Source organism: Ictalurus furcatus, chromosome 13 (genome assembly GCF_023375685.1).
Source record: "Ictalurus furcatus strain D&B chromosome 13, Billie_1.0, whole genome shotgun sequence".
NCBI lineage: Eukaryota > Metazoa > Chordata > Actinopteri > Siluriformes > Ictaluridae > Ictalurus > Ictalurus furcatus.
Genome location: NC_071267.1, coordinates 15,583,562 through 15,727,740, shown reverse-complemented (window position 1 = coordinate 15,727,740; position 144,179 = coordinate 15,583,562). Strand labels below are relative to the sequence as shown.

General features: G+C 37.8%; 7 protein-coding genes across 17 annotated transcripts in view; 3 read left to right on the top strand and 4 right to left on the bottom strand.

Annotated features, from left to right (window-relative positions):
- The window catches only part of socs3b (suppressor of cytokine signaling 3b), a 6,742-nt gene extending 5,116 nt beyond the window's left edge, over positions 1-1,626 (bottom strand). Inside the window, exons 1-2 of the mRNA XM_053640486.1 lie at positions 1,511-1,626; positions 1-812 (exon numbers count right to left, since the gene is read on the bottom strand). The exon at positions 1-812 is cut by the window's left edge and continues 5,116 nt beyond it. Of these exons, the coding sequence (XP_053496461.1) occupies positions 1-653 (653 nt within the window). The 5' untranslated portion in view covers positions 654-812; positions 1,511-1,626. The remainder of the gene's footprint in view (positions 813-1,510) is intronic.
- Positions 1,627-3,467: 1,841 nt separating this feature from the next.
- LOC128617382 (CDP-diacylglycerol--glycerol-3-phosphate 3-phosphatidyltransferase, mitochondrial) lies at positions 3,468-29,121 on the top strand. 4 transcript variants are annotated; one of them, XM_053640475.1, is made up of 11 exons: positions 3,468-3,669; positions 13,892-14,078; positions 16,105-16,182; positions 16,403-16,499; positions 16,783-16,972; positions 17,602-17,780; positions 19,292-19,704; positions 22,552-22,627; positions 24,396-24,544; positions 25,425-25,560; positions 26,350-29,121. In XM_053640475.1, the coding sequence occupies exons 1-10, from the start codon at positions 3,554-3,556 to the stop codon at positions 25,542-25,544; spliced, it is 1,605 nt and encodes a 534-aa protein (XP_053496450.1). In that variant the 5' UTR covers positions 3,468-3,553; the 3' UTR covers positions 25,545-25,560; positions 26,350-29,121. The 4 variants fall into 4 exon arrangements, with proteins under 4 accessions (XP_053496450.1, XP_053496449.1, XP_053496448.1 ...); XM_053640474.1 differs by having other exon boundaries at positions 25,425-25,589; XM_053640473.1 differs by lacking the exon at positions 26,350-29,121 and having other exon boundaries at positions 25,425-25,738.
- Positions 29,122-36,765: 7,644 nt separating this feature from the next.
- Positions 36,766-86,866, bottom strand: cyth1b (cytohesin 1b). 4 transcript variants are annotated; one of them, XM_053640479.1, is made up of 14 exons: positions 86,733-86,848; positions 76,545-77,800; positions 50,799-50,881; positions 46,996-47,060; positions 45,616-45,682; positions 45,219-45,337; positions 43,848-43,928; positions 43,560-43,672; positions 43,066-43,214; positions 42,771-42,883; positions 39,443-39,521; positions 39,211-39,282; positions 38,965-39,119; positions 36,766-38,071 (listed from the first exon to the last, which is right to left on the bottom strand). In XM_053640479.1, exons 2-14 carry the CDS (start codon positions 76,621-76,623, stop codon positions 37,993-37,995), a joined length of 1,254 nt encoding a protein of 417 aa, XP_053496454.1. In that variant the 5' UTR covers positions 76,624-77,800; positions 86,733-86,848; the 3' UTR covers positions 36,766-37,992. The 4 variants fall into 4 exon arrangements, with proteins under 4 accessions (XP_053496454.1, XP_053496457.1, XP_053496456.1 ...); XM_053640482.1 differs by lacking the exons at positions 76,545-77,800; positions 86,733-86,848 and adding exons at positions 55,304-55,945; positions 58,641-61,998; XM_053640481.1 differs by lacking the exon at positions 76,545-77,800 and having other exon boundaries at positions 86,733-86,866.
- A 5,404-nt stretch (positions 86,867-92,270) lies between these two features.
- timp2a (TIMP metallopeptidase inhibitor 2a) lies at positions 92,271-105,837 on the top strand. 2 transcript variants are annotated; one of them, XM_053639664.1, is made up of 6 exons: positions 92,271-92,342; positions 92,565-92,708; positions 100,811-100,911; positions 100,999-101,107; positions 102,892-103,016; positions 103,296-105,837. In XM_053639664.1, exons 2-6 carry the CDS (start codon positions 92,582-92,584, stop codon positions 103,491-103,493), a joined length of 660 nt encoding a protein of 219 aa, XP_053495639.1. In that variant the 5' UTR covers positions 92,271-92,342; positions 92,565-92,581; the 3' UTR covers positions 103,494-105,837. The 2 variants fall into 2 exon arrangements, with proteins under 2 accessions (XP_053495639.1, XP_053495638.1); XM_053639663.1 differs by having other exon boundaries at positions 92,289-92,490.
- On the bottom strand, positions 105,190-116,487 carry sfxn2 (sideroflexin 2). 2 transcript variants are annotated; one of them, XM_053639661.1, is made up of 13 exons: positions 116,436-116,487; positions 115,991-116,137; positions 113,367-113,551; positions 110,905-111,075; positions 110,521-110,619; positions 110,280-110,355; positions 110,089-110,174; positions 109,916-109,976; positions 108,243-108,309; positions 108,014-108,063; positions 107,808-107,857; positions 107,635-107,682; positions 105,190-107,493 (listed from the first exon to the last, which is right to left on the bottom strand). In XM_053639661.1, exons 3-13 carry the CDS (start codon positions 113,522-113,524, stop codon positions 107,394-107,396), a joined length of 966 nt encoding a protein of 321 aa, XP_053495636.1. In that variant the 5' UTR covers positions 113,525-113,551; positions 115,991-116,137; positions 116,436-116,487; the 3' UTR covers positions 105,190-107,393. The 2 variants fall into 2 exon arrangements, with proteins under 2 accessions (XP_053495636.1, XP_053495637.1); XM_053639662.1 differs by having other exon boundaries at positions 115,991-116,132; positions 116,436-116,464.
- On the top strand, positions 114,041-119,179 carry arl3b (ADP ribosylation factor like GTPase 3b). Of its 2 annotated transcripts, none has more exons than XM_053639665.1 (7): positions 114,041-114,266; positions 117,075-117,218; positions 117,441-117,557; positions 117,656-117,706; positions 117,796-117,981; positions 118,158-118,255; positions 118,645-119,179. In XM_053639665.1, exons 1-6 carry the CDS (start codon positions 114,264-114,266, stop codon positions 118,203-118,205), a joined length of 549 nt encoding a protein of 182 aa, XP_053495640.1. In that variant the 5' UTR covers positions 114,041-114,263; the 3' UTR covers positions 118,206-118,255; positions 118,645-119,179. The 2 variants fall into 2 exon arrangements, with proteins under 2 accessions (XP_053495640.1, XP_053495641.1); XM_053639666.1 differs by lacking the exon at positions 114,041-114,266 and adding an exon at positions 116,540-116,587.
- Positions 119,180-128,569: 9,390 nt separating this feature from the next.
- On the bottom strand, positions 128,570-141,054 carry trim8b (tripartite motif containing 8b). Of its 2 annotated transcripts, XM_053640272.1 has the most exons (7): positions 140,093-141,054; positions 138,613-139,386; positions 132,431-132,526; positions 131,985-132,218; positions 130,959-130,990; positions 130,752-130,867; positions 128,570-130,603 (listed from the first exon to the last, which is right to left on the bottom strand). In XM_053640272.1, the coding sequence occupies exons 2-7, from the start codon at positions 139,183-139,185 to the stop codon at positions 129,960-129,962; spliced, it is 1,695 nt and encodes a 564-aa protein (XP_053496247.1). In that variant the 5' UTR covers positions 139,186-139,386; positions 140,093-141,054; the 3' UTR covers positions 128,570-129,959. The 2 variants fall into 2 exon arrangements, with proteins under 2 accessions (XP_053496247.1, XP_053496246.1); XM_053640271.1 differs by having other exon boundaries at positions 138,613-141,054.
- Positions 141,055-144,179: the final 3,125 nt, after the last annotated feature.

The window sequence follows — 144,179 nt, the reverse complement described above, 5'->3', positions numbered from 1 at the left end:
TCCTCAAGGAACTCTTGGAGCGACTGAGGCAGCTGGTCCCGTTTACTAGACACATCTATATGACCGTTAAGTGTCTTGCGGCAGAGGTGCTGCAGTGTGGACATGCTGGAGGCCAGAGGGCGCAGCAGCTCCAGTGGGATTTTCTCTCCTCCAGAGTAAATGAAGTATGTACTCCCATCTGCCCCACTGCTGCCACCTTCACTGTCCACTCCAGATGGGACTACAGACATGGCCCCTGCTTCTCTGGCAGAAGGCATATAATGATGTATGAGTTTCAGCACACAATCAAAACGTGGCACAGTTTGCAAGCTGCGTGGGTCTGTTTGCAAAAAGAAGGAGCAGGCGTCACATTGGATACGCAGGTTCTTGGTGCCCGTGGCCGTTTTCACGCTTAAGGTGAAAAAGTGGTGGTTGTCAGAGCTGTCACGCACCAGGAAAGTGCCGGGTGGCTCAGTGCTCAGCAGAGCGCTGGCCTCCTTCCCACTCACAGCGTCCCAGTAGAAGCCGCTCTCCTGCAGTTTGCGCACAGCCGCCAGAACCATCTGATACTGCGCCCTGGAGCTGAAGGTCTTGTAGCGGTGGGCAGGCAGGCGTACTCCGCCTTGGAAGGGGTTGCTGCTCATGGCGCCGTTGAGCCTGCTGTGCGTTACCATGGCGCTCTGCCCGTGCCCCGTCCCGGCTTGGGGGTCCAGGGCCGCGGGCTCGTCCCAGCCAGGGTGCACAGGCACCACGCAGCACCAACACAATGCCCAGCGCTCCGGCACCTCCTCAACATCCAGAATCAAGGATGGCTCAATGGGTATGGGATGCAGCTGGAAAAAGAAAAGGGCAAAGTGTCAATATTTGCATGTCTGATTGATGCCAGCACATCCTTGAGGGTGTCCTTAAGGTTAATAGCCATGGAGACAGATAAACTGGTGTGCAATCGACACTTTATTTTTAGTTAACTGCTGCAATACCGAGCGTGTACATCTGATACAGGCAACACTTCGATCGCACACAGGCTTTTGAAGAGAGATGTGTGAATGGGGTCCTCCAGTTCATTCTGAATGACCCATTTCCTCATTCGTGCCAAGCGGACTCTTTCTCATGTTGCAATGGAGATACTCTGAGCTGGACACAAAAGCAGAGAGGGGACAAAAGAGCCCCTTTTCATGCACTAACCACGAAGCAGCCGTAATGCTCTAGTCTTCCGAACCAATGGTGGTGGGATTTACAAACACGATCGCAGACTATTTCATCAAAGCGTCTTCTTATACCAACAGAGTATCTCCTAATAACACCACATTACATAGATACATGCACATACATACACAGTAACCGGTGTTTGTTTATTTATTTATTTAAACCTAATCTAAAAAAAGATTCCGACTCTTCCCGAAATGTAGCACAATCTAAACATACAGTACAGACCCTTAAATACCCGCAAATATACAGTCCACCTGTATGATCCGTATACGTTTTTACAATAGGACACAAAAAAGAGCAAAAAGATCAGCATTATAGTTACCTTGAAAGTCTTATCCGAGCCAATCTTGTAGTGGTGTTTAAACGGACGTCTCTCTCTCTCTCTCTCTCTCTCACACACACACACACACACACACACACTTCTGGAGCGCTCCTTTCCCCGCTGTTAAAATGGGTACTGTCGGGAAACGGTTTTATGGCAGACGATGTTGTGTAGTGTGATAACGTTCTCACGTCTCCCCCTGATGAGGGGTTAGTGGAAGTCTTGCTCTCTTCATCGAGTGGGAGCCCACTGTATTTCTGAACGGCTCCACCCACCCCTTCTCTTTCCAGTAAGCAACACACACACACACACACGCACACACACGCGCTTTCTCTCACTCACTTGGCGGACTGCCATAAATAATCAGCATGACCTTTTTCTACGAGACGATTCCTGGTATTCACACTCCTCCCTTCCCCCTCTGCTCTTCCCCGTCAGGCTACAAGGTGAAAAAAGTTGAAGCGCCCTGCAGAATTAAGCTTCACACGACCGCATTGATGTACAGTAACACACCGCTTCTTTTTGCTCTTAGTTCCCCCACACGAATTTTTGCAATTTCCTTTTATAAATCGGTCGCTCCGATGTTTTATCGCTTGGATTACTGAAAAGCTATCCGATTCCAGGAAAGCAAATATGCAGCCTATTCTACAGACAAATAAATAATACAGCTCTGTGTGTGTGTGTGTGTGTAAAGATGATCTGAAGATGTTTTATGGTAAACGTTTGCTTGTCTATACGCATATGGCTCCCATACCTATAGTCAGATTTAACATGGCAGCTCTAATTCCGTAAAACTGTCCTGTACGCCATCTATAGGATGGAGAGCAAGAGGATGCGTCCTAATCCACATACTACAGCACTACATAGTGTGTCTATGTAGTACAGCATGATGCGGTTTCGGACGTAGCCATGGATACAGGGTCTTTAGCTTTTTTTTCCTTTTGTACTGGCACACCCTAATATATATATATATATATATATATATATATATATATATATATATATATATATATATAATTATATTTTATTATATTTTATATTATATATATATATATAAATATTTTTAATAAACATTGACTAATTTCAATTATTATTACTTATTTCAGCACTCAAAGTCTAGAAAGAAAATATTAATCGTCCAAATATGCAAAATAATAATAATAATCCACTACAATACATTTCAGCGTCCATTTTGAGAACTTGTCTCTAACATATATTTTGTTTCTATATATACAAATACAGCTTTCTTTAGTATCTTTATAATCTCTCTTAATCCTCCATTTTATTCTTTCCTTTACAGAGTTATAGGCTACATCTGGGAGTACTGCAGTTCTACAGGATGTTTTCTGTGCACTCTGGGACCTTATTACGTTTTCATAAAGATAAGATAAAATGGGATTCGCACAGGCAGAAATACCTTTTGGGTGGTTCTTAAATTTGAAGCCGTCACGTGGCCATCGTTTACCGTCACCCTCCTGCTATTTTTAATAAGCACCCAGTGTTCCATGTTAGTAGTACCTCAGGCACTAACGGCAAGCTGTAATCTACCTTCTTCTTGCTACCCAGTAATTGCTGATACGAGAAATACAAGAACTGTTTGTAAACTGTAGCCTTAAGCAAAAACTGCCCCAAAGTAACAGATTGTGCTCTACACTTATATTGTCACAGAGGTCTGTATTTCACACATGAAGATCTAAAATATGGATTAGGCATATTTTAGACCTTCATATGTTAAGGCCCAGAAGGATAAATTTCAAGTTAATTAATGACTTAATAACCAAGTTATTAGATCATTATCAAGATAAATTACACATAATTGCAACAATACACGTGGCTCTTAAAATGACCCCAAAAAGATACCTTCTTGGTGAAATGCATTTTATTCGCCATGTAGTGTTTAGTGTTTTGTCCAACGCACCAAACACAGACAGCGGGGTTTGTGACTTTAAGCGCTAAGAAATCTACTCTGTACTTGCTGGCGGTTGTACCAAACAATCGTTCACATAAAGTTTCGAATCTTCAAACAGCTTTAGAAAATAAAAAATGGCGGCTCCCATGACATGGAGGAGACTTGTGTACTCTGTTTACACCCCGGCTCTTTCCGGAATTTTCTGTAAAATTTCGGACAGGTTCTTTAGGACACGAGACAGAAGAAGAGGGTAATTTTTAAGTTACTATTAGCCAGCGTGAATTAGAAGTGTGTATTAAATGGCAGAATAGTCGTGAAGCTTGTTATTGGTTCTGTGCTGGTGTGTCAGTTTTCCCTCGCAGTCAGACATCACACTCTGCTTTAGCTTCCAGAGCTAGTTAACGTTTTAGCGGAATATTAGACCAAAAGACAAACAATGTGCGTGCTGGAAAGATCACTTACCTAGCGCAATTAAATAAATTACTCAGTTAGAACGATCAGTGTTATTAGTTTGGGTTATTTATATCAAGTTGTTTGTTTTATCTGGATGTTTAATGGTTTATTCACGTTTTTTTTAATTATTATTAAACGTAAACAATTTATGGATTGTTTGTTGCTTTACCTTATCTTAGCGTGAATGTCCACTGAGTCTATTACTTATAAGAAGTAATGTATAAGTCTAGCATCTTTCTGAGGGTTATAGTGCTGCTAATAAGGTGGATGCAATGTTCTCCTGTACTGTAATATTTTGTATAGTCTTCTTTTCACTTTATGACCAAACGCGAAAAATAATAATTCAGTGCAGTATGTCATCTGAAATTCACCACGTGTTTAAAAAGGGACACTAGTTTTGTTGACATAAAATACTCAGTCAAACGTCACTTGTATGTTTTAGATGCAAATGGTTTAGAAAACAGAATTTGCAAAATAATGTTAGGATAAGTTGGGTAGGGGATGGGGCGGTGGTAGTTCAGTAGTTAAGACACTGGGTTACTGATCAGTAGTTAAGACACTGGGTTACTGATCGGAAGGTTTTGAGTTCAAATCCCAGCACCACCAGGCTGCCACTGCTGGGCCCATGAGCAAGGCCCTTAACCCTCAACTGCTCAGTTGTATAAATGAGATCAATATAAGTCCTTCTGTATAAGGATGTCTGTTAAAAACCAGATGCTGTTAAAAATGTGCTTTTCATGAGGATTTACATTTTAACACGTGCAGTTTGGCTTGTCTATAGGTCTGAAAACATTAAATTGTTGAAAGTTATTGAATTAAAGTGTTTGCCACAGCAATTAATCTTGAAAAGTATTGAACTTAGGACTATGTTCACCTGGACATGTTTTGGTGTGGAATGCTTACCACATTGAAAGGTGAATAAAGTGCAAGCTAAGGATGGTAGTAGTACAGGCAGGTTTTAGTTTGAGGCTTTGAATCTTCATAAAGCATGTGGATAGTGGAAAACATGCTATAAGCAAATTGTGCCAAGGTGGAAATAGTATTACACAAAAGATTCAAATTGCTGTCATTTGGCAAACAGTATTTTGGCAATCAAAAATTTATTATTGAATATGTTCAAGCAGTTTCTTTTGTACAGTTTTATATCTGTCCTCAAACCCAACAGTTGAAAAAAGGAACAGTGATCAGTCACACGTGTCTATGATGGAGCAGAACTGCACTATGTGGCTGTAATGACTGTTTTGCCCTACAGTGAATAAGAAGTTTTTTATAGGACACTTTTGTAGGACACTCCATTTAGGGAGCACTGTTGTGATTGCATTTTCATGCATTTGGTAATATTTCAGGATGAGATCCTGCTACAACCACCAGGTGAAATTGAGTGAATCATTTGTAGTGCATACCTGTGTTGGAGTAGTGAAATGGACTCTCAGTTCTTTTTTTGCCGCTAAACGCAGGAATCTGTCCTTTCATAGCCACATTGTAAAAGCAACCTACAGTGCCCTCCACTACTATTGGCACCCGTGGTAAATATGAACAAAGAAGACTGTGAAAAATTGTCTTTATTGTTTAACCTTTTGATATATTAAAAAAAAAACAATAAACAAAAATACTCTGCTCTCATGGATATCAAACAATTGCAACACAGGTTTATCAAAAAAAAAAACTTTGTTAAATATAGATGTGTGTAGATATAGATAGACCTTTAATATCTGTATACCATGTTGATATTTCTGTAAAGCTGCTTTGAGACAATGTCTATTGTAAAAAGCGCTATACAAATAAAATTGAATTGAATTGAATTGAATGTGCAACAATTATTGGTACCCCTATGAATTCATATCAGAAAAATATATTTGAAGTATATTCCTATTGTATTTAAATTTTTTAGTTCACCTGGGTGATTAGGAACAGGAAATTGTTCAACCATGACTTCCTGTTTCACAGGGGTATAAATATGAGGTAACAAATTCCCTTAGTCCTTCATAACAATGGGAAGACCAAAGAATATAGCTGTGATGGCGGCAAAAGGTTGTTGAGCTTCACAAAATGGGAAGCATTGAAAATGGCCATTTCCACCATCAGGGCAATAATTAAGAAGTTCCAGTCAACTGGAAATGTTATGAATCAACCTGGAATTGGACGTGTGTCTATATTGTCTCAACGCACTGTGAAGAGGATGGTTCGAGTGGCCAGAAAAATCTCCAAGGATCACAGCTGGAGAATTGCAGAAGTCAGTTGCGTCTTGGGGTCAGAAAGTCTTCAAAACTACAATCCAATGTCACCTACATCAGCACAAGTTGTTTGGAAGGGTTTCAAGAAAAAAAGCTTCTACTCTCATCCAAAAACAAACTCAAGCATCTTCAGTTTGCCAGACACTACTGGAACTTCAAATTTGATTGGGTTCTGTGGTCAGATGAAAACAAAATAGAGCTTTTTGGCAATAAACACCAGAGGTGGTTTTGGCGCACACAGAGAGGTAGCCATATGGAGAAGTACCTCATGTCCATGGTTAAATATGGTGGTGGCTCTTTAATGTTTTGGGGCTGTTTTTCTGCCAGAGGACCTGGACATTTTGTTAGGATAGATGGCATCATGGACTCAAATATCAACAGATATTAAATGAAAACCTGACTGCCTCTGCCAGAAAGCTTAAAATGGGCCGTGGTTGGATCTTCCAGCAGGACTGATCCAAAACATACATCAAAATCAACACAAAAGTGATTTACTGACCACAAAATCAAGGTCCTGCCATGGCCATTCCAGTCCCCTGACTTGAAACCCATAGAAAACCTGTGAGGTGAACTGAAGAGGAGAGTCCACCAGCGTGGACCTCAATATTTGAAGGATCTGGAAAGATATTCTGTATGGAGGAATGGTCTAAATTCCTTGCCATGTATTCTCCAACCTCATCAGGCATTATAGGAGAAGACTCACAGCTGTTATCTTGGCAAAGCGAGGTAGCACAAAGTATTGACTAAAAGGGTGCCAATAATTGTTGCACATCTATATTTAACAAACATTTTTTATAAACCTGTGTTATGTTTGCAATTGTTTGATATCCATGAGAGCAGAGTATTTTGTGATTTATTTTGTGATTATTATTATTTTTTAACAAAAGATCAAAAGGTTAAACAATAGACAATTTTTCACAGCCTTCTTTGCTCATATTTACCAAGGGTGCCAATATTAGTGGAGGACACTGTACATCAGTTTTATTCTGCTCTAGACACTTATTTCAGTCCCTCCAGGATTTTGCGTTTTTGTGATCGCAGAAATTGATGCAAAATCAAGCAAACTCCGCAATATACACAGGAGCTTGCAATTTTTCAAAATTATCACAGATTTGGGCCAAGACACATCATGTGACATAATCACAACATGCATTCAGCCAAATCCCTCTTGAATTCACATGCGTTGTTCATGAGTACAGCTCTTCTACTCATTAGGAACATTTTAAATCCTCCTAGAACAAAAGGCAGCTCTGTGTATAACATGGGTTGTGTGTGCATTATGGTTGCACATAGACATGTCCTGCTAGGAAATTAAGTTACTGTCTACAGTTGTGAACAGGTGAAATAGCTGACAGTCCACTGCCTTCATCCAAGTTCATATTTCAGGATACTAAAGAACATAATGTGCACTGTATAATAAGAAATTGCATTTAGTTGATTCATGTGTACTGAGACTACTGGCTGACTGAAATGGTTTGTTTAAAGAAATCATTGGCTAGATTTAAAAGGGACATGTGTGTCTCATATCCTAACTGTGCCCACACGTTGGGTGTGTACTCTGAAAATTCATTATTATTGATATTTGAATTCACACACCTATTTAAATTACAGCATGTAATTCTGTAATAAACATCTGGATGTTTATTTGGTCAGCTAAGCTGTGGACATCTTTAATCAGACTGAATCTAATCTAATTAGAGGAGCTTCTCTGTTTTTGAGTCGGTACAAATAGGCCTACAAAGAAACTATACCTGAATGCTGTAATGAATAAGAACAGGTATGATCACAGTCTCCATTGGTGGGACTGGTTTGTAAGCGAGTGACAGTTATTAGATAATAGAAGGCAGAAGTTAATAGGTGCAGGCAGAGCCAGTGACTCATCCGTGTCTTTTATTTTATTTGATTTTGTCTAGGGTGTTTACAGCACATACAGGGCCATGGTTTCTGGAAACATAAAAGGCACCTCCTTCCTTTTGTTTTGAGAGGAATAATTTGAATATGTGTGGTCGGAGTGGGTTTTGCCGAGAAAAACACGTCTGGGATTGGTTTGTGTGAACTCCAAATGACCTTGGTGTTTGGCAGAAGATCTGAGTATGACTGTAGAGTTAGACTTCAAGCCGTCTATCCCAGGCCATATTGTTGCCTTCTTGTTATGAGTACTGTAGTTTTTGGCACCAGCTCTTGTGCTGTGTTTAGGTAGCTGTACTGTGTTGTGCTGCTCCAGAGTGATATTGAATATACTGAAGGTATCATGTATTTTTAAAAAATACGTGTTTAGTTCTCAGAGTTGATGCACTGAATTGACACTTATTAGCCCAAATAGAAATTCCGGACAAATTAGGACAAACACTGAAACCAAAACCCCAAAATTTTTTTGTTTGTTTCTTATAGAGCTGCAACTAATCGGTAAAATCATTAATAATCGGTTATGAAAATCGTTGTCAACGAATCTCATTATCAATTAATTAGTCTGCTCACGGCACGGGGCAAGTTTACTCACTGTGTTACTTCTGTTCTGAAAACCCACATCGGAGAGTACAGATTAAAGTTGCGTCCCAAATGACATACTAACACATAGCGTAAGTGTATATGTACTCTACCGTCTAGTGTATGAATTTTAGAAGGGTAGTATTGTCTCAAATGGAACACTAGCAGTTTTTACTAAATGGAAGTATAGTCATGTCAAAAAATAAGTACACCCCATGGAAATTGTTGGCTTTTTTGACATATTTGTACAAGCAAACATTTGATCATCTTTGAAACGGTGCCTATTAATAAAGTTGATATACTTGAACAAACTCACGAAAAACCAAAGGAAAATTCACTTTTTCAATCATTTATTCAACAGAAAAATCAATAGATGTGATATTCTTCTGTGCAAAAAGTAAGTACATCCTCTGGCTCAGAAGCTAGTATTGCCCCCTTTAGCAAAAATAATTTCTAGTAGGCATTTTGCATAATTGTCCGTGAGGCTTGCTGGACTATTTAACCACTCTTCCATGTAATATTCTTTCAGTTGCAAGATGTTTGAGGGTTTTTTTGCATGTACTGCCCGTTTCAAATCCCCCCACAACATTTCAATGGGATTCAAATTCAGGCTTTGACTGGGCCATTCCATAACCCTCAATTTCTTCTTTTTGAGCAATTCTGTGGTGGATTTGCTAGTGTGCTTAGGATCATTATCCTGTTGAAAGGTCCACTTTCAGTTCAACTTCAACTTTTGGACAGATGGCCTCACATTATCTTCAAGCACTTTTTGATATGATGCAGAATTCATAGTTGAATCAATGAATGCCAATTGTCCAGTCCCTGTGGCAGTGAAGCAACCCCAAACCATAACATTTCCACCACCGTGCTTCACAGTTGGTATGAGGTGGTTCAAAGCTGTCTTTGGTCTGTGCCAAACAGGTCTCCTGTTACTGTGACCAAACAACTCTTTCTTTGATTCGTCTGCTCAGAGCACATTATTCCAAAAGGCTTGGTCTTTGTCTATATGCTCATTGGCAAACTGTAGTATTACAAAGGCTTTTTCCTGGCACGCCTCCAATGCAGGTCAAATTTGTGCAATCTCTTTCTGATTGTAGAAGCATGTACTTTGACACCAACAGTTGCAAGACATACTAGCATATCCTGTGATGAAATTTTGGGGTTCTTGGAAACTTCTTTTTGCATCAGACGGTCTGCTGTTGGGCACCATTTGTAGATTTTTTTTTCCTTACAGTAAAATGATGTATTTCAAATAATTTGGAGATCTTTTAAAATCTCTTGTCAGACTCCTAGGCATCCACAACCATGTATATTATGTATGTATAATTAGTTGCAATCAAAATGATTCAAACCCCATTGCAAATCAGGTTTATTGTTAACATTTACAGACTTTCAGCTGTTTGCAATGAACAAATCAAACAAAAGCACTTGAAATAGTTCAACACAACGAATGCTTCAAGTGGTTTCCTCCAGTATCAACATTATTCAACCCCTTCATGGCAAGCATCTTTAGTATTTAGTAGAGCACCCTTTTGCTGTTATGACCTGATGCAAACGAGATGCATAGCTTCTGACAGCGTTCCTGAGGAATCATCAGTTCCTCATGAGCAATGGTCTCGAGCTCAGTAATATTCTTGGGTTTGCATGCTGGAACTGCCTTCTTCAAATCCCACCAGAGATTTTCTATGGGGTTTAAGTCTGGTGACTGTGATGGCCCTGTAGAATCTTCCAGGACTTTTTCTGCAACCAAGCGTTGGTGGAATTTGAGGTATGTTTGGGATTATTGTCCTGTTGGAAGGTCCAATGACGCCCAAGCTTCAGCTTCCTCACAGACGGCATGACGTTTTCTCCTAGGATTTCCTGATACTTCAGTGAATCCATCTTGCCTTCTACACGCTGCAGGTTTCCAGTGCCAGAGGATGCAAAGCAGCCTAGAGCATCACCGAGCCACTACCATGCTTGACTGTGGACAGAGTGTTCTTTCTTCATTCTTCTTCCTCCAGACATATCACTGATCCATTTAATTTTTTTAAATGTATAAACATTAATTTCGTTATTTTGAAGTCATCTTTGCACTACAGCATTTCTTTGCATGTGCCTAAAATTTTTGCACAGTTAATCGGAAAATAATAATAATAATAATAATCGGCCAATTAATCAATTATGAAAATAATTGTTAGTTGTAGCCCTAGTTTCTTAATTTTAGTAAACAAAAATGTTCCAAATCAAATGCTAAAGTTAGCATCTTGGTGAGGTAAATACATTAGCCTTAGCTACTAAATCATTTTGAGGCAGAGAACTTGTCTCTGATATCTATTTTGTTTTTATAGATAAAAATACAGCTTTATTTAGCATCTTTTGTGATGCAAGCCAAAGTACATTTGCAAATCACTTCTCTTTGTTTTCATTAGCATTTTCTATACTGTCCCAGCTTTTTTGGAATCGGGGGTTGTACAACTGTGAAACAGTAAATATATATTTTTAAGTTTTTGTTTTTCATTTTTATCACACCAGCTACTCTGCGCACTCATCCTTTTTCAACTGAATTACTGGTAATAAGGCAAGTAATTTATCCTCGTATACCAACCAATTCTGTCTTCAGTGCAGTGAATGGCAAGTATGTTTGACTGGTGATACTTGGTTTATGGACTGTTTGTGGTGAGGGATCTCTAATGAAAGTGTCAAGGCCAATTCACACCAGAAACGTTTCTCCTACTAAAGCATTTTCACAATGTTTGTCAAGTCTGTAATGTTAATTTTTCAACAGACACCCATTTTACACCATGGCACTGCTTTCACTACGGCCCTGTGTTAATCAGTGTTGGATTTACACTGCAAAGCAAGTGTACATTTTCACTTCAGTTCTATCTCTGCTACATGCTGCATGCAGGACAAGTATAGGTTCTAGCTAGAAACTATACAGAATATAATATTCCTGCTACACAGGCTGGGGGAGTAACGGAAACATGTAACGGCGTTATGTAATCGGGATACAAAAAAATTGGTAATCTGTTACAGTTACGTCAAAAAAACAGTAATCAGATTACAGGTATATTTAGTAAAAATGGGATTACGATCAGGATTATAAATTTTTACATTTAAAACCAATTTTTTTACATAACACAATATAGACTGCTGCTTGATTATAGTTCTGGTTCTCTCTTGCCAGTCGTAACTCACGTGAGCAATCTCTTGGTGCATGCGCAAATAAATTTTGTGCAACGTTAATTTGGTAGTAATGAACATAAATTTTTCTCTGAATTGCTTTTGTGATGTACTGTTACCCACATGAGGGACAGCGAGCTTTTTAAAAATTTTACTTTATTTTATTAAAACAAATCCAAACATTGTATATTTTTTTAAGCTCTAAATAAACATATTTAGATCATATTGCTTTTCTCGACTTTATTTACATATGTGACCTTGAAGTAATCAAAAAATAATCAGATTACATTACTTTCATATTGTGCTACTTGGATTACGTTACTGATTACACTTTTTATGAAGTAATTTGTAACGGTACATTTTTAAAGTAACCTTGCCAACCCAGCTACATAATTCCATGTAATTTAAACAGCACAGTGTAACGTAATGGCAGAACATTGATGAGAGCATTCGCATGACCTTCTACAATTTTGCTAATACGTAGTAGCAGAGAGAAGAAATACTGTGTGCACAATACTGCAAAGTTTAGGTTTTTATACTGGAATACCTCTTAAATCAAAATTCTAGACAAATCTTAAAGAAAATGCTTATTCAGGATAGAAGGCACCAAAATGCATGACAGACATTGCTGGTAACAAAATAAGTGTAAATGATAATTGAGAGTGCAGAGCACATTTTTACAACTGAAATTATTTTTAAGGTGTTATATTTTTTTTACATTCTGAGAATCTGGGGGAAAATGGGGAACATAATTAAAGTATCATTTCTTTTCTTGTGGCCAAAATTTGGTGTCCCTACTGCTGAGATGTAATGTTATTTAAGTTTATTCATTTGGTCAATGCTTTCATCCAAAGCTATTTAAAAATGAAGCACAAAGCAGTAGCCTGTAGCTCAAGCATCAACAGTAGAGCTCTAATGGTTGTTTTTGATCTCTCACTCTTCCAGTTACTAGTGCAGATCCTTAACGTCTAAACTCCTGCTTCTCCACCAGTAAACACTAGCAGTCTACTGAACAAAAACTTCAAGTATTTACTTTGGGGGATGTGACACACATCAGTATTGTGTCAGATATTTTGTAATGCTGTAATTTAGGGTGTCTGAGGTTTTCACAATACATGTTCATACTTTGACATTCTTTCTAGCCATTGTCAGCATTAGCCAATGTGGTGTTGAAAGATCTCCATTACATACTCAGGTTTAGGAAACCTTTCCAGAGTACATTCACTCTTTAGCAAGATGCTGACGTCACTCTGTATTTCAGAGTGTGAAGTTTCACTCTTTACTGGAAAAGAGAAGGTGGAAAAAAATGTGTGTAACTAGTTTGTTCTTGTTGATACTTTCACACCTTTTTTGGTGTGCCCCAACTGAACTTTATCTTTGGTTCCAATGTAGGTCATGTGTAGATTAATATCCATGCATTAGTTTTAAATGGCTTTAATACATTTAAAGGAATATTTTATTATCCTAACCAACAATAGAAACTGGTCTGGGGAAAAAAGTAATGGTAGAAATTTCCTAGAAATTAGCTTATTCAATTATGGGTAATATTGACATGTCATAAACTGACAGTTAACAATTCTAGTATTGTATGTATTTTTTTCTAATAAAAGGTACTTGACAGAACTTACAGAGATAAAACAACCTCTATGTGGCATAATAAAAACTGTCCATCGAAGAACCTGAACAATTGAAGAAAACCCTCATGTGCAAACACTTTGGTGCCTTTAAAAGAACTGTTTCACTGTGAAAACAACTAATTGCATTCACCTTTAAAACTGTTATCTCAAAGTAAAACGAGCAAATCTATTGTTTGTTCCCCTTTTTAAACACTGCTTTCATCAAGATGTTGAAACTGGGGAAAATGGGTCTGAAGAAATGCATTAACCAGAAATTATCTCATTCTGGCTCATTGTCTCATAGGCATTTTTGAGCTTCATCACAATTTCAACACGTCCATGTGTACAGTTTTAGAAGGACGTGCATTTCCTTACACCAAGAGGCATTTTTCTATTTCATATTCTTATTTTAGTCATGACAAATTTACAGACAGTTTCTTTCCCTGTATAGGATTTGTGTTTTTTTAAGTCCATCTTTTCAGAATTATCTGTCCTCCCCACTTTGTTCACCCTGTAGGTCCTCACTGCTGCTCCTGGCACCACTCCTGGCAGATACAGACCCTCTGGTGTCCAGACCGCCAGGCTCCACTGAGGGCCTCCAAGCTCACTTCCACTGGATTGCTGACCATGTGCCAGCATTCAGGGTTCCAGGGGGACGCATACACATCCTCCAGTCCCCCGATGAGTTCTATCAGGCTATGAAGGTGTGTGAGAGTGGGTTTGGGTTTGTGTGGGTTTGTATCATGGTGTGTGTGTGTGTGTGTGTGTGTGTGTGTGTGTGTGTGTGTGTTCTCTGTGCATAAATACATAAGTTGTAAGTTAAACATATGTCTACTATGTCATGCATTAATTTTTTCAAACCATAATTAGTGTATGAAGCCAGTGTGTCAGTTGAACAGTGGACCTTTGAGTGTGAGTTTCACCAAAAGTAATGGAAACCAAATGTTAGGCTCTAATGTCGAGGAGTCGATCTTTATCCCTTCTACCTTGCTGGTACAGAGACTTGATACGCTGATTCTGTGAAGTGATTGTGTGACGAGCAGGTCATGTTGTGAAAGAGTAGGGTCATTCCATTTCAAGTGGTCCAATGCAGTTTGCTCGACAGTTTTTAATTTTCCTAATTATATTTAGTGATTTATCACTACGTATTAGCTTTGCAAAACCACCAATTTTTTTTTATTATTTTACTTGGTTTAACTACATCGGCCATCTTTTTGCCATGGCACGCAACAAGTTTGGTTGTTTACAGAAACCTCAATATCTCTGCTCAGGATGCTCCTTGGAACAAAAACTCTCTAGAGCACATTACAAGGTACATGTACATATATAAACATTTGCACATTCTTGTTCCTTAGACTTAGAACTTAAGACCAAATTTAATGCTCAAGATTGCTCACAGTTCCATTTTTAGGGTCAATTTATAATTAGAAAGGTTCATGTCTCAGTTAAAATTTTTTTAGGGGGTACCTAGGTAAGTATAGTGGTCAAGCAGAACATATCAGGTTTGAGACTTCTCTTCTTTTTTTTATTAGGGGGTGAGAGAGTGCAATTTGTAAAAATAAATAAATAAATAAATAAATAAATAAATCCCTCTTTCAGGTTGAATATCTCTAGTGGATATAGTGGAACCTGAAATTTTCACAGAAATAAGTCCTCTATAGTAGCATTCTGCTGTAAAAATTGTGAGTTTGAGATTGGAGGTATACTCTGCAGGACAGCGGGCCTCGAGAGCCAGATTTGAAGAACCAGCCTGATCTATCATGTCAGTACAGGTGTACAGTTGGTATGCGTGAATAGATTTGATCCAAATATGGAATTACAGTGTTCAGTTGGGTGTTTTACAAACAGTGTCATAAACAGGGCTATGGTGTTGTTTCTCCTGTGATAAAGCTCCGAAGTGGAAAATTAAAAATGGCCATGCAACCAGCTTTGCAATTATTGGACCACTTGAGATGGAATAACCCAGTATGAAACATACAAAATTTCATACAAATTAATAACAGCTAATTTCATTCTCTAAAAAAAAAGTATGGAAAATTTTGAGATCTGAAGCTAGAGATCCAAATAATCAGACTAATACAGAGACGCCAGGCAGGCTGTACACATAACAGGTGACTTTAAATGCGGGGACTATTAATGCAGCAGTTTGTTTGCTTCTTTACAATTGGTACTAGCTAGCAATCAAGGTAATTAATGTCCAGGCTTAAATAGGAAAGGAGAATGTTTTACACGTTACAAAGAAAGCCATGTTAATTTCTGCGAATTGATTAATATATTTTTTTAATGGGACGAAATATACTTAAGACACCCAACCATCACACCCATATGTGCTTATTGAACATCCCATTCCAAAATTAATCTCCCTTTGCTGTTCTAATAACCTCCATGCTTCTGTGAAGGCTTTCCACTAGATTTTAGACCATGGATGTGGGGATTTGCTAATTCAGTCACAAGAGGATTAGTGAGGTCAGGCACTGATGTCAGGTGATGAGGCCTGGGGTGCAGTCAGCGTTCCAGTTCATCCCAAAGGGGTTCAGTGGGGTTGAGGTCAGGATTCTGTGCAGGCCACTTGAGTTCTTCCAATCCAACCTTGGCAAAACATGTCTGTATGGACCTCCCTTTGTGCACAGGGGCATAGTATATGTAGTGTACTGGAGCACAGTGCCAATGTAACATTAAACACCACTGCCTTTAATATGTTGATAATGTGCATGTCTGTTTTTTATACAGGCACGAATCAAGACAGCCAGAAGTCGAGTGGTGATTGCATCCTTGTATCTTGGCACAGGACCACTAGAGCAAGATCTTGTATGTTTTCTACAAGTATTGTTTGTTTAACTTTAATTGTGTATGAGTTGCCGGATTATTGTGATTAAATAAATAGTGTATTGGGTTAAACAGCAGGTAACAGCTAATGAATTAGCATAATGGTGTTTGCAGACAATAGTTAGTTGAAATAATGCAATAAAATATTTCATTATATATTTAACAGGTGGTTAAAGAGTTATGTCTTGCACTTTTCTGGTAGGTTGATTGTATTGAGGAGGCACTCAGATGCTCTCAGGAAGAAGCTGCTGCTGATTTAAAAGTGTCTGTACTACTTGACCACACAAGGGGATCAAGAGGTTTGGAGTACTGGTGTCCCTGATGCTCTTGCTCTTTCCTTGTTCTCTTTACCTTTTAAAAAAACAGATAGTACATAACCAGTTTGACAGTGTGCAATTATTCTTCCTGAAAGAAATTAAGATTGTAGTGAGAAAAAACCCCATTCATCTTCCTACTACCTCTTCCTTTTTTGAAGAATGCTTTCAGCTGTCAGTGTGGAATGTGTGTGAGAGTATCTGGGTGGTTTTATTAGTGTAAACTGTACTATTGTATACAATATGTGCGGATTTGTGTTTGTTCTAGGAAAGAATAACTCTCGAACGATGCTGTTGCCATTGCTGCAGCATTTTCCAGAGCAGATGAGGGTGTCTTTGTATCACACTCCAGACCTGCGTGGGCTGCTACGCCTCCTAGTGCCTGAACGCTTCAACGAGACTATTGGCGTACAGCATATCAAAGTTTACCTGTTTGACAACAGTCTCATCATCAGTGGGTATGAACTGATGAACACACTCATATACACATTTGTTGTCAAGCGTTGCAATAAACTACAGCATGCTAAGATTCACCATATGTGAGAATGCACAGAGAGTATCCGAAAGTTGGTTAATGTATGTGAATTGTAATTGCTGTATTGGCCTTCACAAAACTTGTATTGTAGGATCTTGCAATATGCAAATGAACTCTAGGAAAAAATCCCACAATTTTTTGTTCTGTGAGCTATCTGACTTCTCAGTTGTTCCAAATAACCATTCTCTGTGTATGTGTGTGTGTGTGTGTGTGTGTGTGTGTTTTTAATTATTTGATGAAGCATAGCAATTGTGTGATTTTACAAACAAATATTTTGGTTATATTAATGCAGGCCGACTTTTAAGCATGCCGCATCATGGGCTTGTCCGGATGTTTTAATATATTATAAAGATAAGTAAGATGACAGTCACAGTTTATGTCAAAACATTGGTTCAGGTTTTATATTGTTCTTTTATTATATGTAATAAACACTACTAGGTAGATGGAGTTTTATCAGTTCTATCAGTAAGGGTTGATCATTTGTACTATCTTGTCACCTCTAACCATGAGACATCAATGGTGTTTGCTCATTCATATAATCTTCTTTCGCAGAGCTAATCTGAGCGACTCATACTTTACTAATCGTCAGGATCGTTATGTGCTGTTGGAGGACTGCCAAGAGGTGGCTGATTTCTTTGCGGAGTTAGTGGGAGCGGTGGGTGACATATCGCTGCAGCTTGCACCTGATGACAGTGTTCACATGATGGAGGGAATGGTGCACCCTTACAAAGGCAAGTGGTACTGTCCACTAAGCTGGATATCATTGAAATATGGCACCACAAAGCTACGTAATAGCTGTGAATTAAAAAGTGTCACGATTAAGGAAGTGCTTAAGGAAGACTGATGGCAAGAGCACTTGATTGTTCTTTCTAATGAATAATGCTTTATGACACACCCACTAACATAGTTGACTGGGATCATCTAAATATAGTGAAAGATATTTCCTTGTAGTCTTTGCACTTTCCAGATCACATCCAATTTCTGATCTATAAGGTTCAGAAGAAATGTCGTAGCCTTTCTTTCAGTTGTGTGTCTTGCATTCAGACTGCTCCCCAAGCCCACAGACAAGTGAATGAGTGATTACGCTGACTCCATAAGCTCAGATCTGTAATCCAAGCACCATCACGGAGAAGCCAGCGCCGGACCATGACATAACCACTGCCGAGCGAGACTACAGTTCATCACACATCCCAGATATAGAGTGGTGATGTCATCTTGCTGGTGGTAAACGATCTGCAAATGGAGGGAGGTAGGGAGGGTGGAATGGATAGATGAACGGGAAGGTGAGATCTAGGCCCTGCTGGAGTCTGCCGGGATAATAATAATATGAGAGGGATGAGCTGATGTGCTGAGAGTGAAGGTAGAGAGTGATAAAACAATGACTGGAACATCATTAAAAAGAATAGCGAAAGATGACCAGTAGCCGCATAGAGTATGTAATTGTATTACTTTTATACTCTCACACATTACTAATAAATTAAATAGAGGAGCGAGAAAGCCTAAGCATACACCCTCCTTCCAGTGAACTGGAGAGATGGCTCATTGAGAACCCTATCTGCTGACTGTGCACTTCATTGCCTGTGTAGCTCCAGTAATCGGATCCTCCTGCCTGTCGGTAAAAGCAGCTGAACTCCACAGCCCTCTTAACTGGATGTGTTTGGTCCTCCGAGGCTTTAGAGGCTTGGGGTTTCTGGTGCACTGCCTGCGGGGAAAGCCCCTGCGTTCACCATTAAAGCGAAGCTTGTTTGCGCCACTCATTTTGTGGCTTTACTTCCTTATTGCATTTATCAAAACAGTCTTCCAATCAGCCTCTCCCTCTTCATTCTTGACATATCATCACTGTGGAGAATGCCACCAAACTGGCCCTGGATCAGTTAGATTTGCCTGTACGTTGAACTTATTCATTATTTACAGATTGCATCTCTTTCTCTGACTCACTATGCCACATTATGTCTAGCAGAGGCGCCAGGCTTTGACAGAGCGCCTTTCCAGATGGTCAGCAGTTATTGACCTGCGTCTCTGAGGTTTGGATCATGCATTTGCAAGATCCTTATATGAGCAACAGCCTCTCATGGAGGGCCTATCAAATGAAAAAATCATTTTGGCAGTGGTGTTTAATAAATATCTACATTAGTTTTTAAATACACTGGATTGCTGAATTTCATGAATACAAAAAAGGGATGGATAAGATTCCTTACCTATTTGTATCTCTGAGATTATCTGTATTATCTCTGATTCTCAGGTAATCGAGTAGATTTCTCAAATTCAGCACAGCAGCGGATTATGGGAGTAATGAATTCAGCCAGGACACGACAGCATATGCTGGAGCTGGATTCCATGTCAAAAGTGGAAAGTGGAGAAGAGCATAGTGACACCTGGGTCTTCCCGCTTGTGCAAATGAAACCTTTGGGCATCCAGTTGGATGAGGTGGTAACACAGAGACTTCTGAGGGAGGCAGATGGGGACTCCACAGTCTACCTAACATCAGGCTACTTTAACCTGACACGAACCTACATGAGACTAGTACTGGGAGCTGCAGCAGATTACCGCATCCTCATGGCCTCGCCAGAGGTCAATGGATTTTTTGGGGCCAAAGGGGTGGCAGGTGCCATTCCCGAAGCTTACATTCACCTTGCCCATCAGTTCTATAGTAAGGTGAGCAAATATTCTGTTTAGCTAGGCTTCTGTATTTGTTGCATGGCACATGTTTTCTATACAGTCCCCTCTGAAAGTATTGGAACAGTAAGGCCAAATATTTTGTTTTTGCTGTACACTGAAGACCTCTGGGTTTGATATAAAAAAAATGTATATTTAATTTTCTGATATTTAAATTTTTTGGTGCACAAAAGTATAGGAACAGATAGTCTTAAAGTAAATAACATTTCGGTATAATACAGGTGTATCTCAAAAAAAAGGTTAATTTTTTCTCGTACTTTAATTCAAAAAGTGGAATTTTCATATATTCTAGATTCATTACACATAAAGTGAAATGTTTCAAGCCTTTTTTTTTTTTTAATCTTGATGATCGCAGCTTACAGCTCATGGAAATCAAAAAGCCAGTATCTCAAAATATTAGAATAAATAATTTATAAAACAAATGTCGACCTTCTGAAGAGTATGTTCATTTATGCACTCAATACTTGGTCCTTTTGCATGAGTTACTGCACCAATGCAGCGTGGCATGGAGGCAATCAGCCTGTGGCACTGCTGAGGTGTTATGGGAGCCCAGTCTGCTTTGATGGCGGCCTTCAGCTCGTCTGTATTGTTGGATCTGGTATCTCTCATAGAATCTCTATGGGGTTCAGGTCAGGCGAGTTGGCTGGCCAATCAAGCACAGTAATACCATGCTCAGCAAACCAGTTACTAGTAGTTTTGGTACTGTTTTCTTTTCCTTTAGTTTCCTTTTCCTTGTCCTGCGGAACAAGGAAATCAGCATCTCCATAAAGCTTGTCAGCAGATGGAAGCATGAAGTGCTCTAAAATTTCCTGGTAGATGCTGCATTGACTCTCAACTTGAGAAAACACAGTGGACCAACACCAGCAGATGACACGACACCCCAAATCATCACTGACTGTGGAAACTTCACACTGGACTTCAAGTAATTTGGATTCTGTGCCTCTCCACTCTTCCTCCAGACTCTGGGACCTTGATTTCTGAATGAAATGCGAAATTTACTTTCATCTTCCCCATGATCGTGGTTATGTACTGAACCAGACTGAGAGATTAAAGGCTCAGGAAACCTTTGCAGGTGTTTTGAGTTAATTATCTGATTAGAGCTCTTCTCAGGTCAGCATTTCTGTATTATAAACTCTTTATTCTAATATTTTGAGATACTGAATTTTTTATTTCCATGAGCTGTAAGGCGTATTCATCAATGCTTTGAATTAAATTACGGAAAAAAAAAATTACTTTTCCACGATATTCAAAATTTTTTTTATATGCACCTGCATTTGGTTGCATATCCCTTGCTTGCAGTAACTGCATCAAGCCCCACTGACGTCACCAAACTGTTGCATTCTATGTTAATAATTCTTTTCCAGATTTGTATTGCAGCTTCTTTCAGTTGTTGTTTGTTTCAGGGAGTTTTTCCCTTCAGGAGGTGAAATGTTGCTCGAAGGTCTGGTGACCAACTTGGCCAGCCAACAACGTTCCAGTTTTTTCCCCTTATGAAGTCCATTGTTGTGTTGGCAGTGTGTTTTGGGTCATCGTCTTGCTGAAAGAAGAAGCTCCTCCCAATAAGATTGGATGCATTTCTCTGTAAATTGGCAGACAGATTGTTTCTGTAGACTTCTGAATTCATTCTGCTACTACCATCAAGAGTTATATCATCAATAAAGATTATTGAGCCTGTTCCACAAGCAGCCATACAAGCCCAAGCCATGACACTACCTCCACCGTGCTTGACCAAAGACCTCGTGTGTAGCAGTTAATCTTGGTTTTAGAACTTTAGTCATCTTTTCTATGGCCTCTATATTTTGTCAAACTGTGGATTATCATACTTTCACCCCTGTCATGTGGAGGTTGTTGTTGTCACTGACTGTTGTTATATTTATATATATCAGGAAATGAAAGCTGAAATTCTGATCTATTGTCTCATATTCTTATATAATCTTTGGAATTCAAAACCAAATGTCGTCAGTGTATAGCAAAAACAAAGAATTGGCCTTGCTGTTCCAATACTTTCAAAGGGGTCTGTTGTATTTTCATTTCATCTTTTTTTCTTGAAGAATAAGTCTGTGAAACATGCACACATTTAGCATACAGAGGATTGTCCACTCAAGGTGACTGTTACATCATTATCAGGTGCAACTACCATGAACCCACACATTAGGATTTTACAAATGCACATATGTATGGTGGTCTAGGAAAACCTACTGGATGTCACAATGTGGAAATTCTTTTATTAACTTTTTCATCTTCCCTAGGCTGTAAAGTCATTTTGAGTAATGAGCCACATTAAGAAATGCAGTAGGAAAAACTGTCAGTTTGCCCAAAGATGTCTAAAAACTTCCTAGCTACGTGTGATTTTCTTCATGCAGGGAGTATCAAGCTGATCAAGCTGTTGGATAGCTATGTGCCATAACAAAATGGACATAAGCCTAATCAGTCCAGTTTGAAATCAGATACCAGTTGTTAAAATGCTGGAATGAAATCTTTAAATGCAATTTCTCCCTTTGCACTTTTGGGGGCAACCAGTTTTGAAATGCTATAACTTTACTTGTGGTTGAGATCCACACAAAAGCTAAACATATGTCAGTTCAGGAACTCCTGTTTTGTTTTGTTTTTTTCTTCAGAACAAACTGTACGGTAGAAAATGTCACAATTACGCCATGTGATGAGTTTTCCCCAGCTGCCATACCTACCTAGAGACAGTTTAATCAACCATCCACCCAAATCTATGTACCTCAGTTGTAATGATCACAGAGTTGCTGTGAAATAATGGTGTGTTTTTCTATCGCACTACAATGTATATAAGCTAATGCTGCAGTAATTTATATATAGGTGTGTGAGCTGGGTCAACAAGATAGGGTCCACCTGCATGAATACCATCGGCCTGACTGGACATTTCATGCCAAGGGTGAGTGAAATGTATTATTTGCTCTGGTTTATATCCTCACGTCACTGTATATTAGAGGCACTGTGGTTAAATAATCCCTGTAATTAGCCCTCTAATGAACACTACAGCCCAAGCCTATAAACTCCTCCCAGGATCTGTTTTCTGATGGAATGGCCTCTGATCTATCCATTCAAATTTACAGACTCGCTGCCAGACCCTTTTTGAGAGTAGGTGTATAACCCCGGTGTCCTGGCGAAATTCCCTCATTAACCTTTCTCCATCATGGCCTCCTAATAATCCCCATAACGAATTGGCTACATCACTCTCTCCTCTCCACTAATAGCTGGTGTGTGGTGGGCGTTCTGGCGCACTATGTCTGCCGTCGCATCATCCAGGTGGATGCTACACACTAGTGGTGGTTGATGAGATTCCCTCCCCCATGCTATGTAAAGCACTATGAGTTTCTAGAAATAAAAGTGCTATATAAATGTAAGGAATTATTATTATTATTATTATTATTATTATTATTATTATTATTTTATCAGTAAACTAGAAATCAGATTTTTAACTTTTACTGACTCCTAAAGCAGTTCAGAATTTTAAATGCAATTCGGTAACATGGTGAAGGACAAAACCATTATTTAACCCTCCCTCCTGCTACTGATTTTGTATAGTTACTTATGTGTTTTACTACATATTTTAATATGTATTCAAAGTGTATGAAATGGCTTTAAACACTCCTAGGCTTGGAGAGATAGGAAGGAGAGAAACAAGAAAAGAGTGAGAGACTCCGAGTTCAGTAAATATGTGCAGCATCAGTGCAATTCAATTTCATTCTCCCGTTGAGAAGTCCCGCTTATTAGATAAAGCCTTGTCAATGCCGTCATTTCTAGTAAACATAGGAGCAGAAGTGGGAATAGACGGGGTGCAGAGGTCTTCTTGGTCAAGCAGGAAAAGAATCAATGACCATTAACTGGCATTCTGGCCCTCTGCCTACAATAGACCTATTCACCCCAGGCAGGGGCCAATGAGCTGGAATAAGTGATTAAGTGAGAGATGAACAGAAGCTGGGAGAGAGAGGAGAGAGAGGTTATGCATGTGAGGTAGTAACTCCCTTAACTAGACTGTTTTCAAATTGAGTGATTTAGTTCAGGCACAGAATAGGATCAAATTACCTCAAAGCCATTTGGGGTACAAAATTAATAGTTTGTACATACAAGGAAATCCGGAGTAATATGATTTGAGTAGCTTCCTGTCGGTGACGTTACCTGATATTCAACTACCTTATGTATGTGTGGAATGTAGAATGTAGTGTGTAGAATTATGTAGAATTTTGTAGTGCAGTGATTTACATCATAGTTTGTTTAGCATTGTAAAATGTTGAAAATTTTGACATTTTGGATTGTTGACTGTTTCTATGTCTTTGCACTGAAGGCGCGGAAGAATCTATTTGTTCTGAAATGCAAACGTATCATATTTCATGTTCAGAGTTTCCTGCAAGGGCTGAATAGAGGCCGCGTTTGTTGTTGAACTCACAAATCCAGTGCCAGCAATGAAACGTTGCCAAATTGAAATAGGGCAGTTTTAATCTGGGTAATGTTCATACACATGCTGGTAGCTATATAGGCTTGTGATTTCTTAAGAGAAAACATAAACTGGCTTGAGTGAACACAGCATATGCCTAAATGTTTCTTTTAAAATTTGCTGCCTACTAATTCAGCTGCTTAAGTGTGTGTATGTGCCTGTGTGATGGTGATTAAGCTTCAGGTTACCTTCTCTGCCATTACAGGACTGTGGTACTACCTGGAAGGAAACGACCGTCCCTGTCTGACTCTTATAGGCTCACCCAATTTTGGTTACCGCTCTGTGCACAGAGACATAGAGGCTCAGATAGCCATAGTAACAGAAAATGATGAACTCCAGACTCAATTGCAACAGGTCAGTGTCACTCATACATAAAGATATTTTGGTCGTTATATAATGGATGATAACTATTTATGTGCATTGTGTCTTATATAATCATACAACTGATAGGATCATATTACAGTACATCAGAAAAGCCTTTGCATTCCCTGCAGTTTACCCATAATATACAGTTAGACCATGTGAGCCATGTGAGCCTTCTGGGAAACCTGTATGTGAGTGGTAATAAAGCTTGAGTAACCATAAATGGGGTCAGATGCTCTTTAACTCTTTGGACAAGCTGAGGTTCCTGTCAGTCCTTATCGGATGGACGTTATATAAGCTTATAGCTACAGCACTCTCAGCACTCCCCACACAAACCCCGTCACTGGATAACAAATGTGATAAATTCAGTCAGTGTAGACTAAAGTCCAATTCCACCTCCCAAATTGTTCGCTCTTCTATGCCAAATTCAATGCCAGTAATTTTGCTGCCATATCCAAACCACAATAACCATGCAATGCTCTATCCAGCTGTGGCTTCTTTGGGAAATGTTTTAATTGAAGAAGCAAATATAAATAAAACATTTGGCTATATCATGTCTGAAATGTCAGTTACTCCTTATTAATTTCTTGTTTATGGAAGAGTTGTAAAAAAGCAATGTCACACTCACAATCATGATGTTTTACTGAATATCAGCATGGCTGTGATTAGCTGTAGTCCATTCACAGTCGTACCGAACTTCAGTACAACAGCAATCTTGCTTGTGCTATATAACTTAATTAAACCACCATGAGACCTGAGTGTTTATTTACTACTTTTAATGCATGGTATTTATTTATTCAGTGCTGCCAGATTGGTTCAAGGTTCAATATTAATACAAAACCCTTCACACTGACATTTCTTTGTCCTTCAGGAGCAAGACATGTTGTACCAGAGGTCCACAGAAGTGTCAGGCTCCACCTTTAAGCAACCTAACCGTTATGTGAAGTTATGGGTGAAGCTGGTCACTCCTCTAATTAAGAACTTCTTCTGAGATACCGCATGCCTAAGTGGGTAGACTTCTTATAGTCCTTACCAGGTTGGTTCATTTCTGACTGGGTGTGCTCACTACACTACTGAGGAGCCTATTCTCTTTACAAAAAAACAAAAAACAACAACCTTGATTCAGTTCATGTGGTTATTAGCTAATGAATTGAATCTAATGGAAAACAGGCGTACTGTGTTCAACAGTCAATACTGTGCTCTGTTTACATCAATACCTCAATGGCCTATACTTTAAAGAGACCATGAATAGCTTTTGTGTACGAGAAGGCACAAAAACAGGAATCAGCATTTTTGTTGTGATTTTGGTTTGTCTGAACTGTTGTTCCGTTTTACTTAGCACACGCAAAGTTTCCGTAAATATAAATGCACACAAAGCCCAAGATGGCAGACAGTGGGTTCTTAAGAATCCGCAATGTCACTGCAGTGGTTCCCCAAGCCCAAATCCCGTCACATAGCCGAGTGTAGAGTAGTGTGGCCAGACCACAGCACAAACTTGGCTATTTGCTATTCCAGTACAGTCAGTCTTTAGGTGCTGCCAGTGACCTCTTTTAGCCCTCTGCCGGTAACATCTGTGGCTGTTTTGTGCATGGTTTATGTATTTTAATCAGACATGGCCTATATTTACGATGTAGATATTGAGAATATCCAGATCCAAAAAGCACTCCATTACAGAAGGGATATTTTCTGAAATAAGTAATATTAAATATAAATCAAAGCAAAACAACACATAAAACAGGTAAATACTAATGAAATGCCTATAGTTTTTTTTTTTGTTTGTTTGTTTTTTCTTACAGAAATGCTTTTACACTGCCCCCTTGTGATTGTGTTGGAAAACTGAAACGTAACCATACCACAGGTTTGATATGTTGATAAGGTTTTTATTCAAAACAATGAAGGCATAAAACCAAATAGCAAATTAATTTTACTTGAAAGGGCACAAAAAATAAACAATTAAATAACAGAATTATGGATTAAATAAAATCACAAAACGTTTCTTCTCTATGAAGTTCTGCTGCACTAGACACTGAGAAGCAGTTATACAGAAGCTAACACCCACTTAGTTGGTTTCTCTTTAGATTAAAGGTCCAAACATAGGTGGGCCCACGCATACGTGTTTTGTACACAGGACACTCATATATGTTCTTTGTCTCCTGGTGGTCCACGGGAATGGCATTAATGAAGATTACCGGCATGGAAGGTGTCAACTCCTTTAAAAGGGCATCAGACTGGATGTCCCAGCGAGCTCCTGTGAAAATGTTTCAAACATTAATGCTCATATTGTTTTATTTCAAAAGGCCACTGATGTAATCCATGCCAGTGGATGGCAACCCTGAATTTATTATTAACTGTGTGCTGTTTGTATTAAAACTCATGATCTATTTCATAATTAGCTTGTGGATTGACCATGATGCACAGTCCAAATTTTAGAAAAAAGATATGAGAATGGGGTGATGTAGGAAGTGAAGATGTGAAATGCAGTCTAAGAATTTGGGACATTTGGGGAACCTGAGAAAGTGGATGGGCTAAAAATTGAAGGTATTCTTACAAGCCAATGACAAGAAATTACCAAGACCATGTGACTGACAAACAACTGATGTCACCATTTCTTTGCTGTGCAGTTGATGTTGAATTTGTTGTGCAATGTCTAATGTTGTTAGCAGCTTCATGTCTAAGACTACAAACTGCAGTCCTAATCTTAATTTAAAACATGAGTTAATTTTCTAAACATGAGCTGGATTAAAGTTACATTTAGTGTTACTGATTATGCTGCAGTTTATAGCAGGGAATACAGTTAGTTCCTTCTGTTAGATCATGTGAATCTTAAGATTTTTAACTAAATATTTGCTTCATTGAACAATACCCTTCATATAGGAAAACACAAAATATCACAGCTAGCCTTTAACATGTTGATAGGACATTTGATTTCATACATGGAGGGCTGGTGAATTTACTACACCTCTGTTAAAAAATGTGTGAACTTTCATGTGTTAATGAAGAGTTGAGCAAATTTAACACACGCTAAAGTTTGTAGCATTTGGGGAAGCAATTTCAGTGTTAGAGTCTGCAAGGTGTCATTTCAATACCAATTTATAAATGATTATAAATGTCACATTGTTGAAGTTTAGCTTGTTTGAAAGAGAGCAATATGCAAGTTATGGAAGTGTTTGAAAGCCATATTTTGCCATTGCTTTTAGCTTTCAGTGTTGATGTTATGATTTTCAGTCTGAGAATCCTTGATTTTTGCACCAGTTCATCTAAACATCCTTAAAGGTCTGTTATTTATATATTCTCCATGCAATCTAGCCTAATGTTTTTTGATTTATAGATAGTGTATTTAAAATAAAGGCTTGGATGTGTGTTTAACCTACGTTCCAGTATTGAGGTCATAAAACATGCATCATTTCAAAGACTCTTCTCTTCCAAGAAAAGACCATAGATAAAAGCACCATCTCTCCGTGCGCTGGTCATGTCCTCCCTATACTTTTTAGTCACCCCTACAGCCATACACATCTTGTCGAAAGGCATTCATTTTTCCTGGCTGTGGACTGCATGATGGCAGTGAGGAAAGATTAGGGGTTGAAAAAGCCTGCAGCAGGCATGGCAAAGTCTCCTGTTCCTATAGATATAGTAAAGTATAACAGGAGAACTTGGATACAAATACTTATGAGGTCAGTAACTTAATATTTGGGCTGAATGTGTAGCATGTACTGCACATGACTTGGGGTTTGGTACAACTGGTACAATATGCTGGGCCATTTTGGTAATGCAATGGTAGAAGCTTTCAAATGACAATTTATATGCTATGGGCTTAAAGTGCCCATGAAATCAAATATGGGCCAAAGTAAGCTATATATATATATATATATATATATAACAATGGAAATTATTTTGATGCCATACCCATCCAATCTGTGCCTTATCAAATATTTTATAAAATGCTTATGTCCCATTCCCATAAGCAAACTGTAGTTATGGCTCTACAGTAGCAGCAATTAGCATAAAACATGGGTCATTCATGTAGATTTGGTTGGGCAGCTTACCATTAATTCCTCTATCAAACGGTCCCTTGTGTGTTTAAAAAATGGTTGGTGTATGTATCTATGTGCTTATTCCCTCTACAAAATCACAGGCTGCAAATGTGATGATCTGTGTGCTACATTGCAGTTGGTATACACCTACGGTCATGTGAAAAAATAAGTATACCCCATGACAAACAAAAATTTGATCCTCTTTGAAACAGTGCCAATTAATAAAGCTGATACACTTAAATGATAATCAAATTACATTTTGTAGTCATTTTCACAATTTAAATTAACAAAAACAGATCAGTTATATGTAAAAAGTAAGTACACCCCTACATTGATCACACCTTCAAATCCATATAATTTGAATCAGGTGTTCAAGATTGGGTACCAGTGATCAGAAACTGCTTAGGGAGTGCAGGTGGAACCTGTCTTATTTATAAGTCTTGCAACTGTTGGTGTCAAAGTACATGCATCTACAATCGAAAGAGATTGCACAAATTTGACCTGCATGAGAGGCGTGCCAGGAAAAAGCCTTTGCAAGTCTACAGTTTGCCAATGAGCATATAGACAAATACCAGGCCTTTTGGAATAATGTGCTCTGGACAGACGAATCAGAGAAAGAGTTGTTTGGCCACAGTAACAGCAGACATGTTTGGCGCAGACCGACAGCTTTTCAGGAGAACCACCTCATACCAACTGTGAAGCACGGCGGTGGAAATGTTATGGTTTGAGGTTGTTTTCTGCCTCAGAAACTGGACAACTTGCCTTCATTGATTCAACTATGAATTCTGCATCATATCGGAGTGTTTGAAGATAATGTGAGGCCATCTGTCTGAAAATTGAAGTTGAACCAAAAGTGGACCTTTCAGCAGGATAATGATCCTAAGCATGCTAGCAAATCCACCACAGAATGGCTAAGTCTCCTTACCTTACCCAGAAAAGTTTCCTTACCCAGATTCACTATGGTCAGTTTGGTAAATTGCACTTATCTTTTGGTAGGTATGAGAGAGAGAGCAACTCACCTCTACTCTAAGAAAACCATATCCGCTGCCACCTCCATTGTCAAGTACTGGAGCTAATGTACAATTCATACGAATACCTCAAACCGTCAGATTCCTCCACGCAGAGGAGCAGTGCCGAAGCACAAAAAATAACTCCACAAGTAACTTGCAGTTATATTTCAAACAGAGATGGCGATAGAGAGGCAAAAGTTCAGTATTGCAGCTTTAAATTTTACTGGAATTTTTATTATAATGTCAGAAATAATAAATAAATAGTCACAACATGCTTTTGATCAGTGTTTCTGCTCATACTGCTTGGGCACAGTTATAACAAAATGTGTAGGACTAAAAGGAGTATAGTTTTAATCCTGACCCTAACTCAACAGCCTATACAGACCTAGTGCCTCTATGTCCATGGTTAATGAGTCAACTCCAGGAGAGGGAACGAAGAACATAGGAGTGGATGAGCTGCTCTCTTCAAACGCCACAGCAAACTCCACACTGCAGCCATCCACATACTTGGCCCCTAGCTTTGCTTCAACCAAGTTTCTGCAGGGTCCAGGCAGCATGTTACAGTAAATTTGCATTTACAAACATAATTCTTGAATCTTAATGAATTAAAATTCAATCTTAATTATGTCATTAAATAACACACTGAGATGCAATTATGTAATTATTTTACACAGTACTTGAAAATATACAGGGTGTCACCATAGCACTGAACCACAAACACTCCCAACCAATTCTCAAAATGTTCCTTCAGGATCAGTGCACATTTTTCCACAACAAGGATTTCCATATCACAAAGTCATTCCTAAGCATAAAAAGCTACACATAGATTCAAATTGAAGACCTCAAAGTAGCCCATCAGCAGCTGGCTTTCTATCTCAGTTTTTGGGGTCCTTCTAGTGTAAAGCTATTGAGGGTATGGTCATTTTCACGTGTTTGTGGGTATAATGGGCTTTGGGCCATATACTAGATGTACTGCAACAGACTTGGGACTGGATCCATTCAGAAGAGGTTTTATTACAAAACAACAGTCCACAATCCAATATTAAAAATGCAAAAAAAACAAAAAACAAAACACAAGTCATACAAAAAGCTAGCAAGGCTCAAAAGACAACACAATATATACTAAGAAATGGCTCAATGTACACATCAAGGTGTTATTGGTAAGGCTTTGATACTGTATGAGTGTGTGGCTACGTTCGTAATCGTGTACTGTGACTGTATCTGCTGTATTCGATTCAGTACCTATTGCTCAGCCGTTGAAACAATATGTACTGATCAGTATAAGTGTGCAGCATGAATACAATCTGGACGTACTACATCCGCCATGTTGGCATTGTCATGTGACCTACAAGTTAAAAAGAGGCAACGCACTGCCTTCTGCCATTTTTGGTTCTGACCGCTCTTCTGCGCCAGTCCTGTTGCCTTATGGGATAGCGCAATGTCCGTTGGTTCTACACTGGAGAATCTCACCGGAAGCAGTAGGTCATCCAGGTATTTCTCACATACTATTTTATGAATACTAAGAATTCGGACATACTACTTCTTTGGCATACTGCTTTTCACCTACTGTATAGTAGGGTAGTAGGGATATTCGGATGCAGCCTGTGTCTTATATAGTCCATGAACAGGTAATGAGTGGAATAATCAAAGAAGTGTCCTAGAACTCAGGGGAGAGTGAACTCTATTGGTGTGGTGGTGAAATATCCCTGACTGGTGTGATATACCTTGTTTAGTGTGTTCAAATCTTCTTGTGCAGCAAGCAGAGCAGGCTCAGCTTTGGCTACGTCCTCCCCACAAGACTTCTGCTTCTTACCTACCTTCTATAAATAAACAAAATGTAGTTTAAAGCATAATTAGAACTTAAGTCCTGTTCCCATCAGATTAATTAAAATTGATAAAACCTTGCTGAAATATGTACCACTGATAATTGTGTTATTGAAAATTATTCATATTTTTTTTCCCAAGTTACTGGGTTTTTAAAAAATATTATAGGCCACAGTTTTACCTTGGCAATAGCTTGCACTTTCAGCTCCTCCTCATCAGCAATGGCCTTCCCCTTGGATACCTTCTGTGTTTCTGTTGTTACAATTTGAATAAACTTGCCAGCATCTTCATTCTTCTGTTTAAGCTCTACTTTTTTAACTGCCAGTTTAACATTCAGGTCATCTACCTATGTTTATACATTCATAAATTCATGTATGTCCATGTAAGAGACAAGTGGAAAATTATTTTTGAATCATTAGTAGTTATTTCTAACCTGTGCAGAGGTAATTTTACCAATCCCTTCACTATTCTATCCCTTTTTGATGGTAGTTGTGTCCTTTTTACACTAAGCAGATTCTGATAGAGCTTAATCGGCTCCAGAAAGGTTTTTGGGGTGGTGTAATTATAGCGGCAGTCTAATAGAAGGTAGCATTTTGGCATGTCATTCACTGTGATGTGAACATGGGCCATAAACTGACTTAGGGAGTCAGAAAAAAGGGTGGCAAAAAGGGATAACAGTAATTTACTTAAATGCCAAGACATTCTGCAACTTATTTTCTCTAAAGCAGAGAAAACATTTTCAGTAAAGTACATACAGTAGACTGAATACTTTCTTGACCTTTACCTTAATGCCTTCTTTCTCAGACAGGAAGCGCACCAAAGCTTCTTTTGGCCACTCATGGAACTGGTCTGTAGAGGGTATTGACGTCACTTTCCTGCCAGAACACGCCCCCCTAGACTGAGTGGCAAAACATCCAGCAAAATGGCTGGTTGTAATCAGGGAAGCTGCAAAAGCACTCGTATAACTAACAATTATGAGCTTAACTTAAAGGCAGTTGGACTCGACAGTGACCCTTACAACTTGCCCAAGAACCCGTGGTCCATGGACATTGGCATGTGGCCAGTAGTCGTTTTTCCCCACATTTATATGTAATTGATTTTAAGCAAATCCTGAATGCATACAAAAGCCTTCACACTTGGTCCTACTACAAGGTGGGATTTGTTGGAGAAATTAAACTGATAAGAACACCAATAAACATTCTGGTTGTATGTGGACAGGTATTTACAAATATTTATATTTTATTCTATAATTTTATCTGGTAAACCATAAGCTAGCTAGTTCTAGTTTGTTTGTAGCTAACACTGCTTCCATTTACTAACGTTATATATTTGTGAATCTTTGTGCTGCTATTGCTATTATTATTATTATTATTATTATTATTATCTGTTATAAATATATAATTCTTAAATAAAAAAAACAAAAATCAAACCTGTACTGCTATGACAGATAACACTTCTACAGATATCCGATTGAACTCATCAAAGCAGCCCCAAGCTCCCATCTGGGCCAAACCTTTGTAAATATCTCCACAAGACTTAAAAAAAAAATTAAAACATTAATTTGTATTAATTAATGTGACAACTACCCATATTCTTGGATACTGTATTTTCATTTCTCATACCCTTTGTCATAATCCATTTGTTCAGAGCAATTGAACACATACACCATAATACCCAGGGCTCTCCCCAAATCTTTGGTTGTCTCTGTCGTTCCAGTTCCAGCAGGGCATATTGGTGCCCCTCCCATAATGAGGTGGAGAGATTGGGTGAGAGTAATGTTGCACCTGTTACAAAACAAAGCAAAAATCATCCAGATGGCAAAAGTGCATAGACAGGCTTTTCCTACATACAATATCATAATTGAGGTATACCTATCAGTTAACAGTGTGATAAAAATTTGAGGGGTGTTTCCTAAATATTCATATGAGTTTTGGAACTGGGCATAACAGATATTGGCAAAGCAGTGCTTTCTATCATTATTATTAGTTTTCATCAACAAACCTAACCTAAGATAAAACTATCATCTATCACACTTTTTCCATCTAAACATACTTTGCCATCTTTAGTTTGGATTAAGTCGAACCTGTTGTCTAATCACAAAGCTGCTTTTTGAAGAAATCTTTCATGGCATTTTCATACCCCTCTTCAAGTCTTGCTAAAGCATTACCCACCTCATTGGTCCACCAAATCTGAGTGCAAGTTAACGTGATCTAAATATAAAACAGTAATAATCCTGTAAAAACAACATGTAAAGGGTAGACATAGTACCAAAAGTTACATATGAATCTAATTCGGAGGAATATACAGTACAGTTCTGTGTAAACCTGTGCTAAGTGGTCAAAGAGCCACTGTTCTCTGGGCTTCAATTCATAGGTTGGGACAGCCTCTCTAAATTTAACTCACAATGTTTCCACCATTCTTTCCAACACTCTGTTTAACCATGTCTCTACCTGAGAATAAAAATTTGTACAGGCAATACAGGTTATTCTTCAAAATTACTACAAATTATGACCATCAGTGTGCCTGTTTTTAATGAGTATTTACCTGTCCTGAACAGTCACATTCCTTATCAAATTTTACATATTCATTTTCATTACTGTACATTCCAACACCATATATACTGCTAGCAATTATTACTTTCATATACCTCAAATTGGTGGCACATCTCTTTAAATTTTATTGCCTTCCTGCACTTGCAATGGAAGAAGATTTTTTTTTTTTTTTACTTGAGAAGCGGTCTTCATCAGATTATTCCAGTGTTCTGGTAAACTCTGCCCATTTAAGAAACACACTTAATAAACAGTAGTATAAATCATATTTAAACCAGTTATTAATATTTCTTATTATATAACGTGTCTTATTTAATTAAATATGGTATAGTGACAATGACTATTTTGCCTGTAATTGCAAATGGACTTCATCAGGAAGCTTCTCTCCATACTCTTTCAGGAATTCAATGGTGTCAATTCACTCAAACAACTGTTACCATGTAATAATAAACTGCCCTTACAGATGTGGCCTTTAAGGATGTGCGTTTTTTCACGTGGTATCACGTAATTCGTCACATGTGATCACGCAGTATACAGCAGGCACGGCTCTAAGAATTTAAATTCATCTGTTGTGCTTCACACAGTAAAATATTAGGTTTTTCATCAAAACTTGTGATAAACCTAATTTAAACAAGTTCCTAATTACAAGATTATGTAAAATATAAAGTGAGCGTGATCGAGTCTCATAGTTCAGGTACAATAACTATAGTATTTAAGTTAAGGAGGTTTTGTGTTTGTGCTAGGATAGTGCAGCGGTAACATGCCGGTTTTCTGTACATGTGAACGGGTTCGAGCCTCAGCTCAACTGACTTTTTTTAAATGGACGGGGTTTTTTTCACTGTAGAAAGTTCATCGAGGTAACACTGAATGAATTCCGCGTGAACACTGACTGGAGGCCCATGCCAATTAGAAGATTCAGGTGATGGACTACTAGCAAGCTATCATCATTCATTCCTATAATCCCAACAATTATGATGTTTTTTTTTTGTTTTTTTTTGCTTTTTCAATATTTAGCTGTCTTTATTTTAAGGATCTAATAAATTGCATATATAAAATTACTTTATTTACATGTTTGATTATGTTTAGATTATTCGTCATTTAGTACAGCTTCTGACCATTAAATCAAAACAGACTTGTGGTTTGATGACATAATGCTTATTTATTCAGAAATAGAAGTAACTAAATACAAAAATGCTACTTTAAATTTTAACTCTGACAGCGTGCTTTCAGTTGATGGACGCCCCATTTATATTTTTGATGATATTAAAAATATATATTTTACAATGACAGAATATTACATTAATATTTTACAAATGACAAATCACTGCCTATTCCAAATGCAGTTTGACTTTTTCCATCTTCAGAACATTGAATGAATATTGTTCATGCTAGGGGAAAAAATGTTACTATATTATTTGCAATTTTATAATGAGTCTTATTGAGCAATTGATAATTTCTTACTGACCTATTTCACTGGCTCACCAGTTACAATTGTGACCAAGATTTTTTTTTATTATTTTAAGTTAGTGAAAGTACCATTAACTTTTTAAAACCTTTTTTAAGAAAAGGAATGCTGTTTGTTTAATTGTGCAATTCAGGGAGTAAAATGCATATGCTGTAGTTTCAATAGCTTTGGATTCACATGCAAATGTACTGGGCAATTAATAAGCAATTATCATCTTTAAGAAATCTTATCTTTTGGCTCATCAAGTTGAAGGGGAGTAGCAGAAGCATAAAACTTGGAGATTCACATAAATTCAATCCAGGTCAAGTAATTTGTATGTATTTGCAGTCTATGACATCGCAATAGAGGCAAACGCATTTTACTCAAAGAGAAGTGCTGCTGAGAGGTGATAATAGTTGGGGGGATGGGGAGATCCACGTGTCAATAAGTAACTGGCAAAAAAAAGTTGCAGGATTCATCCTCTTCAAAAACAAAGAATTTCTTTGTTGCTGAACCCAATCCTATGGAAGCCCTAAGCTGCCATGTATTATTATTATTCTTCGCTTTTATCCTTCCTGCAGTGAGTGTCCCACAACTTGTATACATGGTATAATTTTGGGGTATAAAAAGAGTATCTTAGAGAGGCAGAGTCTCTCAGAAGTAACGACGGGCAGAGGTTCACCAATTTTTTTTCGACATTAGAGATAGGACTCGTTTAGGAACAAGTTCGCAAGCGGTGTTTTTTTTGTTATTGTTACCATGTACAGAACCAAGTCTGTTGTAAGGTTGATATTAGAATAGGGAAATGAGGATTTTGGAGGGTGCTAGACGATGACAAAAAGGCTTACTATAGATATAGCAAATTAAAAAAAAAGTTCTTCCCACACAAATGTGAAAGTGCTTCTCAATTTGCAGTAACCAGATGTTTTGCATGGATGCACAGTTTTTAGGTTTTTGAAATTTATCTGAGACCTGGCAACCCTGCGAAATGCTGCTTTCGCAGTCCAGGCGCTGAAACAGGCCGTGGCTGATATTCAAATAAACTAAATTGACAGTTATAGTGACTAAATAAATATATTTTTAACGATTTACAGGGAAAAGCCCTTCCTTAAAGACAGAATTTCCTATATTTTCAAACACATAATAAAAACCTAGCTAATGATGAACCAAGTATGCAACACAACACCAGATGTCCAACAAATTCAGCTTTTAGCTTCCCCCCTTTGTGTATGAATTTGTGACATAATAAAAATGTTTGCAATGGATGCGTTTTATTTTAGCTCAAGATTACATGACAACAGTGTGAGATCAAACCGATGAAGGTCGTCTCAAACCCATTTTTTATACAAACACATTCAGACAAAAAATACAATTTTTATTTTTAAATATATACAGAATTGATAAATTAACAATCGCCTTTTCTCATAGTTATCAGTGCACTTCAACAAAGAAACAAGTTAAACACTGAAATATCTTGCACTAAAATTGCTAACCAATCATCGTTATTTATCACTATTATTATTATTATTATTATTATTATTATTTCACTTTAGTTTAGAATGCAACATTGTTATCCCATATAAGTAAGGAATAACATATGATGGACCGTGCTTTTGTACGAAAATAATGCTTTTCGGAGCCGAGAGAGCCAAAAATGCAAATCCATCTTTAAGTGTATCACTGGATGATGTCAAACAAAAACGCCAAGTAGATAAACAGTCCCAAGTTTAGAGAAAAAAAAAAAAAAAAAAAAAAAAAAAGGTGTCTTGTTTATACTGTAAATTACAGGATGTAAGGCCACTGTTAGAATGGGACATTTCATCTTTGTGAACAATAGTCTGGACAAACCAATATAAAAACAATCCACTGCATTAGTTATGAAGGCATATAAAAATAGCTTTGGCAGATGACAAATGCAAATATCTTCAGTTGAATGAGCTTTAAAATATCACAGTGGACAATACAAAGCAAATTATTACAAGCAAGCAAAAAGTCACTTGAACGTCATTAGGGAAGTTGATGAAGAACCATGACTTATGAAATATTCAGGAGGATGTGTAGATAATTTACTTATCCTACTGTCTGTACACGTATCAAACAAAAACAAACAAACAAATCTGACAAGTATGTCAGTAGCTTTTAATTCAGTTGCCTTAGTACAGTCAGACCTGCTGATTTAAGATATACATAGAGTGATACAGGCTATACATAATGAATTTACACGCTATTATTTTGTAACATTTGTAGTTTGAGAACCTCTGTTGTGCAATGCTATAAACCGTCAATACATACAAATCCCTGACTTAGGATTTACGCATGTTTTTATGTTTACTCAAGAAGCATAAAGTCAGTCCTAAAGCAGTGTCACTTAAGGCTCACACAAACTCCCAGTGCAGTTAACCATTTCCCCCCTTAAAACGCCAGGGCATTCCTGAGTAGGACTGATCCAGTCCACAGTTATGGCTTCTAGTTTTTATTTGTCCACTTGCCAAATCACAGGCCAGTTCTTACTTGGGCATTCCTCACTTAAACTTGCAGTTATATACATGTGGACCCCAAAGATTCAAGGAGTCAGGAAGATCTACTGCCTCTTTACAGATGACACCTTCTTCTTCCTGGCTGCGAGCATTTCATAGAAGGGGTCCCTGCTGATGGCAGCTCTGGAGACAGGAGAAAAGTTCATTCTGTTACTTTGCCCATTTTATAATCATTACTCCCAAGATGACCTGCTTAAATTACTAAATCATAGTCTACCTGTTAAATTTCACTGCCACACCATTTACTCTAAACAGTACTGTACATTGTAGCAAACAAATGATTTCCAATTATTTCTCAACTTTACTTTTTCCAGTAAATCAAAATTCACATGATATAGTGTACATATAAATCAATAAACTTATTATAGATAACAGCTCAGATTTGCAAAGTCTTTTGTTTTTGACCTCACAATACTCAAACTGCAACAGTGTTCAATTTATGCAAGCTCATTGATAAACTGTATACATTAACCCTTTAAACCTGGCATTTAACATATGTGAATAGGAACTAATCTGGAAAATATACAATAGAGGTAAAGGGCAGGACTTTTTAAAATCCCATTCTCGCATGCTCCTGCAGGAATTTTAAACAATTTCACATGCTGCCACGGATTTTTCCTAAACGAACCCACATGCTGCATTTTCTAACAAAGTATGCTGGTTCTGTTTACCAAGATATAAACAAATTACTAATATAAACCTACATAAAACACTGAAAATGTATAAATTAATGCAGTTAATATGTGGAAATGCACATATGTGCAGTGCAGCAGGAAGACCCAATACACTCCAATGATAACGAATGTGGCCTTCCTTTGTCCCTCAAGCTTCTGACCACCTGTCCGCAAAGTAAAAACCACCATAACTGTGATGAGTTTTGTCCCGTCTCTCTACTATGCATCCTCTACTATACAACGTAATGATTCAGGTATAAAACCTTAAGGGCCTTGAGCAGATTTACTCACACTGAGAAACCATACATAAATCCAATGTGTGTGTTGAGGAAGACCACTCACTTGATACTGCTGATCCATTCCTCTTTTTCTTCAGTGGTTGGGGCTGAGATTCTGTAAAATGTGTGGTTTCCCTCCACCACCCGACCATCTGCCTCAGTTTTGCAGGCCTTGATTACTTGATCCTTATTGTCTGGGATGAAGAGCTCGAAACAGTTCTGTGAAGACAGTCATTCAAACAATTAAAGGAAATAGTAAAATATGTTCAAAGGCAGAAATGGGATGGCAGTGGACAAACCAAGGACATACTGGTTTCTTTGAATCCTCCACTTCTCTAATGCTTAGATTTTCCAGGGGTATAATACCTCTTGGCTCTTTATCCTAAAATAAAAGTTAATAATGAATCCAAAATAAAACATGCTCAACCATCTGCATGTTTATATTACATTAGTGCATGGGCATATAAGTGGTTTACTCATCACCAAAAAAAGTTCTAAGAATTGGAAATAAACACAAACCCCCTAAATTATGGGTTACTTACAGTTGTGTATTCAAAGTAATAAAGGCAGTTATCGGTCAAGATAAACCATCTTCTTTTCCATGTTTTTACTCGTCCCCCTGTAAAATGTAAAAACGGTCCAGTTAAGAAAGCTGTATCCCACTGCTGATACTAAGAACTGGGTTAATGTTCAAGAGACGGCAACAGAGAAAAGCAGGATGAGATTTGGAGCACTGCAGCGGACAGACATGTGCATGGTTAAGTTAGTGCATGGGCGTATAATTGGTTTACTCATTACAAAAAAGTTAAAAGAATCCCACCAAAGGCAATAAAAGCAAATAATCAGAAGTAAATGAGCAAGGAAATATGGAGAGGGATGACTCGATTAAATTATTCTATAAAATACAACCTCTTATATGCATATGTTGTTCACAAAACAAGGTAAAACTTATTCTTATTTTGTTTCCGGTCTTAAAATAATAATCAAACATCAATTCTATACTCACTTCTAAAGGGCATGCTTTAAACAGATTTTTTTTTAATGTAGTAGGTAATGTAGTTATACAAGGAGAATGCAAGCATGGAGTTTTTCTTTTACTTGATAGCCACAAAAGTCATAAACCAGAATGTCAATCATAATGGACACATGTAAACATGGCAGAAGAAAACAACAACAAGTAATTCTGGGACTCAGCAGAGCTGTGTTAGGCTGGAAGAATGAGACAGATCTGTCCTTTCAAGATCTGTTGCAGCTAAATAAAATAAACTGTAGAACATGTAAGGCCTTAATGCAGTTTTTGTCAAACCCTCTCTGATGTACATGTTTGAGTTTTCATTATGTTACAGAAATTGCACTCATGAGCAAAGACAATAAAGAAACCTGCAGCTTCCAGAGTTAAGGGCTTATGGCTAATCTCCAAGGTCACAGCGATAGCATTATTATGGGGCTTCACACATTGTGAGCGATATCGCAATGTGCAGGAAATGCCACATTCCAGCATAGCACGGTGTTATGGCACTAATAAGAAGCATAAAACATTTCATTTTTTTTCAAAATGAAATATTGGTTCAAAAAAAAAAAAAAGTAGATAATGAGAGCAAAGCACACCACATAAAGCACCCATTATGCAGAGCATATTGGCTAATGGGAAGAACCAGTGTACATACCTCCTGAAGAAAGAACATGAAAACAAAATAAAGTGGAAAAAAGAAAAATAAATATGAAAATTATAATAAATAAAAATTTTATATTTGGGTGATGAAGCATTTCAGAGCATTACAAAATTGGCTGAGTTACTGTAATTACGACACTTTCACTTCTATAGCTGTCCACCAGATGGCGACCGAAACAAATAGAAATACAGTACCCTCCACTAATATTGGCACCCTTGGTAAATATGAGCAAAGAAGGCTGTGAAAGTTGTCTTTATTTTTGAAACTTTTGATCTTTTGCTCAATAAATTCACAAAAATACTCTGCTCTCATGGATCTCTCATTTGGTTTATCCAAAAAATATATGTGCAACAATTATTGGCACCCTTTTAGTCAATATTTTGTGCTACCTGCCTTTGCCAAGACAACAGCTCTGAGTCTTCTCCTATAATGCCTGATGAGGTTGGAGAATACATGGCAAGGGATCGGAGACCATTCCTCCATACTGAATCTCCCCAGATCCTTCAAATATTGAGGTCCACGCTGGTGGACTCTCTTCTTCAGTTCACACCACAGGTTTTCCATGGGTTTCAAGTCAGGGGACTCGGATGGCCATGGCAGGACCTTGATTTTGTGGTCAGTAAACCATTTTCTTGTTGATTTTGATGTATGTTTTGGATCATGGTCTTGCTGGAAGATCCAATCACGGCCCATTTTAAGCTTTCTGTCAGAGGGGTAGTCAGGTTTTCATTTAATATCTGTTGATATTTGATAGAGTCCATAATGCCATGTATCCTAACAAAATGTCCAGGTCCTCTGGTAGAAAAACAGCTCAAAAACATTAAAGAGCCACCACCATATTTAACTGTGGGCATGAGGTACTTTTCCATATGGCTACCTCTCTGTGTGTGCCAAAACCACCTCTGGTGTTTATTGCCAAAATGCTCAATTTTGGTTTCATCTGACCATAGAACCCGATCCCATTTGAAGTTTCAGTATAGTGTCTGGCAAAGATGCTTGAGTTTGTTTTTGGATGAGAGTAGAGGCTTTTTTCTTGAAACCCTTCCAAATAACTTGTGGTGATGTAGGATTGTAGTTTTGGAGACTTTCTGACCCCAAGACGCAACTGACTTCTGCAATTCTCCAGCTGTGATCCTTGGAGATTTTTCTGGCCACTCAAACCATCCTCTTCAAAGTGGGTTGAGACAATATAGACACAGGTCCAAATCCAGGTTGATTCAGAACATTTCCAGTTGACTGGAACTTCTTAATTATTGCCCTGACGGTGGAAATACGCATTTTCAATGCTTGTGCTATTTTCTTATATTTTCCCATTTTGTGAAGCTCCGCAACCTTTTGCCGCCATCACAGCTATATTCCTTGGTCTTACCCATTGTTATGAATGACTAAAGGAATTTGGCCTGTGTTACTGCATTTATACCCCTGTGAAACAGGAAGGCATGGTTGAACAATTTCCTGTTCCTAGTCACCAGGTGTACTAAATGGTTTTTTTATATCAATGGGAATATACTTCAAATATATTTTTCTCATATGAATTCATAGGGGTGCCAATAATTGTTGCACACCTATATTTAAAGATTTTTTTAAATAAACCGGTGTTGTGTTTGCAATTGTTTGGTATCCATGAGAGCAGAATTAATTTTTTGAACAAAAGCTCAAAATGTTACAGTAAAAACAATTTTTCACAGCCGTCTTTGCTCATATTTACCAAGGGTGCCAATATCAGTGGAGGACACTGTAACTAGCCAATGCTCAAAGTCCATTGTGGCATTATGTTCATATTCTTTATTTTCTTTAATGACCTGATACTCTAAACAAATTGTGTAGAATCACTGGTGATTTGTGGCTTCACTGTGGTGATTTGGGCTTGAGACACAGGCTGATACAACACTACCATGTACATCAGTAGCGTGATTGTGTCAACCATTTCAGAACTGTTGTAAAATAACGATAGAGCATCAGTGTGGTTTTCAGTGAAAATTGAATTGAATAAATTAACAGATGTAATAAATTAAAACCTTATTAACAGCAAATCTTTGATGTTTTTTAGTCTGTGATAAGAAGTTACACATAAGCTACAGGACTATTACTGAGAACCATGAAGACAGTTTATACAGACAATTATACTACACAAGGAATATATAATTTGCTACCCCCCCCCGCCCTTTATCCAAAAAAGAGCAACATTTGCCACTCACCCAATTTCAGCAACCAGCCCTCACGGTCTGGATTAAAGAATGTATGTGTTAGGTCATTGCCATCATCTTCTGGTATCTTAAAGGGCTCATTCTTGATACTTTCATACAGGTTCTGTTGATTTGGACATGCATTAAAGAGTCAATTAACGCACTATAAGGCGAAAGCAAATGCATGCACTTAACAGCAGAGAATATCTGACAATGTGCGTGTGTAAAAAACATTATTATAAGTTGCAGAGTTCTAACTAATGATCGTGTTTTAATATTTTGGCAAATAAACCAAAAAAATGTGACCCTGAGCAAGTCCTCTGGTAGGTCTCCTCCATCATTGATGCCTCTGTTCATGGCTATGAATCGCTCGGCTGAAGGCTTGTCCTTTACATTAGGGTTGTGCAGGCTTGTATTCAACATGATGACAGCAAATGAAAGAACATAGCAGGTATCTGCAGAGAAAATTAGAGGGCCATCTTTAATCTTGTGGTATTCTTTCCTTTGAAATGGAGATGACTGTGCATATATTAACAACAATTTAAAAGTAAAATGACCATAATGGATGTATCAAAATAGACCAAAGCCAGTGACACTTTCAGATATATGTAAGCACTTCAGTCTCACTAAGTGCATGGTGCTTATGGAAGGTGAGCAAAAAGCTCATGTATGACTAACTGTGAGTAGGGGTAAAAAGAGTGCAGAGGGAGGTATGGGGTGTACTACTTAGGCAAGAAAAGGTTAAATTAGCTTTTGCAGTATTAAATATTACAATTGCTATGAAACAAGCTTAGACTTACCTGTGGACTGAAAAACACCAGGGTTGCACTGACAGTAGCGCTGTGCAAAAGCCTCCATCATGCGGTCTATCTTCTGGGCTTCACCAGGTAACCGGAAACTCCACAAGAATTGTCTTCATGGTACAAGGACGGAAAATACACATAACGATACAGTAGCAAAGCAACAAAAATGGCAGTTTATTCATCACGTGTATCCAATTAACATCCTAATTCTAAGGTCTCATGTTTGATGCTTTACACATAACAATAATAATCAATTATTATTACTCCTACTTTTTCATATTTTACCTGAGTGCCTGGACCAGGTTGAGATCTGTGAATTCATGAAGCTCCACAAAAGCATGAAGAACCTCAATATTGAACTCATCTCTGGAAGCAAGAGGATGAAGAATATGATTTAAATAATTACTCCAATAATGGATGTTGACTAAATATAAGATGATTGCACTAGGCACCACAAGCCAACGTGAAATAAAAAGTTCAAGATCTGTTTTAGGTCATTTCTATACATGTCCTCAAAATATTTAACTCTATACTACAAAAATGAACAGCAATAAACTAGCAAGTTGTTTTTTATGCAATTATCTTAATGCTGCTCACAGATGGATTTCTTATTTTAATTTTTTAAAAAAAAGAAGAAAAAAAAGGTAATTTGTATGTAACCAACACCTTCCCAAATGGCCCTCCAAGTAGGTCAATACTGACGATATGTCAAATGAACACATTAAGTCTACATGGAGAGAATGCTTCCATTTAACAGCGCATACCCCCCCATCTTCTTCATCGTGTCTCCACAGGTCAGGATTATAGCGTAACTATGGTGTGTGCGCTTGCTCACCAATACCCATGGGAACAGAAAGAGAAATGGAAGTAATGGATGAAAAGAGGGGGATGGACTTCAGAGAGTTTCCAGCGTACTAACTGGGGGTTAAAAAGTCTCAACTACTGTGACTCCAGCTTCATTAACCTGGTGCTGATTACAGATTTACATCCATATCACTATACATATATCCAATATACACATGACTGTGCGGTATGTGCATGTGCTATCCTGAATAAAATAGATCATTACTTTTGCCAGACTGAAGGGTGTTTAGCGTGGATATACATAAGACAGATGATGTCATTCTCCATTGGGCACAGAGTCCAGGAACTGCAGAGCTGATATCACCACCAATCAATGAATACAGTATCTGCTCTCTCGGTCTGCTCCCATGAAATACATTTTTATTTTCCCACCAGTAACTATGCAAATAGGAATAGACTAATAGAATTTCATGATTAAATGTTTTCATAAAACAAATGATGAAGTTTATGGATTGCAGACCAGCTGATAATGTAGCTTTTTTGTGTTTAGCATTGTACGTCTGTCTTTAAAAACATGTTAATTTAACTCACCTGTGCTTGACATAGAAAGCAAGGTTAATATAATTAATTTTGATACTACGATATCAAGGAGGACATATCTAATGAAGAATGACGCACTATGACATGCTGACTACATTCACAGCTGTTAGAGTGAGACACTGTACACTGAGATGGTGGTTCGGTTCAATTTTGTTGTAAACCTGAAAGAAAGACGAACACTTGGGGGAGACTGACAGCGCTGCTGTATTTCACAACCAGATCAATTCAGTTAAGAAATCATGTAATTCTTACCTTTCGCCTAGATAATCTCCAATGGCAGTCTTGTTGAGGCCCTCACCCTTATAAAGGAACTGAGCGATATCCTCACAGGTGTTCTTCAGCAGGTCATTCTCTATGAGGAACTGGATCCCCTGTGAAGAGACAGCTCAGTAACATTTATGGATGTCCTGCTCCATTTCTTAACTCTATTGAGGTTTGCATGTGAGGTTATGTATGTGAATGTAGAATGAAAAAAAGTAAAATTTCAACACACACACACACACACACACACACACACACACACACACACACACACACACAAAATCATATGGAAAGGCAATTACTATAGACCTTAAATTCAAAATGACCATCACAAGGTCCAAGGAAAATACAATAAATATAATTAAATGAACACAGACATGCTGTATACCTTTTTGGGATCCATGTTGAATTTCTTTCGGCCCATGGCCACCTGTTTATTCCTTTGCATGTTTTTCCTGTGAAAATAAAATGTGTTGGAGTTTTATCAGAGATACATTCCTAAAACTCATTCTATTAGGTACTGAGACAATCAGTAAAGAGCAGAGAGGCATGGAAGCATGAACCTGTTAAAGAATGCACCTTCCTAACACACTATGTATGTAACAGCACCCTAATTACACCATTAATAACCTCAAGATCTCAGTGCATTAGCAGATTAGGAGTATTCCCCCTGAGCAGTGGGCAGTACATTATATATTAAGAGAGGTTTCTTCCACAATGCATCAGCTACTATATTACTATAATAAAATACTCCATAGAGAAAAGGGAAATGGGGAAGTAGCAATGAGAATAAAAGCCAGAACTGAAGCAGGGATTCAGGAAAATTAAATCATTACATTTATTAAAATACTTCTTTTCCACCCTTCATATAAACCAGTCCTTGGTATTTATATTCACTATTACAATTCTGGCATAATTTCAGTAAAAGTAGTAGTTAGACTAAATAAGTGCCGATTAAACCACATGAACTCTAAATTCCTACTGTGAAAACAAATCATAAGAATGGTTTAAAAAAAAGAAAAAAAAAGAATGCTCATTATAAAAATGTTAAATAAAATGTGAAAATGTCTATATTGAATATAAACTGAATTACACACTGGACCTACAAATATTAAAATATACAAACTACAGAATCAGCAGCCAAATATAACAAAGTCTCAGGAACCATATATTAACCTACACATCTCCAAAACTCTATAAGCAGGCATTATGATGCAGTCTCATATTTCTATATATACTGAATCCTGTGGGATCATATTTCACTTATACCCTACTGACCAGATGAGACATTATAGCATGCAATGTGTGAATATAATGTATTCACATTACAATGCTAAATTTACGACATGATGTATAGAGTATATTCAGTGAAACAGTAAATCCTGGACTCTAATGGTCTTATGACTGAGATGGGTGGTGTGTGTTTCAGGAGACTTTTAAATACAGTAAGACTAATCATTAACGTTTAAGCATTAAAGGTAACTGTTGTCACCATTCATCTCTGTTGTTTATCCAGACCTTTGTAACTAAAGAATTCTATGTAACTGGATGTTCATAAATTTTAGTTGAATACCTGATTTAATGCTTAAATGCAGGTGTGTGTTTACATGTGTTTAACAGAGTGCTATCTCTATATGCAAGCGTATGTATTTTCAGTTTCAGAGGATCTCTTCTTGTGCTTTAGTTTGTTACTTAATGTCCATCAGACCCATTGTTTTAAGGAAAGACAGACAGACAGACAGACAGACAGACAGACAAACAGACAAACCTTTCTTCGGTGGAGCCCAGATTCTCAATCTCATTCGTCACTTCTGCTATCTCATCCTTGAGCCGCTAAAAGTGAAAGAGGAGAGAAAGAAGAGAGTGAAGCGAGTGATTAGCCAAACATGGAGCAGTCAATAAGAGACTTGCCTTCTCATGTTTTTAATTTGACAAGGAATGCTGGAAAGGTATCAGTCCATTGCAACAATGATTTCCATATTATTCAGACATTTCACCATATGCGCCCCAGTCTGGCCCAAGCATGCAACAGGAATGGTATGAACACATAAGCTAGGGGAAGACAAAAAGGACTGGAAAGAAAAATGAGGTGCATGAGAAAGAATGTTCAAATGAGTAATGCTTTCATCTCTAATGAGTAGCTTGTGATACAGTATCTGATGGGAAGGGCAGCAGGCTCAGAGTCATGCTGCAGCCCCTCCATTTGCAAGTCACCCACTTACATAAATGCGGGAAAATATCACCTGAATGTGCGCTTGTGTACAGCTTGTAGGTGTGGGAAATTGTAATCGTGTGTCTGTGGCTGCTATCATATAACTGTACTGCATTAGCAATTCATCATCTTCCAGCAGCTCAGACATAGATCAATACTACTCGTACAACAAAGCCATCCAGGACACACACACACACACACACACACACACACACACACACACGCATTTGCCCGTCCACTTTCCACTCCTTTCTGTGCGTGCGTTCGTGTGTGTCCTTCCAGACAACCTTGCTTCAGGGTCATGTGCAGTAGGTCATGTCTATAGCTATGTGCAGTACCATAAAGTATATGATACATCTGAATTATAAAGGCTTCCTGTTTGAAAGGACAAAGACCACACACACACACAAACACATGACATTGTGGAGGGAGTGCAATTAGAAAATAAGGTATCTTAAGCTGATTTTATTAATAATGTTAAAACCCATATTTACACAGCAACAGTCAAAAAAGACCAAATAACATAAAAACAAGCTTCACAAATTGGTGAAACAACACATGCATCATGAACCCCAAATCTCATACAATCAGTGATGAACTGGACAGGGTCAGTTGACCGCTGAACGTTTCAGCCTGTTTTGCTCTGGAGGGAGAAGATAAGTAGATGTAACTGCTGAAGGAAAGGTCTAGTGTTGCTGAGACAGAACAAAAAAGAGCAGGTTAACAATGTTCTGTGTCAGAGTTTCTAGGCAATGAGTGTCTCAGAATGGCAACAATGAGCTGTCCATTTTCCATTTGCATTTGTCCATCTGTCTTTACCACTTTATGCTCAGATTTTCTTCTATAATGCTCACCCTTCAGATTGTCTATGCCACAGAGACAAACTGGGTAAATTCCACTGCTCTGTCTTCCTAATAAAAACACTGCATAAGAGACACATTCAGTTTTATAGCGCTTTTATTAATAAGCCATCAAAAAGCAGCTTAACAGAAGTCCAGATGTAGATTTAGATCCCTGATAAGCAAGTCAGAGGCGACAGTGGCAAAGAAAAACTCCCCGAGATGACGTGATGAAGCAACCTGAGAGGAACCAGACTCAGAAGATAACTCACCCTCTTCTAGGTGACACTGAATAGTGGAATTATAAATCATTACAGTAAACAGTTGTAGAAGAACAAAGTCAAACAGTACTAAGTGTGTTGAAATGATGTTCAGTATGAGGATATTGTGAAGAGGAGTCGTGAGATTAGTCAGGGACAGTCTTTATGATTACGGACCAAATACACATAATGTATTACAAATCCTATCAGCTTTGCTGTATGAAAAGAAAAAAAAAAAATAAATTACAGTGCTGAGAGTGTAGAGATGACTGAAGCTCGTCCCATCTGATCTGAGCTTTTAACTGTTGCTGAATAGAACACAGTAATACCTTAAATTATGGATGTGTCTATATCTTTAAATATTCGAGTTTCAAAAGTTGAATAGGATATTTGAGTACTATTTGATAGTAACGACAATAGTTGGATGCCTAGCATGGTCCATCAGTTAGGACTGCAAGTTATGAGCATTTTGATGTAGTTGATGTGCTGCATCATCAAGACACACTCACAGTGGAACAGCTGCAGAGCTAATGCTCATTCATGTCTTATTTCTAACACTGTGTTGAAGTAAACGTGGAGTTGACATTCCCATGACTTCAGCCGAACAAGATCACATCACAAGGCTTATCAGTTAAGCGCATGTAAAGTTCTAGCAGTAGTCTGGAAAAGCTCAGCCTGAAGGTCTGACTTCACTCTAGTGCTCTGACCTGTTTTTTACCTTACAATACACCATTTAAATGCCAGAGCAACATACACAGAGCTGACACTGTTCTACTGAACAATATCTCCGACAATACTAGGATACAATCTAACCATATATAGCTCATCACAAGACTTCATGTGATTCCCAGAGAGTTGTTATAAATAACACAATATTTTAAAAAAAATGTATCAGCTGTTACACCAGTACAATTCCTCAAATATTTCCGTGATGTTGCCCAATGATGCCGGGAACACAGACATGTGAGCAGTGATATGAGGGCAATGTTGTGGTAACAATAAAACAATGTGAAAGTGCAAGCCAAGGAAAACAGAGTAAAGGGGAAAGAGGTGACCAGAAGAGGTGAACAGGGCAGTGGTAGTTTCAGTGGTTAACATGTTAGGCTACTGATCGGAAGGTCGTGAGTTCAAACCCCAGCACTACCAAGCTACCACTGCAAGGCCCTTAATCAACTGCTCAAATGTATAAATGAGATAAATGTAAGTCACTCTGGATAATGGTGTCTGCCAAAATGCCATAAATGTAACAAAAAAAAAAAAAAAACACAATCAATCAATCTTACTGTCTAAAGGAAAAAGTGTTTTCCCATTAATGAGTGCATTAAAGTATAATGTAACGCTCCAGAAAGCACATTTATCATTTGAGATGTCGCTGTCCTATTCAGCATGCATATGGAAGAATAGCATTCAGTGCAAAGGGGCATTCAAATAATGCTAAATAACTGCAAATGGAACTCAGGACAGCCAGCATGCAAGCATAAAAGATAAACAAACAAAACTGTATTAACATGTTCCTCAACTGATCACGTTAAATGATCTACACAGATGAAGGATTAATGATGAGCATTGTCAGTGGGTAATACAATCAGTGTAACTGAATTTGAAACACCATCTGCTCCATAGTACACATTCCTCTCAAGATCTCACCTCATACTGTCGTCTTCTGAGTGATGGAAGTGTGTCCCACCCACTTTTCAATGGAAGTGCCACTTTCCTTTGCACCACTTGCCAAAAGCACACATTTGCCGCAATGGGATTTGTGATATTAACTCGGAAACTTTAAACTGACATCTGATATTTTAATACAGAGCAAAATCTCCCTAAACGAACCTTCATCCACGCACCCTAATTACATTTCCTAATTTGACTGACAAATAAATGTCATCCAACAAATAAGACTTACAGAGAGTTTTGATTGATTTGTAAGAGGAACATTAAAATATTTAAAACAAGATGTAGTCCTAAGCTAGGTCACTACTTACTGTTGACATGATATAGATAAGAAAAAATATATTGACTTCTGATTAGCAACACAGGCTGCAAAAAAAAAAGTCAATGGAAATGTGTCCACTGGAGTTGGGAAAAGAGACAAAAAACTCTATATGGCTTGGTCTTTAAATAGTACAGATGCAAGGGTAGAGAAAGCTGCTAAGAGAGAACTGAGGTGAAAATAAGATCATAAGAGCATACTGCTTCTGTCAGTGTACATAAAGCTTCCTGCTGCAGAGGATATTTTAGAACAGGTAAAGAGAATCCTCACCTGGATGTCCTCAAGCAGCTCCTGCTTTCGGCGCCGTATATTCTCCAGCTCCTGCTTCTCCTCTGGCGTCAGGTCATCTGGCACTGGGTGAAGGGATAAGAGAATTATGAGTGTGTTGATTACGAGAGAATTATGGTGGTAACCAAACAAACAGTGTAACTGGCTCCATGCTTAACTTTTGAAATGTGGACAAGAATGTGCATCGCAAAGCCTGTGTTTCTCTTAGATACACAGTAAATGGACAGGTGCACACAGTCATACACTAGCTATCAAACCTTTTAAAAGACCATACAGACAGAGTAACTAAAGGAAAGCTAGATAGAAAAAGAAAAATATAGGTAATTTTCCTGGGACCCAGCTCACATACTCAGTGTCTTCTTTCTCAGGCAATCAATACCACAAAGAAACGGTGACATCATAAGGTAGGTGTTTGATGAACACCAAATTTTTCTTATACAGCACAAATGGAAATGTATGCTGTTTCATGAAAATCATAGGCTATTTATTGGAACTGAAATACAGGGAGGCATTCTTAGACTGAAAAAGAACAATTAAATTCACATATTTCAGGGAATTCAAAGTAAATAAAGATGGCTTGCCATTCTTATTCGAGCCAATTACAACGATCAAGAGCTCTGAACTATTGTACTGACTACTGAGGGAATGCAACTGTACAATCCATAAAGGCATAAGCAGGCTGTAGTCATCCACCTAAACTGCTCTGCTGATAAGGTATTATCCAGTACTGGGCTTAGTGCCAGCACCTCCAAATATAGCCAGAAAAATGGCAAAAAGACATAAGTGTTACGACAATGGCAAATGTACAATCACGATTTAACATTTGTCATATCTTGTCTTGTACAACAGTTAGTTCTGGTCCACTAATCTGAGTGGTCGTGCAGCATTCCACATTCATGTTTAGTGCAACCACACTGTGACCTTTCACTCTGTACATCACTCCACATGTCTGCTCGCCACATAAAATTCCACTTCCTAGTTCGAAATTGTTACTACAATAGCGTTAGTGACATCAGGAGACAACTTTTGAATTAAAAATATGAAAACTAGGAATCCAAGTTAAATTGAAGCACCTTTAATGGTTGTAATGTACAAATCAATGTGAGCTAACTAGCCAGCTAGCTGGCGGGCTATAAAGTGAGTGCAGCTTACATTTAAAAAAAACAAAAAACAAAAAAAAAACAATACATTTGCCCATTTTGTATCCAAACTGTCAGTTACTCAATATTCATTTCTTGTTTATAGAACTGTAGTATAAAAACAATATCGCACCTGCAATTGTGAGGTTATACTGAACATCAGCATGCCTGTGATTACCTATGGCAACCAGCCTTCTTATTCAGTATAACTGATATTGCTAAAATATTCTGGCTCATACTACGGAAGCTGAACCCATGCATGCAAATTCATGTAAATCATGATTGTTCTGGTGGGCAACAAGACTAATTGATTCTTTTTACACTCAGAACAGAAAGATAAGGTGTCTCAGAATTTCAGTCATCCATGCCAACCATGTGTGTGGGATTCATCATTTACAATTCATCTGTAAAAATTCCTGAGTCAGCCTTCATGGCCCCCTCTAACAAAATACCAGTTTACTATTCACACAAGCACATTCCTCCACAACTTGGTGCTAATCACCATGGTAACACACTAGCTAACATTGCCTTACAAGTCAGTGAAGAAAGAACTAGAGAAACTCACATACCACCCAACCCTACCCCCAACATCTCAAACTACCCCACTAAACTAATCTATGGAGCACAGAGATAACTGAAATTATATGCATCCATTACACAGCAAAGATGTCTTATTGTACAACAATAACTGCTTGTCATGACAGAGCCTACTGATACTACCCTATTTAAAACTTATTTCATCTCCACAAGCTTGGAGAATTATAAATGTACAAAAAAATCATTATGAAAATTATAATTCTATACATTTTGTACATAACTTGAATAACAGGATTGTCCTGGAAACTAACAACATTTGATAAGAATGATTTCTTCCTACTATAGAACAAAAAATACTCTCTCATGTTGTTTGAGAAGAAAATGTTAAGATTGTCTGTAGTGTTTATTTAAACATAAGAGTTTTTGTTTTACTGAAAAGTTTTCAATAATTCTTGAAGGCACTGTATTTCAGAACCTCATCTACCAAAGGCTTTTGTTGCTTTCGAAGACATTCTGAATCTGATATCACACAGAAAATGCAGATAAAATAGCATGAAATAGGCTTTACACATGAAGCACAAAATAAAATGCAATTTTATGCTGTTATTTATGCAATTACTAAGCTAACAGATCCTAAAATCTGGGTATGGATGAATACCAGCTTTGCCTGGGTATATAACACCATGTGCCCATCTAAAGCAACACCAACTGTAGCAGAATGTCACATATCAGCCTGTTTGTGAGTGTGATGGACCGTGAAATAGACTACCAGATCAACTAGTGTTCTGCTACAAGAATTTAAATATCAGTAATTGTGGGATTTGGAATTCAGACTCTCCAGTTTTCTAACTTCCATTTATTAACCTCAGACTGAAAATTTAGCCAAAACCAGATTACTCTAGGCCCCATTCCCACACAGATGCTGTTGTGCTCCAGAGAATCAACAGAATCTGTGAACACATGTGGTGTGTGAGGACCTATGTAAGCCACATTTCTGTGTATTTTTAGCAGTGGAAAGCTGTGCTCATGCATCAGTGTATTGAATGCAGTCTGGGTGCTACCAGAAGGAGATTCAGAAGCAGTTAAATTCCATGTCTATAAGGGAAAAGTTTACAATTTTGCTCATCTTCAGATTTAGGCTAAAAAAGTGATGTGGGTCCCAAACGAAAAACAACACCCCACTTAGTTTGATTAAATACCCAATATAGGTATATACAAATATTGTCTAAGTGTTTTTATTTACTTTCATTTAATGCATGCGAATTGTATTCCACTGGCAACCCCATATCTAAATACAGTCGATATGAAAGTATTGGAACAGCAAGGCCAAATGCTTGTGCAATGGTTCGGTTAGATTTTCCCTTTGTTCTCAGCTTCAAAATGGCTTACATTTCTCCCATAGACAGCTCTCTGGTCTTCATGTTGGTTTATTTTTCTTAACAACAAATGCAGTCTTCAGAGGTGAAACTGAAGTCTAAAACCAAGAGTAGACATTCAGAGCAATTCATTGTTGAAACAATCTATCTAACAGGGCACACCTGGACAATGTCAGTCATGTGTTCCAATATTTTTGTTCACTTGACAAATGGGTAGGTTCAAACAAAAGTTGCCATGTTCTAAGCTGTTTAACATATTTAGGTGTAAATATCTAGAATAAATATCACACCTCGTCTTGCCCATCTTATACATTACCTTGATGACTAGGCCTAGACATGAAACTGGTGTGCTCAGAAAAGCAATGACACTGCTAAAAGTCACCACAGCAGTACCTCTCCAGACAGTACCAGCAGTGTACTGTACAGCCGTAGTCCTAAACAGTCAACAATATGCTACAACTGCTTTAACTTGCTGTGATTATAGTGGTCCTAAGGATTCATGCCATTATACATGGATAAGTAAAAGTGTTTGTGAGCCGAACTTGGCCAGTGCAACAAGACTAAAATAAATAGAGAAGACTGTATTCTCACTGAAAACGTAACATGTTAAAAGACTAACCATGCTGCAATGATGTATATCTTGACTTTGGCCTATTTGGTCTATAATGACACCTTAAAAATTGTACATATCTTCAGTTATGATGTACAAACGTGTAGCAAAATATTAATGTCTTTAATTCCCTAAACAAAAGCAGCATTTATCGCTGCCATAATGACCAAAGTCTCACGTTCAGCCTATTCTTTACAAACATATACAAAAGTACTGTACAGTACGAGGCCTACTACATACATGTTACTAATTTAACACAGTATACAGTCAATACACCAGCCAATGTCCCTGGGAATATAATTATCTATAAAAACCTTTGGATTAGATGATGTTTTAGTCTTATGGAATCATTTTATAGTTAAAAGGAAAATAAAATTTAAATACCAACAATGAACTAGTCAGAACTGTGATATGTCAAATTTCACACTAAAGCAACTACTTCTCTGATTTTAGTGAAAACCAAATATGCGAACAACCTGCTGTTGTCGAACATAGGACAGAGAAGCCAGGGTCCCTGCACATACACTGATAAGAGAAAAGCCAACAAACAGTAGAAATGAACCAACAAACCACAATTGAGATACACACACAAAAGCCTTATCAAAGCACAAAATGTGCTTGGGTTTGACCCCAGAGCCCAATGTAATGTTACCATTTAACTAATGCACATGGAGGAAGTGTGCACATATGTGCTGGTCTATAAGTGAAAAGTAAAATGTATTTACATCTTAAAATGCCTTCAAGTATTCAGTAAATATTGTCCACAATGAACATCCACCTAAGTAAGTCCTTCTGCTTAGAGTGAGGACTGCGGTGAACACTTACTTTAATTCTTTATGGTAAGCTTTGATCCAATCAGCCTTTCCACTCGGATCTGAGGGTCAGGATTAGCATCCCCCTAACACAACCAGGACCTCCCAACGTCTTTTAGTAATCCCTACTGAGCCATTCAATCTTTCAGAAGCTGATGCTAGAACAAACCGCTGTCCCAATCCCAGAGGGAGGAGGATGATGGGAAGGAGATGCTGGAGGAGAGTACAGGAAGTTGGCACTGCAGGCAATAAAGCTGTACTACAGCTAGTCTCTTTACTCTCTGTAATATATCTGCAAAACTACTCATCGGTATAAATCCTCCTCTAGTGTCCTCCCTCCTCTCCTCCAGAGGAAACACACAGACAGAAGCGCGCTCGGCTCCACCTAGTGGTAATGCTGTATACTTACCGTGAAATGTTTTTGGGAGGGAGAGCTGAAATGAGAGAAGCTGCCCAGGGTGAGGCACACAGGAGAAGACAAGAAAGAAAGGAAATGTGTCAGTACCAGAGTTGTATAGATAGGGTGGGTCCATTGCAGATTTCTTTTTATCTCTTCTGTTTCAGTTAAAAACAGAGCAAACAAGCCTGTCCTTTATAGATGTATTTGTGTTCAGCCAGATGTATTATCTCCTCTTATCCAATTCACTCTTTATGCCTGAAAATGCAAACAGACAGCATCAGACATGTACAATCTGCATACTGTTTGTGCCCTGACCCTGTGCTAGAAATCAGTGCACATTAATAAAATAATACCTAAAATTAAACAAGATGCTTACATGACAAATGACAACTGTTATTCCACATTCGGAAAAATAGTAGTGAACAAATGTTCTCAGTTATAATAAAAACATAATTGAGAGGAGATTTTCTTGAACTCATTGGTTTGCAACCAAACTAACTATAGAATCAAGGTTCAAGAAGTCATTTTATAAACAGAATATGGCTCTGTTATGCATTATTCTGTACACTAGACTATATTTAATGTCATTTGTTACTTCCGCTTTGGGTATAACCTACCCCTAGAATAAAACTGCAGCCCATCTGTTTTTACATAGCTGACCAGTGCTCCTTTTAGTAGGATACAATTTAAATTTCAATGATACTGACCTTTTGAAACAAGTTTGTTTACTTGGCATTAAATGGTTTTGGTCATTATCTAATAAACAGCAGCCAGTGAAAGACATGCACATGCACTCAGGTGACAGAAAAAGAGGAGAAAAAACAACCTATAATATCTTAGTAAGTGGTGGAGCCAGCATCAGGAACAAAATCAGGTTTCTGTCAAATGTGATGTGGTGAACAGCTAACTAGTTTGTTTTGTGTAAATGTTGACTGAGGAACAGAAAAAGTGCCTTGCCACAGCAAAACAGTAATAATAATAAGTTCCTCCATAAAGATGTGACCCCAACCCTGCACTCAATTCTTACTGGGCCATGCTTCTGAGATTAGTAGATTAGTGGGGTCAAAGTTAATCAAGATAAGCACAACGTGAAATCAAAGCATGTGGATATAAAATTAACTGCTGCTAGAGGTGAATCCCTATTTAATGAACCATGTCTTCTTCCACTCAAGTGAACAAGCTTTTTCACTAGGAGGATTTTATTCTCATAGAGATCAAGTGACAGCAAAATGCTCGTAAAGCCTAATTTAATGTAAACCCCAGCTGGCCTGAAATAAATAAGTACTAAAGGATACTGAACAGAAATAGCATTGGTCTCCTCCACATAATTCTTGAACATCTTCTGTTCTGGTCTCTCACTGAACCTTTTCTAAATACAGAATGTAGGTGAAGCAAGTGATAAGCCAAGTGACTAATAGTTGCTATATGGTGTAAGACACTGGGTAATGACACAATTCAACAAATCAAGGAACTGATAATTTGCTGAATAATACTGGTTAAATAATGTGGAATCTTTGACACGGTCTTTCCTTCATACTAAACTGGTTAGTAAAAAACACTGCCCATAGTGAACTTCTATATAGAGGAGTATACATTATGCAAACATTTCAGATATACTATAAAACAGTGGTTGTACCATTTCTATTCAGCATTGTCTAGGCTTCTGGCAGTAAATTTGGCAATAGTGTATCTGCTGACACCAGAAGGGTATAAAGTTTGTGTGATATTGCACTGAGCAGCTTCTGTCTCAACACATTCAAAGCACAGATCACTAAAAGAGGGATGGAGGACTAGAGGGAAAAAGACTAAAAGCAGCAGCATTTGTTTACACTGTGTGATGGCAACTGAGAGTGAATCACCCAACCACTGAACTAAACCACATTTTCATTTCAGTTCCAGTGTGCCAGCAGAACCTCAAAAGACAATGAACAAGAAATCACTTTAAAGGACACGGTTTATAATTTATTAGGTTGTTCACATATTCACACATTGGACTAAATTTGCTAGATAAGTTTCAATCACCCAGCCATCCTACTAGAGGGAAAGAAAATGGGAAAATGCTTTCTCTCTCCCCCGACACACCATAGCAACCCTTTTAGCAGAATGTCTATGGGTTAGCTAGAAAGATCCGAGTGCACACTTAAAAATAGCAAATTTACAAGTGGGCGCATTACATGTGATGGTGTCAACCATCCCAACCGATGACCTAGATATCTTAATATACCGCACGAAATAGATAGTAAAACAATCATGGATCTTTATTCATACAGACCTTTTTAGGGGTATTATTGGACTGGAACCTTTTCTACAATCTGAAGTACTTTGGCAACTCTTTCCACAGATTAAAACATTTTTGAAAACTTTTTAATACAGCCAAAACAGAAAGCTTGGCAAGCAAAATAGCATAAAACTAAAATACAACTGGTAAGATTTATTTTAAGTAAAGAAAGCCAACCAACTGGTATGACCTCAATATTAAACACGGTGACTGAAAATGTGAATATACAGTCTAACCTGCTGTATTTATCACTGCAATGCATTCTGTACCAGAGGTCAGCCTAAGGTCATTCACATCAATAAACTTATCTAACATCTGCTCAGTGTGGGTCAAGAGGCTGAGTGTGTGTGGACTTTTATTGAAGTTTAGCTAATAACAATTGGTGTGATAACGAAAAGAAAGAAAGTAAATCCGTTGTGCGGCAGTGGCAGTCAGCTGGCTTCATTAATCCCGTCCACTGTCTAACCAGCTCAAGCACATTTGCATTAGAAAACAACACGGACTTGTTGCATGTTCAGAGATGTTCACACAGCCGAGCCATGACAAAAATACAGCTAGGAAATCATGTGATCTAAGACATGAACTGCTAACACATTTCCTCAAAAAAGCTTAAAATCAAACAATGCTGAAGGAAAAAAAAAAACAAATAAACTGAAAGACTCTCTCACTTACCGACTCCATCTTCCGATTTCAGCACCATTGTTTACACTCCTTCAAACTTGTACTTTATATTGTATAAGTACCGGAGAGAACTCTCAGAAACCCGAGGTGGTTATAATCTACACTGTTCTCCCTACACTCACTTCTAACCGAAAGAACAATACAATCTCTTCAATCGCAGCTTCAGAATACCACTTCAAAACGTCCACAAATTCACACGACATATAGGTGCTAACATGCCATAATTCACAGGCGGGGCGGGGCTTACCAGCCCTTCATTTTGAGTAGCCAATCACTGACTTTAGTTATAGAAGCCCCTCCCCCTCTGGGTTCTCCTGTGCACCTCACACTCACGCAATGTAACGTAACTCCTCCCCCATTCGCAACTCACTTACGCTTCACTATCGTCACGTGCCTCTCCACGTGTCCACGGGCTGAAGTAAAGTATTTCAACGTTTTCTTAAAGAAAGGCACCAGTTTTCACTAATGACTATTTAGGCACCTGTAGGCCTTTATACAAGAAATGGAAAGATACAGATAGCAATCAAGACTCTTTTAAATATTATACCTAAAAAAACAAATAAAAAAACAACTCAATGAAAGTCATAAGTCATAAACAATTTTCTCAATTTTTGGTGTAAATAGATTTAGTTACATATTTATGGTGAGCACTATAGTAACTATCTAGTAACTATATTATTTGCACTATTATTATTATTATCTGTAATGGTTCTACCATTCTGGGGCACATGGTGGCTTAGTGGTTAGCACGTTCGCCTCACCCGTCCGGGGTTCGATGTGTGCCATGTGTGTGCGCGCGGAGCTTGCATGTTCTCTTGCAGGGTCTCCTCTGGGTACTCCGGTTTCCTGATTGGCGTCTCTAAAGTGTCTATAGTGTATGAATGGGTGTGTGAGTGTGTGCCCTGCGATGGACTGGCACCCTGTCCAGGGTGTACCCCGCCTTGTGCCCGATGGCTCCAGTTCCCCTGCGACCCTGAAGAAGGAGTAAGCAGTGATGAATGGATGGCTCTACCATTCTACCCTGGTAGTAGTATGAAGAACATATGTTGCTGCTGTTACTATTATTATTATTACTGTGATGATGATTATGATCTAGAACTCTCATTCATTCATCTTCAGCACCTACTTTATCCCAGTCAGCGTTCTGATGGATCTGGAGCCAATCCTAGCAACACTGGGCACAGGGTGGGAGTATCAGTGTACCATGCACAAACACAGTGACAGGGTTGGTAAGTAGCCAATCCATCTATCTGGATGTTATTGGACAGTAGGAGGAAACTGGAGAACCCAGCGGAAACCCACACAAACACAGGGGAACATGCAAAACTCCACACCGACAGTAACCTGAGCTCAGCATCAAACTAGGGACCCTAGAGCTATGAGACAGCAAAGCTACCCAGTGCACCATTACCATGCTGCCTATTATCTAGAACATCTAGAAAGTAAATAACTCTACCCTTAAACGAATATCTTGTGACAAAAATTACTATTTAATGTTGAATTCTTAGCACAAATGAAAACAGAGACTTTTATGGGAAAACTTTTATGGGATAACAAAGAGCATATTTGTAAAGAGACAGAATTTTAAAGACCTACATGAAACTAAAATGATTAGCCTTCAACTACTGACATAAGTACATAAGTTCTCTCTTCCGTTTTCTCTGGCTGTTATAAAATAAAATTTCTATTAGATATATCACAATGACTGATATCTGAATTTAAGTAGCACAAGTATAAAAAAATAAAAAAATATATCTCTTGCATAAGTCCCTCTTGCATAATCCCCCCTTTAGCATCAATAAAAGGTCAAGTTTGACACAAATCTGAGAGATGATAATCAGTACCATATCTTTCAGGCATGGAGCAGAGAGACTCTTCACAGCAAAAATTAGACTACACAGAAAGCTCATTATAGAAAGTCGAGAATATGCAGTACCCGAAAAGGTCAGTAGATGTCAGACTCTATAACGTTTTACATCTCTTGACTTTTGCACCTGGGATTATGAAACTCTTGAGAGTGTGTGGCATACAAATGACTGTGGAGCAAAATGCCCTATAAGGTGTTCATTTCATGTCTTAATAGTGACATTCCTTTCTATATTTGTGATTTATTTTAGGCTTGCAAAACACTTATGAAGAATTACAAACACTTTTTCCCCAACACATACTGTTTCTAACTGGTATGACAACTGTAGTTCTGCTACTAAAATAAATGTACTAATTGCAACCTTTCACAGCAAGCCTGCATTTTGGGTTTTAGCTTTGGTTTCTGTCAATCTAACAAGCCTCAAAAATCACCAGTAGTTGAAATATTAAAGAGTTAAAGATTTCTAAATGTCATACACACTGCATGCAGTCAAACACATAAGAAAAAAAATGTTTGCTTTCTCAGCTGTGGTATGAGACTGTTGTCATGGCAATAAATGCTTCCCTGTTCTATCCTAAAACTAGAATTTAATTAAAATGAATAAAGTTTGTGTGTAGCTGTGTTGACCAACACTCACTCACTCTCTCTCTCTCTCTCTCTCTCTCATGCTATACATCAGAATTCTGATTCATGCTTAAAGTTAAACAAAGAAATATGCCCAAATATATTAAATGGCCATGTTGCCATTGTGGCAGTTGGAGCCGAAATTATGCTATAAATAATCTCCATTATTTATTACAACTATTTACCAGTTATTCCACTACATTCATTCCATTTTCAAATGAAAAGGTCTGAATTGAAATCAAGAATAGATGACCCTTTCTTTTACAATGTGCCTTTTTTATCTTTCAAATATTTCACTTAAATTATCACTTCCATGAACTGAGTAGATCTTTCAAAAGGTGAAATATTAACAAATTTGACAGAATTAAAAGGTAAGTACAATTAAATGTGCAGTCATATACATTTACATATGATGCTCTCCAGGATTATTGGCACCCTTCATAAAAACAAGCAAAAATCATTGTATAAAATAAACATTGCACATAACAATTCAAATATTCTCTCAGTCACATGCATGCCAAAATTCGAGATGCAACTTTTTAAATTTTTTTAATTAGGAATTTTTTTTAATTCAAGAAAAATAACTGTCATTGGCAAAAACATCTTAATGCATTTGGTCTCATTCCCAGAAAATCTTTACTGCTTTTAACCATGTCCTGATTCCTGGGGCATAAATATGAGGTTGCACACACGTAACATCACTTTGTCATGTATTACCATGGGAAAAACAAAAGAACTGTTAACCCAAAAAAAAAAAAAAAGACAGACAGTTATTGACCTGCACAAATCAGATAATGTATATTAAAAAACATAAGCAGTTATAAATAACATCAAGCACAATTAGGTCCATAACAAAACTGGACCCAGGAGTTTACTCTCTCCTGACACAGTGAGGAGGATGGTAAAGAAGGCAAAGGTTTACAAAGTTTAGATGATTCTTGTGGTTGTCAAGTTTCAAAATCAATAAGCATTGCAAGAAAGAAGCCTTTCCTGAGAGCATATCGTACTATGCGAGCTTCAGCAAGTCACATTAGGGCTACAGCTGGCATTGTGTGTGGTCAGATGAGTTTTCTGACATACAAACCTGATACCCTCTGTAATTGGGTCATTGGGGCTGTTTTAGGACTGGTGGTTTGGGTGGTTTCATTTATGAAACTATAGAATGTCTCTGTATGTTTTGCACAAAATATTGTTTATTGCACGTGTTATTCTTTTAATATTAAGAACATCCCTCTTATGATGATAGGAAATTGGTTCAGACTCTCCATCAAACTAGACTTGAATATTCTGCCATTTATAGCACCAGGACGAAATCAAGTGACATTGGCATACTGACAAAGAGGGTAAAACAGCAGCTCATCATGTCTGATTAATGAAATCATTTTCTAAACAATTACAATGTTAAATCTGGCTACTGCTGTTCACAAGTAAACAACTTGTTTATGCTGGTTGTTTACTGGTTATGCTGTAAACAACATAAACCAAGTTTCACATGTTTTGTTTTTTTGTTTTTGCAAGGAAAGTCTACAGAATTTGTCCTAGTGATTTGCAAACTTTTGGACTGAACTGTACTCTCGAATTTATCTCATACTTTACACTACGTCAAACATAATACTCCCAAAGCAGAGAAAGCTAGATGACACCCTACCACGAGCCCTATAAAAGGCAATACAGGAGCCAGCATGTGCCTGAACATCTGCTAAATTTCCTCTGAAACACAGGAAAGTGCAAAGAACTCAACTACAGCCCATTAACTCAGAATAGAAACATTAATATCCTCTCTCCCTTCACCTCCAGTTTCAGTAACAGTGAGTAAGTATCTGAGCAAGCTTTCCCTCAGGTCAAGAGTGCTGATTCCAGACATAAAAACAACTGAATTCATTCAGCAAAAAAAGAATAAAATACCACTCAATACCAAAATAAAATAGTAACATTTAAGGCTGTTGGGTTAAATTTTTTAGACCATACATTTTCTAGCAATTCTTCAGCCACATCACAACTGTTAAAACACATTTTTTTTGTCTACAGTGACTGTCCAATTTATCTAAGTGAATTTGTGGTTCTCTTGTGTTGGGCAAGTAGATGACACTCTCTCCAGACGTTCACTTCAGAGCTGTGATATAAACAACAGACCCGCCACAATTAAGGCAGTCAATAATTAATAACCATCAGAATTAGAAGTCTTGTTAAAGATTTGTTTGGGCAACACTACTGACTACGTTTACATGGACAGCAGTAATCTAATTATTGACCTTAATCTGAGTAAGATAATAATGTGATTAAGGTGTTTACATGAGTCGCTTTTAGAATACTCCTGTCATGTTCCCGTTTTACATGTTTTAGAGCATAATTAGATTAACAGCCCGCGTCATTACGTCACCGCGCCACGCCGTCCGACGTCCCTCCAGAATTTCAAGTATCAACATACAGTTCGTCTTCGTTATGGTACTGTATACAGTTTTGGGTGTTTTGATTTATTTTTTTACGAACGCTTTAAGTGCAGTTAATTATTTGTCATGCTATACGTGCTAATAGACAACTGCTTGAAGTGGTGGGTGTGTCCCAAATCATGTAGTTACCGTCTATATAGTAGCCGAGATACATGTATTTTTCCCCACTACAGGCCTATAGTAGGAAAGTATACGATTTGGGATACAGCCGAACTCTCTTGTTCGCCGTAAAACGTAAAACGGCCGTGTGTGATCGTGTCCTGTCGCAAAATGCGGTGAAAACTCCCACACGACGTTCATAATGTGATTAAGGTGTTTACATGTCACTACTACACGTCCATAATGCGACTAAAACAGGAGTACTCCACCTGTCTTAATTAGATTATTGCTTACTTCGATTATGACCTTAATTAGATTAAGGTAAGTAAAAATTGCTGTTTACATGGTAGTTTCTTAATTAGAGTATGGTCTTAATCGGATTAAGAGTGGATTATTGTTGTCCATGTAAACGCAGCTATTGTTAAAATGTGTGAAACTTTTTCAAGGAATTATCCATAAACAACAAAATATGAGGGCAAAACAAGCTTTAGATATAATGCACTGTTTTGATGAATAATATGAGAAGGAAATATTATGAATGTCTTTGTGACAGTAAGCTACATACATATCAGCAACATACCATGCATGAATTAAAACAAGATACACACTGTGTGTGTGTGTGTGTTTGCGTGTGTGTGTGTGTGTGTGTGTGTGTGTGTGTGTGTGTGTGTATGTGTGTGTGTGTACCTAATACACTGGGCTTTCTGTTTCAGTGTTCTGTGGCTAAACAGATGTGTGCATGTGAATGAGAAGCATATCTGCATTCATTTAAATATCAATGTCACTGCACTTTATATTTGGACTGCAAAAGTCATAGAACTATATTTACTATTCTAGTCCTGATCATACCGTCATTTCTGTTTCCTTAAAACAGACCCTTTCTGATGTTATCAGAAATTAACAGTGAATTTGAGGGGAAAATATGGTGAAATATACTACTATGCCTACTAATTTCTTACAAATGAAAACATCAGTGCATGCAGTGTGCTGACTGTAATATGACACTCAAGATCTACAGATCACTATAACCACATGGACTTGCAGTTGTAAAGACTTGAAGAAATTCACAATACCCTGAGCATGACTCCTGAAAGCAAATATGTGTCCTTGGAATAGGTTCCACTGAGCATACATTGCTGTGAAAAAGTATTTGCTGAAATAGCTGGCCAATTTATAATCAATTACCTACCACACACAATGCCTCTACAATGCTACTACAAAAAAAGTATTTGCCCCATCCTGATTTCTTGTTTTTGTGCATATCTCATGCTAAATAGTTTTAGATCTTCACACGAAATACAACATAAAACAAAGGCAACCTGAGTAAATACACAATACACAATTTGTATTTATTTATTTGTACTTTAAAAAAATAAAGTTATCCAACACCTATCACCAGTGTGAAAAACTAATTGCCCCTAAAACATAAAATCTGGTTGTGTCACCTTTAGCAGCAATAACTGCAACCATACACTTCCGAGATCAGATTTTCACTTACTTCTAGAACTAGAACCTGATCCTATGCTTTGGATCATTGTCTTGCTGTGTATTCCAGTTGCGATTGAGTTTCAACTTACAGACTGAATACCGGACATTCTACTTTAGGATTCTCTGGTAGAGAGCAGAATTCATTTACTCAGTTATTGCAAGTTGCCCAGACCCTGAAGCAGCAAAGCATCCCCACACCATCACACTTCCACCCCCATCCTTGACCATAGGTATGATGTTCTTTTTGTGGAATTCAGTGTTTGGTTTACGCCAGATGTAACAGGACCCTGTCTTCCAAACAGTTCCACATTCGACTTATCAATCCACAGAACATTCTCCCAAAAGGTTTGAGGATCATCAAGATGTGTTTTGGCAAAATTCAGACGAGCCTTAGTTCTTCTGGGTTAGCAGCGGTTTTCACCTCGCCACAATTCCATGGATGCCATTTAATGGAGTCATGAACTGTGACCTTTATTGATTCGAGAGGACTGTAGGTCTTTTTATGTTGTCCTTGGGTCTTTTGTGACTTCCTGGATGAGTAATTGCTGTGCTCTTGGAGGAATTTTGGAAGGTTGGACACTTCTGGAAGGTTCGTTACTGTGCAGAGTTTTTTCCATTTGGAGATAATGGCTCACACTGTGCTCCTTTGAGGTCCCAAAGCCTTTGAAATAGCTTTGTAACCCTTCCCAGCCTGATGTATTTCAATCACCTTCTTCCTCATCATTTCTGGAATTTCTTTCAATTTTGGCATAGTGTGTTACAGGGTAAGATCTTTTAACCAACTTCATGCTGTTGAAAAGGTTCTATTTAAGTGTTGATATGATTGAACAGGGTATGCAGTAATCAGGCCTGGATGTGTCTAGCCCAGCTGAACCCCATTATGAATGCATTTCATAGATTTGGGGAATTAGAAACTAAGGGGGCAAATACATTTTCACACAGGCCCAGCTGGTATTGGATAACTTTTTTGCTACAATAAATAACATTATCATTTAAAAACTGTATTTTGTGTTTACTCTGGTTGCCTTTGTTTTATCTTTGATTTTATGTTAATTTCTGAATCTATTTAGTATGAGAGAGACACAAAAACAGAAGAAATCAGTATGGGGCAAATACTTTTTCACAGCACTGTATTTGATCAAGGCTCATATTAAAAATAAATAAATAAATAAATAAAACACATAAATAAAGTATTTTTTTATTGTGAAGTGACCAAGAAGTGAAAAATAAAACTGAAAATATCATTGATATAGCATATTCAGCATAATTATGACAATTCATTTTTCAGTTAATTATACATACCTAACCAAGGTTAGCATGACCATACTCTCCTGTTATTCTGGGCTGCTTTCATTCACATTTTGAAGCAGGTATAAAGCGCCAATAGCTTGACAGTGTAATAGCATTGTAGAGGCATTGTGTGTGATAGGTAATTGATTATAAATTGGCCAGCTATTGCTGGGGAGAAAATATCTCCATGTGAAGATATGCAGATTTATGATTGGTGACACAGCTCCACCACAATATTCTGAGAGGATTTCAAATGTAATAAAATGCGTGGGAGTCGGCGTCTGAGGTGGAGACTCTATTAAATGGCCGTGGTAACTATGGTGATCGAGAAATGTACCCACCTCCTGTGTAGAAGGTAAAATTCTAAGCCTCTACAATTAAATAAACCCAGAAAACTGCCAAACTAAGTGCAGGACACACTGTTCTCACTCAAATCCCTTACTCTGAGTACAGACATTGGTAGTGGAGCCATATTTTTTAAATATACAGTTGTCCAGTATTAGTTTGAAAAATACTATTTGCTAGGGGAAGTTTATTCTTTAAGTGTACTTTTCACACATGAAGATTAGCGCTAGGTAACAATATAAACATTATGCTACTTTATATAAACATAAACAATATAAACATGCTACTTTATATAAAATGCATAAGAACAAGCAGGAAAATTTTGAAATCTGATTGTTTTGGATTGAGTTTGCCATCATCACACTAGCACTATCGCTCCCTCTCTCTACTTCTTGCCTAACAAAAAAAAAAAAAAACACTCAATGTAGAAGCCATGCTGAAATGAGAGAGGAGAGAGGCCAGAGTGGGGTGAATAAGAAATAGTGAGACCACAGTAGAAGAAAACAAAGCAGAGAGAAGGAAGGAGTGCTGCCATGCTTTCAAACAGCCATGTGAATAATCTTCCAATTAAAGTTGATTTGGTCCATCCTTCTCTCTCATACTAAATGTGAAAAGGCAGCAAAAGTACTTCATCCAAACATTTTGCTCTCTGTAACATGAAGCACAAGGAGGTGTGATTGAATTTATATTAAATGCAGTGAAACAGTGATTTCTAAGTGGAACACAAATATATTTGTGACATCTTGCTCTGGGTTAACTGAAGCTGGTGATCTAGGAGGTTATAATAATGCAGACAATGCTAAAATCATACGCTAGCACCAAATCTCTTCACCATTCTGCTCCCATGCTGTGCTGCAAGGAAGAAAGCAGTTAAGGTGAAGACCCCAAACAGATGTTACAGGTTAAATTAGATCAGTCATGAGAAGCATTTCTCACTTCTCTCTGAAACTTCTAGAGTAGGAGTCTTTTAGAAAGACTAAGAGTGTTGTCCTTAACTCCCACAGTTTACAGTACAGGAATGCTTTTATTATGTTAAAGCAATTCCGAGAAGCATCTGCAGTGCTCATCGGTCGTACTGTACATATACTAGGTTTAGGATATTTGTTCTAGACAAAATAAACCACTAGGTTACCTGCTGCATCTCTACTTTTGTGGTACTTTTATAGATATATATATATATATATATATATATATGCCTAAAAATTGATAGGTTTCTGCATTCAAAAATTCAAAAAGTGTAGAATAGGAGCCTTTTTTTCGCTACATGATTCTTTCACTGCAGCATATCCAAATGAGGAGCAACATAAATTCAAGACAAGCCAGTACACACTCATACACTCGCGTGCAATACCAGAAATCTGTGAAAGTTTTAGAAATCCGGTATCATTCTAATAAAGCAAGTATACTTGATTATCATTATAATTATCATTAGAAGATTTTTGCGAACTTTGTTGAGAGCAGAGAACAAGGGTGATTTCATATGTCATGGAAATATTCTGTTCAGCTTCATTTGGACCAAAATAGTATTATTATGCAAAAATAATACTGAAACAGCCTGTAGTGTATTACTACCACAAAGCAGAATACACAAGAATGAAATAATGAAAGAAAGAATGGCTGTGACTGTGGAAGGTAACCAGCAGTGATATACTGTGAGAAGTAGTGAAAGAGAAAATTAAATGGGGCCTAAGAATCAGAATCAGAATCAATCAGACATCAAATCCTTCTGCATTCCACTGGGAATCTGACTGCATTGCAATATTGCATGAACAATATACTAGTGATGGCTTTATATTCCCTTGAACCTTACTGGCATGAGAAACACCTGCCACATGTGATGAACAGAGTTTGGTTTGCAGCAAAGTTTGAGATTGTCTGATACAAGAAGGAAAAAGGAAACAAACACCCTCATTTAATTCCGAATAAAACAGCATCCGAAGCAGCACCAGAATGCTGACCACCTCCCCTACAGTTTGGAAAGGAGCATGAGGCAGAAACAGAGCTCCAGAGGCTGTGTGTTTATGAGCTTATTGTTCAGTGCTTTGGCAGGTGCAACCACAAATTCTGACCAACTATTCCACGTATAAGGACACCAATGCTCCACTTGTCGTCATCACAAAAAAAAAACAGCCAGGGAGGAGCAGCATGCACTTGGGAACGACAGCGCGACTGTGGCATGTATATAATTTATAAAGAAGAGATAAAGTCAGATGAAATGGCAGTCTAGAGTGAATCATTCATTCAGGCACAAGCGGGTAAGATGCAGAATAGGTCATGGATCTCAGAATAAAGCGAATGAACAGAGACTCTGAAACCATCTGTAGGAACTTAATTCAGTTAAAGCATGAGGTCAGTATACACCAGCACAAGTTGTGAACTCTCGGTATGCAGTAATAATTCAGAACTGTGCAGTGTAAAAATGAAGTTAGCCACAGAGAGTGAGAATGAGTTGCTGATTTAACATTAAACCTGGTTGTTTTAAGATGCTTATTGACAGGTATCAGTTTTGTTTAAAGGAAATATTCACCCTGAATGACATGCAAATTAATCTTTATAATTAACATGCGATCTTCAGTGGCAAGCAAAATTTATTTTGTATTGAAATTCTGAGGGGTTTTTTGTGTCAAATTCTGAGATTTTTTTTTGTGTGTGTCAGTTAATTTTATCAAAACATTGATCTGTTTTCACAGTTAGCAATTTCCTACAAGCAGAATGGCATTCTACTACCTGCTGATAGTGGTGCCAGTGTGACTTAGCCCTTGCTTTATCTCTACCGAAAGAGAATGATGCAGCAGTGCTTTAGTCCTTTATTTTCTCCAGCTCTCTCAGTTCTTCATCTCCTCATCTCCACAGTGTTAAAACAGATAAGGTTCCAAAGCTTCCAAAACTTTCATGCTAATACCATCACCAGCTCGCACACAACATACTACTCCAACTGAGTCTGAGCCATACATTATTGAAAAAGTGTGTCATATTGCATTCAACTACTTCTATGTCAGACTTCTCATTAACTGGACAGGGAACATTGCTGGAAAATGGTTATTGAGGAAAAAAGCTCTGATTGTTATTACTTATGTCTGTGGTTGTTTTTCTCCTATTAAACACCACTGTAACTGTGATAGCACTATTCCTCTGTGATGTCAGCACAACATACTCTTCTCACAGGAACTTCTCACAGGATTAACGGAAATACAGCACCAACCAACATATTAGTACCAAAATCACTAAGCACATCAACAATCTTTAAATACAAACATAGTTAATGTGTTTCAGGGAGGTTTCTTTTAATGCCCACTGACACAAAGAGCAAAGGACTGAGAGTTCAAAACCTAGCACCAGCAAGCTGCTACCATTTGGGACGTTGACAAGACTCTAAACTGCAACTGCTCAGTTGATCTGTATGTCACTTTTCCTAATGAGTAAGTGTTGAGGTCTAAAAGTAACTTAACACAGTGTAAAATATACAGTATTACATAACTGAACTGACAATAGAAGAAAGGCTACAATAAGAAATAAATAAATAAATTCACATGAATAAGTACACATGAAACAGAGAGCATACATTGGTAAATGATAGATACTGACAAAAATTATTCATCAGACTCAAAAGGTGCAATACCTTTATCCATGCAATTCAATGCGTTTTGACTTTGATGTACAAACACAGACGCAATTATTTTATTAAAAAGATACAGATCCAGTAAAGAAAATCACCATCTTTATTTTGCCTGCAGCTTTAGTCATTGAGTCTGTTGTTATTTTACTGTGAAATATGACTTTAAAATAATCTATAACAATGTATAACAATTAATACCATGAATACAATCTTTCTGAGAGTGTGGTGTTTCTGAGAAAGAACAACAGGTCAGCTGAGCAGACACAGAACAGAAATCAAAGGAGAAAAGAAAAATATATATAATAAATATGATGCCAAATGTGATGGTGAGATTTGGCATGTACTTTTTCTTTTCACAGAATGTAACTCCCTCAGATGGACATGTTACTCAGCAGGCCACCACGCAGACATCACAGGAGATCCATAATGACTAGTCAGCAGCAAGAAAACTGCGGCTTGCACTCTAAGTGTCCCTTCAATCACTTGTGTTTTCTCTTCCTCATCAGTTCCCTCTGATATTCTGTTTTCTTATACTAATATGCACTATTCACAGCTAGAAATCTTTAAGCAACAAATGTTCATTGAGATGATCTTGATCATGGCATAGATTGATTTTGCTTTTGGGTTAACACAAGAATACTAGTAGCAAATCAAAATAACATTGATCAGTTATTCACTATTCCACTAAACTACTTTTAAGAGCTATGATTATGCACTTATTCATCTCGACTTGGCAAGACTTAGCATGCAGCTAGTATTCCGTGTGTTTGTGTACTGTAGAAAAGAAACATAAAGCTGTTTTCCTTCTTGTCACCAGAGCTTTAAAACTAATGTACAAAACTGTACACTATAATCACGCCTTAGTCCTCTGGTGAGCAATGATGCATGTACTTACAGCACACGTGGAGGGAAAACAAGGAGAGTGGGAGTGAAGTGGAAGACATGACTGTGCTGTAGCATGCAATTAGCATGCTGAGGAAAGACAACAGCACCCTCCATCACACAAATTCAACAGAGCGAGCATGGAAAATATAATGTTCAGAGTTTTGAGTTAGCAACTGACCCTCATGACTTTTCTTGTGTAAATAAAGCAGAAAATAATAATAATCAGTCCATACAAGGATTTTGCAATTTTGCGACCGTGGAAATAAACACAAAATCAAGGAAACTCTGCAATTTCTGGGGGGGGCAATTTTCAAAATTACTGCAGATTTTCCGTAGATTTGGACACGACGTCTTCAGAATGCGTATTCGATCAAAGCTCTCTTCGATTCACATACATCGAACATGAGTACAACCAGAAAACATCACTGTGAAACACTGTGCAATTGAAATTACGCCAATTCAAGTAGTTTTCCACAAAAAAGCACTAAAAAACTCTTTTTGAAAAAACAAATTTTGAAAAAAACACAGCAAAATCAAGCATGTTTGGCCACAACAATCACAAAAAAACTATACTATAGCAAAATCCTATACTGAGTAAGGAGGGTTTGAGAAACATTTTCCTCTGGTCAAAAAAAATCTTGGGATACATCTTCAATTATGGGAACAAATGCACACAGTCTATTCAGTTAACAAATAAAACTGCTTGTTCATTCACTCATTTTTAGTAAGCAATTTATCCTGGTCATGGCGGATCCAGAGTCTATCCTGGGAACACCGTGTGTAAGGTGAGAATACACTCCCTGGATGGGACACCAGTCACACATTCGCACAATTTAGGTTAGCCAATCCATGCGTGTTTTAGGAGGTACGAGGAAATCAGAGAACCCAAAAGGAAACCCACCTGGACATGGGGAGAACATGCAAAACTATATACAGACAGTTACCTGAGATCAGTATCGAACCAGGGCACCCAGTGGGTCAGCAAAGCTATCTGCTACATCACCACACCACCCTAAAACAGCTCAAGCTCCACTAACTGTTCACTCCGAACAAAACATGCCTCTGTGTGTATACAAATATGTGTAGTAGATAAATGATATTGATAGTTCAAAATACTGTATATGAAAAGCTTGCTAAAGCACCTAAGTGTTTTGATAAATAAACAGCAATGCGGTTCCATACAAGGAAACGGTGCACATTTAATTGAATGCTGAATAAGAGACAAGTCAATTATAAAGGATCAGGTAGGTGTCTCATACCCACATTCATTTTTACATGACCACACATAGGTCAGTCATAGTGTGAGATGTTTTTACTCCTATTTTCTTAAACCTCTCTCTCTCTCTCTCACACACACACACACACACACACACACACACACACAGGAATAACAAGATGATTATAACTGCCATCCGCCCCTTTTATAGACTCATCATCATTGGTATTAGCAATTTCTGCTTATGAGAGCTTGCTAGCCCACTGCCTCTGAATCACAATCAGCTTGTGTGTGTGTGTGTGTCTGTGTGTGTGTCTGAGAGAGAGATAGAGATAGAGAGAGAGACAGAGAGCCTCTACAGACCTTTACATCCTACACCTCTCCTGCTATTTGCTCCTCTGTTCTCTATTATCATGTTTCTTTTATTCTTTTCTTTTTTCTTATGTGCGTGTTTGTCAGTATTCCTTCAGGCTTTACAACTATAATGGAGAACAAGCATTAGAGATCAAGGTACATATAAGAGAGGTGAATTAGTAGAGGTAAAGGTTTCTTTTTCACACACACACTCACACACACACACACACACACACACACACAGTAATTCAGAAGCAACAGGATTGAATGCTGCTGGTCATGGCATGCTGTCTCTCTCATTATGCCCTTTTAATCTGTTTTTGTCATTTTTTTTGATCACAGATTCAGGAAGTCAGGAAGTACAGTGCACCAGATGATATGCTGTAACATATGAAACTGAAATCGTTTTTGAGCAGAAACCTGAAATTTTAGTCGCAATTGCTCAAATCTTACCATCTTAAACTGCCAGTTCACACAGTCCCCAAGTCAGGCATGATATGAAGAGCAACTGAGATAAAGCTAGCCAATTGAGTGCTGTAAGAGAGGCCCACAGAGCAGGTGGCTACCATGTGCATCATCCAGCCCTCATTTGGTATGGATATGATTTTAAAATGCTGCCCACAAACACTGACTCAATGCTGTGATGACCAATGTAGCAGCCATATGTAAAGTTTGGGTTACTTCAAGAGACACTGTGAGCTTCAGTAAAATCTAGTACTTAATTCCCAGTTCCTTCATCAGAATACTACAGCAAGAGAGGCCGAAAATGTCTGCAAGAAAATGTCCCCATCCCTAAATTCACCAAGAATAAGACCAGCTTCATTACTATATTAATAAATACTATCAATCAGTGCTAATTACCTCTTTTGATTGACCAATGAATTTTACAAAATGTTTCTTTTTGACAGATAATGTTTCATGATTAAAGTGCCCCTATTACGCTATATAAACGTGCCTAATTTTGTTTTTGAGGTCTCATACAATAGTTTTACATGCATCCAAAGTCAAAAAACACTTTAATTTTCTCATAATTTACATTGCAGCATTACCTTTTTCTCAGAGTCACAAACGACTCGCTCAATGATCCGTTCACTCTAAACTCCTCCTTTCAGAGAGTCTACTCTGCTCTCATTGGTCAGATGTCCCAGTCTGTTGTGATTGGTCTACCGCTTACAGTGTGTGTCGGAAAGGAAACGCCCACTACCATATCTGAATTTCAGCTCAGTAATAATGTCGGTTTTACCTTATCAATTTGAGCCCGAGTCCAATACTGATACATCGGATCAACCCGAACCACCATCGCAAGCACGACGAGAACAGGACTTTCTGGTAAGTTTATATGTAGTTTGACGATAACGTGAGTTAGCCGGTTAGCAGAGGCTAACAGGTAACAGGCTAACAGCTGTTCACTGGCTGTACACGTATACAACACAAAACCACACATTTGAAACACTTGGTAGAAAATATCCACATAAATAATTAATCATACCTGCAGGTTGTGATCCAGACGTGCAAGATGGTCCAAATAAGTGGGTACGGTACCATGTTTAATGAATAATTGTTTGACTTCAGCTAGATTTGAGAAGCAGTCTTCAGTGAAATGATGGGAACACAAACGAAGGTCGGAGTTGAACTGCTGTGGTATCATCTTAAAATGAATTCTGACCACTGACGCGTTACATCTTCATCCTTTGGGAGTTCACACAAAGTGGTTTTGTTTTTGCAGCGCAGAAAACGTCTTCTAGACATGAAACTAACTCTTTCAAGACGCAACCTCAACTGTAGTGTTTGAGGCCGGGTCAAAGTACATGTTGTTCACGAGCAGCCAATGAAGACCAGAGGCGGGTTTTCTGTTACAAACCTATGTCGGTTTGTACAGGAATTAAGTCTACAATTACTGACGACTCGTTTCAGCTGTTCAGAATCGGTTCTTTTTTTTGGGAGTCAATAACTCCATTTGTCATACGCGATGATTTTTTTTAAACTTTGCAAACTTTTTACATTCACAAACAGCTATGTAACACACTACATGAAAGGTAATATCTGAAAAAGCATAATAAGAGTGCTTTAATTTCAATCTGCCTCAGCAAAATCTATGGTCACGAGCAGCTACTGCTCCTGGGTTACAACAACTGATCATATGACTTGATGTGCAACAGTAAAACACCTCTTTCCAGTTCCTTGGAATGAATGCAGCAGTAAGCAGAACCCAAGCAAAAACGAGAATGAAAACTTGCAGCAAGCAGTAAAAGGTTCCTCTATTTACATAGACTATAAACAAAACAAGCTTACTCATAAGTTACAACAACAGATCATATGACAAGCAACAGCTTATTACATACAGAAGCCAATACATGACATATTCTGAAAGTTTTCACTTCACATTTGTAATGATATATAACAAGGCTACGAGTGATACCCATGGGTCATAGAATTCAGTTACAAAAGTGTTTCTAATATTATGTCTAGGAGGTCAACATTTAAGATAGCCATAGTGCATTCAGAGATGTCAAAATGCCTACTATCACTGCATGTCAGGGTGAGTGTACGGATAAATGCAGTGTGTGTTTAAACTGAAGATGGCATGTGGGATGATAACATTGACTAGACAACAAAAGCTTACTGCTTTGATCAATTGATCAGTAATTACTTAATCCTGATCAGGGTCACAGTAGATCCAGAGCCTATCCTGGGAACATTGGGTGCAAGGTGGGAATACATCCTGGATGGGATGGCAGGAAGTAACCCTCCCCCCAGCCAAAACACACACACACACACACACACACACACACACACACACACACAGGAGAAACCGGAGAAACCCAGACAGACACTAGAATAATTTTTGGTGTGGTACATTACTACAAAAATCATCAAATAAGATTGTTTCTGACTATTTCATCACTTAGGACCATTGAAGATGACACTGACTTCCATGATGTATTTCCATGATTTACCATAGCGGAGTCTCCAACATATTACTCCATCACAGCTTCAATAAAAGTGAAACTCTAAACTATAATCCTATCAAAAGTAAATAAATATGAAAGAAGCTTCTGCAGGTAATCAGCAGTAAACCTCTTACAGGGTGAGTCTGGTGTTTCTCGTGTATCTTACAGCTTCCCAAATAACTAAGAATTTATTCATACTATTTAAACCAAACCATAATCCAGATTCAATAACATAGCTTAGCTCAGTTAGCTCTGACAATTTACGTTCAAATCTTTCAAAATACATGGATTTAAAAAAAACATTAAACTGTAGCAGGACAGCAAATGGAGTATTTTTCTCCAGGATTATAGCTGGCTCAATTCAGCTCAGGTAATATCACTACATCTTCAAAGCACTGATTTAATATACTACATGCTCACACAAAACCTTTTCTTTCTTTCTCTATCTCTCTCTCACACACACACACACACACACACACACACACACACACACACCTAAAATACTTCCACACTCTGCAGAGACTATCACCACGGTAACAACATTAGGCTGATCTAACGCAGAGTGATTCACGTGTGGATCTATTTGTGGACTATTCAATAATTTTCTCACTATGAAACGTTTATGATCTTAAACAGAGTCTGAGATAACCATTGGACAAAAACTGGCAGATCACATAATAAACATACAGTCATGCTAAGTGCAGACCCACCTGCTGGTGCAGCAGGGCACACAGTGGGACACATGAACGCCTGGAAGCTGGAAGCACAAAGTTCGCTCACCGTCCCCATCTCAGTTTAAATCACTCTGACTCAATACACACACCGATCTCACTTCACAGAGCACAGCAGTGAATGGCTCTGAGAGAATGATCTGCTTTGGAACAAAGACTGCCAAAGTGAAAGATAGTTTGCTTCCCTTTTTAGTCCTTGTAGCAGAAGAGGGAACTTGCGCAGATATTTATTCCTCTTGAGGTAGTGATTCCAAATGACAACATTTATAAAGATAGGTGGACCCAAACAGCGTGGAGCTCAGCACAAAGCTCCCTCACACCGGTGTGTGCTGTCTGTCAGTCTCTCACTCGGTCTGTCTGAGTCTCCGTGTATCTCCTCTCCTCCCACTCAATAAATCCATTCTTTGCTTTCTTCTGATCACTGACACTATAGCTCTTTGCCCATTTTGTTGCGCTTCGCTCACAGCGAATCAGTGTCTCCCCTCCATTCTGTGTGTTTATATTCGTCCTGTGTGATACTGTTGCCTGCCTGCTCTTGCACTGAAATAGTCTTGGAGCCAATAGGTTTCATACACATACGCACAAACATATTAACACTTCACACCACACATCTTCACTTACACCCACACATTGCACAGAGGCCAGTTTAGTCAGCATGTAACAACATCATAATTCCGAGCATCTAAGTCATGCAAGGCTGTATGTGTGTGTGTGTGTGTGTTTATAAAAATAAAGTCACATACATAAGACTGGTAACGAGATAAGAATTCTTTTTCTGTTTTATTCTCTCTCCTTTCATAAATGTGAAAATATAGATTAAAGTAAACGACTCAATTTTTAAATAGATAAATCTTCTTCAATCTTCAGAAAGCAAATCAGTAATAACACCTAATACAACTGAGTGCAAATTTGCACCTCCCTGTAGTTTACTGATAATAAAAGACAAATGTAAGTCTGAAATGTTATCGAAGAAGATGAAAATGAAATCAGGCAGCATAGTGGCGCAGAGTGCAACACTGCCGTCATATCAGTCCAGGGTCCCTGATTCAGTACTGTGCTTGGGTTACTTTCTGTGAGGAGTTTTGCATTTTCTCCCTGTGTCCATGTCACTTTCCTCCCATCTTCCAAAAATATGCCAGAAGGCGGATTAGCTAAGATAAATAGCCCCTAGATGTGAATGTGTGGGTTCAAGGTGCCCTACGATGGGCTCCAGTGGACTTGATCTTCAGCAGTTACTGAAAACGAATGAATAAAAATGAAATTTAGGAATACTCTGGAAAAAAAAGTCCACACCCATACAGCAAAATCAGTTTTAAAAATAAATAAATCAATAAATATAAAGATTAAAAAGACTTTTTGCCATGATACTGCCGGTCTATAGTCCTGATTTGAAGAAGGCAGTGTGTGGCATCTGGCAGAATTACAACAGATTTGTCAAACACAGTGAGCAAAGACTGACCAATCAATCTGGAAGAGTTAGAGCAGAGACATCATGAAGAATAGAGGTGAACAATACACAAAACATTTCGTGCAGTTACATAGACAAAGGGATAAATTAGAGAATATTCTCACCCAGAAAGATAAACACACTTGGATTCTTTCATTATAATACAGTGCTGGGAAAAATTATCTGATTTCTCCTGTTTTTGTGTATATCTCATACTAAATAGTTTTAGATTTTCAAGCGAAATACAACATAAATCAAAGGCAGCCTGTGTAAACATACAATGAAGTTTTTTTTGTTTTTTTATTGAAGCAAAAAAAGTTATCCATCACCTATCACCAATGTGAAAAAATAAATGGCCCCTTAAACTTAAAATCTGGTTGTGACACTTTTAGCAGCAAAAAAAGGCTTCCAATAACTGGAGATCGGTCATTCACTTACTTCTAGGACTAGGATTTACTCCTATGCTTTGGATCATTGTCTTACTGCATAATCCAGTTGTGCTTGAGTTTCAACTTAAGAACTGACGACCAGACATTCTCCTTTAGGATTTTCTGGTAGAGAGCAGAATTCAAGTTTCCCTTAATTACTGCAAGTTGCCCAGGCCCTGAAGCAGCAAAGCATCCCCACACCATCACACTTCCACCACCATGCGTGACCACAGGTATGATGCTCTTTTTGTTTGGTTTACACCAGATGTAACGGGACACCTGTCCTCCAAACGGTTCCACTTTAGACTCATCAATCCACAGAACATTCCCCCAAAAGGTTTGAGGATCATCAAGGTGTGTTTTGGCAAAATTCAGACGAGCCTTCATGTTCTTCTGGGTTAGCAGTGTTTTTTTCCGTGCCACTCTTCCATGGATGCCATTTTTGCCCAGTGTCTTTCTGATAGTGGAGTCATGAACAGTGACTTTTATTGATGCAAGAGAGGCCTGTAGTTCCTTTGATGTTGTCCTTGGAGGAATTTTGGAAGGTTGGCCACTTCTGGGAAGGTTCACTACTGTGCCGAGTTTTTCCATTTTCAGATAATGGCTCTCCGTGTGGTCCGTTGGAGTCCCAGAGCCTTTGAAATAGTTTTTAAACCCTTCCCAGCCTGATGTATTTCAATCACCCTCTTCTTCATCATTTCTGGAATTTCTTTCAATTTTGGCATAGTGTGTTACAGGGTAAGACCTTTTAACCAAATCCATGCTGATGAAAAGGTTCTATTTAAGTGTTGATATGATTGAACAGGGTATGCAGTAATCAGGCCTGGTTGTATCTAGCCCAACTGAACCCATTATGAATGCAGTTTCATAGATTTGGAGAATTAGTAACTACAGGGCAAGTCACTGTGCATGATGGGAAAATACACCTGTGTCCTCTTCCAGGCAGGTTGCCCAAATCTGTTCCAGCATGACAAAGCCCTTGTGCACAAAGCAAGGTACATAAAGACATGATTTGCCAAGGTTGGGGTGGAAAAACTCGAGTAGCCTGAACAAAACCCTCAACCCCACTGCACACCTTTGGAATGAATTGGAATGCCGATTACATGCCAGGCCTCATCGCCCAACATCAGTGGCTGAATGGGCACAATGCACAAAGCATTTTTTTTAGTTTTCTTATTACTTCAATAAAAGGTTAGGTTTCTCTCATATTTTCAGCATGAGATTAAGCAAATTAACAACTGGAGCATTAAACATTAAATACAACATTAAAGTTGTAGTAAAGAATTTTATTTATTCTTTATTTGATTTCAGTGTCACTGTAAATGTTTTAAACGATTATTTTATTAGTCTAAGCTTGAAACATTACTCCCTATAGTGTTTAGTTAGGAAGCTCTGAGGATGACATTTGAGATCGTGCAGGAAAATCCACCCAGAGCTTTCCAAATCCCTCCTAAACTTTCCTTATTTTATCTCCTATTACTCATGCACTGGGTCACTCCCTTCCTTCTCTTTTATCCCACAGTCTTATTACAAACCTATTACATCATTCATGTCTAGTTCTCTCTAAGTGCCCTTTTAACAATATTTTTGTTATAAAAATAATTCTAACAAACTAGTATATAAAACTAGTATATAAGCAACACTGCACTCCTGACCAGGTAGCTACTGTATTAAGGATGCTGCAAATGAATCACACAGTGCCACACGTTTGTCTTGCAAGCTTTGATATCTGACACTCATGCCTGCATAAAAATAAAAACTTCTTGCTCGCAACATTTTTGCTGTGTACCATATGATCCCAGCTCTAGTCGCAAGTAGAAGCCCTGTGAAACAACCTCAAACAGAATCTTTCTGGTAAGTTTACTAAAAAAATAGTGCACCTCCTAGTCATATCTTTATTTGTATCCATTTAGAACACATTGTTCATTTCGATGAATGTATTTGTACTCAGTCACATCCATAAGAACTACCATATACATTAATATTCAATATTAAAATTCAGTCATCAAAAAAACCTCTGCATTCTATGCAGTAGTTATGAAAGGACAGAGTAAAATGCAGTGTCAGGATTTGAAAATTAATATAGCATCACTGCTGAGGAACCAAAGGGCCAGTAAAACTCCTCTCAGTCAGTAAACTCCTCTCAGTGTTCTATTTGATTTTGTTTTACTTTCTTCATGATATGCCAAAATATGAGCATGCTAGATATGTTCATCTAAAACAGAATACAGAAAGTATTTCTATAAGTATATATTTTTTTTCCATAAAACACATATGTGAAGATTAATGGGTCATGGTTTCACATAAAAACAAAAGCCTTAGAAGATCATCAATAAGTTATCATCAAATCTGACCAGCGGGAGGCGGTCCACACTGTTTGCTGTATACATAAAGATTTTAAGTAGTCTACCCATCAGTAAGTCATTGGGTTAAAAAAATATTCATCAATATCATCAACACAGTTTAGCCAAGTTATAAATCGGCCCTCATTCAAACAAGAATATCTTGTGTATCCTGAATAGTATACTAGTACCTACACAGTGAGTGCAATGTTGTTGTCTTTAATCATACTATCATCATGCTGACTGGCTTCCTCATGCAAGTCTGCTTTGAAAGAACCTTACAGCTAGGTTTATGTGGCAAGTTTGTAATGTCATTACAAAAAGCAACTGAGAGCAACATTAGGAAAGCTGAAATGTTACTCATTTAAAAAATTAGCACCAAGTATTCATAAACACTAGTACTCAAGCCAGCCTGCTCTACAAAATAAAATAAAAAAGAATATTTTTTTTAATACCTCACAGTTTCAATAAACTAAAACTATCTGAAAACTAGAAAGTGGAACCAGGATCCCAAATTAAGTGGTAATTATATAAACATGAAATTGCAATATATTTAAGGTGAAAATCTGATTTGTGTCTTTAGTACCACTTGATGATTTTATAACATTTTTTTTTTTTAGAAATTAATTTTGCTTTTGTTATAACTTAGGGTTTTACATGCAATTTCAAGGGTATTATAATAGTGGTCTAATGGGCTATTTCTAATGGGCTATTTTCCCTGAACAGTTCATGAGCAGTCAGTTCTGTATACATGTGCTGTATATTCTAAAGCCTATGGGCTGTGTAACCTATAGACCAGATTGTCTCCTTTGTTAAATGCATATGTCTGATGCAATTTTATTTCTACACGTTGTCTTCATTATTCTATCAACAGCCTACACAATGCAGACACCATGAAAATCAACATCTGACATGTATAATGTATTTATAAACTGTTTGTATGATTTCTTTGTTCCATCTGAACTTCTGTTATTTAAATCAGCTATATATATATATATATATATATATTATACTGATTGTTAGCAGTATGTACAGCGTCTATTAGTCTGAACATGGCACTGAAGATCTGTTTTCTCTGTTATTTATATTCTATCAGCTAAAACTACTGATTGTTCCCAGCCTGGTATTTTTTGAGCTACAGTCTCTAAGTGCTGAAAGCTGCTGTTTCAACTCTTGGCATGTTTGCTTTTATAATGCAGTGTGTCAGTGGTTACCTCTTGCCAAGAGCAAATAGCACTGCAAGCATTCAGCGTTAAAATTCTTTAGTTAACATCTGTACACGCAAAAATGTCCAGAGATTCCACTAGTAGAGGTTCTTAGCATGGTCAGTGCTACTATGGCAATGAAGATGTGAAAATGAGGAGGAAAATTGTCTAGCGATGCATCAGTCTCAGCTAGCTGTTTATATCTGATGTAGTGTTTTATTTCATCTATTCACACAGCAGGGAGTAACAGCAGCTCGACAACCTTTCCAATCGCAGAGCATACAAAATAAAGACATTTCAACATTATGTCAGTGTTTCCTTCACTACAAATCCTTCACCTAATAATATGAAATGTACATTACACAGGATTTCTGTTTCTCAATTCTCCCTATCTTTCTCACACTGCTAATGAGAGTACAATTACTTGTAGGTACAGTGTGTATTCATTATGAGAGGCTCTTAAATTGTGAGGGCACTCACTGACCCTGTCCCAATGATACCTGACAATTTACCACCAGAGGCCATCTCCTGAATACCCACTTGTTACCATGGTTACAATGTTATTTCTAATAGGCACTTGTTAGTATTCTGCATATACTGTATAATCAGCTTCACCTCAAACCTGCTGGGAAGTTTTGCTCTCTTAGTACTATGACCAGTTTGTCTAATCCTGAAGGGTTTTTTTTTTTGCAGCTCATTTGTCCCTAGCCTAAAATGTTAACAGTACTCTTTTTTCTCGCTCTCTCTCTCTTTTTCTTACCCAATGCCTGTGACTGTGGCTGGTTATAATGGTAAAGGTGTGTGGATCTTTAACAAATAGGTAGCACAGCGGAGGTATGATTCATGTGCAGGGTCTTACTTTTTTCTTTTAATTACATATCAGAATCAAAATACCATGACATGCTTGTTTTAATTCCAGTGTCTCCTTCTAAAACTGCATTTATACTACATATGCTACACATATTTGCCATGATACCCCATTTGTTACCTATACTCGTTGCCACGGATGAGTGCTCCAAATCTCAAATACCTTTCTTTCATTCCATGTGTTTCTTTATCTGTTCATCTGTTCCTATGCCCGTAGTATCGTTCATATTGAGATAGGTAGTAGATCGTCTATCCATAGCAAAGTTGAGAAGTCTCAAGACTTGGGCACAACTAAAGTCGCCAATCACATCAAGTCAGGACCTCACCAAATGTAATGCCATGCCAATATTTACCACAAGCAAATTGAGGCATATTAAATATGAATGCTAAAAGTGGCACAGCGTTGCAGAGGGTAGTGTTGTTCCCTCACAGCTCCAAGGTTCAATCCTGAGCTCAGGTTACTGTTTATGTGGAGCTTCACATTTTCTAACCATGTTCCTCAGGCTTCTCCAGTTTCCTCCTACCGCCCAAAAAGATGCCTGTAGGTTGATTGGCTGTTCTACATTGCCTCTAGTGTAGGTGTGAGTGTGCGTGTGCACTAGTGTTGTTGGGACAGACTCCAGATCCACTGTGACCCTGACCAGGATAAAGCAGTCACCTATGTTGAAAGAATGATTAATAAATGCTTGTTTATTAACAGCTGACACGCATTACATAACTTCACCACTCTTTCACCATATTTTCCGGATATTTCTAATGTTTTTTATGCAATGTACATATTGCTTAACTGTACTCTACCACTTAATCATTGAAAGTTACGTATTTTTGCTCTACTTCATTAAAAAAACTGAGCCCACCACCTCACCAAATGTAGTTAACCTAACAGCTTTTTACTTATAGGTTACTGCTAAGTGCTGTCAGCATATGAATGACATATGCCATTGTCAGTTTCCTTTTGTCAGTTTGGCATTACCTTACCAGCTATGGTTTGTCTAATCATTATTGAGATCGTATTTCAAGCCGGCTCTCTCTATCTTTATTTAAACTCTGAGTCTTTTTTTCAGTTTGTTTAAGTCATAGCTCATAGCTCTGACTCATGTCCACAGTATGAATATGATGTGCATTTCAATATATAGTATTTAGTTCCACTGCACTTTGGAGTAGATCGCCCTCTACTGATATTTCTTAGCAAGTGCAAGATTTGTCAATGAATCTACACTTTTCTACAAAGTGCAGATCAAGAAAACCCAGCATAAAACACTGCCCAATTCAAACACACTGATCAAAATACTTGAGGAAAATGTACCGTAAACTGGGATCAGTTGTGTTTATGAATGACCTAAAGAGAAAGTTTGTGTGACAGTGTAGATGTGTGTCATAGACCAAAAGAGGAGAAGAAAAACCACCAAATGCTGCACTTATTCACTGCAGCTGTCCCTGTAAAGCTTCTAACCAATCTCTTAGAATAATGAAATCAAAGGACACTGCTGTGCACAAGCATAAGCAGGAGGAGTTAAAGGAGCTAACAGACAGTTGGATGAGGTGAAATAAGGACAGGCTTAGAGGTTTGCTGTGCAGCCCTTGCTTCTTCCTGGATGTGACACATTGCCACGTCTGCAGCTGCAACCGTGGCAGTGCTGAGAGATCACTGTCACCTGTATGTGCAAATTCATAATTACAAAATTACATAGTGGGGTAGCCAAATTAATTATAGTTTGCATTCAGCAGCTATTTTCAGCTGAAAGACATTATAATAGTGTCAGGTTTTTTTTTCTGGGTTAATGAATATGCATATCAACATATAGCAATCATTCTGTAGGTTCCTGTGCATCCTATGATAATATGCCACCATAACCACAAGGTTGCAGTGCACAAGGTTGGGTACACCAAAGAACAACAACAAAAAATCTAACCTAACCTAATATTCATTGTCCTTTCTTACTCCAACACAATGGAAAAAGCATTCACCATTTTAGTGTCTGTAAGTCAAGCAAATGATAGTTTTTCATCTTTAAATTTGAGTGTAGTGTGCACTATGACCTTAATATTTCATCTTTGCCCCAATAAATAGCATCACAATAGAATGTTACAAATGCGTTCAGTAAAAGAAAAAAAACACACACACACATTTATTAGCATTCTCACATTGTTGTATACAAAAACTTTGTATATGTTAGAAAATGTCTTCAGAAATGTTCCACTATTTGTTAAAATTTTAAATAAGATGGTCATAACCAAGAGAATAATAACAGTCACAGATCTTAGTTGTGAAATATGAATGCAAAACACACTGTACAGTGGTATCAGGTGTTGCTGGCATGTGTGAATTGGAAGTAGGTGGAGTACTTCTGAGTTCCTGTCGTTGATGTATTTTTTTCTTATTTCCTGTCTATCTGGCTCATACCAAAACTGATTCTTTTGTCCATTTTGTCTTGTTAAAACTTGCAAATAAATATAGCTATCACTTTAAGCAAGTAACCATCAAAGGTCTCCACAGTATTTCCAATATTTATACAATCACAAACAGATAGTCACATACATGCAGTGGTGTTCTGTCTTAGTTAAGAATTCAGACAGGAAATCCTGTTACACCATTTCTGCTTGTCTGACGCTTCATGAAGCACCACATAACACAAAGAAACAGGTCAGACTAAACAATATTTACAAATCAAGATACTATACTGATTCTGGAAAGGTTCTTTTTGTCTGATCTGACTTAAAGTGCATCTGACTTAGTGTAAAGCACAACACTGCACAAATTCCTAGTACTTGTATGTAAACACATATTGCATATAAAGAAATGACTCAGAAAAAAATACTCAGAAGGTATAAACCACGTTCTCTGCACTAGACAGTATATTAAAATGTATGTAACGGTCTGTAGGAACTACTGTTCTATCCTGTCCTATCTCACAAACACAGACAGATGAATTACTGAAGTGAATTAGGGCACAATAAAGATCTTGTCTTCCAATTATATTACTGAAATGAGTAGTATGAGCTAATAAAGCACAATGATGTTAAAGGTACTGAATAAAAGAAAACTGTGTGACTTTGGTGGCTGTGTAGTTGTAGCACTACTGACAGTAACAATTCACAACACTGTTGGCATTGTATCATAACCATCAAAGCATTTGGAAATTATACTCTACTATTATATTAGCCGTTCTAATGTTTTGTTGAAGCATGTACCTATAGTGAAGTAACACATATGTGATCTACACTCTGAGAAAAGGGAAGGGATAGTAAACTATACCTTTCCCTTTTTTTTTTTTTGTTGCAGTTTTACACTCAGGGGTGCATCTTTCACACCCTTGAGTGTGTCTTTTACATGGAAGTGTGCATGTAGTGTACCTCTAAAACAAAAAGTGCACCTTTGCTCTAAAAAGGCTGATCTAGTTGTGTACCTCAAATCATTACAGCACAGTATATCCAAGTTTCCAGGTGAAAGGTACACGTTCAAGTTACAAAACAGGTCCACTGGGGAATCACCTCCATGACAAGGAAATGTTTAGTACTTGTGTATTTGAGAGTGTATCATAAACCCAGTGTTTATATTTCAGCTGGCAGACATATTAAATGAACACCCTAATGAATTTGACTGTTTATGTACCAGGTATTCTTTGCAACAAACTTAGATTAAAGTAAATTTAAGGAAAAGTTTTAAAACTACAGCACAACAAAGTTTCAAGCCACTAACAACATGTATCATTTACAGTACACTGAGGTTAAACTGCTGGGATTTCAGTCATTTAGTTGTCTATAGAGAGACTGTAGACTGATGAACATGCTGTATATCATCCTGCTTCAAACTAAGCCACACTTTCATAACGGCTTGTTTCTGAAATGTTACGCCTCAAAAAATGTACGTGATTTACCGTAAATGTCTGTCTCCATCCTCCCGCTTTATTTCACTGTGTAATGTATCGTTACTTCTCCGGTTATTTAGTCCCCCTTGTTCTGAACATCAGCTCCTGTACCGTACCCTTTGCTCTCTCACTGCCTCCAGCCCACCCGCTACCACGTGGCCGCGCACATCCACTCAGCCCGCTGCATGTGCACGTGCGCTTCTACAGTAGGAAGTGTTGCCAAATGCCAAGTATTGTGAATCTCCCTCTGGATTAATAAAGTGTCCTATCACATGTCTGTCTCTGAAATATGTTTTAGGAGGTGGAACTTATATGGACAGTAAATCTGTCGTGGACTTGTACACACTGACACACGAACTGTTATGGCACTGGTGCAGGTTTAGCTCTGATTTGGATTCTCCAGCAGAGGGCGCACTTCTAATACTAATCTGCATAGCTAAATATCTGTAAGCGAGCCCTATAGTGGAGAAGTCAGGATTCTGTTTTGATGTACGGTATTTTATAGAGGACGACACATACACCAAAAGAAAAAAAAAGTTTAAGGGTGAGGTAAGACAGAAACACATAAGAAAGAAAGTAGTTCCTCGACTTCACTCCTTGCTTCAGCCACCAGGTGTCAGTCTACAACTAACTTTGATTTCCATGTAAGCATAGTCACGCACTATTTGTATTTGGATGGGAAAATAGTGATCTCCCAAGCATGAAGATGAAACAAATATCAGGCTCAAAGACTCGATGGGTTCATAGTATGTTCATAGTGTTTATTGTGGTAATACAGCTTATTTTCTACATTAATTAATACAGTTTTTTCTGGTCTGTAAAAAAAAAAAACTACAGAAGACAAATGTCTAATTAATGAAATAATCAGATCACTGAACAGAGTTTATTTTCACTAAACTAAAGGTGGTGTTTATTTATTTATTATTATTTTTATACATACTGGATCATAATAGTTCATCACGTGCATCAAGACTCTGTGCTTCTGTACTCTACTGCTGGCTGTCCAGATAGCTGAGTCACTAACTGCTTTCAAACAAGGACTGAACTCTCCACCAAGCACTTAAAATGAACAAAAATGAAATGAAGAAAGAAATAATCCCCAGACGCATGTCTCTCTCTCTCTCTCTCTCTCTAACAAGGTTTCAGCTTGATAGCACTCCTATACCCTGACTTATTTATACTAGCATGAGGACATGTTTTTGATGGAGACTATAGCACTTTTGGATCAATCTGAATAGGGGCCAGTGTTAAATGTAAATGTAGCACAAACACACTGTACCTTTATGTCATTGGCTATTATTGTAAAGGTAACATTTAGAAATGTCTATATATATATATATATATAAATTTGAAAAAATAATAATAATTTTTTTTTGAAGCATTAAGTGATTTCAAATTGACTTGGGACAGCCGTATTACCCTGTTTGCAATTAATCCTTCATTTTCATTTTTTTCTCAAGCGACACAGAAGCATCCCTCCTAGGCACCAACTCTGCATTTTTGTCATAGTATCCTTGCTGAGCATCTACACAGACATTAAAATTTTTTTGTATGTCACACACTCAGTAACACTTAGCATAACAGGCCTATGGACGCTCATAAGTTCAGTGACACACTAAATAACACAGACTCTTTTAAGCCACAGTCATGGCTTGGAACCAGAAATCAATATCCTTAAAGTAAAAAGGAAAGGGTCAGGGAGATTTGTTTTTGTTTCTTATTATGATTATATGGAACACCTGCCAATTTGAGAAAGCACAAGGGAGTATTTAAGTATTTTGTCCTTAGCAAATGTAGCATCTTAAGGGTAAAAAGATTTGTTTGAACTTTGAGCATGGTCATATTTTACATACATGATAGGAACAACAATCTTATCTTTAATACTGTTGGGAATATGATAGGAAATATCATACAACTGAATACAATAAAGTCATATAAACACCTCTAAGATAGAAATTTATAAATCCCTCAACAAAGAAGTGTATTACTGAAGCTAGAGAGTGTGTGTAGCTATAGCCAGAGAGATGATGTCAGGAGCCTAATGCTGTAAAGAGCACAAGCCTTGCCACAAGATTTTCCAACCCCTGTATCTCTCTGTATCGGTCTCTCTCTTCTTTCTCTCTCTCTCTCACCTCACCAAAGCACAGATTTTGATTTTTTTGTGCTCCTGCTCATGTCAAAGTGGAAATAATGAGAGCAGGCCAGCCTAGTTGGCAAGCTTAGGAGCAGTGGGAGCTTTTTTTTTTTTTTTTTTTTACCGTTCCTCTGAGTGGGAAATCATACAATAAAATGAATTTCAGTAGGTTTATGACTGAGAAGGCACATTCCTCATTGATGTGATCATTGATACTATTACCAATCCCATGTCTCTGATGTGCTTTTTTGCATTTATGTGAATAGGAACTATGATCTTTAACAGAACAATTTAAACTCATGTTAAGGGTCAAATAGTTTTCAATAGAAACGGTCTATTTTTCAGATACCCTTTCATTTTGTTCATTGGGTCATTGGAGTAATAAGTCCATCAAAATTTTCCCTGAATTATTACAGTTATAGTCTGCTGACAGTCATTAATATTACAATACTGTTCTTGACTGAAAAAAGCTCTTGACTGAGCTTTTTAACCCATGAGGAATTATAAATAATAAAATGTAGCGATTTACTGTCTAATGGAATGTGTTGTGTTACTAGTTTTCTGCTTCTTTGTCACTGTCGTTTGAGTTCAGACTGATTAGTCAGTAAATTCCACACAGCAGCCTCATCTGTGATGTTTATGACATTTTTGAGTTCAAGATGTAAATGTTTAGTTTGACAGCTCTCTCATAACCTTTTCTCTCATAACAATTAAGTAGCATTAAGTAATATGTCTGTTTTAGATTGTAGATTAGTTTGGGTGGCCCAGTCTGTAGCATTGCTGCCTCAAAGCTCCAGGGTCCTGGGTTTGATCTTGTACTTGTGTTACTGTCTGTGTGTGTAGTTCACATATTTGACCTGTGTTCGCATAGGTTATTTTTCCAGATTCTCTGGTTTCTTTCCACTAGCCAAAACATTCAGGTATAAGGATTTGCTCTGCTAAATTGACTGGTGTCCTGTCTGGATGGTGATGTTAACCGCTACAAAGATATCAAAACATTACATGATAGACTCCATGTCTATTCCATCATTGTGAGTTTCCAACCACAGTATGGCTGTTGGTTGGATATTTTTGTTTGGTGGACTGTTTCTCAACCCAACAGTGACCTTGAAGTTTTGTTGTTGTTTTAAAAAATTTTTTTTTTGAAACGTCAGCCATGCACCTGATACCGGCAACTACAAATAATCATGCTACTATCATGTCAGTGTTAATGTTGCTTTGTAAATGGGGCAAATTATAACTGCCTCACAAACTGGGCTAGGAATACAATCAGGATATGGATCTCTCTCTCTCTCTCTCTCTCTCTCTCTCTCTCTCTCTCTCTCTCTTATTACTACTCTGGTCACAATTGTTGATGACTTTGGGATTATTTCATCCTCTAAAGTAAACTGGGTTAAAAATAATGCATTGGCTGTTGGGGAACGGGAGGAGGGTCTTCTGTCATTACCGGGCGGGTTGACTTGGAAAAATGGAAGGCTCAGATACCTGGGAGTATTTATTGGGGATGCTGTCACACAAGAGAAAAACTGGGAAGGGGTAATTGAAAAATTGGAGAGTTGAAGTGGAAGTGGAAGTGGATTCATTTGAAACTGTCCTATAGAGGGAGGGTTTTAATAACTAATAATTTGATTGCCTTGGCATTGTGTCATAAACTGTCATCTGTGGATCCACCTGCTGGCCTTCTTTCCAGGCTGCAAGCAATTTTAGTAGACTTTTTTAGGAATGTTGTCATTGGGTTCCCCAAAGTGTACTCTTTCTACCAAAAAGAAGAAGGAAGTCAAGGACTAGTGCTCTTGTCAAGCAGACTGGCAACTTTTCACTTACGGTTCATCCAGAGACTCTTAACAGGACCTGCAGACGTGGTATGGAAGAAGGTGGCCTGAATCATCCAGCAGAGAGTTGATGGACTTGGACTGGACAGTGTTTTGTTTCTGTTGGATTATAAACAGTTGCATCTAAAGGAAATACCTCCTTTCTACAGTGGACTTTTTAAAATGTGGGGACTTTTTAACTCCACCAGGACACAAACGAGAGAATCTTTCTTCTGGCTGCTTGAGGAGCTTTTGGTGAAGGGGGCTTTCTTGGACTTATTGTGTGAGTATACACCAGGCCCTGCAACGAGGCTGTGTGGTTCTGGAATGGTAAAACTGAGACATATGACTGAGGTGGCAGGGCCTGACCTAAGCAAAGCGACTACAGTAGCTGCTGCATTAGGCCAGAGGTCAACACGTCAAGCCTTTGACAAAACATTTTATTAAACTGTGGAAAAAAGACTGATTGAAGAGTAGGTGTAGGTAACAATGTTACAGAACTATGGTAATGGATCGTTAGTGCCTAGTTTGAGAGACCCCTTTCCAAAACTTGTTATTTCACTGGACTTAAAAGCAATGTCTTGCTGCTTGCTGGACCTAGAGGAGCTGCGAGAGTTGGACTCAGACTTGGTTGGAGGCAACGTGATATATAAATGTTTTGTCAAAGTATTCAATAAAGTAGCTCTAAATGGGAAAAGAGATATGGTGTGGTGGGAAAAACTTGGGTTAAGGAATGAAGTGAAGCCAGTTTGGAGGGTGATTTACAAACCACGACTGAATAAACAATCGGGTGACTTGCAATGGAGAATACTACATAATGCTATAGCTGTCAATGCTTTTGTTGCTGTTATAAATCCAAATGTTGATGACAAATGCCTATTTTGTGGATTAAGAGATACTGTGTGTTTCACTGCTTCGTAGAATGTGCTAGACTCAGACCAATACTTGACTTAATGAATGAGGTGTTTTCAAACTTTCGGGAAAAAATTCACTCCTGATGCTTTCATTTTAGGGTTAGGATACAGTCAAAAACTGAGAACAAAATGGCAATTGATTAATTTCATTGGTGGGCAAGCAAAACTTTCAATTTACTGTACAAGGAGAAATAGTATGGAGAACAGATCCAGTCAGGACATAGTACATCTATGTACTATGACCTTTTTTAATCTAGAGTTGTTATTTTATAAGCTAATTATAATATTATATTATAATAATATAATATAATTTATTATAAATATAAATATAATATAATAATTATAATAAAGTATTATAAGCTAATGAATGATATAGAATCTTTTAAATTGCAGTGGTGTTTAACAAGATTATTTGTACTGTGGTTGAGGGAGAACAAATTTTTGATATGTTATGGTGTTGAAGTTCTTTGATTGTGCCAATCAGTGGATTTGATTTATATAATTTGTTGTTGATCAAATAAAGTGTTTATATATATATATATATATATATATATATATATATATATATATATATATATATATATATATATAAAACTCTCTCTCTCTCTCTCTCTCTCTCTCTCTCTCTCAGCAGCAGTATGTTGGAAGCGCCCACCTCTGGTCATACGAAAAGGAGGAGGAGCACTGACAGACTAAAGGCATGATGATCCTGGGCTCCAGAATCTGAAACACAGATACAGAGAGACTACAGTATAGCAAAGTGTGTTTTATTATCAGCAACCCAGTTCCTTTCAGACTTTCTTTTAAATCACAGAGGCGCAGCCGCATTGGACACTCTACTTTTTGTTGTTGTTTTTGTTGTTGTTGTTATTGATTGAATCAGGGCGGGCGATTCAGTCATCAGCTCCGTGTGTATTTGTATATATATATTTATATATATATACATATATACATATATATATTTTTTTTTTCTGTATTAAAGCTGTAATAAGCAAAGAGATGGCGTGTGTGAGCGGTTTGGTGGCCACCGTTGTGCTGCTGATTCTCTGTCGTGTGGAGGAAATAGCAGAAGCGTGCAGCTGCTCCCCTGTGCATCCTCAACAGGCGTTCTGTAATGCCGACATCGGTAAGTAGAGACAGAGAGAAAATATAACGAGATATAAGGAAAAGACCTGCACGAACCTCACTGCTAAGAGCAATGGCTACTGCTGGCAAGACAGAAAGCAGTCGGTCTTTTCTTGGGTATTTTGTGTGTGCATGATGATGATGACGACGACGATGGTGTTGTTTATAAGGAGTTTACTCTTACTGGTTACTGAGTCGATATTTCATATTGTTGTGGAAGTAATAAGCTTCAGTAAATTCAGTCTTTAAAAAAAAAATAAATGCCCTTCTCATTCATTTGTGTAAGCAGTCTGGTTGATAATTATTTCAGCTCTCTGATCAAAACTTGGCTCATCATGCACATTCTTAGAAAGAAAGGAAAAACCAAGTTGCTCCAAGGTTCTCTGGAAGGGTGCTGGTTGTAGCTTTCTTAAGCTTTTCTGAAATGAATAACATTTATGACAGGATTCTACATAGAACCTTTATGGTTTACTCTGGAGGGACAAACCATTACATTACATTACATTTTTGGCATTTGGCAGACACCCTTATCCAAAGCCACATGCATTTATCTCATTTATACAAATGAGGATTAAGGGCGTTGCTCAAGGGCCCAACAGTGGCAGGTTGGCAGTGCTGGGATTTGAGCTCATGATCATCTGATCAGGAGTCCAACATTTTAATCACTGAGCTACCATAGTCCAATGGCTAATCATACACGTCCTATGTAAACAGTTTGTAGATAACTTTGGAGCAGCAGTAAGTACTAACCAGTACATCTAGTAGACTCATAACTTAAAAGGTCCTTTGTTTTAATTATCACCTTATTGGATAGGGTTTGGTATGCATTGAATATGGAGGGTTTATGTGCTGTTTGGTTGTAATACATTTTCAGAGACTATGGGTCTCTGCTGTCTTGACTCTTCTTCATTACCAACCATCAATAGTCCTGTACTGTAGCTATGTAGCAGCTATCCTTTTGACTCATTTATCTGAGCCTGTGGCCCACATAAGGCTAGATGATGTTTTGAGGCTGTGCATAGGGGACAGTGTAAAAATAAATGTCTCCAAAATAAATGAACTTAAAGCCCTTTTCTTTTCATGGGCTTTGTCATCTCTACCCATTCCCTCCCAAACAAACAAGCTCAAGTATCAAAAGCAGGTCTCAATGACACCATATTGCTCTTGACAAATGTTGCTGTTATCCAATTGTGTATTTTGGCTTTAACACGTGATTAATGTAATTTTATTTCCAGATAATTAACTAAAATAGATACCTGATATACAGGAAGGTGGTGATACTGAATGTTTAGTGTATGTGGCTGTTTTTTTAAACAGTGTCACAGTTGAAGCTGAACAAGATTCAGTTTGAATAGCAGCCTGAAACCAGCACCCAAACAGTATGACACATTCACACATTCATGCTGCTGGTCTGTTTACTCACACTGCCCATTTGCAGGCTATCAATTCATCAGTGGTCAGAAAGAGTGTTATGGTATTGTTAAATTTTACCTCCTAGATGGACAATAACCAGAATTACATGTCTTCATGAATGACAAGCAGCCACATAAGGCATAGGCTTATGTGTAATATATATATGCGCTATAGTGCAGTAAGAGATAGTCTATAACTATGCCTCCCTTCTTTCTAATGTCTTGTACCCAAATCCACATCTTGCCTCTTTCTTTGGATGCTGAGCTGAAAGGTACTGCTCATAAAGTCTGAAAAATTTCAGGAATGCTTTATGTCCCACTGGGGCTTTCCCACCAGTCTCATGCTTAATTCATTGGGACAATATGTCCAGAGACTTGCTACTACAAGCAGATGGAACAGGATCCAAGCTTTGCTGTGAGCTGGTAAAATAACAGGAGGGAATTGCAGACAGCCAGGCTCTCTCAGATGGTGTTTTTATAGGGCTCATTGGGTGTAGTTTGATTAGTGCCACACCCCTCTTATTAAAGGAAGTGGAATCGTCTGAGAGATTCTGACATCTGGCTGACAGTTTTGGATGTGCCTGCGAGGAAAAGGCTATGAAAGTCAAGGAGCTTTCAGAAATATGCAAAGTATTCTTCAAATGGTGAGAATAGCCATCTCTCTCTCTCTCTCTCTCTCTCTCTCTCTGTCCCTCTCTCTCTCTCCCGCTCTCTCTCTCTTTGCTCAAACCTGGAGTTTTTGGATCAACAGTGAGACCTATTTGTGAACAGTTAACTTTAAGGCCACTTCTATGAGGGTCACTAGTTTCATGACTTTGGACAGCAAATGTCAGACAGCAGTGCTAGGTGTCATATTTTACAAGAGTATAGAGGCCTGTCTCATTAATATCCATTAATCTACCCTCTGAGGTCATTCCGTTTTGTTGCCAGCATTCCTGCCAGTCTGACCTCAGTGTTAATGAGGTTGGTTGGTTTATGTCGTTTATGGGCAAGAAGACTCTTGCAAATCAAAGACATACAGCCTTATTAACTTTTGGCTCTCCTTCAAATGAAACCTATTAGAAAAACACAGCTTATTTTAATATGTTCCATTATTTACCTTACAATTCATGGTTATTGTGTCATACAAAAACATGCTGGATGGTGTCTGGATTTTTTTTTAATTCCAAGTTTTATTGAGAGCAGCATAAACTGTTGTATCTCCAGGTCATTAGTTCTTCATGAACTGGTAAGCGTTATCATCAGTGACATAGTTGTTGCCAGGTATGATTGACATTTTCCCTGCGTGCATAAATATGTGGAGAAAATTAGAAAAGCCCCCTTTTTACGGAATGTGGCTTGAAATTGTGGGGTTTACCTAGCCCTGTTGTTTATGTTGGAAGAGTACATATGACCACTGTTTTGAAGCATTTCAATTTCTTGTTTTTCAAGGTCTAAATAAACTATTTAGCAAGTTGTTTGAGTCATATTCTGGCGTTTCCCTTTGACAATAAGTAACTAACTGTTCAGATGAATCACATCTGAAGTAAAAATGTATATTTAGCAAAAACAATTCATCTGTATGTACAGATACAGATTAAACGGATAAATGCTCTGAGTCTGAAATACATATCCTGCTGAGTCACTGCTAATATACCTGTTAGCTTTTTCATGTGTTTTTAATTTTGTTAACTTTACAAAATTTTAGTTTGTGATTAGTCACAAAATCATTGGCTGACAGTACCATGTTAAAAATACTTGTGAAGAAGCTATCAGTAAACCATGTAGTGTGACTATACCTAAATGTCTTAAGATGCGAAGCAACAAAGACAGAAGTAAAAGCCCAATGTTGATTTTTTGACCACTCAGTCTTACTTTAAGCATTTTTGTAGATACATGCCAAACATCTAATCAGTCTTGGCAATGGGAGATGGAAAAATGACAATGAAGCAGTTAATTATTAAATGGAAAATACTGGAATCTACATTCTTCAGTTGGAATCACACTTGTTTCAGTCATTTTGTTAAAGCAATGAATGTAAAACTTGAACATAGTGTGCTAGACATGGTGTAAGAGGTGTGTACCAGCTGCACATGAACTTCAGAAACATTCACAAGACTGTGTGACATTGTGCAGATAACTGAAAACCTATTTACCCTTCTGCAGATTTTGTGGATTTGTTTATTTCAGTTTCAGTACTTTATTGATTTTTTTGAGACTTGTAATGTATAAAGACGTAGATGGGAAACATGATGATCTAGATGGACAATCCTCCTCTCTGTGGACTGTTGCAGAGGCTGGGAAATCGATCTTAGACTTTGTCAACAAAACCTGACTCAACTCACTGTCTTTCCACATCCTCTCTATTCCTCTCTTCTTGTTTGTGCTGGGTCATGGACAGTTTCCAGCCATCAGTTGTCCTGTCTAGTCATTTTCCATGGTGGTTAACCCCAATGCCATAGAAACCTGCTTGTCTAACCAACAGATTTTTTTTAGGAGCCACAGTGACAATGCATATGGAACCATCTAGCTGCTTTCTCACTGTGAGTCATCCTGCAGCTCTTTTTACTTTAGCCAGACATAATCAAACAGTTAGCATATCTGTCAGACCAACCCCTTTTGTGAAGATGGTACAAAAATATTATAATTAAAACAGCTTTACTCTTGTTTTTTGGCAGAAGATGACAGCTTTAACAATGGTAAGACAGCTGAAACAACTATGCTAGAGATTCATGTTCACTCAAAGTCAGCCTTGATGGTATAAAGGCTGAAGGATTTTTTGTATTTGAGTTTATCAAAGCACTTAAAGCGTTGTACAAGTGACAAATATTGCTAGCCAGAATAAATGCAATATTTTATAAGAAATCTGTTAGTGAGAATGCAAGCCAAAAAAAAATGGCTTTTAGTTTTCTAGATTTTAGGGCCGTTCATTCAGATGTATTTAATCATGCTTTTGGCCTGTGATCACACTGAAATGCAGTGAACTAATAATCTAATTCATCTAAATATCATCTAAACTGAACTATCATCTAAATTCAACAGATCTAGTTGGATTGGAAAGAGAAAATACACATCAGTAGCATTAAAATAATTTTTACTATCAACCTTTCAACAAAAACCTATAGTGTTCAAGACAACAAACCAAATGACAACTGGCTAATCCCATAATCAGTGTAGATTCTGTCTTTGGTTTAAAGTAAAGGGTTTAAATGTGAGTTAAGCATGAGCATACATGGGACAATAAATGATCCAACCACAAGTAAGGGCTCTAGTGCTGTGACTTGCATTGAGCCGGCAAGAATTCACACTGCGAAAAGGGCAAGTACACAGTGCTGAGGAGAGATTGAATTACTGTGCTTTGTTGTGTCAGGAGTGCTTGAATTCAGGAGTCTTAGTTAGCTGGAGATTTAGCAGAAGATGCTCAGTCTTGTGTCTGCTCGTTAGTGCATAAACTTAAATGTTGTTCTTTGTTCATTTTTTTCCTCTTATGTTTCTATGTTGTTTTTGTGGCTAAATTTTAGAGACAAAATTGCAGTATCTGTTGTAGTGGTAAATCTGCTGTTTTTTATGACTATCAATTGTTTATGAATTTGCCTTGATCCAAGCTTTACCCACAACATGCCATTTGTAGTGATATGCCAAGATGATGCTGTTTAATTGGCTTGCACACTATTGCCAATGACTTTTTGGTGTCTAAGAGAGGTGAACATAAAGGTTGGAGTGGATAGAGCCATTTGGGGCCCAGAACTGGTCATGATTGCTAAAATCTGTGCAATGGAGCAACCTCAGGATGTGGCTAGTCCTCATGGTGGGTATGCTTTCATGGAAACTATGACACTGTGATTATGATATGTGCATATGTAAGAGTATGTGGGTTTTAACACGATTGTCGGAGAGCAGGAATGTGGATCAGTCAGAGAAAAGATTATGTACTGGAGGCAATACTTGTAACTTCACACAACATCAGATGGGGCAGAAGAACTGGGAAATGAGAACATTTGCAAAAGTAAAGTAATCGTGCAAAGAATATTGCCAGAATATTAAGTGAGAGATTTTGAAAAACAGTAGACCTACTGTTTTTGCTGCCTGGCTGAGAAGTCTTTGACCAAGGGGGAAAAAAGCTTCAAATAAGCTTAGTCCTCAAAATGGGTATGACTCTTATCCAGTTATAGCATGGCCCTGATGTTGTGAAGATCTAATTTAAAAGCCTTATAATTTAAACTCATAACGTACATCTGCTAGGGCATTTTGCACTGTTTTTATTTATTTTTTTTGCTTTGTCATTGCAGTAGGAGTTTTGCCCACTCACAAGACTAATAGTCCCTATGTTTGGACATGTGGGTGTAAAACAGTCTATAACTCTGTCAGCCAGTTAATGCAAATGAATGACTCACTAGTACAAAAACAGTTCATACTGAACCTTAAATTGGTAGTACTTTCTTGTGTATAACCTGTACTATTAGCATGTTAGCATGCAGCATAGTCCAAATTACTAGTCATAGAAAGTGTTGACCTACACAAAAAAGCATGTGACTTGGAGGGAACTTTGTGAAATTTAAAGAGCCATGATCCCTCCATATTTGTGTCTTTTCCAGCCCATAAAATGAATCCATTATTGTGGAATGATGGCTCTGTGTGTGTGTGTGTGTGTGTGTGTGTGTTTAAGAGAGATTAAATTTTTTTTCACCGGGTTATTTTGTCTCTGCATGCTATATCCATGGCCTCATATTTTCCATGGTGAGCAAATACCTTCAAAAACAGCAGCTGTTGCACACCATGGAGTCATTCTTACATTCTACTCCCTCCACTGCTCTTCCACCTCTGTATTCACTCTCTCATTATCATTATACTTGTCATTGTCACTTCTCAAATGACTTGTATCACTTCTATCTGTTTATGTTATATACATACTATTTTTACAATCTACGATCAAATATACCCCAGCTGTACTCCTTCTTCTTACTTCTCTGAGTTTTTACTTTAGTTTTTTTTTTTTTTTTTTTACTATAATAGACAGTGTTCCTGAATATCCTTCTATTGAAACAAACTGTACTGCCAAAACACATGGCAAATCCTTACAGCTGGCAAACACTGATACTGAGGAGGAGACAACATCAGAATCCAGAAGTAGCTCGGTTGATGTCTTGATACTTTGTCAACTCATCTGCTGATCTGGGTTGTGTTTTCTTGAGTGTGCTGTAATAGTTAAGACTGGAAGAGGTCTGTAATTTTGATAAACAGTCATTAGGATGTTAATGAAAACCTGCTTAAAAAGCTGTTTCTTTCTGTCTGCAGGTGGTTCACTACATCCAGAGAAATTTAACCAGGAAGTCCTTTGTTGTCTGTTATATTGTTCTCTTATGTATCACCTATTTTCCAGTGAGCGCTTCCACCAATAACTGTAGCATTTGCCCAAATGCTGAATACAGAATTGCAGACCTATGATTAGAACCATGAATCTACACTGGGTTGGCACTGTTTGCCACTTTGTTTCCACTTTTTTCCACAACTTTTATTTCAAACTCTCTAATATATAGCAATTTCTTTGGCTTCTGATAATGCCGTTTTTGGCACTCTGGTCAAAGGTACAGATGAACAATCAGCCTTATTTATTTGCCTACTTGAATTTATCTTTTGCCATGTAACTAACACGTAGTCCACCATTTATAAAAGTACATAGTGGGACATTTTTAAATTTTTAACTTTTTTTTGAAACATGGCTGATCAGCAGTATTTAACCAACACAAGATGTAGCACAATTTTACATGACAAAAAACACAAAAAATGTGCTCCATAAAAGCCCTACCTTCAGATTTTAGAAACAGCGTGCTTGACCACATTAAATAAAAACATTAATTATTGCACTATAAAAATTCTTTGCAATGCTATTAGCATTTAAAACTATCAACGAAGTCACAAAACCAAGCATTACCCTGAGACACACACACAGAGATTAACAGGGTATGTGTGTTTGTATGCATGTGCATGTGTCTATGTTAGGGTGTTGCATCATTGTTTATTTTACTGTGAGTGCTGTGTCCTCATCACTGTTGGTCACAGCCTTCCTAACATATCAGCCTGAATGTGCTGATGCTACAGAGGGTGGGACTGGGAACATTTAGTTTCTTGGCTGTTATAATCTGCTACTATTCCATACTTCTACAAACAGCATTTTGACAACTATGAAGGAGACTTAGAAAAATAAAGAGGGATATAAAAAGCAAGAGAACTGAGGAGTCAGCGGAAGGTTGCCATGTGTCAGCTCCTCGTGTGCAGGCTTCGCTCCCACATGTTGGCTGATTTGACAAAGAGAGCTTAAGACAGCCGGGCAGCTGCAAACACTCAGTTTGCAGGAAATGGGATTTGGGATGGGGGCATGACTCTTTATGTGAGAGAAATCAGTCACTGCTATTTAGGTAAGGCCTCAGAGAGATGGAGACTCCCTTACAGAAGGCCAAGAGATAAAAAGTGTCATGTGCACTATGATTATACCTAAACATAACAAGCTGTGCTTTTTATTTAAATAGTCATATTATTCAGGTGGTAATTCATTTATTTATCGGTCTTTGGTAACTGTTTTATCCTGGAATGGGTCCATGCACACACACATTCACAAATTCATTCACATAAATGTGGGAGTCAGAACAGGAATAATAGGCTTTTAGCTAATTAATCATTAAATGTCATTTTAATTTGTCTTTTTCTGTAACAGTAATCAGAGCAAAGGTGGTAGGAGGAAAAGAGGTCACTGCTGGGAATGATATTTATGGCAACCCTATCAAGAGGATCCAGTATGACATCAAGCAGATTAAGGTAAGAAGAGAACAACGATTTGTGTGATTTTTCTTAAGGGTACACAAATATTGAGCTTAGCTCATAAACCTGTCCAACCCCCCCCAGATGTTCAAAGGACCAGACCAGCACATTGATATGATCTTTACTGCACCTTCTTCAGCTGTGTGTGGTGTAACCATGGACACCAATGGAAAGAAGGAGTACCTCATCTCAGGTACAGTATGTGAAATTCAGTGGTGTGCATAGTGTTTTGTGAAGGCTAGTATGTCATTTCAGGATGTATAACGAGCAAATCCAAACCACAGGGTGCTATTAGTTCTTGAGTGACAGCAGAGCACTCTGGGACATCCAGAACTTATGCTTGGTGGTTAAAAGGGGGCAGTAACTGGCTGAATGATATACAATATTAGATTTAAGTTTAGATTTGATTGTTCTCATCTGTGAACCGAATGAGCTGCTGATCAAACAGTGGAGAAAATGAAAGGTCATGAACATATGAAGACAGACATCCTCTGGTTTCTCCATTTCAGACTGATTCAGCATAGACCAAATTACAGAGTGGACGAGGCAGAGGGCTGCACAAGGTAGCAATTGCCTTGTAAAGATGAAGGTTTAAGGAAGGGGCGGGGGGGGTTGCCATAATGAGGGAAACTGGGCTTGTAGCTCACAGCAACTGCTGAGGTTGTGATTTCAAAGCACATATACCATACTTACTGTGCAAATACAGCATGTGAAAAAATACTATATGAAGAAAATGTACAAGTAATAGTACACAAGGAAAGAGCCTGTTTCAAACAAAGTTGATCAGCTGATATTTGAATCGATAGATGATATAATTGTTGTTGTTGAAATGTAAGATTCATTCCATAGGGTGTCACAAATCCTCATTTTTATTGCGTAGCCAAGACAGGGCTTTTTGTCTTACTGACTGATCCTGTATTCATCCTGCATACACAGGCTGGAGGCAGCGATCAGGACATCCATACAGTGGGTGGCTGTATTCACATATAATGTGGGCTCACAATCTGTTGTTAAACTCTAACATAGCTGGCCATATTTTATTCTGTCTATCTTATGTAATAAAAAAGCAGTTATCAATTAATGTCATAATGAAAATTATTATGCCATTAACTGTCATCTGCATGATACCATCGAATGCCTATACCCATGATAAGTTTGTCAGCTGTACACCAGTAATAACAGGCTCCTTCCACACAACGCTCTTTTCATCTACTTGTCTGTCTATCTATCCATCCATAAATATAATCTTGTTTTACTTCTTTATGTGTCCTCTCATCCTGCAAAGTCCTCCCTCCTGAAGACTTTCCTGGAGCGGATTTATCTCCGTTACAAAGTGTTAACACTGTAGACTCCTTCCATAAATGTTAAATTAACATCTCTTTAGAAAGTATCTCTGTATATTAAGTTTAAATTATGTGGAGCGTCCGCCATTCAAGTCCCTGTGAGTAAGCTGTTACTATAGAAACAATAATATAATAGAACAAGCGCATTAAAATCAACCTGTGATTTACATTACAGCCGAACTACTGTCAGAGCTTCTGTTATAAAAAATTAAGCAATGCTTTCTGACTAATCAGATTTGATCATTCAACAACGCTGTAATATAAATAAAAAGTAAGGTACAGGCCAGAGTCGGTGTCATGCCACACTGATATCTGAGGAACAAGCAAGCTTACAGTATGCTGCCGACCACTTACCAGAATGTGTAGCCCTAGCACATGGACATGTTTTGTCTTTTTCCATTTGTCTCCAATAATTCATTTATTTTGAAATGTTTTTGCACCCAATCAGACTTTTGACTTCAGCTTTAAGTTAGCTGACTCAATAGTACAGTTTGTATTCTAAATGAAGTAAGGCTTTTTATCTTTGTGTACTGTGTACTATTATGCACAGTTGTTATGTCTGTCTATTTTTACAGCTGGTACTTCCACATACTGCTATGTCTACATATTGTTTTGTCTGACATGCATTTTCCAGGAAAGGCAGATGGCAGTGGGAAGATGCATGTGACTCTGTGTGATCTCATCATGCCCTGGGAGTCCACGAGTGCCACCCAGAAGAAGAGTCTGAGCCAGCGTTACCAGATGGGCTGCGACTGCAAGGTGATCAACAGAACAGCTCTGTCTGACACATGGGAAAACATTTATACTTCAGTTGGGTTCAAAATAACTGTCAAAATTGTCGTAGGTTTTCACATGATCAACATGACTGTGCTTCATAACCATGATATGTTTCAGATTCCATGGTTTGGGAATTTTAAGTACTAAACAAAGATAAATTTAACCAGCAGTAGTAAACTCAAATGGTCTTAAGCATGAAGACACTGTGCCCTAAATAGCACACAATTGTATTGCATTATGGTTTATTTTTGCTGTGACCAGATCACCCGCTGCGCAGCCTTCCCCTGTGAGATCAGCACTCCTGAGGAGTGCTTGTGGACAGACTGGTTGACGGAGAAGCTCATTCATGGACGCCAGTCTGAACACTACTCCTGCATCAAAAGAGGAGATGGTTCGTGTGCTTGGTACCGTGGAAGTGCTCCTCCAAAGAAGGAGTTCCTGGATAATGAGGACCCGTAATAATTTCACATATACAATGCGATCTGAAGTTCTTTAAAATAACATATATTAAAGATTAAAAAGTCAGAACAAACAAAAAAAATGCACCAAACAAAATTTAGATTAGATTTACAGTTTAATTAGATATCAGAACATAGGTCAGTGCAACTACTCAAAAAGCTTGTACTCTGTGTCATCACCATCGTATGTAGGACAATCCTAATTTATGAATACTTTCTGCCCAAAAAGTGCTTAATAGTTTGTTTGTTTTTCTTTAAATGACTGAAATGGCCTCTCAGTCTGCAAACTTTTGCAGACTCACAGCTCATTTCACAGCTTTTCACAGCTCATTTCACTTGTGCCCCCCTAGCCCACCCAAATACACAAGTATTCAAGTATTACTCTTTCAGATGTAGTTTCCCAGAGCTATGCTAATTGGTCAAGTCAAATACATGGTGAGGCAGGACTTCCCAGAGAGTTAAAACATTGACTGAGATCAAATGAAGAGCATTAAAACAGGCATGCATGGGTTGTTAGAAAAAAGAAAATTAGAGACCAAAGTCATTCATATTGATTTATGAGGGACAAAGAAGCTTATAGTTTGCTGCTGACCAAATTTTTAGAATGTTAGTGCATGGGGACAAGCTGTTTCTCAGAATCCTTCTTACCTGTATTGTGTTTGCTTTTAACCACAAAATCTGAGCGTCCCTGTTAGGGGAAAATAAAGGAGTGATAAGGCAATACCATATCATCAGTTTGACACTGCTTCACACAGCATTAGTTTCTTTCTGATTTGGTACATGGTATTGTGTAACAGAAAATGTCATCTTACCTGGTGTCATCATTTCTATGTTATTTACTTGTTGGATATTAACTGATTCTGTCTATGCCTTTATCTCCCTTTAACGTTCTTTCCCTTGCAACATGTATATCTTTGTCTTGTCCGTGCTATTTTTATAATGTTAGATATCTGCCTTTTTAAAAATAATTTCTCTGAAATCACTCTTGATCCTTATCGAACTTTTTATTGCACTTTGTAGGAACCGCTACAGAACTGAATCCTCTTTTCAGGTTTTGTAAGTCTTTTCGCTGTCACTAGAATGCCATTTAATGCCTTTTATGCTTATTTGCAAATGACTTTATGATGTTCCTGTAGGACGTAAGATACTGAGGTTTAATAAACAAATGCTTGATAGGAATTTTCTAGCCTTGGACTATAGTGTGCCATCAGAGACTCTGCATATTGTTTGTTAGTTGATGTGCCGCTAGAACGTTTAATGAGGTAGAGCTATGTAAGACTTTAGTTGCCATGGTAATCAGTACACCCGAGTTTTGCCCTTCAGTTATCAGACTGATTATATTAACATTTGAATAACATGCACATTCTTCTTTATTAGGGGAGAAGGAAGGTTTCTTCTGTGTTACTGATAAACAGTTTATTGGTCGTCTTGAGAGAAAGACACATGAATTATGGTTTTTTTTTTTTTTTAACCGTTCCCTGATTGGGCACTGCTAAGTCATGTGACAGACAGAGCAAGGTGTGAGGGTAGTAGTTGCTAGGCATTTTGACAGGGTGAACCATAGCACAATGAGAGAGACAGAGAGAGGGAGGGAGAGCGGACCACTGTGGAATAGAAGAGAACAATCATTTCTTTTTTCAGTGGGTTGGGATGATTGACGCTTTAATGCTAATGCTATTTTGTGTATTTGTTTAAAAGGTACTAAAGCTGTATAAAATTAACACAATGACGGTCTGCCAAACACAAGCGAGCTTTCAGAGCGTTGTTGCTCAAATTGATGCCTATTCTAGTTTGGCCAGCTACTTTGTTTTTTGGTTTTAAAGCTGTCAGAGTTGAAGAAACAGAATTTGCTGGTCTAAACAGCTTATAGTGTTGTGGAGAAGCTATGCTTTAAATTAAAAAGCTTTATCACTAATGTTTTTCTTTTCACCTTTTTGTAACTTGCCATGAATATGTTTGCCCATCTAAAATACTTACATGAATTTAATGTAAGGATAGTGTTGGCAGTGTTTAATATGCATATCTACATTATGGCTTTGTATTAAATGTAATGAAATATAAACTGCATAATTTAAATGTTTGTTGTTGCTATGTTTCTATATTTTACTGTCATTACCTTTGTTTTATATGATGTTATTTTTTACCAGCCTTTGTCTTTTCCTTTAAAGATTTGCTGAAAGTACAGTACTGCAGGACCTCTTGTGTGTTAACCACATGAGAGAGAAGTTGTATGATGAGAACCAGACTATGCATGTCTTTGATGCTTTGTGTAATTTCTTATGTGGATGTTCACTTGTTGGGCAAATTTACAGTATTAGCAAAAAAAATAAAACTGTTAAAGAACATCAGGCTGTCTGGCAGATTCTTCAGTTAGTCATAGGTTTCAGGCTAATAAAATGTGATGAGAACTTTGCTGATGCCTGCATGTCAGGTTTATTACAGATAGTAAACAGGGCACAGCAGCTTGAGGGCTGTAGCTTACACTTAACCAATACAAAGCACACATTAGAATTCCACCCTGTGATCCCCCAAACCAACTGTTACCAGCCTCAAACATGCAGTTACACAAGACAAATATTGGTCTAATAGCAGCTCTCATTTGTTTCCCACAGGATTTTTCAAGATACTCCTCCATGGTGTGAAGGTTTGCTTTAAAAGCTTCTTGCTTTTTTAGAAAGCCATTTGCTTTTCATCCTCGACAACAGCTGAAGTTCATCAACTGTTAACATAACTGGAAATGAAACACTTCCCTCTAGTGACCAAAGTACAACAATGCAGTTTCCACAAGCTCTAATGAATAATTCCGTAACCTTGTTTAACACAGCAAAAAATGCTATACTATTCTATGTAGAGGATTTTCTTTATTTAAATATTTGGAAATGAAGAATATACAGTGCACAAATTCATGTGTGTACTGATGAGGGGATGAGGCAGATTGTCAGAAGAATGTTGACAATCATTTCCAGCCAAGAATTTTGGTACACAAGGCACATCTTTCTTCTTAACGAAGAATCGAGAAATTTGCTTTTGCTACTAGTCTATGTTTTAACACATAATATGGGCATTTGACCAAATATGACAACACACTGTAACACAAAATGAGTCGTCCATAACTGGACATAGGTTTGGTTAAAAAAACAAAACAAAAAAAAAATAAGAATTAACATGTTTTAACACCTTTGTTTGACTTTGAGAGTGTTTGACTTTCCACACTTGACCAGCTGGGTATCTGGTAATTACCTGAACTAATCAAGTAATCAATTGAGCATTAAAGCATATAACCCCTAAATGAAAAATTCCTGAGAGATCAGTATGCAACAGCAGATCCCCTCTCCTTATTCACTATTAATAATGGCTGTAAAACTGTCAAAGTCTGCTCATGACCACATACATCAAGGAAAAGCTCATTGATCAATATCTAACATTTCCTTATGGACAATTAATTGAATGCAACTAAATCAAGTAAAACAATTATCTTCCATAAACATCATAAAAGCAATGCAATACTGTAACCCACTGTTCCATTCAGGCAAACATTAAACCAATTCTATTAAAATTAAGTCCATATTTGATTAAATTCCAGCAAGTCACCTGAGCCAGGAAATCAGTGTTCATCTGCTGATTGTCTGGCCTAACTCAAGAGTTGTAACAGAGAAACAACAAGGATGTGCTGGGGGTTATTCAGAATTAGGCTAAAGGCCTCCATTTGATAACAAACCCAATTCCCCCCCCCCAAACATTGTCGAATACTGTAGACAAGTAATACAACTGAACTATTGAAACCCATGCTGTCCCAAGTGTATGAATATGAGTAACCAGTCACTCGCACTGGTCTTTCAGGATTGGCAAAGATCAGGATCAGACGATGTTCCTCCAGTCTAAGAGAAGCAGGGTAACAGTATCACAAGCCCTTGTTGAAATAAACATGGGTGATGGCGTCACCATACTGGGAGACGATGGATTCTCTGAGCTCTGGCTCCAGCTTGGACACAGGCAGAGAGCTGGGAAACAGGAGCAATGAGATCAGGTTGTGCCCAATACAATCTTACAGAGTTGCTGATGGACATTATTATGCATGCTGTTACTTCATCCAGCCTAATGCCTGTGGTTAAATACTAATGTGCATTAATCTTCATATTTACCATCTCTGTGGAAACAGTGAACACGCTGCAGGCACCATGAAGATCAGGCTTTAAAAAAAAAAAAAAGAGAGAGAGAAAACTGATGAAAGATTTGTTTTCACAGTCACCTTATTTAGCAAAAAATCAAGACAGTTGCTAATAATATAACAATGAGTTAAATAAATATTTCTTACAATACTCCAACCATTATCACTTGCAATGGCGCATGGAGAAATGTAATTTTCTGTATTAAAAATAGAAAAGAAAATATATAAGGGGAGACATTAAAAACAATGTGGTATTTTGCAGTAACAGAACAACAAAATGCAGGCCTCAGAATGAAGTTTAAATGTTAATCAGTGTAAGGTCTCTGATTCTTATAGGATGTTGCCGAACGTACCTGCATAAATCTGTATTTTTCTAGTCTCTGCATTATAATAGGAAGGATGACTAGGGAGAGAGAGATCAGACAGGACTCAGAATTTTCTCTTTTCACAGTAAGAAAAAGTTGCCAATACATGGCAAATGGGCATAGGTCTGTTTTTTTTTTCTTCCAATCTTTTTAAGTAAATTTAGTTCACAAGGATAATCAAATATACATGTACCACCAGCCAATTTTCTGTACTTACTCATGCCCGGTGCCGCCATGGTGACTCGGGAAATGACCACCTGTGTGATGCCCTTTACAGCTGCTTTCTGTAGCACATGGGAAGAACGACAAGTTACTCATCTGTTATCTGACCAAATTAACAAAATCTTGATCATATTTTATCAGCACAGTACAATCTAGCAGTCTAAAGCTCAATCAGACAATTGCATGGTAGACAAGCATATTTAACAAACAGTAAAAGAAAAAAAATGGTGTTATTACTGACTTTCACAAAAAAGATTTCATTTGTTTCAACATATATCCAATTACGCAACTATTGTGCCTGCTTCCCAAATCTGACCACCTGCTGCACTACACACATCATCCAAGGCATGATCTGACTGACTGTAGAACAGTGTTAACTGGGTGGATAATTAGCACGCGAGGATGACAACCGGTCTTTTCCGAATAAAGGGCATACAAACATGTAATGCTGATGAAATCAAGAAAAAAAAAGTGATGCTCAAAGCTGTTATATAACTCTCCTGCTTACTATAGAGTCAATGATTCACCTTGGGGTTAAATTTATAAAGAGATAATAAAGATGCTAGCCAGAGTTGAATAATATATTTTGTATGCATGATGTTAGGGCAGAACACACATCTTGTAGCTGAAATGCTGAGCAATGACTTAAGCCGGGTTCACGCTGTATGATTTTGGCCATGATTTGGTCTGAGACAAATTTTGAGAATCCTAAAAGTACTATAATCCTAGGCCAAAATCTGTAGTCTTGGACTGCTAGTTTGACACGTTCCCCGACAGCCGATTAATGGCCGTCGCGATCAAATTTTCCCCCGATTAAATTCTGGAAATGTCAGAAGATTTGAGGCACAGTCCTGTAGTGTGGCTTCTCCTACTCCATACGAGTCTTCTTACATTCATCCGTTTTTCGTGTCTTGACTGTCGCAACGTATGACATTAATGACAACTGAGATCCTACAGTGTGACATGGCTTACAGAGGGGATCATGTTCGTACAGTAATGACTATTAAAAACCGCACAATGTGCACCCGGCTTTAGTACCTTTTTTTGTTGAGCCATTACAATGTCTGTGTTACTAAACCTGACAATCTACAGTCACTCTAGCAAATAACAGGTGTCCATTTATTTGCTACTGCATGCATGTGTGCAACACAGAGCCACTATTTCAGCAACGGCTGCAGACAAAAAGTTACAGCTGAATTGAGAGTTAGTCAATTCTATGCAAATTAACTACTGTATGTCATGTAAAGCAAGAAATCCAAACAACTGGCTCAAACGATTCATCAGAGCAATCCTAGAGCAATCTTCAGAGCAATCCGTGTGATCAGTTCTTACCTGCAAATACTTCCCATTTACAAGGTTGCTACACTCCCACATAGGAAAAACTACACGCAACATGACTTAATTGCTAGAGTCAACTCGGGGATAAGAATCATTAAAGTGTAAATATGCAGACTAACAAGGGCTTATTAAAGGCTTGGCTGAAGACCTTTAAGAGTATAAGAAATCATAATGACATTAATGCCAGTGGTAATCACACATGATACATACACAGTACATAGAGATTAGGTTGAAAACCTGCCTTGAGTGTTTCTTTATGGATTTGTTTTGCTTAACATTCTACTAGTGATTATGAGGTTCCTTTCTGGTACAAGCATCACTGTTACTCACTCTTGAGTCACCAAGTTTATTGCCATTTTCGTCTGTGACTGCAATGCCATTCATGATCTCCCTGCAGTAGAACAGAAATGTGAAGATGGAAAGCAAAACCAGCTAAACAGAGCCAAAAACACCAAACTATTTTTTCAAAATAAAAGGAAACTATCAAGGTGGACAGGACTCACTGTTGTCTCATCATAGGGATATTTACACAGTTAGCTGCAGCGACGGCTGCAAAAGGTACCCAGCGAGCCACAAGGGGAGGTGCTTTCTGGAGAGAAATCAAACACCAACATGGCCATGAAGTACAATGGTGCTAAAATAAAAGTAACCAAAAACATTTTGACTGATATTAAAATTCACAGATTGAGAATACCTTTGTGTAGAGGTTCAGACCCACAGCAGTGGCCAATGCAGTGCTTGTTGCAGTTGCATAAGCCACACCGATCTGTCTGGAGGAGGCAGAGCGACATGAGAAAACATACACACACACAGCCCACTGCACTGCTCCTCTTTTCAAAATAGCTCACTGTGACACTCCTCTGCGTTTGTATTCAAATCTCTTATTTAGTCACTGATTACTAGAATGCAAAGTATTGTAAGTGCAATATATTTACTTTGGTGTGATGGGGGAGGCAGCATTGCGGTTGGTGTAGTTTACCAGAGCATTGAAGGACTGATTTACCCACTGCCAAAATACCACAGCAGGCACCGTCCTGCAGTAACACACACACAGAGCCATACTCAGTCATTCAGAGAGTATATTAATACATGCACAAATATCGAAACTTCCACAAAGCTAAAATACTAAAGGAAAAAGCAAGTCACATCATCACTGAAGCTAAGAACAAATATATTTTTAGAAAAACATGATGCCATTAATAAATAGTCTAATTTTTTTTTTACTACTGACATCATATTTTTTATGCTGAAAAAAATACAAGCAACCTGTACAACCCCAAGCTTAAATGTTTGAACTTTGCTTGTGCAGGAGCTTGGACCTGTAGAACTGCAACATGAAGCCGGTGATGGCCATGCCTCCTGGCACTTGGAAAGACATTCTGCCAATCAAGTTCATCCTGTCACCAGTATCAGGGTGAAATGCTGAGTCATAGAGCTTCTTAGCATAATGCAGCTGTTCCTCAGTTGTGCCTGGAGGGATAGAGCTGGCTCTGGAGAGAGGAGGATGAGGAAGAGGGAGAGGGTTAGGGTGGGGGAACAACAGTGAGATAGATGGGGGGGGGGGGGGGGTGGATCAACTGCACTGAAAGTTTTTATTATGCATTGTAATCTATTACACTGCATAATTTCTAAGGAAATACAAGTGTCCATATACAGGCTTTGCAAAGTATTCACTCAACTGCTTTTTGCACACTATTAAATTATGCATATAGTTTAAATGAACTCAATTTACTTTCTGGCCATTAAACTACACACAATAATCCATAATCACAAAGCGAAAACATGTTTTTAGAAATAAAAATTGAAATCTCTCATCAACGTTTGTAGACACTTGGCTAAGGCATTTCCAACTGAGCTCAGGTCCCTCCTTGATTATCTAGAGATGTCTCTAGAACTTGACCAGAGTCCACCTGTGGCAAATGAATGGACACAATTTAGAAAGGCACGTGTCTGTATCTATAACATCTGACAATTTACAGTGCATGTCAGACCAAAAACCAAGCCATGAAGTCCAAGGAATTCTCTGTAGACCTCCATGATCAAATTATGTAAAGACATAGATATGGGCAAGGATCTAAAACAATTGCTAAAGCTTTGAAAGTTCCCAGGAACACAGTAGGGTCTATCATTGTGAAATGGAAGAAGTTTGGACACCACCAGAAATCTTTCTAGAGCTGGCTGTCAGGCCAAACTGAATAACTGAGGTAGAAGGGCTCTGTTCAGGAAGGTGAACAAAACCCAATGGCCACTCTATCTGAGAATCAGAACTCCAGAGAAATTGGAGAACATGACAAAAAAACACAACCATCTCAGAAATACTCTATCAATCATGTGTTTTTGGTAAAGTATAGAGCCAGAAGCCACTTCTGAGTAAAAAAGTATATGGCAGGCACTCAAAGGACTCTGAGAGCATGAGGAAAACAATCTCTAGTGTGAACTTCAAGCGCTAGGTCTAGCTGTTCATTAGCTGGCTAATAACATCCTGCGGTGAAGCATGGTAGTGGCAGCATCATGCAGTAGAGGTGTTTCTCATGAGCAGGGATAGGGACACTGGTCAGAATTGACAGAAGGAAGAATGGAGCCAAATACAGAGAGGTCCCTGAAGAAAACCTACTCCAGGGTTCACGCGTCATCATACAGTAAAGACAATGCCAGAGGGGCTTCAGTCCCCCTAAGGCTCAAGCCCAGACTTGAACCCAATACAATAGTTGTGGAGAGACCTGAAGATGGCAGTTCACAGACGCTCCCCATTCAGTCAGATTGACTGAACTTGAGAGGATCTGCCAGGACAAATGGGAGAAACTGCCCAAATCCAGGTGTGCAAAGCTTGTAGAGACTTACCCAAGAAGACTCAAAGCTGTTATTGCTGCCAAAAGGTACTTACCTATATCAGCTTTTGATTTTAATAAATCTGTAAAACATTTCTATAAACTTGTTTTTGCTTTGTCATTATGATTCATTGGGTGCACAAGGAGGGCCAAAAATTGTATTTAAATTAAATATATAAACACAATAAAGTGTCAAACTATAAAGTAAAATCCAAATGCAAAAGGGGTCTGAATATTTTCTAAGGCCACGGTATATTTGTCATGCCAATTTATGCAAACAAACCTACTTTCTGTACTCTGCTTGAGCTATACTAGATTCCCAGATAAGGACTTTAAAGGAACTCTCCAGCTTTAAAAAAAAAAAAAAAATCTAATCTAATCTAATCTAAGTTATTGACTCTATTAGGTATGTACAATTACCACAAGCAATAATATCAACATGCTACCCTATACTCAGAAAAGAACAGAAAACCAATTTAATGAAAACTAATTTATTAAGAAAACAGAGGAGACAAACATTAACATATGAATACATATTAAATGTATTTTTGTGAATACTTCAGTCAAAGGCATTTCTAAATTAGGCTATAAATCTGTATAAAAGAATTAGGCTTTCAGAGATGGGACTACTTTTTCAGATAGAAGACTTATAATTGTAACTACTCGTTACAAATGTAGTTGTGTCTGATTTTGTATTACACAGTAAAGTAAAGTGCAGGTTTCGAGAATGACATTTTTCTGTATTGCTCCAGTTTTGGCAAGAATTTCTCTCTGTCTGTCTCATCCTAAATTCTTTATTGTTAATTTGCATTCAATTGCTTTTTTGTAATGTCCATAACTACTCTTATGGTTGCATTATTAGTGAGTTTTGAGGTAAAAATTGCTGGAGTATTTCTTGAGAATGTGATATGAATTCCATTATTCATATGGTTTTCGTGGTTGCTCGTGCTTACCTGCAACTGTCCACTAAGACTTTTGCTTCATCCAGTTTGGCATTAGACAGGAGGACGGTGCGACAGTCTGTAATGTTAAAGAAGTGTTTGAGACGGCCCATGAATGTGGACTGATCCCAACGTGGAGCATCGATATCAAAGCCATTCAGCGCCGCCATGGTGCTCTCTCCTGTCTCCTCCAGGCACTAAATGAGCACAGCACAGAAAGACACTGCATCACTTCTGACCTCAGAACGTTAATAGCTGAGATGATTGTGCAAATTCTGGTAAATTTATGGACTAAAGGTTAATCTGCACTATTCTACACTTCTGCAAGCTAACATTTGACCTCTCAACAGTGATGACTGTACTCTGCTTATGCAAACTCTGTTCACTAAACAAACATTTTAAATGGTGGATATTTACTATAAGGGTAAATATATAACTCTATAAGTGTGAACTAGCCTATATTGTAGGCTGTGAACATTCAAGTGCACAAAAAGCAGACTGTATGGTTTAGCAGTAAATTATGATGTACCCAAAATACTCTGTCCTCAAAGTCAGACTTTTATAGGGACATTTGTATTGTAAAATTACAAGGCTTCTCTTGCACCTTTGGTTACAGCCTATAAGTTTAGCCAACCATGAGAGTCAACATTACAGGACAAACAACAGTTAAATAAACATAGAGGAAAAGAACAAAGCTGAACCTTGATCTGCATTAGTGGTGCACTCTGCTTAGTGTCACAGGGTGCACATACAGCATGCAGACTGACTGAGTATGACCTAGTTGCAAACAGTTACGTTTGCTCTGCCCTGTCAATTTATGCATACCGTTTCCAGATGAAACTTGTCATATCTCTGCTTTCCACAAGAGTGAGCAAAAGTGTACACTAAAATAAAGGCAAACATCATCAAATGGTAAGTCACATTATATTATTATTCACTGTATCCATGTTTCCAGTAGCCTCCATGTTGTCAGTGATTAAATGAAGCCATTTTCTGCCCAAGATCTGGATTAAATAATGACTAGGAAAGCAATCAACAACAAAATGGAACAGAACCCAGCACTGATTAAATGCTGATTAAATCCAAACACCACTGCTATAAACTCACTTGGATCAAAGTTCTGATTTTAATTACTACTCTCACATATTCAGATTATGATCATAATCTTCAGTGTGTTCAATTCAAAGCAGGCTTTATATGCAGAAGTTCTAGGAAGCGGTGCAGATTTGAGAACTCATTCTCTCCAAAATTAAAAATAATGTGGCCATTGTGTTACATCAATCTATGCAAGAGCTTCATTTAGTTGAGCATGTTACAGCATGTCACACTTAATAAAATAATTCTTTCACTTAAGACAATTACTTCACTTAATTCAAAAACATATTATAAAGCTCAAAATGTAATATGGTCAGCAGTGCTGTGACAAGTTAAAGGAAGAAAGAAAAAAAGCACATGAAAGTTCAGAGCTTGTGTTCTAGTGAACTATTGTAAGTATGGGTTGAGTAACTGCCTCCACCAGACTGCTTCATTTAATCAAAAGTTTGCTTTGAAGAAAACCAAAGTGCCCTGAAGCATTTACAATTTTATGTCTGGGTGCAACGTTTTTGCACTTCATGTTGTAGATTATGTACACTTGTCTGTAACCTCTAATGTTGCACCAAGGCTTTGGAGAATACTATTTCATTTTACTGTATACTTGTATGTGTCTAGAACGACAATTTTTTTTAAACTCTCTAACTCAACAATGTAATTTAAGATAGTGTTCCTAAGACCATTTGAAGTGTTCTAGTCTTAAAATGTATTTAACTTTATTACAGCGAAATCTCACATTGTTTAAGACTATCAGAAACGTGAATGTTTTTACATGTACATTTAGATCACCTTGCTATTTCTACATTTTAATAATTTTAAGTAATGACACATAATATTACAGTGCTACTATAGGACTACAAGCCTTTTTGACAGCAAAAGGTACGAGTTGTTTAATGTGACAGTTCAGATGAGTAAACACGGTGTGGTTAATAACACAGAACATTACTGAACACTTTATTACACTCACCTTAGTTTCATCTTGTAGAGACTATAACTTATCTTTTGTACAATTATGCACAACAAGTAGGTTGATGACTACTTAATAAGACTTTAATAACAAAACTAAAAAAAAGTTTGAACTTGTGAATGTACTGTGTAAGTGACGCCTGTTGCTTTGGTTGGCAGATAATATGATAACCCCACAATACATAACCCAACCATGCAGAGAGAAGAGAGTAATAAAAACAAGCCTTGTTCTTCCCACCATGGAGAAGACTGTTATGAAAAGAGCTCTTGGTCGGATCAAACTGATAATGAACTGCAGCTTTCACAACAAACTCGCCACGTTGGCCTCTAAACTAATCAGACATGCATAGCGATCTTTAAACCTTGTATAACTGAAAATTGTTTTATCTACGAAGTTACATCAGAATCATTAGCAGGAAAGGTGAGAGCCGATAGAAGGTTAGCAGACTGAGTTTGCTGCAAGTTTGAATTGAAACCATCAGGCTCAGGTTCTGACTGCACAGATCTCACAAACCAGAAACACTCCTCAATTCAAATTCAATCCTCGGATATTAAATGCTGGGATAAGAAGCACTTACAGTATGACTGGGTGTCGGTGGTGTGGGTCTGGTGGGTGAGTGGCTGGCTGTAGTAAAGCAGCGCGGTGTGTCGGTACAGCTTCCGCTAGGCGCGCGGAAGCACGTGGCACCTCCAATGCCAATCACAGAAACGGGAGGATCCCTGGGCTAAGCAATAAAATGAATTATACGCAGTTCAGTGTAAGAAAAGCAAGTTTCATTTACAGTATTCCGGTAGATTTCGTACTGCTGCAGCACAGAAATGTACCAGTGTTTAAGTGCCACTGTGTACTTGATTACTAAACAGCACTTTTCCACACAAAGTCAATGCGTGCTTGTATTAACCGTTCACTTTGAAGAAAACCAAAATGTACTGGTGAATCTGCAACATTATGTGCTCGTAAACAATACAGCAATCCAAATTAGGATAGTGTTACTTAAACCATTTCTTTTCACACGAAATTACCTGGTTAGCTGTAACTGTGTTTTCGTACAAATCCCCTTCCGCTTTGTGCGAATGAAACCACGCCCCCTCGTACGTGTGTCTTTGCGTACTACGTCATTGGCAGTCCTTAGTAACACGGAGGCGTCTCGAGGAGGCACAATCACAACAACATGGTGAGTTAAAGCCCATTATAATAACAAGCTTTTACACTGTACATCAAACACAGCGCGTATAGGACAGAACAGTTATCACGGTGCGACCGTCGTTTAATCAGTCGTTACTGACGAGGACAAATGTGTATTTGTAAAGATGATTATATATTCTGAATAAGAATCAGCATCACTTCTGGCTAAATCCCTATTGGGATTATATAGCTAACTGGCTAGCCGTAAAGCAGCATCATTATATGGTATATCTGTGGCATAGAACTAGGGTTTGTGGGCAGAACCGGAAAAGGCGAACCAAAGATAACAATCGTACAGTTTGTGCATGATGATAACATACAAGTGAGGAAAGATGGATGAGTGGTGAATGGATGCATGGGGTTTATCAGCTTTATGGCTGAGCTCGTGTTTACTCTCGCGGCCCTTAAAGCGACATCCATGCATGTTGCATTAATGTAACCCAATTAATCTAAAACTAGTGGGTTTTTTTTTTCAGGGTTTGCTATCAATTTTGCGAAAGCTGAAAAGTGCCCCGGACCAGGAGGTCCGGATTTTGCTTCTTGGGTTGGACAACGGTGGCAAGACCACTCTGCTCAAACAGCTGGCCTCAGAGGATATCAGCCACATTACACCAACACAGGTCAGATACAGAGCACAGGATCCCAGCCCTGGTCCTGCACATTAGTGTCTTCTCTGCTCCCAACACATCTGATTCACCATTCTTATCTAATAAATGAAAATGAAAGAATACACATTGTAATATAAGAAAGCATGTCTTTCATTTTTAAGTCTCATGTTTTGATTTTGATTTATTTATTTATTTATTTATTTATTTATTTTTCATATATTATGATTTGTGTAGGGTTTCAATATCAAAAGTGTGCAGTCTCAAGGTTTCAAACTAAACGTGTGGGACATTGGTGGGCAGCGTAAGATCAGGCCCTACTGGAGGAACTACTTTGAAAATACAGATCTTCTGGTGAGTGACATGGCTTTCATGCATAATTACTCATGAAAGCACTTTGAGTTTTCTTTGAAAGAGCAGTTCATCGTTTTTTGTTTTTTTTTTGTCTTCAGATTTATGTTATTGACAGTGCAGATCGCAAACGATTTGAAGAAACAGGACAGGTAAGGCCATGTATCTAACTTCACCTGCTGTAATTTTAGTGTTCATTTAAAAGTTACTACACTACTACATGTTGTACTGCTCTTTACAGGAGTTGGCTGAGTTATTAGATGAGGAGAAACTCAGTGGGGTTCCTGTTCTCATCTTTGCTAATAAACAAGACCTCCTCACTGCAGCCCCTGCATCTGAAATCGCTGAGGGACTGAACCTGCACACCATTCGGGACCGAGTGTGGCAGATCCAGCCCTGTTCAGCTCTCACTGGTGAGGGTGTCCAGGTAATTATGAATGATAAACATACATAAAGGGTTATGACTTTTAGTTAGAATATTCCTCATAATAATTTATATAAATATAGTTTGTGTTTAATTTGTATTTTGTAAACAAAACAGGTAACATTGGATTATAAAATTATACATTATGTTAAAGTTCTCATTTGTTTTGTGTGAATCAGGATGGCATGAACTGGGTCTGTAAAAGTGTGAACGCAAGAAGGAAGTAGACCTGCATACTCTCTATGCAGTCTTTCCAGGAAAAGCAGTGTGTACCTTTGTATGTATAAACATGTCTTGTATGTACAGCTTTAAAGATTAAAAGATTTGGGTTATTAAGATATCTCTCTAAATATATAATATATATATATATATATATATATATATATATATATATATATATATATATATATATATATATATATATTTCTGCTGTGCTTAAAGGCTTAAAGAAAATTCACAGAAGGACCTCTTGTCCATTTTTATACTTTCAGCTTTCAGGTTCTTCTTTCTTAAAAGCTTTTGTGTCATTGTAGCTTAACATTTTGTCAATCATACATTTATCAAAGTGTTTATTTAAATTTTAAAAAAAGCATTGTTTTGGGAGTATTTTAGTAGCCTGATCATTGATATAATTTTGAATTAACATATTCTGTCTCCATATTTAAGGTCAAAACCAGATCATCTTTGGACTGGCACTAAATTTCCAGAACTTTTCGAATCTAATACTGTGATCTTACACATCTACTTTTGAATAGTCCTGTACACATTCAAAATTTGAAGATCACAGGTTATGTCTGTGACTGATGCTTTCTGTCTTTGATGATCATTCTTGTCACTCCACCTAGTAATGCAATATTTTTGACTATATTATTTTTTTTCTAAGTATATTTTTGTAACATATTGAAATTGTAGAAGGCTTTAATATCACTTTTCATAGAATGCCCTTAAAAGGTTGTTGTGCCCAAACCTTCAAACTTCATGTACAAAATGGCAGTATATGAAATGTGTTTAACAGTCCAATGTACATAATTTGGAAATTATCAAAATATTTTCTGCAAACACTAATATAAAACTGAAGTAACCGGTGTATTTATAAATAATGTCAGTTTGAGCGTCTTCCTGTGGTACCTCTGAATCTATTGCTGTTGTATGTAAAATAATGAAAGATATCCGTAAAATAAAGTTCTGCGAGATTATCTGGCATCTTAGTTTTTTAAATGTTTGCTCTGCTTCACTTTGTTCTCTGTTGCTTTTCCAGTGGTCATATAACTTTTTCTCTTTACTACCAACCCCCATTAAGCAAGGAAACAGATGGTGTTGACAGAACTCAGGTGGTTTCCTATATACTGCACACTTCATCTAAAGCCTTCATCTGTTTTATTATGTGTTTACTGTATTTTATTTTTTAAATATTCAGACAAAATAACCTACCAGCTAGAAAACCAGGTTAATCATATAGATGCCTATTTTAATCACTACACATGGTGCTTTTTTATTTTTAAATATAAAATGTGTTTCTTAATCTATAGTATGCATGCCAAAAATGCTGTGTAGCAAAAAAAACTATGTAAAAAATAAAGAGACTGGGAAAACTGGTGTAAGAAAACGTCCTGCTGTACAAAGGACTACTGACAGTCTTGTTATTTTCCGAGGAAATATCTGCTTTATTTATACTGATGATAAAATCTAAATCTTAAAGACATTCAGTAAATCAGCTGCACATACTGTCTTTGATACTTTAAGTGCAAGCCTGGCTCCATCTTTTCTTTCATGTTCATGGTGTTAAAATGGGGGAAAAAAAAAAAAAAAAGCATTTATGCTACAATACCATTCTGCAACTTTCCTAATGTTTTCTCATAATATTTATTCAAATGTTTGTTTGTTTTTTTTAAAATGAGTCCATGAAGCATATCTGGACTGCATCTCCACGGTTACTAGCATGCCTGAATGTGAACATACCCAGCCAGATCCACTGATTCCACACACTCAGCTTCTTTGAGTGACATTCTCAAGCTGACACATGCACTCTGGCGAGGCACACAGGCTTTATTAAGCCTGAATAAATCCTTTCAGTATCTGCCTCTCTGAGACAGGCAATTAGACAAGCCGCCCTACATCCCTGTGCATCCTTGCTAGCAAGCCTGAATTCTTATCTGGAGCCCTTTCCTTCCATCTGCCCCTGAAACAAGCAAGAATGAAGAGTCTGATAGTGCACTACCCCTTCTGAACTCTGCTCATTGAAGAAAAGGCCCTGTTGTAATTCTGTCTGTGGTGTAAATGGATGATTCTGAAGCAAGGCTGTTTTTGATGGACAGAGTCTGGGATTTTTTTGATGTGTATCAATGCTGAGTTGATGGATTACCATTGGGGAAGTTTGGGGAAAATACACATAAACAAGATTTACACTGGAATTTATGCTCATGCCACATGATGTTCTATTTTATATATAGCTAGTGTATATAAAAGTAAAAAAAAAAAGGTAATGTAACATTTTTTAATAATTTAACATACTTTTAACCATCAATCAAACAATAAGCTTGATTCCAGTATATTTACCACTGCACCCACCTAACCAAATTAGACTTGGCCTAGTTGTTTTAGAGGAGAATTAGTATTCAAATACAAGTCAAATCTCTTACTGTGAGTCAGATTACCCTGAGTAAAGCATAGTATAGCATAATCATTGGAGTCAAGCATTTTCCCCCAAAAACTCTTTTAACCACTGCAATTAAAAGAAATGTGTTTAAAACATTGAACCGAATACACTGTACCATATGGTGTATTCAGTGTGTACTGACTGGCAGACCGCAAAAGGTATCAAGGACTCAGGACATGGATAAGAAGAAAATCTATTCAAAGAATAATTAAATCATAGACATTTTTTTTTATATCGCAAGGCCACACCTTTGATTTAAGACTGTGGTTGATACATGGATATTTCCCTGAATGTGTGGAACAAAACTGCCAAAACAGCAGAGTGTCCTTATTTCTTATTGCACTCCATATTAATTATTACTCCATACTGTTGGCATATTCTTTTAGTGATTCACACTTTGGGATTGTGAGAAGATTATTTCTGTGAACACCAGTAAGAAAGACAGAAAATAACAAAAAGCACAGATGGTCTTAAATGATTATTTTGCACTTCATTGTGAGGCATGTGACTGTAGGCATTGGGTGCTTAAGCACCTGCTCAATATACACTACCTGTCAAAAGTTTGGAGATGCTTGATTGAAATGTTTCTCATTATCTTAAAAACCTTTTGATCTGAAGGTGCATGATTAAATGTTTGAAATTGGTGTTGTAGACAAAAAATATAATTGTGCCAACATATTATTTTCTTTCATTAGAAAACTAACATTTTATTTACATGTTTTTTTTAAATTAATGGCTGATTTGGAGCAAAATATTCTGAAAAGCAGCCAATAAGTGTCTAGCATAGGTGGGAACTCTTTTAGTACTGTTTAAAAAGCACCTCAGGGGGGTTGCACAAGAAATCGGTTTAGAAAATGCCAAGAATACATTTCTGGAAATTCTAAGCAAAAAGGGTGTCTACTTTGAAGATGCTAAAATACAAAATTATTTTTATGTATTTTGGATTTTTTATCACAACGTAATTCACATAGTTCCATTTGTGTTATTCCAGAGTTTTGATGACTTTATTAATATTATTATAAATCATGGGGGGGGGGGGGATAAAAATAAAGAATGGGTGTGTCTAAACATTTGATGGGTAGTGTAAATATTTTATATTGTGTTGATATGAAAATGATGAAGATATTTTAGGCCATTATGAATTGAAATGATATGAGAAAGTTGCATCAAATGAACGAAGATAAACTCAAAGCACTGTACATTGCTTGTGTATCATCCATCCACATCCTTCTTCCTTCTTTGTGTGTGTTTAGGCAAATAGCATTAATGCACAGTGAACCATCCCAGAACACACACCATGTGTATCAGTCTGTTTTGCAAACATGTGTGTCTATTTTAAAGCAGTTTTGTTATTTGCATTTGATATACTGGACATCCTGCAAGTACGTTATTGTGGGATGCTTTCTTCAGTTGATTGTCTAATTACTGAATTAGATTTTAGTTCGTTGTTACTGTGTCTTTCAAACAGGAAAACAGCATATCGTAAACAATGTAATTTGTACCTCTAAGAACCCTTTTGATTGGTACAGCAGACTACAGACACAATTGACTTTTGTTAGTTACGTTAGCAAGCTTTGATATTGCTGTGATCACTTTTATTTTACATATAGTGACATCACGTTATCCACAACAATAAGGAGGGATTTAAAAGAAAAACTGGAACAGAACACACATAGGAAGACAGCAGTTGTCTGGTTGAAGAGAGGTCGGGGACAGAGTGCAAAATTCAAGTTCAAGGTTTATTGTCATTGACAGCAAAATTGCAAAAAGATAAGCAATCTTATACTTATTATACAAGAGATAAAATGACAATTTTTTACTATGCCTCTAGCATAAAATTAGCCAATCAATCACATTCATTCAGAATCGGCGCTATTCATATTATACATATATATATATATATATATATATATATATATATATATATATATATATATATATGTATTTATGTATATATACACAGGTGCATTTAATATATATATATATATGTATCGTAGAAAAGTAAAAAATTTTCCATAATTTAATTCAAAATTGGAATTTTCATATATTCTAGATTCATTACACATAAAGTGAAATATTTCAAGACTTTTTTTTTGTTTTAATCTTGATTACAGCCTACAGCTCATGGAAATCAAAAATCGAGTATCTCAAAATATTTGTAATACAGAAATGCCGACCTTCTGAAAAGTATGTTAATTTAAGCACTCAATACTTGGTCGGGGCTCCTTTTTCAAGAATTACTGCATCAATGCGGCGTGGCATGGAAGCAATCAGCCTGTGGCACTGCTGAGGTGTTATGGAAGACCAGGTTGCTTTGATACTAACCTTCAGATACTAGTCTCATTTTCCTCTTGACAATATGGGTCAGGCGAGTTGGCTGGTCAATCAAGCACAGTTATACCATGGTCAGCAAACCAGTTACTAGTAGTTTTGGCACTGTGGGCAGATGCCGAGTCTTGCTGGAAAAGGAAATCAGCATCTCCATAAAGCTCGTCAGCAGATGGAAGCATGAAGTGCTCTAAAATCTCCTGGTAGACACTGCATTGACTCTCAACTTATAAAAAATACAGTGAACCAACACCAGCAGATGACGTGGCACCCCAAATCATCACTGACTGTTGATTTGCTGATTAGAGCTCTTCTCAGGTCGACATTTCTGTATTATAAATTCTTTATTCTAATATTTTGAGATATTGGATTTTTGATTGTCATGAGCTGTAAGCTGTATTCATCAAGATTAAAACAAAAAAGGCTTGAAATATTTCACTTTATGTGTAATGAATCTAGAATATATATGAAAGTTCCACTTTTTAAATTAAATTATGTGGAAAAAAAAAAACTTTTCCACGATATTCAAATTTTTTGAGGTATTCATTTTTTTTTTTTTTAGATATTATATACATATTGTTTACCTCTGACATTTAATTACAAGGAATATGGACAGGTAAACTGATTTATAATACAAGATTTTGAGCTAAAACATACTTTAGAAAGCATAATAGTCTCCAGTACAGTATATCAGTATACAATAAACATTTAAAGCTCAGTTTAATCTCTGTGGGCATTACATGCAGAATGTAACCATGGAAACGCAGTGGCACCTGGTTACACTTTTAGAAGTTCATTAAAAGGTCTCATTAATTTCTTACTGCATGGCAATCAAGATTTCACTTTATTTGTGCTCATCACTTCTATTATAAAATGTCAATCCCATGAGAAATATATACCTCCTATATATCTTCCTTAAGAATGAAAAGGTAGTATATACATTTATATAGGCTTTATATCAAAAGCTCACATCTTTGATTTATTGAATCATCGTTCAGTGGCTGATAAATGGCTTTCTTTTTTGTGTTCCACTGAAGACAAATACAATTTGCATGGTGTTAATGGATGTGTATCCTGGCTTCACTTTAGGCACTCACACCTCTGTTATTGACTGCTATTAAGATGCTGGCTGTCAGAGGGGTGCAGTGGAGGAGACATAATTATGCACCTCAACCAGACACAAAGGGCCCAACACCCACACTGCTGCCTTCTGCACCATACGGTCAGGAAACTCTCCAGTAGGATACATCTCCATGACTGATGTACCACTTCCTTTATGTTCAAAAACGGTAATGCTATTATTAGCATGGAAATGTTTAAAGGGAATAGGATACGAAAGCCAGTTTTGTGCAAAAAAGAAACAAGGTAGTTTCCATGGCAGTTCCTCTTGCAGGATTGAGAGTGTATACAGTATGTGTGATGCTTATCAGAAGGCACAGTTAATTTTTTTTCTCCTTCTTACAGTATCTTTGTACTGGGAATTGGGCAGCTGTTCTGCAGCTGCTGTTTGACGTTTTACAGGGCAGTGCTGCCTCTGGTTCTGCCAAACTATACATTTCACTTCTCTTCCCACCTCTCAGAGTTTATGTAGCAGTGAGAGGCAAACCAGCAGAGCAATCAGGTTTCATGCCTAATGAGGTAATAGATTTGGGGTTAATGCAGCTTTAAAACATTCTCTAACTAAGATGTTGAAAAAAAGTCATTACTTACACTAGTGAAAAATAATGTGTCACTCTTAATATCTTATTGTGAGGCATTCTCTAAAATTTCACATGTACATGTGTAAGTCTTTAGTTAAACTGATTCACAATGTTTCTTCATGTTTGACTCAACACACTATAATGCAACAATATGACATACAATTTCCTCTTGTTTCCCCAGTGAGACAGAGGCAGGGATGATAAATAGAGCGAGATTACTAAATACTGAAAAGGAAGAAAGAGAGCAGAGGCAGCACCCAGAGTGGCTGGCAGGTGTGTGTGACAGCTCAGTGGGCCCTGAGAGGGTAGGGGGATGGTTGAGTGTTGAATTACAGGGTTCCCAGCATCTCCACTGACACACAGGGGAAGGAGAAGATCATCACCAGGATATGATATAGAGCAGATATATTCTATATATATGCAACAGGAAATAACCACCAAATGTTTATTCTGGTCATTACAATGATTAACTAAATTGTATCAGAATTAATGACTCATTCAAGTCTGACCGATCCATGAAGCATTTTTTCCATGGTGTTTGTTGCCATTTATACTTGTATAGGGACAAGCCAAGATGTCTGTTTGACTACAGACGCAGCCAAAAGGTGTGGTAGACTGTGCAGTGTCACATCACTCCTATAAATACATGAAATATAGATTCGCTGAAATAAAATTATTGTATTCTGTATACTGTAAAACTCAATACTGAGCTCAATCAATGAGAAGGCCACTTTGCTTGTAATGTCAGTTTTCTAATAAATGCTAACACTAGAAAACAAGATGTGGTATGCTCTAAATCATGAATGGAGAATTATATACTGTATCTTTGGTTATTGTGCATCAAAGGTTAAATTATTTTTTTATGATCTTATCTTAGCTACAAGATCCTAGTAGATTTGCCGGCTAACTAGCAATCATCCTGACATCATGATAGCTAATATAAAGTGTGACGAAGTAAGGAATTATGTGTTACAGTGTGGTGTGAAATACCATCCCTGTGTGTATTTATTCTGCTTATACCACGAGAATGTACTAAATATCTCCTCACTCCTTATCTAAATGCACTGCATAGGATATGTAAAACTGGTCTTTACACCACATGTAGTGCACTAATATGAGATACCTATTGCTTGTATGCTTTCAAATAATCTCTTATGAAGGGAGCTGCTGATTCACTTCACAGTCAGCGTTCACTTCACAGTAATTTTAGTAACCTGATGAACGTGATAAACGAAGTTCCTGTGACACCGTTCCATTTCTAACTTTTCTTTAAGGCAGTATATTTATTGTTGTAGTGTTACTGTGCAAAATCTGTTCGATTTAGAAAGTATTGTTTTTATGGTACATGGTTTCAGTAAAACTGTGCAGTTTGGCATGATTCCAAAATTATATTGTTCTTTTGCTCCGGAGGAGGTACTGATGAATTAAAGCTTATCACAGAGCACAACACTGAAGACCATTAGAGCATTAGAAACAGAGGAAAAAGACACTGATTAGCAACTGCTTAATGATGATAATGATGTGGAGGTGGCAGAGGAGGAAGAAGAGGAGGAGGAGGGAGACTTGGCATTATTTTCACTTGACTAAATATGTTGCAGGTGTTGTTTGTGTGTGCTGACCATTTTTAAGAGTATTTTGTGAAAAGTGTACATATAGTATATGAAATTTTATGATTAGGCTGACTTTGATGTGAGATTGAGATGTGTGGTTGTGTTTCACTGTTGCTATGGCTGTTCAGATGTGATACAGTTTGGGCCGTCATTCACTCTCATACGTGGCCCAGAGGACAGCTGATTATGTGGCCCACAACTAGGCGAACTAGGCCAAAGGAAATTTGCTGACTGGGATGTGTGAAACAGATGTACTGTAGGAATCACTTGCTTAGGCTTCTTTCCTAGAAAATCATTAAGTATGGCTAAAGGTTTACTCTTCTATCTGAGAGAAAAGAGCAGCTGTTTTTAGTCTGTCTCACTGTGATGACTGAGCCGATGTGTGGGAGCAGGCGCTGTGGCATGATGAGGCTGATTATTTAGAGGCCAGTTTCTAATGGCTTACTTTTTCCCCAGAGTTGAAAATAACCTCACTGGCACCCCCACAAATTCATTCATATGAAGGAAAAAGCACATATAATATCTCTGTGGCTTCCTCTCTCATTCATACACACACACACACACACACACACACACACACACACACACACACACACATCAGGAGGCCTACAGAAAGATTTGAGATAAATTTAGTGGCACCAGAGACAGTATCTACTGAAACATGACCAAAGCCATTTCAAATAGGCGCACACACACACACACACACAAACAAAGTTCCCTCCCCCACATTTTTGGGAGCTGGAAAAGGACTGCACACAGGCAGAGCAGTGGGGAGTTTCGCTGAACAGCAGCACAGTGGAGGCCCGGGTCTCAAGTAGCCCGCTATACATTGTGAAAAGAGCACACAGCCCTGTACTCACTGCTGTCAAAATAGATCAATAAACGAATACATTTTGAGCCATGTGGGAGACATTCCAAGCCATTAAGGGGAACTTTAAAAGTCTCTGTGGGCTGCTTCCTTCTCATAAGTACAACTAAAAGCATTAAAAAAGCATACGAACTGCCAACACATACAAAGACTATGTCTAAATCTGCCAGGAAGTGGGCAATCTATGTGATTTATATTCACTCAATGAAAAACACTAAGAAGAATGATTAGTATTAGATAGGGGGGAACTTTCAATTTAGCCAATAGATATAAATTGACACTTCATTACGAGCTTTGAGTTACAGACATTACTGATGACAAAAATCTTCTCATTATAAACAGTAATGAGAATTATCAAAAGTTTTCAGCACCTCACTGAAGCATCATCCATCTTTACAGATACAGAGATCTCTTACGCTCTTTCTCCATCCACGCACTGGACCAATATAATTATACTAAGATTAGCAGTAGATAATGCCCTTCAGAGAAGGTGGATATTTCTACTCTGGTCTGCTCTTCCCTTTACTCCTGTAAATTATAGTAAATTCTTTGCCTTGTGATGTTCCCAAAATGCCGTAGTTGCTTTTTGGTTTTGGTTTTCTCTAAAAAGAGAAGCCCAGATGTAAAGGGAAGAAACATTGTCGAAAAAGCAACATGCATTACTTAACAGCCTAATAACACATGTAGCTACATGTGAGAGACAGACACTCAAAGTGTGGAGCCACTAAAGTCACTAGTCCACCTTTTAGCTCTTTGCTTTTAGTCTTTCATATTGTAAGAACAATAATCCTGGGTGTAATGCAGCACCACAATGTACCTCTGATTAAATTTTGCAGCACCAACTTTGGATAGAGCAACAATAAGTAATTCAGTACATTTTAATAGAACTGTAAGCATGGCCATTGCTTTGAATTCTAAAAAATGTATTTCAATAAACACAAAAAAATCAGACCTTCAATTAGTCAGCCAGTCTGTCTGGGGGGCAAGTGAAAAGATGTCCTGAACCCAGACTGTTGACCATCGACAAGTTCATTGAAAGGTTGGTCATTGAAATTTAGGTTTTGTCTCAGGCCTAGGAATTATGCACAGCAGGCCTACTCTTAGTTATATGTTGAGGGAATAGTTTACCAACAGTTGAGAGGTCAAAACCAAAGAGTAATGAGTGTTTATAGAATTTTCCTCTTTCTAAACTGATGAACTGTCGTATCATCTGAATGCTTGTCCTCTTTTCCCTTAAATTTTGTAGGCCACTTTTTAAAACGCTGAACTCTGACACACATCATCAGTTAACCATGATTGTCACAACACAACTATGTCAAACTCAATAAAGCATTGAATAAGTTACACTAATTTCCCCAGTCACTGAAAAACAAGCTGTGAAGTAAAAACACCCTACAGTGTACAAAATTAAGGTGAGAAACCATTTGAAGACATTATTGAAATTACTATTTATTGGGGGGGATGGGGGAAACAAAACCAAACAGTTATTTCCCAGTTACAAGTTTTCTGTTTTAGTTTGACAAAATATTTACAAAAAAACAAAACAAACAAACAAACAAAAAAAACCAACCACTTTTTATAACCAGTTTCTTGCTTTCATCTATAGAGATTCATTGGTCAGTGCTTGTCATTACTGAATATTATTTATTGAAGGAAAAAAAGAGAGAAATTTCCATGTTTCAAAAAGTCATTTTATATTTCTTGCAGTTTTATTATTTTACTACAAGTGCTCAGAAACTTGTTCCCACATGCAATCATTAACAAACAGGAAGCCAAATATTTTTTGATTGGTGCCAGTAATGACATGAGTCAGAAGAAAGAAGAACTGCATTACTAATAAATGGAGAGGAATGTACTTCCAAAGTTCCTTCAGATTTTTGGAAAATCAGGTCCAAATAACTCTGAAATAACGCATAAGGTAAACATGAGTAATAGAATGTGAAACCAAATGCATCCTGGGTTTCACAAAGTTAAAAAGGTATTTTTTGTGTGGCAGCACTGTCTGTCTGGATCCATGTAGGGTAGCTGCTCAAAGCCTGGACATCTCATCACAGCTGAAATCCCATGCCAAGCAGGGCATTTCCATCGAGAGACTCTTAATAGGGAAGTACGCAGAAATCAAGAAACATAACCATGAAAATAATATTGCATCATTATAATTTCCTTTCTTTTTCCCTCTAAAAAATACAAAATTACCTGTTACATATACAAGTAACCCAAACTTATACAAATAAGTATACCTTTCTCTTATGAAAAAAAAAAAAAGACACTGAAGCCCATTTTCTGCTAAATGAAAACAAACATAGAAAATTTCAAAATATTTTGCTTATACAAGGATTTTCTCACTGATTAAAAAGACTACTTATGTGAAATAAGTAGGCAAATAAAATATATTGGGCTATAATAGTGTGAATGGTAACAATGACCGTTTCTTGATAACAGTATATTTCATTAAGAGCTGACTGTTGGATTGAATACAGTAAACCATTATTTAAATGATTAGTTACTCACACAAAAGTGCAGCATTACTGATGATTAACAAATTAACATACTGTTCTTTGTCCATTCTGGAAAATGGTTAGTATTATTCTGTTGTAGTAAGTAGCAACGCAAGTTAAGGGAACATCATTAGTTCCTACGTGCAAAGTTATGCTTCACTTTGTAACATTTACCGTTTTAAGAACTTAGACAGTGGACCTAAAGGACATTAAATGACTGATCCAACTTATATACAAAACAAAATATTCCCACTCTTTCACATTCCCACAGCTTAAAAACCTAGCTGAGCTTGTGACTGACAGCAGTCACTGGAGCTGGGGTTAACTGGTGACGTAATGCTTGCTGGAAGACTGGCTGTAGAGGCCGTAGAAGTCAGGGTGCCTGTGCGGCTGCGAGGCGTCTATCCAGTCCCGCATGGACAGACTCTGGAGAGACTGAGACATTGCAGGTGTGGAGGGGAGGGGCTGATGGGAGTACTCCTGTGAGCTCACTGGCCAGGGGAAGGAACTGGATCGAGGGTATGGTGGATGCCCCCTAGGGTTGGACACTGAGGGCACACCCGAGCAGTAGCAGTTATCCACTGTGCACATTAGAATTTTGCGTCCTCCATATTGAGGCAGCTGTGAGGTGCTGCTGTTTGGATAATGAGAGTGAGGAAACACAGAACCAGAGTGGTGCATGGACTGAGAACTGGTCGCAGCACTGCTGTTTCCTACAGAGTTGCAAGGCCCCAGAGCATGCTGGGAGGACTGGCCCTCACTGGTGGAGGACCCTGGAGCTGGAGTTAGACTCAGGCATGGCTGTTTAGCAGCAGTACCAGAGGAAGAAGAGGAAGACTCCATAAAACTTGAGCCAGCCTTACTGCTGCCCCCAGCATCAGAAAAAGCCACTGAGTGCCTGCGCTTGTCTGCACACAGATAGGCTGGAATAGTCTGGAAGAAGTTTGCAGGCGCGCTAAAAGGAGCTAAGACAAAAGAAGAGAAAATGGGGGTATAAACAAAGAACACATCAATTTCAAATCTTATGAAAAACCTTCTTTTAATATGTATTAAAAGCAGCTGTTGAATAATTAACACATCATACAAATGCAGTAATTATTATTTTATAAGTACCTTCAAGCACTTTGCACAGGTTTTTCTCCCTCTTTGAGATTTCAGAGAGAAACAGTTTAGAATTGAGGCTGCCCACTTTGTAAGAGGGTAAGGTATTGCCAATATATGACTGAGACCTGCAGCAAATACAGTGTGTCAGACTCGCAGGTACATGCACTGGAATGATTTTATGACAATGATTTGATACGCCAAGAAATGCAGACTTACCTGTCCATTAAGATTTTTACAGATTTTGTATTCTAAAAAGAAAAAGGACAACACAACACGTTAGTGCTTCGACAACTTACAGTTAGACTTAAACACTTGAAGAAAAAATTATTGTATTTTTTTGTGGGAAAAAAACAGGATTTGAACATGACATTTTGAGGTTAGTGATGGTAATGAGGAACTGTGGTGAGGTGTCATAAAGTCCAGTGACATCAGAGTGTCATTGTGTAAAAGTCACACATTTCTGTGGCATTTCTGGAGGAAGTGTGTTATCCATTAGTTAACCATAAACATCCATGAGGCCATACTATTTGAAAGTTTGCAGAACATTTGCAAACCTTTTCAAATTCAAGTGCCACAGAAATGGCATGTAGAAGAGGTTATGTGTTTGGACAAAAATGTTAAAGGGGACAACAATACTTTCTTTTGGCAGAAAAAAAAGATAAATATATTATTTACATATTCACAAATATGTTATTAATATATATATATATATATATAATATTTGTAACAATAACATATTATAACAACATATAACAATAATATTATATATATATATATATATATATATATATATATATATATATATATATATTATTGTTAGATTAAAATATTGCTTAAGCATATATAAAGATATAAGATTTTGACAAATATTTTACAATATGAATTGTCAGACAGAACCCTATAATTCTGAAGTATTGAAAAACTGTTGGCTGTATGCTAAAGCTGATGATCAGAATGAATCAGGTTCCCCTCTCCTCAGTTTCACTGTGGAATCAAAGGGAAACATATTTTTCCCTTTACCAAACAGTCATATAAACGAAACAATTAAGAATTTCCTGAAGTGGTTACTCAGCCTATATGAAAAGTACACCTTAAAAACACTGCAGCAAAGGTAACATTTCCTGATTTCCGGAGATATTAACTGATTATTGTATGCACAGCCTGTTTTATGTGCTATCACGTCATGTCATTACTGACTATATATAGTTAGAAACACAGGTGACCAAGAATAAATGTTGTCACCCTCATAAATTTGATGTCTTCTGCCTTATCGGAGACCATCTGGATGGAGCTGAGGAGTTTCTTGGCCTCCTGGCGTTTCTGGTTGAGCTGAAGGACCTGGGTGGAATTCTCCTGACAGAATTTGGTGTGAGCCTGATCCAGCACCTCCAGTGTCTTCCCCAAGTCTTCCTCTAACAGCTGCTGCATCTTCTGATACTGCAGCTGTACCTCCTCTTTCAGATGCTGCACCTTCTCCTGTAATATTCATTCATAAACAAATATCAGAAATAAACAGAACATCTGGCTGTTGGCTAAAATGGCAGTGTTCATTAGAAAATAATTTAAAGTAAACTGGATTATCTTTCATATGCACATGGATTAGAAACAGAGTTTATTAGCCAAACAAGGTAGAAAGCATATATTGGAAAGTTGTACACTTATACAAGGGTTTTGAAACAGAAACACACCTCTACAAGACATTTGTCTGACTCTAGTTTGTAGAGCTGCTCTTCTATGTCTTGAACTCGGTCTTCAATCCGGTCCTGCTGCTTCATCAACGTTTGCTATAGAAGCAGAATGAGAGGAATACAGTCACGGTAAAACGTCAAATCATCAACCAGCTTAAAATAAATCCACCTGCTACTAAAATATCCCATGACACCCCAAAAGCAAAGACATACTGAAAATGTGGAATTTTACATGCTTCAGCACTCTTCTTGAGTGTGAGCCAGACAACGCTATGATGCTTAGTAAAGACATTTTGTTTCCATGGTGAGAACAATGTTCATCTCAAACAGGAATGGAATGACCATGTTTAAAAAGACATCTGAATCATCCAACAAAATTCTGTGCCTAGGTTTGTTTTGAGAGCTTCTGACATAAACAAACAGAAAAGTCGTATGAAAGAGTTCGAACCCCATCAGCATGTGATAGAAGTGGAATCTTTAATATGTTCCTGTTAATATTCAATCCTATAATATTCTGGCTTTCCAAAAAGAGGGGGGTTGTTAATCGCATTCAAAACAGTGTTACTATGAATGCAATCTTTAATACACTGAAAAGATCACACTATTAGCATCACATAAATATATATAAATAAAATTGGTTTCACTTTGCCCACGTTTTACATTTTTTCCTACATTCTTTTGAATAAAATAAAATATCAGATGCTACGAGTGTACCTTCTGCCATCATTTACACATTTGAATGGCCATGTAATATGAAACAATGTGATAACATGAAATTAAAAATGATCTTATATGGCCATGGGCATTGTTTCGACTCAGGACAGCTGTCATTTTCTGCTATTGTCAACTGTCTGAAGCCATACACAACAGCACTTCACCTTCATGCGTTCGCTGAGAGTAGGCTAATGATTGAGAGGCAGGAATTTGTCCCATAGTTGCTGCAAGCCTTTTATTATTGACCAATTGGTGTGTGAGAAGGGAGGAATTACAGAGAGGGGTTAAAGCAATACAAATATGCGCACACAGTATTAGACCTTAAGCACATCATAATAAAACTAAAGCCGAATCCCAGACATTTTCTCAAATTTAGAAATCCCTAAAAAGAGGACATGTCCAGGAAAAAGAGGACGTATGTTCACCCTAAATTAAAACCTTTAACAACTTGAACAAATGTCAGTGGTAGTAACAATAAAACACCAAACTGGTCTAAATTAAATGCTTGATGCAATAGAGCCCCAAAAGAGGAGGTAGAGGTGCTGTCATGGTAACAAAGCTGTTTTGATTTTTTTTTTAACTTTAGCTGCTTTGTTTTTTTGTGTATTCAGCAGGTGAATATAAGCCAGGGGAAGAGAATTATAGAAGGCAAAGAGGACAGGAAAGAAACAGAAGAAACAGATTTATTTCACACTATCATCCCCCATTTTGTCTATGTCGGCCTGCATGTCAGAGACAAATAGCTGTGACCCTCACTGTGTGCATACTGGAGCAAAGCTCTGTAATGAATGCAAGCTGGCTGGCAGATAAAAATGCTTGCATCCAGTACAAACCTAAACCACACCACACAGTTGATGCTTTAAAGCTCCTGAACCAGGCCAGTGTCTAGTTCACATGACACCATGAAGCTTTCTCTAAACCCAAAACATTTTTTATTTCTAAACCAAGATTTTGCTCTAGAAAATTCCCAAAGCAGTGCCTCCACACATACACACATCAGTAATCGTTCAACTCTGCCTTGCAACTGTGCAGACACTCCGACACAGCCAAATGCACTCGCTGACCTAACAACGATATGCATGGATTTTGAATCCCAGTAACAGGCCACATCGTGTACCAGACATGATTTCTGCATCTTGTCAAATTTTAATGATATTGGATATGGGTGTATCCAGCCACAAACTAAATAAGACAAACAGTAGGGGTAATTGAATGCCCATAACCATCTCAGCAGCCAATAAATCATACAAGACTCTCTTTCTCAACCTTCTCAAAGTAAGAATGTATAGCTAGGATGAGAGATTTTAACATACTAATCATTACATTTATATTCAATTAAAAAGCTGCTATGCTGCTGTTTATAAAACAAATAATTGACTCTTTTGGATGAGACGTTAAACCGAGGTCCTGCCTCTCTGTGGTCATTAAAAATCCCAGGACAATTCTCGTAAAGAGTAGGGGAATAAACCCGGTGTCCTGGCAAAATTCCCCTATTGGACCTTATTTATCATGGCCCCTTATTAATTTCCATCCCTGAATTGGCTACATCACTCTCCTCTCCTCTCCACCAATAGCTGGTGTGTGGTGGGCGTTCTGGCGCACTATGGCTGCCGTCGCATCATCCAGGTGCAACCTTTTGCAATTTAACTATACAAAACTGAAAAAATTATGAGCATCAATAAAAGAGCAGACCTAACAAGGGTCAACACTGTCAGCACAGATTGATGTGTTCTCAAGTGATAGGGATCAAATATTCAATGTGACCATTACTGATAACATGTGCCTTTGTGCTCAGTACACAATGAACTAGATCAGTCATTGTCAATCAATTCATAAGAACACTATACTCAACAGAACAGGTCTGTATTTAATGTCAGCGATGAATGTTATACAAATATTTAGGCAGGGAAAGTTTCTATTCTGAGTTTGTTTACGTGGGTGATTAAATAGAATTTCAGGGTGGCACAGTCAGATTCCGACGTCTCTATGTGCCACAATTTTCTTGAGTAGAAGTGTCTGAGATGGGGTTTCTCAATAATGTCTAGCCCATTGCCTTTAAAGACAAGCACTTGCCTTTAAGCCCCCCAAAAATACTGTGGGTAAAAATGCAGACTAAAGAAGAGATTGTGTTTTTTTCTTTGCTGTCAATTGCAGTATGATATAAAAGCATGAAGCAATTTAAGCATAAAACAAAAGACTAAAACAATGATGAAGATCTAATAAGAGTCTAGTATATTGCCAATATATTGCTGCACAAACAGCACTAAGTGTTATTGTTAAATATGGCTTTCACACTCATTATTGCGGGTGAAATTAATTTGATGTGCTAAAACATGCCCATAGTTTGAAGGATAACCTGACCAGGTAAATGTAGTTCATACATTCATCATTGACATAAACCAGTGGTCACCAACCCTGTTCCTGGAGATCTACCTTACTGAAGACTTTAGCTCCAACCATAACTGTGCCCACCTGACCATCTAATCATTGCCTTAAGAAGTTCTTCATCAACTAAAACAGGTTTGATTTGGACTTGAGATGAAACCTGCAGGAAGGTAGATCTCAAGGAAGAGGGTTGGTGACCAGTGACATAAACAAAGGCTCTGAATAAAATGATATTTCTTCCAATCTCCTCCATGTAAAAAAACAAAAAAACAAAACCCTTTTAGCAGACTTTACAGGGACAATACACGCAACCATTTGTCATATATATGTATGCCCTTTATTGGCATACCATTTTTTTTTGTATATTTACAACCCAAAACATAAAATATCACCTAAGCTGATATCGTGCAAAAAAAATTAGTTATGTCTGATGTCAAATTTGTGCGTAACTGAGACACTGTTTTCAGCAAACTCCGCCCTCCACACGCAAATCCCATACAACTGTCCAAGTAGCATGCGAGTTTGTTACATCTCTAGTCTGAATACCAGTGTGCATAATTTTGGTATTATCTCCTCATTATGCGGGCGTAACCCAACTCTGAACATGCTTTTCTTTGTGAACAAGCAACCAGTTTATGAAGTCACAGTAGTATTGCTATATTTTATTAATATACTGCCTAATGCACAGTGATGTGGTATACTTCTGAGAGCTTTTTAATTTAACGACAAGCTTCAAAAGATAACAGTGTAAACTAGAGCTATTACAGAATATCTCTTTTTTTTATTGGGTTGATATGACAGTTTACAATTAACATGCTCTTCTTTATATGAAAGCAAATAAGCCAAATAGACTGGGGACCAATAAGGGACCTGTTATATTACAATATAAAACACACTTTTAAAATGAATGTCCAACTACTATAATAAGTAACACATGAACAAACATTAATACTTCCATGCACAACAAGACAGTTCGAATTGTAGTTATCCACAAAACAAATCGTATTCATGTTCACCAAACAATAACATAAGAACAAGTGAAGTCTATGACCTAATTGTAGTGACTGATGAGTGCAGGCTGCTGGCAAAAGCCTATAGGGGGAACCTAATATTGCATGGTGGTATTGCCATCCCTTTCTCTAGGGGGAGTGGGGGTAGGGCACTCAGAATCACTGTTGTCTGAGGACAGCATCAAGGTCAGGGTGAACAGTGTAGTCTCATCTGTACCTGCAGGTACAGCTGGTTTCCCTGCCTTTCGGCCCTAGTAGAATGATTAGCATTGTCCATCAACGCTCACTGACTGACTCTACCAGAATGAAAATGCAGATATTCACATGTGACTGATTAAAATCCTAGCTGAGATTTAGATTTAGATAAACAGATTACTAATCTTAACATTTAAAAGTCTATGGAATGCAGAACGATACACTACAGTATATTTAGTTTGTCCTATAAAAGGGCTCTAGCAAAAACAGGATTTTTAAATAGAAAAGGTCCATTATATTCATTCACACAGATCTATTAATCAGATGACCAACCCAGTGATGTCCATATACACCAATAATAAAAAAAAAACAGACTCTATATTAATAAATCATAGTTAATTATATAAACATAAAAAGCCTGACAATTATATTCAGAAAAGCAAGAACTGTTAGAAGTAAATAAGATTCAAATGAGGTTTTTTCCCCCCTTCATCTGTGGCACAAAAAATAAGGCTCCTCATTTAATCCTTCAGTTGCAACCCACGACCCCCCTCCCTGCCCTAAATGCCAAGCAAGGATGCACCTGGCCCAGAGAGATAAGGCCAGAGGAGAACTCTGGGAGTGTTTCACAGTTCAGCCCAACTGGAAATCACTCATATGGAAGCAAAAAGGGAGAGAAGGAATGGTGAGCCTGCCCTGGAACATTGATAAAACTATACCCAGATGGATGGGTCAAGAAATAAAGCTCTGAAATGGTCAAATAAAACTTGAAAAAAATGACAGACAGGTAGGCCAACTGGCAGACACACTTGATAACACTGTTGCCTTGTTTAACAAGCTTGAAACCAGCGAAATTAGAAAGACTCAGCAGTACAATTATTTTAAGAGTAAACTTCATAATAAAATGCTAATTTAAGTAATAATCATGTAACAAATTGAATGAAGTATTACTAGACTCATATTTTTTGTTTGTAATTAATTCACTAGTCCTGTTCACACCTAACTACATGTATCTCAGGCCATCTGATCACAAATAAGACAGTTGTAGGACAGGTCTGAAAGGAGTCCAATGCTTCTTGGAGATTGACAGACCACTTTTGGAGTTTTACAGAGATGCAAATGTACATCTACAAATAATGTCTTAATTCACAACAACAGCAATGCAAGAATTTCTAGTCATAAACTCTGATCATAAGTGGTCATCATCTGATACATCTTATGGATGCAACCATACATGAATACATTATTCAGACTGAACAGCTAATGTGTTCTAAACAGATACAAATACAGATACCAAATGGTTCACTTCATGGTTCTGGTGCTAGTTTATTTATAGTTTGGGGAATTGAACCAACTGAATCCTTTAGATAATACAACCAAAAATAATAATAACTGCACAGGCGAGTTATTTAAAAAGCAGTCCTGCACACATCACTAGTTAAGGCTATTTATGAACTTGAGTGATGTAGCCTAGCTGAGGTTAAGGAACTGTCAGAGTCAGAATTTACAGATGATGTTAACAAAGCTGGCATTTTTGCAACTGGGTTGTCCTCCAGTGTTTTACTAGGGTATAGATGTAGGGTTCATATTTAATTAAGAAAAAACCAACAAACTAACTAGCTTCCGGTTTAGGCCACGCCCATTTCGGGTTTAAATCCTAATACAGATACAGAGCACTTACTTGGCGCATTAAATAGATACAGGAACAGATAATGGAACTGAGTTGCACCCCTGGTAAATATCTTGCCTGTTCACTTGGCTGTACGCATAGGCCTACATATGTAAATACCAGGTATAAACAGAGCCACTGATCACGAAGCAAAAATCAAAATCCAAGATTTGAGCTTTTCAGCGTTAGTTGGGTGTTTGCATTCTTACCCGGATATCATTGCGACGCAGCTCTACATCGCAGACGGCGTGTCCGTGATGTGGCGCACATCTGGCCACGCAGCAGTAGTGGCACACAGCAGCGTGCTCGGCCTCGCAGTGGTACAGCCGGTACTCGTGGTGCAGCGGGCAGCTCCATGCCCGAGCCTCGGCCGCCTCCACTAGCAGGTGTCCCGCGTTGGACGAGGGCTGCTGCAGGTGCGTCTGTACGTGTGACTGGCAGCATGGCGCCTTGCACCTCAGACACACTTTCTGAGCAGGAATCGGCGGCCCGCGGCGACACAGGATACAGTGCAACACAGCTGGAGCTTTCTCTATGTTCAGCGCGTTGAACTTTTCCACGATGTTGGACAGCTTGTGGTTTTTCTCCAGAGCCGGTTTTTGGCTGTAGGCGTTGTTGCATTCCGGGCACCGCACCATGGCCGCATCTTTAGCCCAGGCTTCGTTTATACACACGCGGCAAAAGTTGTGCTTGCAAGGCAGCTGAACCGGCTCCGAAAACACATGCAGACAGATCGGGCATATGAGCTCTTCTTCCAGACAGTTCTTCCAGGTTTCAGCCATTTCGGGTCGAGCTCGTCTAAAGATTCAAGTTACTGACGTGTGAAAGGTGCAGGCTGCGAACTTTTTGAAGATGCACAGACGTGAGACCACGACTCCTATAAACCCATACAGACCAAACGTGCTCCTGCTTCATCTAGTGAGGGATTACCGATTTGTACAATCAGTGTGTCTTAAGGCCTAGTTTCAGAGGCATTAATGTGTCTGTAAAAGGAAAATCGAACATCAGCATTGCTTGAGATCATGAAGTAGACTTGATGCCACATTATATCACCCTTACTATAAAGTCTTACTAATCTACTAATCCTTGTTGGTTATAGGCGTCAAGGCTGTTTCTTATGGTCAAGCACTTATCTAGATCGTGCTTTTTTATTACCAATGTATGATCAGGCTCTTTTCTGTTGTAACAGTGACTCTTGAATCATGTGCGACGATAATGAACAGGCTGATCTGCTGACACATCTGAATGATATGCCTTGGCAGTTCCTCCCTTAGTAGGTGAAGGTACGTTTATGGGCCTTTTCCAGCGCAGCGTTAAGACTTTTGAGTTGTTAATGGAGCGATTTTTATCATCCCAATATTAACTATTAACTAGGGTTCGTTTAATTAAAACAAGCCCTGATTGGATCATGACAACGTATCAAAATAAGATCAGTGTAATGTACTAATACCGGCTAGTGCTACTGCCCTTCACATTAAAGCTACAGTGCGTCATACTTGTGCAGTCTAGTAAAATCTATGGCCTAGGTTACTTTCATTTTAGTGACACTGTTCTAGAAGCAGGGTTTTAGCTTTAGCTTTTGAAAACTAACTGAGAACACACTTCTGGTCTGGGATCTAGAAACAGGAACGACCGGCCCCTTCGCTTTTCTTGCCAAAACGGCCCAGAAAAAAAGGTTTAAAGGCTTACCAACCAATCTGTTGTAGGTAGACTAAATGGAAAGATCTGCCATATCCAGCTAGCGAGTGGTCTCAACAGCTATAACATGAACCCACTTTGATATCAGATCCTTTACTGTCGGGAGACAAAACTGTGTTTCCTTTTATTTATATCCGGTCGAAGCGAATAAGTAGGCTACAATGTGTCCGGTTCCGAAATACATCCAAAAGCTTCTGGGCGATCTTTTACATGTTAAAGGGAACGGCGCCGTGCTGTACTCGTTATTCACTCCTGTCATCTGCCATCTTGTGTTCCTCTTTAAAAATGAAAAAAGAAAACGTCCCTGGCTAAAAGCAGCCTCTCGCCTTTACTGTCCACAAGGCGTCAAACGGGTAATGTAACACTGCACATTTCCTCCAATCTGTCCTCGCTGTAAATTCCTGAGATTGTCCCTCCGTGGATCAATCTTCGAAACGTCCTATCTCACCATGTTATAATTTATGATGATTTTTCCCCTATCTTTTTAAACGGCCTTTGATGAGGGAAGGAATGCAGGAACAGAATTGAGTTTCAACACACCGAGCTCTCTCTCTCTCTCTCTCTCTCTCTCTCTCTCTCTCACACACACACACACACACTCTCACACACACACATAAATACACACACACACACACACACAGTTCCCTCCTCTCAACAATAAAGCGCTCCGACAGTCACGTGATCTGTCACCGCTCTGATACATAAAGAGGCGGGGCTTAAATAGGAAGAAGAAGTATTTAAAGGGCCAAACAGATAAACAAGCAGTGGCCTCTTTAAAAAGCGGTGATTTAAAAAAGAAATATTGAAACACGTCAACAAATAATAAAGTAAGAAAATGGACCAAATCCTAGATATGTCTTCTCCATGCTAAAGAACCCTGCTGGAATACAGCATTGAATAACTCTGTCTCTGTCTCTATTGATCAGCTGGGCATCCAGGAGTGTCATTTATACCCACCAGTGCTCCCACTACTGTCTCCCTACCACCCCATCACCATTTACACAGGCAAAAATGTGAAATTGTGTCACTTCTTATTTATTTAACTTTTTTCCAGAAGGGAAAAAGGCACTTCCAGCATGTAGAGATAGGCCTACAGAGTTTGGTGACAGAAGAAGACAGAATAAAATTGAAAGTAAATAACTGAAAAGAGTGTAGATATGTTACATAAATATATTTAATATAGGGCACACGGTGGCTTAGTGGTTAACACGTTCGCCTCACACCTCCAGGGTTCGAGTCCCACCGGGGCTGTGTGTGCGGAGTTTGCATGTTCTCCCCGTGCTGCGGGGGTTTCCTCTGGGTACTCCGATTTCCTCCCCAGTCCAAAGACATGCATGGTAGGCTGATTGGCATGTCTAAAGTGTCCGTAGTGTATGAGTGGGTGTGTGAGTGTGTATGTGATTGTGCCCTGCGATGGATTGGCACCCTGTCCAGGGTGTACCCTGACTTGTGCCCGATGCTCCCTGGGATAGGCTCCAGGTTCCCCATGACCCTGAAAAGGATAAGCGGTAGAAGATAGATGGATGGATATTTAATATAGTTTTGGGACATAAATTTAATTAGAGTTTGTCAGTTTTTTTAGCACCTATTCATGGTAGGCTACACTCACAAAAGACGGTTAAATCAAAAGTTCTTCCCCTGTGCAGAGCCTTTTATTGTAGAAATTTATAGCAAATTCTCAACATTGCTTGGATGTTTAACACTTTCCCCAAGAGGGACAAACTGAAAAACATTTATGGCATTTGGCAAACACAAACTTACATTTATTTCTTTTATACATCTGAGCAGTTGAGGGTTAAGGGCCTTGCTCAAGGCCCCAAAAAGGGTGCTGGGGTTTGAACTCACAACCTTCTGTTGCCAGGGACCCCTATAACTGTAAAATACATCTCATGACCCCCTCCAAAAATAATCCAACTACTAAAATATCTCTCATTAATTAAATGTGTACAGTATTTTTTTTTATTAGAGCCACTGAGCTTTTTATTTCTGAAATTTCCATTAACAGAACACAGTAACTGACCATAAATTGACATTATTTTTAAGTTACTATTTTTGAATTATGAATGAGGTTTGAATTAAACACATTCAATTCACCAAACTAACTTATAATTATAAGAACTCAAACTCTAATAATGGTGGTTGTGATTTCTGCCACTGTAACAAAAGTAAAACAAATAAATATATAAATAAACAAAACATGGAACCTTTAGGGTGCTAGATTAACTTATTTTCCTGTGAGTCTATCCTTGTAGAATTTTGGAGTGCTTTATTGCCAGGGAATATGATTTCAATTTGCAGGACTAACCTATATAAGGAGAGGAAATTACACATTAAACATCAGATAGTATATGCTTTACATACAAAAATAGACTCAGTCTAAAAACACTGATGATTTAAGACTATGAATCTTTACATCCCGATTGTGTTATGGCTAGTTAAAACTCATCTGAAAAAAAACCTCATCTACTTTATTGACTTGTGTAGCATGATTGTTGTATTGTGTTCCAGGTCATAGAGTTAAATGTTTAACTGGACAACATATGAGCAATTAAGGAAAACACAGAAATATTATTTATATTAACTAATGTTGAGAAGGGTTAATGTTAAGATAAATCCACGTTATCCAGTTTATGACATTGCTCAACCCCCAAAAGTGTCCAGTGCCCTCCACTAATATTGGCACCCTTGATAAATTATGAGCAAAGAAGGCTGTGAAAAATTGTCTTTATTGTATAACCTTTTGATCTTTTGTTTAAAAGAATTGACAAAAATACTCTGCTCTCATGGATATCAAACAATTGCAAACAAAACACAGGTTTATCAAAATACATTTTTTGTTATATACAGGTGCACAATAATTATTGGCACCCTTTTAGTCAATACTTGGTGCTACCTCCCTTTTCCAAGATAACAGCTCTGAGTCTTCTATAATGCCTGATGAGGTTGGAGAATACATGGCAAGGGTTTTGAGACCATTCCTCCATACAGAATCTCTCCAGATCCTTCAAACTCTGCTGGACTCTGCTCTTCAGTTCACCCCACAGGTTTTCTATGGGTTTCAAGTCAGGGAACTGGGATGGTTATGGCAGGACCTTGATTTTGTGGTCAGTAAACCATTTTTGTGTTGATTTTGATGTATGTTTTGGATCATTGTCCTGCTGGAAGATTCAACCACAGCCCATTTTAAGCTTTCTGGCAGAGACAGTTAGGTTTTCATTTAATATCTGTTGATATTTGTGTCCATGATGCCATGTATCCTAACATGGCATCAGGTCCTCTGGCACAAAAACAGCTGAAAAACATTAAAGAGCCACCCCCATATTTAACCGTGGGCATGAGGTACTTTTCCATATGGCTACCTCTCTGTGTGCCAAAACCACCCCTGGTGTTTATTGCCAAAAAGCTCTATTTCGGTTTCATCTGACCATAGAACCCGATCCCATTTGAAGTTCCAGTAGTGTCTGGCAAACTGAAGACGCTTGAGTTTGTTTTTGGATGAGAGTAGAGGCTTTTTTCTTGAAACCCTTCCAAACAACTTGTGGTGATGTAGGAGACTTCAGATTGTAGTTTTGGAGATTTTCTGACCCCAAGACACAACTAACTTCTGCAATTCTCCAGCGGTGATCCTTGGAGATTTTTTTTGGCAACTCGAACCATCCTCTTCACAGTGCCTTGAGACAATATAGTTCTAATATGACTGGAACGTCTTATTTTTTCCCTGATTGTGGAAATGGGCATTTTCAATGCTGGTGTTATTTTTTATAGCCACTTGTAACAACCCATCGTTATGAATGATTAAGGGAATTTGGCCTATGTGTTACCTCATATTTATACTCCTATGAAACAGGAAGTCATGGTTGAACAATTTCCTGTTCCTAGTCACGCAAGTATACAAAAACATTTTAAAACATCAATTGGGATATACTTAAAATATATTTTTCTCTTATATGCATTCATAAGGGTGCTAATAATTGTTGCACGTCTATATTTAACAAAGATTTTTTTTTTTTTTTTTTTATAAACCTGTATTGTGTTTGCAATTGTTTGACATCCTTGAGAGCAGAGTATATTTGTGAAT

Bases quoted from the DNA above. Each gene is read 5' to 3' on its own strand.
- arl3b (XM_053639665.1), top strand. The intron at 117,219-117,440 runs GTCAGATACAGA...TGATTTGTGTAG, and splicing joins GCCACATTACACCAACACAG to GGTTTCAATATCAAAAGTGT. The intron at 117,707-117,795 runs GTAAGGCCATGT...TGCTCTTTACAG, and splicing joins GATTTGAAGAAACAGGACAG to GAGTTGGCTGAGTTATTAGA.
- timp2a (XM_053639664.1), top strand. From the start codon at position 92,582: ATGGCGTGTGTGAGCGGTTTGGTGGCCACCGTTGTGCTGCTGATTCTC. The intron at 92,709-100,810 runs GTAAGTAGAGAC...TTTCTGTAACAG, and splicing joins GTTCTGTAATGCCGACATCG to TAATCAGAGCAAAGGTGGTA. The intron at 101,108-102,891 runs GTACAGTATGTG...TGCATTTTCCAG, and splicing joins GAAGGAGTACCTCATCTCAG to GAAAGGCAGATGGCAGTGGG.
- LOC128617382 (XM_053640475.1), top strand. From the start codon at position 3,554: ATGGCGGCTCCCATGACATGGAGGAGACTTGTGTACTCTGTTTACACC. The intron at 16,183-16,402 runs GTATGTTTTCTA...CTTTTCTGGTAG, and splicing joins GACCACTAGAGCAAGATCTT to GTTGATTGTATTGAGGAGGC. The intron at 17,781-19,291 runs GCAAGTGGTACT...TCTGATTCTCAG, and splicing joins AATGGTGCACCCTTACAAAG to GTAATCGAGTAGATTTCTCA.
- sfxn2 (XM_053639661.1), bottom strand. From the start codon at position 113,524: ATGGCGGCGCTGAATGGCTTTGATATCGATGCTCCACGTTGGGATCAG. The intron at 111,076-113,366 runs GTAAGCACGAGC...TCCTCTCTCCAG, and splicing joins GTCTTAGTGGACAGTTGCAG to AGCCAGCTCTATCCCTCCAG. The intron at 110,175-110,279 runs GTATTCTCAATC...ATTTCTCTCCAG, and splicing joins GTCTGAACCTCTACACAAAG to AAAGCACCTCCCCTTGTGGC.
- cyth1b (XM_053640479.1), bottom strand. From the start codon at position 76,623: ATGGGGACGGTGAGCGAACTTTGTGCTTCCAGCTTCCAGGCGTTCATG. The intron at 39,522-42,770 runs TGAGTGGCAAAT...TTTACATTTTAC, and splicing joins GGCTGGTTGCTGAAATTGGG to AGGGGGACGAGTAAAAACAT. The intron at 39,283-39,442 runs GTAAGTAACCCA...CTTTTATTTTAG, and splicing joins ATTACTTTGAATACACAACT to GATAAAGAGCCAAGAGGTAT.
- trim8b (XM_053640271.1), bottom strand. From the start codon at position 139,185: ATGGCTGAAACCTGGAAGAACTGTCTGGAAGAAGAGCTCATATGCCCG. The intron at 132,527-138,612 runs GTAAGAATGCAA...CTGCTTCTATAG, and splicing joins TGCGTCGCAATGATATCCGG to CAAACGTTGATGAAGCAGCA. The intron at 130,991-131,984 runs GTGACAACATTT...TTTTCTTTTTAG, and splicing joins AAGACATCAAATTTATGAGG to AATACAAAATCTGTAAAAAT.